This window comes from Sorex araneus, chromosome 2 (assembly GCF_027595985.1).
Source record: "Sorex araneus isolate mSorAra2 chromosome 2, mSorAra2.pri, whole genome shotgun sequence".
Taxonomy (NCBI): domain Eukaryota; kingdom Metazoa; phylum Chordata; class Mammalia; order Eulipotyphla; family Soricidae; genus Sorex; species Sorex araneus.
This window is the reverse complement of record NC_073303.1, coordinates 17873759-18015005: the sequence shown is the minus strand read 5'-3', so window position 1 is coordinate 18015005 and position 141247 is coordinate 17873759. Positions and strand designations below refer to the sequence as shown.

The 141247-nt window shown below is 50.2% G+C and overlaps 4 protein-coding genes across 5 annotated transcripts; 1 reads left to right on the top strand and 3 right to left on the bottom strand.

Moving 5' to 3' along the window:
- Positions 1-39494: 39494 nt before the first annotated feature.
- Positions 39495-41640, bottom strand: NHLRC1 (NHL repeat containing E3 ubiquitin protein ligase 1). Its single transcript, XM_004613957.3, has one exon. The coding sequence runs from the start codon at positions 41619-41621 to the stop codon at positions 40407-40409; it is 1215 nt and encodes a 404-aa protein (XP_004614014.3). The 5' UTR covers positions 41622-41640; the 3' UTR covers positions 39495-40406.
- Positions 41641-51170: 9530 nt separating this feature from the next.
- On the bottom strand, positions 51171-66124 carry TPMT (thiopurine S-methyltransferase). Its single transcript, XM_055127362.1, has 9 exons — positions 66031-66124; positions 62760-62943; positions 60933-61025; positions 57580-57712; positions 56673-56725; positions 55910-55984; positions 53601-53686; positions 53219-53263; positions 51171-51621 (listed from the first exon to the last, which is right to left on the bottom strand). Exons 2-9 carry the CDS (start codon positions 62897-62899, stop codon positions 51509-51511), a joined length of 738 nt encoding a protein of 245 aa, XP_054983337.1. The 5' UTR covers positions 62900-62943; positions 66031-66124; the 3' UTR covers positions 51171-51508.
- Positions 66125-66339: 215 nt separating this feature from the next.
- Positions 66340-110895, top strand: KDM1B (lysine demethylase 1B). Of its 2 annotated transcripts, none has more exons than XM_055126845.1 (21): positions 66340-66475; positions 71816-71915; positions 73754-73881; positions 75170-75259; positions 76353-76464; positions 78616-78732; positions 81499-81540; positions 83784-83982; positions 85142-85326; positions 87297-87473; positions 88033-88107; positions 90779-90916; positions 91968-92139; positions 96807-96934; positions 98015-98146; positions 99178-99252; positions 103115-103231; positions 104213-104338; positions 105214-105336; positions 106500-106652; positions 109054-110895. In XM_055126845.1, the coding sequence occupies exons 2-21, from the start codon at positions 71829-71831 to the stop codon at positions 109135-109137; spliced, it is 2460 nt and encodes an 819-aa protein (XP_054982820.1). In that variant the 5' UTR covers positions 66340-66475; positions 71816-71828; the 3' UTR covers positions 109138-110895. The 2 variants fall into 2 exon arrangements, with proteins under 2 accessions (XP_054982820.1, XP_054982821.1); XM_055126846.1 differs by lacking the exon at positions 66340-66475 and adding an exon at positions 66613-66782.
- Positions 110896-111005: 110 nt separating this feature from the next.
- Positions 111006-137839, bottom strand: DEK (DEK proto-oncogene). Its single transcript, XM_055126847.1, has 11 exons — positions 137705-137839; positions 137238-137409; positions 133788-133889; positions 133305-133414; positions 131251-131345; positions 129760-129880; positions 126491-126679; positions 118411-118546; positions 117648-117796; positions 114284-114352; positions 111006-113478 (listed from the first exon to the last, which is right to left on the bottom strand). The coding sequence occupies exons 2-11, from the start codon at positions 137395-137397 to the stop codon at positions 113467-113469; spliced, it is 1143 nt and encodes a 380-aa protein (XP_054982822.1). The 5' UTR covers positions 137398-137409; positions 137705-137839; the 3' UTR covers positions 111006-113466.
- Between the last annotated feature and the right edge of the window lie 3408 nt (positions 137840-141247).

Below are 141247 nucleotides of genomic sequence, written 5' to 3'. Positions count from 1 at the left end.
GAAACCAACAGAGGAACCCAGGTATGCGGGACCCGTGGCTGAGATCTCCAAGCCTGCTTGGAGGACTGGGCTTCCTCCACCCAGATCCCCAGTTTTCCAGTAGCTTGGCAGTCACACCCCAAACTCCCCCTGGCTCCATGTAATCTCATCAACAGCCAAGATCCAGAAACTATAAAACAAAGCTCCCAGAAGAGAGCGACACAATTTTTCCTGGAGCACGCGGCTGCATTTGTGGCTGCACGGCCTCTTTATTTTTATTTTTTCCTCCCGCATGGCAGAGCTTGGCAAGCTACCCATGACATATTTGGTATGACAAAAACAGTAACAACAACGTGCTCTTCGTGTTCCTGGAGTGAACAGACACCATCGGCTACACTAGCACACAACAGGGACAAATGAAGATGTTACTGACACCCGCTCGAGCAAATTGATGAACAGTGAATGGGATTGCAGTGATATAGGGATACCATGATTTTGGTCATCACTTAAAAATTCCTTGGTACCGAATGGTCAAAAGGCACATGAAAAAGTGCTCTACATCACTAATCATCAGGGAGATGCAGATAAAAACAACCATGAGATACCACCTCACACCACAGAGACTGGCACACATCCAAAAGAACAAAAGCAACCACCGCTGGAGAGGATGTGGGGAGAAAGGGACCCTTCTACACTGCTGGTGGGAATGCCAACTGGTTCGGCCCTTTTGGAAAACAATATGGACGATTCTCAAGAAATTAGAAGTTGAGCTCCCATTTGACCCAGCAATACCACTTCTGGGAATATATCCCAGAGAAGCAAAAAAGTATAGTAGAAATGACATCTGCACTTATATGTTCATCACAGCACTGTTTACAATAGCCAGAATCTGGAAAAAAACCGAGTGCCCTAGAACAGATGACTGGTTGAAGAAACTTTGGTACATCTATACAATGGAATACTATGCAGCTGTTAGGAAAAAGGAGGTCATGAGTTTTGCATATAAGTGGATCAGCATGGAAAGTATCATGCTAAGTGAAAAGAGTCAGAAAGAGAGAGACAGACATAGAAAGATTGCACTCATCTGTGGAATATAGAATAACAGAGTAGGAGGCTAACACCCAAGAATGGTAGAAATAAGTTCCAGGAGGTTGATTCCATGGCTTGGAGGCTGGCCTCACATTCTGGGGAGAGGGCAACTCAGAGAAGGGAACACCAAGTAAAATGTGGGGGAAGGATGTAGACTAGAGACTGAACACAATGGCCACTCAACACCTTTATTGCAGACCATAACACCTAATTAGAGAGAGAACAAAAGGGAATACCCTGCCACAGTGGCAGGGTGGGGTGGGGGGAGATGGGACCGGGGAGGTGGGGAGGGATGCTGGGTTTACTGGTGGTGGAGAGTGGGCACTGGTGAAGGGATGGGTTCTCGAACTTTGTATGGGGGAAACATGAGCACAAAAATGTATAAATCTGTAACTGTACCCTCATGGTGATTCACTAATTAAAAATAAACAAATTTAAAAAAATTCCTTGGTACCTTGCAGAGTGCTAGTACATAGTAAAATTTCTCTCAATAGCCATTCAATTAATTGAATGATTGGATGGCCATGAAATGCACTTGCTTTTAAAGATAATTGATTATAACTGCTTATAGTCCAAATTTTTTTTATCTGTGGGCACTTACCCTGGGCTGGGAGGAAAAACTGCAATACAAACCTTTCTTTGTCTTTGCTGCATGGGGTTTAATCTGTACTCAGAGCACTGCTTGCTGGTTTTCAGTCGGCACCCTCTTTCATCTCCTCTTGTCATGGAGGAAAGCAAAGTTCAGGTTGGATAAGAACTCAATTATGTCTTTAGATGATGATGTGTAAATGTATCAACCCACATGTGTAATTAATTTCCACAATTACCTAGCAGGTTGCTTTTTAAAAATCGATTGGTTAGGCCCTACCTGATGTTGCTTCAATGAGCTACTTCTGGCTTTGTGCTCAGGACTGACCCTCCATAGTGCTTGGGGGACAATCTGCAGTGCAGGGATCTAACCAGGGTTGACCACATGCAAGGCAAACATTTAATTCCCTGTAGTTTGCTTTAAAATTGCAGCAACTGGGGCTAGAGTGATAGCACCGGGGGTAGGGTGTTTGCCTTGCACGCCACCAACCCAGGTTCGATTCCCAGCATCCCATATGAACCTCTGAGCACCGACGGAGTAATTCCTGAGTGCAATGCCAGGAGTAACCCCTGTGCATTGCCAGGTATGACCCAAAAAGAAAAAAAAAAAGAATAAAATTGCAGCAACTATTCCTGCTGCGTTACGGGGTATGTTCTGGTATGAGTCCTGGTGTCTTAGTGAGCGCCTTTCCCAACTCTGAATTGTGAGTCTTTCCAATCCTATAAGCATGAAAGAAGGAACTGCAGTGAATGTCTCTATCTGTGCTTCGCGGATTCACTCTGGTGGCGGAGAGGGTGTTTGCTGTCACATCCAGCAGTTCTCAGGGACTACTCAGGTCCTAAGTACCCACGGAGTGCTGAGGGGACCAGATGCAGTGCTGGGGATCAAGTCTGGTTCCCATATCATATCCAAAGCAAGCACTTCATCTTTGTACTACGCGTGGCCAATCCAGGTTCAATCCCAGGCACCACATCTGAGAGGTGTGAGAAGTAGGGAGTAAGCCCTGAGCACTGCTGGGTTTGAGCCAAATCCAAAATTAATCTTTTCCTTCTGGTTCAAAAGTACCACAGTTTTTGTATTAATTTTGTAGGCTGCAACTTTGCTATATTCGTTTGCTTCTAAGAGGTGTTTTTTTTGGGGGGGGGTGCAGAATATTGAGGATTTTCAATGTATCACCTACAAATAGTGATTGTGTAACTTCTTTTCCAACTAGATCTCTTTAATTTCTTTTTCTTGTCTGATTCCTATGGCAAGAACGTCCAAAACCTCTTGATGCCATTAACCAGTTTAAACTCCCAGTCATCATTTCCTTACGCATTGCTTTGATTATTTGTTCTCCTCTCCTTCTGTAAAACTGATTACATGTGTGAGGTCAATGTACGTTTTCTATGTCTCTTACATTCTTCTATTTTCCATTCTTATTTTTCCTAGTTGTATTTCAAATTGAATATTTCATATTGATCTACCTTCTACTTCATGGCTGCTTTCTTTTTTTCCTGCATGTGTGCTTACCTCCAGTGTGTTGCTTCATTTCAGTTGTGTAAATTCTGTGTGAGCTTTAATGTTTCAGTAAAATTCTCCATCTTTTTAACAACCTTTTTTTTAACATGTTCATGATTCTCATTATTTTTTCTTCTGATCTTTGAGCCACATCCAGCTGTGCTCAGAGCTTGCTCTATTTCTGTGCTCAGTGGTCACTCTTGGCAGTGCTTTTGGTACCATATGTGTTGCTAGAGATCAAGCCAGGGCTGCCGTGTGCAAGGTAAGTGTTAACTCTGGTACTATCAGCCTCTCATTCTTATGTTTAAGTCCTCTTCATACCTCCAATATCTGGTCACCTTTGTTCTCTTTCTCTTGACTGTTTTTTCCCCTGGGTTTTGAGGCATTTCTTACTCTTTCCTACCATGATTGCTAAATCATTGCTAAATTTTCTTTTTTTTTTTTGCACTCAGACACTAGGTGCAAAGTTATAGAGGATCTGGATGGTATGACCTCCCTCAGGAAGATTCGCTTTTTCCCAGAATGCATTTAGAGAGCGAGCTGAGCACATTGGCCCAATAAGAGCTTGAGACCTTTCGAGCTTAAACTCCAAGCCTTGAGGAGGCCCGTCCGTTTCCTGTGCTCCTTAGCCCCCGTGCAGTTGTTCTCTACTAGAAATGCTTTTGGTCCCCAGAGGACATTCGTCAATACCTGGGGTCATTTTTTTTTTTTTTATGGATACAAATTGGGGATTGGTTCTACTGACATCTAGTGGGCAAGGACCAGAAAAGTACATACCCTACAAAGTACCAGATAGACCCTCCCCCTCTCATTCCATGCTCCCCCCCAACCCCGTCTCTACCAACACATAAACGTAACCCAAGAAGATAGTGCCAAGGTTGAGAAACCCTTCCCTTGGGACCAGAGAGGTCATATAGAAGGTCAGCTACTCATTTTGCATGTGGTTGCTATGGCAGCAACCCTGGTTCAAATGCCCATTGCCAGATACAGTCCCCTGCACACTACTGGGGGTGTTCACTGAGCACAGACCCAGGAAGAGACCCTCGTCATCTCTGGGTGTCTCCACTCTCCCCCCCCCACCCCCCACACACAGAGAAACCCTTCCTGAAGTCCAGGTAGATAGCTTGGAAGGGCGCGTGGTGTGCATGTGGTGTGCACGTGGAAGACCTGGGGTGGATTCTTGGCATAGCACATTCCAAGTGCCACCTGGGAGTAAACTGGCCATTGCTAGTTGTGACCAACGCCCAAAAGCTTAGATTTTATTTTCTGCCCCAAAATGATATGCAAGAGCATATAAGACAACCCATCTTGATAGTACTAAGTGATAGTACAAAGTATATGTATATAATGTATATATAAATATGCATATATAATATATGGGGCTGGAGCGATAGCACAGCGGGTAGGGCATTTGCCTTGCATGTAGCCAACCTGAGTTCGATTCCTCCAGCCCTCTCAGAGAGCCCAGCAAGCTACCGAGAGTATCCTGCCCACACGGCAGAGCCTGGCAAGCTCCCCGTGGCGTATTCAATATGCTAAAAACAGTAACAACAAATCTTACAATGGAGACGTGACTGGTGCCCGCTTGAGCAAATCGATGAGCAACGGGATGATAGTGACAGTGACAGTGATATAGTACATATCTTAGTATATGTATATGCTATATGTACACACATATATACCTAGTACATAGTAATAGAACTTAGAGTGATAGTACATCGGGAGCTTGCCTTGTATGTGGCCACCACCCCATATGGTTCCCCGAGCCCACCAGGAGCACTTTCTAAGTGCAGACCCCGGAATCAGCCCTGAACACAGCAGGTGTGGCCTCAAGCCCAAATACTAATAAAATAAAATAAATAACAACCTATCTTTAAATACTTTCTCACTATAGATGATTAAGATTAAAACAGAGAATAGAGGGAAAATGAATGAAAACGTTTTCCAGTGGATTGTCGTGGAGGATATTGGTCCTCTGGTGTGGCTGTGGCGTGGAAGATCCTGCTTTGAAGCAGCCTGAAATAACCCTCTAAAGCAAATGCGGTCAATCTCACTGTCCCCTCAATTAAAACACAGAAAAAAGGGACTGGAACCATGTTTTGTGTATATGACCCATTACCACATGGTCCCCTGAGCACCACTGGGGTTGGCCCCGCTCAGAGAAAAGAGAAAAAGCAAATAACTTTTTTTTAATTACCGTGGGATAGTTACAAAGCTTTCATGATTGAGCTTCAGTCATTTAATGATCAAACACCCATCCCTCCACCAGTGTATATTTCCCACCACTAATGTCCCCAGTATCCCTCCCCCACTCCCTGCCTCTATGGCAGATAATTTCCTTCTTACTCTCTCTCTACTTTTGGGCATTATGGTTTGCAATGCAGATACTTAAAGGCCATCGTGTTTGGTCCTTTACCTACTTTCAGCACACATCTCCCATCCCAAGCAAGCCCTCCAACCATCATTGACTTAGTGATCCCTTCTCTATCCCAGCTGCCTTCTCCCCCAGCTCATGAGACAGGCTTCCAACCATGGAGCAATTTTCCTGGCCCTTGTCTCTATTGTCCTTGGGTGCCAGTCTCATATTATGTTATTTTATATTCCACAAATAAGTGCAGTCATTCAGTATCTGTCTCTCTCTTTCTGACTCATTTCACTGAGCATGGTACTCTCCATGTCCATCCACTTATAAGCAAATTTCATGACTTCATCTTCCCTGTAGTGGGATTGCTTGGAGCACATAGACTAGAGACTAGAGACCAGCGTGGGACAATGAACTTTGTATGACCTGCACTGGGGGCTTGGGAGAGTCCTGTGCAGAGGGCCTCTTGAAAGAGGGGCCTTGAAGGTAAAACCTACCAGCAAGATAAGCAGGACACATCCTGCACGTACATACTTCTCGTGCTCTAAGTAACCTTGGGAATAATCTGACTTGGTATTTTTAATGAGAACATCTTGAGACAAACACAAAATATGTCTAACCCATGAGAACATCTTTGGACTTGGCTACGTGCCTGGGCCAAGGTATGCAAATAATATAAAACTGCTTGCTGGAGAATAAATGGGGCCTTCAGCCTCGATGGCTGCTGGTCAACACATCATCTCTGAGTCGGTGGTCTTCATGCCGGAGCTGGCCTCCGGCACTTCCCTAATAGCTGCATAGTATTCCATTGTGCAGATATACCAAAGTTTCTTTAACCAGTCGTCTGTTCTTAGGCACTCGATTGTTCCCAGATTCTGACTATTGTGAACAGTGTTGCAATGAACATACAGGTGCAGATGTCCTTTCTACTGTGTTAAAAAAAAAAAAAAGGCAAGTAACTGTGAGATTCTCAAAGAAAGAAAACTCTTTTCTACCACTAGAAAACTTCCTTCCATAAATTTTGGTGTGACTTCATTCAGTGAATGCCTAATATTTTACTCGGAACTACTTTATATGCTTTTATTATTTACTTTGCACTATGGTCTTTTAACTTTTATTTTTCAAAACTCATTCCTCTATTTTATTTTATTCTTTTTGAAGTCATGGTGATGGAACTCAGAGTCTCACAAATGCAAGCTCTCAGCTCTACCACTGAGCCATATCCACAGTCAAACTATTGTTTATGCTCCATAATATTCACTCACTTGAAGTGTGTGATTCAATGCATTAGTCAATTTCAGTGCTGTGCAGCCATCGGTAAGGTCCCATTTTAGGAGATTTCCATCCCACCAAAAACCAGGGAGCCTTTCCCCAGGGTGAGATACAACAATCTCTGCTAAGTTTCTCCTGAGGAAATTGTTTTGATCATTCTTTTAGCAAATTAAAACAAACAATATAAAATATTTTTCTATTTTTGCTTTTTGGGTCACACCCAGAAATACTCAGGGGTTACTCCTGGCTCTGCACTCAGGAATTACTCCTGGGAGTACTTGGTGGGACCATATGGGATGCCAGAGATTGAATCTAGGTCACACGCATGCAAGGCAAATGCCCTACCCGCTGTACTATGGCTCCGGGCCCTATAAAATAAATTATTGAGGGCCTATTAGGGGGTGGGATTTAGGGAAGATTATTAATAGGTGGCACCAATTAGGGGTAGTTAGCGAATTAGAGATAATGGTGGTGGAAGGTGCAATGGTGATGGGATTGGTGTTGGTGTATTGAATGTCTATAACAAATCATCATGAACAACTTTGTAAACCACGGTGTTTATATAAAGTGGAAGGGGAGCGTGCAAGGCAAACGCCCTACCCACTGTGCTATCGCTCCAGCCCCTTGTTGTTACTGTTTTTGGCATATCAAATATGCCACGGGGAGCTTGCCAGGCTCTGCCGTGTAGGCGGGATACTCTCGGTAGCTTGCTGGGCTCTCCGAGAGGGATGGAGGAATCGAACCTGGGTCGGCCACGTGCAAGGCAAACACCCGACCCGCTGTGCTATCGCTCGAGTCCACAAAAGGGTTGAACCAAGCAAATTTACATTCGAGCCAGCAGTGGATGAAGGTTCCTTTTAACCCAGATCCATGCCAACGCTGCTCAAAGGCCTGAGGTGCACTGGGGACCTGGCCTTGGTCCCTGGGACCACACAATTTTCCCAGTGCCACTGGATCCCCTAACACTGCCAGGGGTGGCCCAGAACTGCCCCATCCCAAAGGCAGCACTCTTCCTCTGAATGCCCAACAGGTGACCTTGAGGACCTTGAGTCAGCGGGGACTTCAGCTGGGCTTGACAGAAATCCTCGGCTCCCTTGGAGCCTGGCTCTGAACTCCATCGCCCACATCCATAGGCGGCACCAGCCAGCATGGCAGATGCAAAGTTTGGGCTGGCAAGACTGTGAGCGAAAAATAAACTCTAGCCGAGATTTGGTGATTGTGTCATTTGTTGGCTGACATCTGCAAAGGATTGGCAATGCTTTCGAGCAAGTTTGGCTTTCATGTGTAGAGAAAATGCTTTAATTGGTACACTGTGTCATTCGCGCCCATGGAAAATTCCAACATCTTTTCATCTTCGTCAGTTCTGAGGGTTTGGCCAAGTACCAAGCCAGCAACTGTTTTGAGAGAGAAAGAAACCTCGTCGCTCACTCAACAAACACGTTTTGTGGCTTGGAAGATTGCTCTCACTACTACCTGGTGGGCTGGAGAGACAGTACCGCGGGTGAGGTGCTTACCTGGCACGTGGTCCTCACAGGTTTCATCCCTGGCACCACATAGGGACACCTGAGGCGTGATCACTGACCTCAGAGCCCGGAGTAAGCCCTGAGCGCCACTGGACGGCCCCCTCCCCACACCCCGTTCTTTGGCTCCTTTAGCCTTGGGGTAATGGTTCTTCTCGACCTTGCCACCTGCACAAATTATCTTGGGTTCTACTTTCTTCTTAGCAGCTGGCTTCTCTTGCCTTTTCACCCACCATCTTGCAAGATGGAAAAGACTCTTGGGTGGTTTCTTTTTTTCTTTTTTTTTTCTTTTGGCTTTTTTTGGGGGAATCACACCCAGCAATACTCAGGGGTTACTCCTGACTCTGTACTCAGGAGTTACTCCTGGCAGTGCTCGGGGAACCATATGGGATGCCCGGGATCAAACACCGGTCAGCTGCGTGCAAGGCAAACACCCTACCCGTTGTACTGTCGCTCAGGCCCAAGGGTTGTTTCTTAATAGCTACATGATCATAAAAAGTAAAAAAAACCTAAGCAATGAAGAAAAAATAATAATCATTGACTATATGTTAAATTTCACATAAAATAGGACTGCATTTGCTCGGGATGATTAAAAACTGATAGAAGGCTAGGGAGAGAGAGTACGGCTGGTATGGCATTTGCTTTGCATGCACACACCTGATCAGGATTTGATCCCCGACATTCCATATGGTAACCTAAGCACTGCCAGGAGTGATTCCTGCAGGCAGAGCCAGGAATAACCCCTGAACATCCAAGGGGTTATGACCCCAAAACTTAGAAAAACAAAGCAGATAGAGGGACTGGAGAGATAGCACAGCGGGTAGGGCACTTGCCTTGGATGCACCTGACCCAGGTTTGGACCCCATATTGCATCCCAAACTCCACCAAGAGTGATCTTTCGCAGAGCCAGGAAAAAGCCTTGAGAACCTCAGGTGTGGCCCCAAAACAAAACCAAAAGTTGATATTAGTTTTATATGAAATTTAATGAGCTTTACCAGGGTGACCTTGTTGCTTTTACTTTTTTTTTGGTTTTTGGGTCACACCTGGCAATGCACAGGGGTTACTCCTGGCTCTGCACTCAGGAATTACTCCTGGCGGTGCTCAGGGGACCATATGGGATGCTGGGATTTGAACCCGGGTCGGCCGCGTGCAAGGCAAACGCCCTACCCGCTATGCTATCACTCCAGCCCCAATTGCTTTTACTTTTAACTGGCAGAGGAACCCAGGTGTGTGAGAGCCGAGGATTGAGATTTCCAAGCCTGCTCAGAATTGGACTGGGCCTCTTCCGCCCAGATCCCCCATTTTCCAGTAGCTAGGCGGTCACACCCAGAAATTGCCCCCAGCGCCGTGTAATCCCATCAATGGCCAACATTCAGAGACCATAAAACCAAGCTCCCAGAAGCACACGGCCACATTCGAGGATGCACGACCTCTTAGAGCCTAGTTCTCCTGCTCAGAGAACCTGGCAAGCTACCGAGAGTTACCTGCCCCCATGGGAGAGCCTGACAAACTCCCCTTGACGTATTCATATGCCAAAAAACAGTAACAATGGGGGCTGGAGTGATAGCACAGCAGGTAGGGCGTTTGCCTTGCACGTGACCGACCCGGGTTCAAATCCCAGCATCCCATATGGTCCCCTGAGCACCGCCAGGGGTGATTCCTGAGTGCATGAGCCAGGAGTGACCCCTGTGCATTGCTGGGTGTGACCCAAAAAGCAAAAAAAAAAAAAAAAAAGTAACAATGATGGGTCTCATTTCCCTGACCCTGAAAGAGCCTCCAATATGGCACCATTGGGAAGGACGAGTAACGAGAGTCTTCTAAAATCTCAGGGGTAAGTTTGAATGGAGACGTTACTGAGACCGCTCAAGAAAATTGACAATAAATGGGATGATGATGATGATGATGATGATGATGTCACAGATTTTATAAATTTTATAAATCTATAAAAATATTTTATAGGTCTATATTATGTATTATAGATACAGACTATGTTTTATAGCCCTTTCTGCCCCACTACATAAAAAATACATAATTATTTTCTGCAGCGCAACTGATTGAACACAGGACCTCATGCAACCAAGGCAAGTGCTCTCCCCTGAACCGTGGATGCTCCCGGGCCTGAGCACAGTGCTTTTAAGATTTATTGATGCTAAAACACCTATCACACTTTCATTGCTTTTTGTTGCTTTTTTGGCTTTCAGGCCACACTCAGCCATGCTGAGGGGCTACTTCTGTCCCTGTGCAGAGGGATCCACTGGAGCACAACTCAAGGGGCTCACTGGAGAGCACTAGCCTTGCATGCCCGAGGTCCAGAGTTAACCCCTTGCACGGTTCCCCCAAGCACTAAGGCGTGCATACTCTGCAGGCTGAAGACCGGGTTGGAACCCAGCACCACACAGTCCCCAGTGCACTTCTGGGAAATACTCATGAGCACTGTGCTGGGAGAAGCTTCCTGCACCATCAGAAGTGCCTCCCCACAAAAAAAAGGGTGGAGGGGAACCAGAGTGATAGCACAGTGGGTAGGGCATTTTTGCCTTGCATGTGGCTGACCCAAATTCAATCCCCAGCATCCCATATGGTCCCCCAAGCACAGCCAGGAGTAATTCCTGAGTGCAGAGCCAGGAGTAACCTGTGAGCATCGCTGGGTGTGACCCAAAAAGCAAAAAAAAAAAAAGGAGGGACGGGGGAAGTTGAATGTAGTTCACCATTCCACTGGGCAAATCTCACTGGAGAAGCTGTTTCTTCCTCAGGTCACCCCACCCACTACTTGGGAGAAGGAGGGGTTTGTCCCACCCGGCAGTGCTCAGAAGGCTCCTCTCAGCCCTGTGCCCAGGGGTCACTCACAGGAGTGTCTCGGACCACGTGGGATCAGGGAGGGAGCTTAAGGCTCCTGCGGGCAAAGAAAGCAGATTCTCGGCCCGTTGCATCATCGCCAGCCCCTGGCCACTGTCTTAGCTCAGAGTCGGTATATGCAAGACAAACTCCGGGGAGGCCGACACGCTAACTCTGGCGCTCACACAGACCCTAAGACGCTAGTGTTATCAGCCGTCTTGGAGCACCACAATCACTGCTGGTCATCTCCATGGCTTCCTGTTTCCTGTGGTGTAAGATACCAGCCAACCTTTTGATTGCTCATCAGAATCTTCCGGAGCAGCCTGAGAAAGACCTTCCCAAGGGCGTCCCCTGCTGCAGCGCCCTTGCCCCACGGCTCTTCAGGGCTCTGAGCTGAGCAATACTCGGTCCTTGTTCCTGCAGGCTCTTTCTCTTCATCCATTGGTCAGACGCACCTTCTTGATTTCAGCTGTCAAATCCACTTACCAGATTAGGTGGACACAGTTCAATTGGGTAAACCTCTGTATTTCTAGAAGCTTCCCTTTGAGGATCAATCTTTGTCTCCTCAACACCATCGCAGAACTTTGAGGCTATGGTACTTATCAAACCCTGGGTCCTTCTGTTACTTACATATCTAAGAAGAGATGGCTGGGAAGCAGGTGGCTTCAGAATTAGAAAATCCTGGTAGAATCCTGGCCTTGATCTCAAGCTTTATGGCCTTAAACAAATTCCTGGATCTCTTTGAACCCCTATTTTATCACCTATAAAATGGGTCTTAGGAATTATTTATCTGTAAGGATTTTTACTATTCAATAATAGACTTAGATGTGGACATTTTTATACGTATATTTCCTTAAATTCTCTCCTTTTTTTTTTATCTTTATTCTTACCTGTTATCTCTTCTTTTAGCTCTTCTTTTATCTTGATTCATTTCTTTTCAGAGGCCACTCCCGGTGGCGCTCAGAGACTTTTCCCAGCACACAGCTCAGGGACCAGGTGGGATCCTTGATTTGAATCTGTGACCCTGTGCTGGCAAGGCAGGCCTCGGACCCCTGCCCTGTCCCTCCAGGCACCTTCCATCAGCTCTGAGCATGGTGCCCCATTAGTCATTTAGCTCCCAGAGATGCTGCTTTCATAATAAACCCTGGACACTTTTGAATCAAGCTATGAAGTACTTGATCTCTTCAACTTTCAGTTTTTGGTTTTTGTGCCCACCCGGTAGTGCTTAGGGTTGGCTCCTGATTCTGCGCTCAGGGATCACTCCTGGCAGTGCTCGGGGTCTGTATGGGATGCCGGGGTTTGAGCCTAGGTCGGCCGGGTGCAAGGCAAGTGCCCTACTGGTTCCTTTAAGTTTTAAACTTCATTTCTTATCAAGTCATACTGAAACCATCAGATGAAACCATTTCTTTCCTTTTAAAATGCAGTACTGGGGCTGGAGCGATAGCACAGTGGGTAGGGCGTTTGCCTTGCACGCGGTCGACCCGGGTTCAAATCCCAGCATCCCTGATTACACCGCCAGGAGTAATTCCTGAGTGTAGAACCAGGAGTAACCCCTGTGCATCACCAGGTGTGACCCAAAAATCAAAAATAATAATAAAAGTAAAATAAAAAAATAAAATGCAGTATTTATTTCATGAATAATTAGCATATTAGAAAACCTTTTCCTTTTTACTTCTTTTACTTGGCACCACTTTATTCATTTATTTATTTAGCTTTTTGGGTCACACCTGGCAATGCACAGGGGTTACTCCTGGCTCTGCACTCAGGAATTACTCCTGGTGATGCTCAGGGGACCATAGGGGATGCTGGGAATCGAACTCGGGTTGGCTGCGTGCAAGGCAAACGCCCTACCCACTGTGCTAACTCTCCAGCCCGACTTGGTACCACTTTAGAGGACCAAATAGAGCAAGAAGCAAGCAGTATTTCCATGGCTAGAGCCTGGGTGCAGAAGAAAAGGGCTGGCTGGTTTCAGGATAAAGGCCAAGCAGTGTGTTTTAATATCAGGGCAAGTTTGCCCCTCCTTGTTTATTATTAAAAGGAGGAGAAACATGTCTAAGCAGGCCTTAGGGTATTGTTTTTGCTTACAGTGCTTCTCAGGTTGGGGAGGTGGTGTGGTCACTACAGTACCTAAAAGATCATCTTTCTTTTTCTTTTTTATAAAATGTATTAATTTTTACAAATAAACATAGATCTAAATTCTCTGGTACTATGAAAAAGACTGTATTTTACCACCAAGAAAAATTAACCAAACCCTTTGAGAAAGGGAGAGACAGAAACAGAGAGACCGAGAGACTTGTTTTATACACGATAAACCTTGGAGAGTTTATCTTATATATAAAGACAGACAGACAGACAAAGACAGAAACAGAAAGGAGAGAGAAAATAAATAGCTTCCTACACACCAGCAACAAATTATCCTGTGGAGAGTCATAGAATTTAAAGCAGCAAGAAAACAAACACTGTTTATCTCGACAGCTCTTAAAGGGAAGGAAATTCCAAAGTAATACGGTACTTGAACTTCTAGCAATTTATGTCTTAAGCTATATCTTTAAAATAGTATTGACTACATTTAATTATGGCTTCCAAATGAAGGACCATAGTTCTTGAAGAAACCCTCATGGATGGGGCTCAGATTTAGTGGCAAGAAAAGCACCAGAGTTGGGGTCGCATCTTTTCAAGTTTTATGTTTGGGGAAAACACTCTACACCTATTTCCTTAGTCCTAAATTGGAGAACGTAACACGTGTCTCAAGCTTAGAGCAGATTTAGGATCAAAGGGCAAGTGAATTCAAATACTTTTTTTTTTTCTTTTTGGGTCACACCTGGTGATGTACAGGGGTTACTCCTGGCTTTGCACTCAGGAGTTTCTCCTGGCGGTGCTCAGGGGACCATATGGGATGCTGGGAATCGAACCCGGGTCGGCCTCGTGCAAGGCAAACGCCCTACCTGCTGTGCTATCACTCCAGCCCCATGACAGCATTTTTTAAAAAATTTTTTAATTTTATTGAATCACTGTGAGATAGCTACAAGCTTTCATGTTTGGGTTACAATCTCACAATGATCAAATACCCATCCCTCCACCAGTGCACATTCCCCACCACCAATATCCCGGGCATACCCCCCCTTTCCCACCCTCCCCCTGCTTCCATGGCAGACAATATTCCTCATACTCTCTCTCTACTTTTGGGCATCATAGCTTACAACACAGACACTGAGAAGTCATCCTGTTTGGTCCATTATCTACTTTCGGCATGTATCTCCCATCCCAACTGGTTCCTCCAGTCATCATTTTCTTAGTGATCCCTTCTCTATTCCATCTGCCTTCTCCCCTCCGCTCATGAAGCAGTCTTCCAGCTATGGGGCAATCCCCCTGGCCCTTGTATCTACTGTCCTTGGGTGTCAGCCTCACAACATGACAGCTTTTGAATGAGACCATGAGTGGAATTATAGGTAGGCAAAGCATTCTCAGTTCCAAAAAAAAAAAAAGAGTCAGGTTTATACAACTTTCAGCTACCACATTTTACTCTTTTATAGAACAGCATTAACTAAATTTCCCATTTGGGAGATTTTTTTTGCAGCTGGGAGCTCATTGGCACTTTCTTCAATGCCAATAGAAGACAAAAGTTTCCTATCTTAATGGGAGTGGAAGATCCTGAGACAATATTAAAATCTACCAACATGATTAGAATTTTGCCTGTGCCAGGGATCGAGCCCAGACCCTCACATGCTAGGCATGTGCTCTGCCATTTGTACTAACTTCCCCGATGGCAGCCTTGTTGTTGTCCTGGATGGTGCTGTGGAAACCTGGAAATGAGGTCCCGGTGACCCCTGTCTTCCAGTTGACCCCTTTGTGCTCCCCTTCCCGTGTGTGTGAGCTGCACTTACTATCGTGCTGCCAAAGGAAGAAGAGAAAAGGGACCAACTAGCTAGTACAGCAGGTAAGACGCTTGCCTGGCATGAGGCCGCAGCTGTGACAGTGGTTCGAATCCAGAACACCACCCGAGCACTGGATAACAGAGTCCCTGAGGATAGAGCCAGGCTTGGCCCCACCTTCACAAATCCTCCATCCAGTACAAAATATTTCTAATCAGTCCTGAGAGGTGAACGTGGCTGGAAGGCAAATGCCGGACAACTGAACTTGCTAATTCTCTTAAGCACAAACTTGCACCCACAACCTCCCCAAAAACCTTGCACCCCAGACCTCCTTCCTGGGGACCCTTGGTACAGTTCCGTGGCATGGCGGCTAAGGGAGTTTGGCTGACACCTAATCACAAAAGTACCATCTCCACATCTTGCTAGTTGCTTGGTTTGGGGGCCACACCTGGCAGTGTTTGAGGGAGGGGGGGTGCCAGAGGCAGTGGGCGAGGGGGGAAAGGCAGGTTTGCGAGATCTCAGTCCTGCCCCTGCTGTGAGCCAGGCCCAAACTCGAGAAGGAAAGAAGTCTTCGCAAATTCAAATCTAGAGTTCGGATTCAGAATCTAGCCTCGGCAAGAACCACAGGATTGTTAAACCGATTTGTTTTGTCATGTCAAGACAAGGGGCTTTTCATGCATTGGCTAAAAATGTCCGGGGAAGTCGTAAGAAGGCCTGTGTGTTCCTCCCTAGGCAAGGAAAAGTTAGAGCATGGAGTAGCTTGAAGGCCTGGTGGAAGAAAGGATCGAGTTATCCTGTGCCTGGACTCTGCCAAGTCCGGCTCATTCAATGGCAAGTGTTGCCGGGACAAAGGAAGGGCGGCCTTGATGCAGGCCCTGCCTCTGGCCAGGGCGACCGAGGATCACCCAAGATAAGACCTTCCCCGTAAAGTACTCAGAGACCCCCTGACTGGGAGGAATGCTGCCGGGCCCAAGGGCAGGGCCCCACAGGGAAGGCCAGAAACACCAAATTCCAGGCTGTGCTGGCGTTTTAACTCCTTGAATCCAGAGAAAGATTCTGGTTTCTATGAAGGAAGGTGGGACTCAATCCATTTAGACCAGAGCCTTACAGGTCTAAAAAAAACACGGCAGTGTCTCGTGCTCTCTCTCTCTCTTCCTTCCTCCTTCCTTTCTTTCTCCTTTCTTTCTTCCTCCCTCCCTCCCTCCCTTCCTCCCTCCCTCCCTTCCTTCCTTCCTTCCTTCCTTCTTTCCTTCCTCTTTCTTTCTCTCTTCCTTTCTCTCTTTCTTTCTCTTCCTCTTTCTTTCTTTCTTTCTTTCTTTCTTTCTTTCTTTCTTTCTTTCTTTCTTTCTTTCTTCCTTCCTTCCTTCCTTCCTTCCTTCCTTTCTTTCTTTCTTTCTTTCTTTCTTTCTTTCTTTCTTTCTTTCTTTCTTTCTTTCTTTCTTTCTTTCTTTCTTTCTTTCTTTCTTTCTTTCTTTCCTTCCTTCCTTCCTTCCTTCCTTCCTTCCTTCCTTCCTTCCTTCCTTCCTTCCTTCCTTCCTTCCTTCCTTCCTTCCTTCCTTCCTCTTTTGTTCCTTCTTTTCTTTTCTTCCTTCCTTCTTTTTCTCTCTTTCTTTCTTTTTCTTTCTTTCTTCCTTTCTCTTCCTTCCTTCCTTTCTTCCTTTCTCTTTTGTTCCTTCTTTTCTTTTCTTCCTTCCTTCTTTTTATTCCTTTTCTTTCTTTCTCTCTTGCTTGCTTCCTTCCTTCCTTCCTTCCTTCCTTCCTTTCTTTCTTTCTTTCTTTCTTTTTCTTTCTTTCTTACTTTCTTTTCTTTCTTTCTCTTCCTTCCTTCCTTTCTTCCTTTCTCTTTTGTTCCTTCTTTTCTTTTCTTCCTTCCTTCTTTTTATTCCTTTTCTTTCTCTCTTCCTTCCTTCCTTTCTTCCTTTCTCTTTTGTTCCTTCTTTTCTTTTCTTCCTTCCTTATTTTTATTCCTTTTCTTTCTCCCTTCCTTCCTTCCTTCCTTTCTTTCTTTCTTTCTTTCTTTTTCTTTCTTTCTTCCTTTCTTTTCTTTCTTTCTCTTCCTTCCTTCATTTCTTCCTTTCTCTTTTGTTCCTTCTTTCTTTTCTTCCTTCCTTATTTTTATTCCTTTTCTTTCTCCCTTCCTTCCTTCCCCTTCCTTCCTTCCTTTCTTTCTTTCTTTCTTTCTTTCTTTCTTTCTTTCTTTCTTTCTTTCTTTCTTTCTTTCTTTCTTTCTTTCTTTCTTTCTTTCTTTCTTTCTTTCTTTCTTTCTTTCTCTCGTGGAAGGGAAGGGGCTGGAGCTGCACTCAGGCACTCAGAGATGTTCCCGACTCTGTGCTGAGGAGCCCTGAAGGTGCTCAGGGGATCAGACACTTGCTTTGCAAGCGTGCGGCCCCGAGTCCGGCCCCGGGGGCAGTGACGTGAACTGACTGACTGAGATCCCAGCAGCTCTGCTGTCCCTGGTCCCTGCCCCCACCTGCACAGCCAAGGGTGTGTGAGCTCCGCCCCGGCCAGTGGAGAGTTCTGAGAGCACCATGGCAGGAGCACAACGTCCAGAGAGCCCCATGGCTGAAGCGCGCCGACCCTGCAAGCCCACGGGTGTGGGGACCCCCCTCCTCAGGATGGCGCAGGGGTCAGCGTTGGGGCCTGTCCTGACAGCCGCATGATTTTAGAGGAGGCCACTCTGGTTTCTGGTGGCTTTAAATTCCTTTGGCTTTGGGGACCGCGCCCAGCTCTGCTCAGGAGTCCCGCCAGGCTTGACGCTTTGGGGACTGCAGTACTGGGAATTGAACCCGGGTTGGCCTCGTGCCAAACCTGTGCCCTGGGGATGAGCCTCCTTTCTGACTCGCCTGTGACTTTAGAGTAAGATACGGATCAGGAAAGGGACAACTTAAAAGACCTGTGGAGGGAAACGTGTCTTTAGAAAAATGTCTGCTGGGGCTGGAGCAATAGCACAGCCGGGAGGGCGTTTGCCTTGTATGCGGCCGACCTGGGTTCGATTCCCAGCATCCCATATGGTCCCTGAGCACCGCCAGGAGTAATTCCTGAGTGCATGAGCCAGGAGTAACCCCTGTGTGTCGCCGGGTGTGACCCAAAAAGCAAAAAAAAAAAAAAAAGTCTGCTGAAAAAATGGACACACTGGGTCGGCCCTATGGAAAGGGTTGACGGGTGTCCTTGGGAGATGCCGCTGTGTTCTTTTGATATAAACACGGAGTTATTTCTTCCCTCCTGGCCGTAGCTCATCTCATCCCTCCTACTCTCCCGGAAGCCTCTGGTGAAGACAGAATTTCTTCCAGGAAGCCTTCCCTGCTTTCTCCCTCCGCCTGGTCCTGGGCGGGTCCCCTGTGGCTAATCCCCGCTCCGTAGTATCCCTAAACTGATGGCAAGTCCGTCCAAGACTATTGCTGGCTGACGTGTCCAGGTTTTCTGTAGCGCTCTGACTGGTTTTCCAAAACGTTTCATGAATCTGGTCACATGCCAGCTAGCCATGAGGGAGATGGTGTAAGAATGGAAGACGGGAACGAGAGTCCCGAGAAAGAGCACCATGCTCGCCTGACATGTGATCCAACCCTGGCGCTGTGTATGGCTCCAGAGAACCACTGACTCCTGAGCACTGTCAGAAGTAAGCCCTGAGCACTGCTGGGTGAACCTCACCCCAGAAAGGAAGGAAGAATGGGAGGACAGAAGGAAGAAGGGAAGGAAGGAAGAAGGGAGGAAGGGAGGAAGGGAGGGAGGAAGGAAGGAAGGAAGGAAGGAAGGAAGGAAGGAAGGAAGGAAGGAAGGAAGGAAGGAAGGAAGGAAGGAAGAAGGGAGGGAGGGTGAGAACAAGGTCATCAGCAAAGAAAGCTCTAGGGCCAGCTGCCTTCTCTCATGAGGTGGTGGGGAGGGGGGTAGCCCCCCAGTGACTCCCTAGTGCTGAGCAGAAAGCCCCAGAATGGATATTGTGTTTTTATCAGTTGGATCTAGGGTCACATCTGGCAGTGCTCAGGGGCTGCTCCTGGCTCTGTGCTGGAGGGTCATTCCTGACAGTGCCCTGGGGACCGTGCAATGCTGGGGACCAAACCTGGGTCCCCTCCTCAGGCAAGGCTTGTGCTCGGCCATTGAGCTGTCTCTATAGCCCCAAAACTCTCTCGCCCTTTTCTATATCTGTCTCTCTCTTTCTCTCTCCCCCTCTTTCTTTCTCCCTTTCTCTCCCTCTCCCTTTCTCTCTCTCCCTCTCTCTCTTACTCTCTCCATCTCTCTCTTTCTCCCTTTCTCTCTCATTCTCTCTCTCCCTCTCTCCCTCTCTCTCTTACTCTCTCTCCATCTCTCTCTTTCTCCCTTTCTCTCTCATTTTCTCTCTCCCTTTCTCTCCCCCTCTCTTTCTCTCTCCCTCTCTCTCTCCCTTTCTCTCTCCCTCTTTCTTTCTCCCTCTCTCTTTCTCCCTTTCTCTCTCCCTTTCGCTCTCTCCCATTCTTTACTGTCTCTCTTTATCACTCCCTTTCTCTCTTTCTCTCTCTCTCTCTCCCTCTCCCTCTCTCCCTCTCTCCCCCCGCTTTCCCTATCCAGCAATCCTCATCCTCCACTGACAGTAAGCTCAGTGGGAGCATCTTCAGACAGAGATTTTGTGTGTGTGATGCCAAGTGTCACGCGTAAGGCACACACGCCCTTTACCGTTGAACCACCCCACCCTGAAAACGAACATCTTAGCTTTTCTCTGGTTTTGCAGCACCAAGGACCAAATCCAGCGTCTCACACATGCAAGGCCAGTGCCCTCCCGCTGAGCTACATCCCACCCCGGGGTGGCAGGGGTGGGGCTGCAGCAGCCTTGAGCCCTTGCCTGCAGTTGCAGCTTCATCCTAACCCCTCGTGTGTGCCACCCGCTGACCCGCTCACCTCCTGGTAGACAAATACAGCAGCTCCTGCCCAGAGCACTGAGCGCCAAGAGTCTCTGAGGGGGAGGAGGGGAGGGAGAGGGCCGGCCCGCTGAGGATCAGCCAAAAGAGGGAGAAGAGAAACAGCAGCTGAAAGTGAGCCCTGGGCCCCACCGTGCCCTCGGGCCATGCCAGCTCTCCCCTTAGCCCAAAGTCACCATCGCAAGGTCACCTGTGCAGAGTGGGAGGGGCTGTTCACTCCTGTTTGGCGTTATTGGTTCTACTGGGGGGGGCAGAAGGGGGCTCAGGACACACCTGGTGGTGCTGGCTGGGACCGCGCAGTGCCTGGGATGGAACAGAGCCAGGCCTCCTGCAGGAAAAGCTGAGCACTGAGCTTTGAGTCCGCACTGCTTTCCAGCTCCCTCTGAATCCGGAGCAAAGCTGCCCGTACTGAGGGGACCACGACGGTCACACCGCAAGGTCTTTACCGTCGCAGAGAGCCGACTGTCCTTTCGTCAGCAGCCACACAAGGGAAGCCCGCGGAGACCTGCTCACAGCCGACTCTGGCCTGAGCACTGTGGAGAGAGTGTCTGGAGGGAGTTGGGGGGACTCTTTCCCTGCTCCCTAACTGCGGACGAGGATCGAGGCAGATGACTCCACCTGAATGTGGGGACCCAGCACGGGGGGCACGGACGGGTCGGGAGCATCCGCAGCTCACTCTGAGTCGGCGCTTTGCTGGGCTCTTGCCTTCCCGCCCCTCAAACCCACCTGCTCGGACAGGGGTGCACCAGCCCCTCGCCAAGCCCAGGACACTCGGTCACCTGCTGCCGCTGGGGCTTTCCTGTCCCCGAGGCTTCCTGGGGATGGAAAGGGAGAGGTTGGGTGGACATTTGCCACCTGCAAAATCCCCGGTAGGGCGTTTGGCCAAGGAGCCGCCAGCAGGAGCCACCTCCAGGCTGTTCACCAAGATAGGAGCCAGCCTGGAAGTCCCCTCTGACTCTTCTCCACACCCACCCCTTCTTTTCCCTTTGTTTTCAGTTTGGGGGCCCCAGCTGGCAGTGCTCTAGGGTGTTACACCCAGCTACACGTTCAAGGGTTGCTCCCGGCAGTGCCTGGGGGAACCGTGGGGTGCTGGGGATCGAAGCCAGGGTTCCCCTGGCTCCCGTCCCTAAAGCATCTCTCTCTTTTTTTTTTTTCTTTTTGGGTCACGCCCAGCGATGCACAGGGGTTACTCCTGGCTCTGCACTTGGGAATCACTCCTGGCGGTGCTCGGGGGACCATATGGGATGCTGGGACTTGAACTCAGGTCGGCTGCATGCAAGGCAAACGCCCTCCCCTCTGTGCTATTGCCTCAGCCCCTCTGAAGCATCTCTTGGCTTGGTAAAAGTTCCCTTTTCTTTCTTAGATGGTGCGGGCTCGGACCCGGGTCTCACGCACACCGGGCACGTGCTGTGCCTCTGGGCCCATCCCTGCACCTCCATTCCCCTGTCTTTCGAACTTTGAAAACTCCCCTGGAATTTGGAACACACTGTCCCCTAGAGAAACGAGAGCTGCCGCTCCTCCGTGCCCGGTGGTTCCTTTACCTTCACGCTGCTCGCTGGGAGGGAAGGAAGGTGGTTCTCTTGGCCCCGCCTCTGTGCAACACACCCTTCCGTTTAGTTTGTTTTTTCATCACACCAGTCGGTGCTCAGAACTTACTCCTGGCACTGTGCTTGGCTATCACGCCATCAAGGTCTGTGGTTCTGATGAGCAGCTTTACTGTACCTTCAAGGCCCCGGAAGGCCTTCCACCACTGCCCTGACTGACTTCCGGTCTACCTCTTCCTTCCGCCCCTCTTCGTCCCCCCACTGAGCGTGCCCCTCAGATGGTGGGGGATGGGGAGGGGGCTGTCCCCTAGCAACACTGCGATGCTCACTTCAGTGGCCCCTGACCAGGAAGACGGAGCAGAACTGCACTGGCTGATGTTGGAACACAGCTCCTTGGGGGTGCAAGACTGCAAGTATCCTTTGTATTTGAGCTTTCTCTCTGTCTCTGTCTCTGTCTCTGTCTCTGTCTCTCTCTCTTTGGCTGTTGGGTCACACTTAGCCATGCTCAGGGGTTACTCCTGGCTCTGCACTCAGGAATTACCCCTGGCGGTGCTCAGGAGACTAGATGGGATGCCAGGCATCAAATCCTCAAAGGCCACATGCAAAGCCAACTCCATATCCACTGAACAATCTCCCCGGCCCCACCCCCCATGTGCGCTGTTTTGAGAGGGGTGATCTGCGATCAGCAGCTGAGAGTATCCCACCAGCCCCTGCGCTGGGGATTAGGAATTTCAGGGAAGGGTGATCCTGAAGGAACTTCTGCTCTGACAGAATCAAGAAACAGCGACAGTGTCCCGAAGTCTGAGAAGTGGAACTGCCTGGTCCAAAATGCCTGAAGTCCTTTTGTCCACAGCCTTCCGCTTCCTTCAGCTCGGCGGGGAGACAGAAAGCCAGCGAAGCTGCACAATGGGGAGAAGGAGAGGCATTGGGGGTGGGGGAGGGATGATTATTCAGTCCCTAAATCTGGGTCAGCTGGACAACTTGGATGTAGCCCGAGAAGGGAAAGAAGCGTGTAGTGAAGACACTGAATCCAAACCATAGAAGTCTTTCGAGATCAAATGTCACCCCACGGGCCACTACCTGAGCCCAAACAAGTAACTTATTTAAGCAAATGGCAATCACCGGTCTCAGGTTCCACGATTCTCAAGTTTAGAGCAGGGCCAACCTTCTTTCACCTCCTCCTTTCTGGAACGTGGTGTTATCAGATCAGGCGTCCCTTCTGCCGCTTTCCTTCAATGACCCCGTGAGCACGACAGCACGCAGCAGCCGAGCTGTCCAGGGAGTGCAAAGACAGAGTGGGGTGACGGGTCCAGACGGCACTCTGGGGGCCGCCCACGTATCTCAGGGCTCATTAGAATTATTCAGAACTGGGCCAGAGAGAGAGAGAGTGACAGACAGACAGAGACAGAGACAGAGATAGAGACACAGAGAGAGAGAGGGAGAGTGAGAGAGAGACAGTGTGTGTGTGTGTGTGTGTGTGTGTGTGTGTGTGTGTGTGTGTGTGTGTGTGTGTACAGCAAACACATGGCTTTCCCAGGTTCGATCCCCAGCATCCCATGTGGTCCCCCGAGCCCACCAGGAGTGGTCCCTGAATGCAGAGCCTGAATGCAGAGCCCCGAGCATGGCCGGGTGTGGCTCAAAACCCAAAAGTAAATAAATAGTGTTTTACCAACAAAAAGCAGCTGAGAGGCTCCTGATACGGCATTAGGTTTGGTCATCAGAGACTTTCGCGCCTCTTCATTTGTGCATCTCCTTTCTCCTCACAAAACTTAGAAGGACTCTCTAAGATGAAAAAAGGAAAACCATTGCAGCTATTCCTCTACCCCAAGGAAGCAGAAATATATTTATTCTGCATATATATATTTGCAATGTATAAAATATAATATATATATATATTTGCAAACATATATATATATATGCATCCTCTTCGGAGTTGGTGGGGAAAGAAACAAAGCCAGGGGGTGGACTGGGGACTGACACAGTTCCGAGGCAGCCAGGGGAAGGGAACTGGGGCGGGAAGGGCCCAGGTTGACAACATGAACGCTCCTATAAAATAGGAAAGGGAAAAGAAACGTGAGCGAAATGTAAAGAGGCCTGGAGAGAGTACAGGGGTGTCGCTTGCATGTGGTTCAGTTTCTGGCACCACCCCAAACCCCAGCAGGAGTCACCCCTGAGCAGAGAAACATGAGTTCTGAGATTCTCCATGCACGGCCCCCAGGCCCCCACCACCGCAAGAAAAACGCAAATGTGGGGAGAGGGGAGAAATCTGAACCAGACGGGCCCAGGGGCGGGAATCTGGCAGGTCTGCCCGTGGTTCTCTGGGCCCCCAAGTTGCTCTGCACTTTCAGCTTTAACTGGGCAATTCCTTGGTCCCAGACCCTGGCTGGACAGCTGCAGTTGGAGGCAATCACGTGTTGGGGCCTGCCTGCCTCTCTGGCCACCCTTCCCTACGCGTGTCCGGACTGAAAATCACGCCTAAGGCCGTTTCTAGGCACTCTCGGTCCCGGTGGTGCTGTACGTGCCTCACCTACAGCTGCCCGAGACCCTCCCCTTGAAATGCGTGATCTCTCTGGGGGCCAGCGAACGTCCAGCGGGCAGGGCGCTTGCTTCGCGTGCCTCTGACCCTGAGTTTAGTTCCCAGCACCCCACAGAGTTTCCCAAGCACTGCCAGGAAAGATTCAGGAATGCAGAGTCGGGAGTAAGCCCTGAGCACTGCAGTGTGAGCGCACCACCATCCCTCACCCGCTCCCCTCCCCCGAAATAGCATGATCTTCCTGGGGGGAAAAAAAAACACTAAAAATGTATAAGTTATCAAGTCCCCCTAATCTACCAGGGATGAAACTAGGTGTCCCCACATTCTCTTTTATTTATTTATTTATTTATTGCTTTTTGGGTCACACCCGGCGATGCACAGGGGTTACTCCTGGCTCTGCACTCAGGAATTACCCCTGGCTGTGCTCAGGGGACCATATGGGATGCTGGGATTTGAACCCGGGTCGGCTGCGTGCAACCTACCCGCTGTGCTATCTCTCCAGCCCCCACATTCTCTTTTAAAGCTGCTCTTTACTCTGCGCTGGTGGCATCTTCCCAACTGGAGTTGCTTTCTTCCCAGTAAAGCCTCTCTTCTCCTTATATCTCTTTGCTTTTGTTTTTGTGTCACCCCCAGCTGTGCCTGGGGCTTCCTCCTGTCTCTGCACTCAGGGATCACTCCCGGAAGTGCTGGGGGAGCCATATGTGGTGCTGGGGATAGAACCCGGCTCTTCCCTGTACAAGACAAGCACCCCCTCCCCGCCCTACCATCTCTCTGGCCCAATAAAGCCCCACTTTTCTGTCGCATTGTTGCTTTGCTTTTGGACATCCTGGGGATCCTTACGAGAGGGTTCGGGATGGAGAGAAGGCGCAGAGGATGGGAGCACAGGTTTTGCTCGCAGGAGGTTCCGGTTCAATCCACAGAACCTCATGCCCCACCTTACCAGACAACAGAAATGAAAATAGCATTTCCCTGCTATATTGTAATTTGTGGGCTGGAGCGATAGCACATCGGTAGGGCGTTGGCCTTCCTTCCACGTGGCCGACCCGTGTTCGATTCCTCCGCCCCTCTCGGAGAGCCCGGCAAGCTACCGAGAGTATCGCGCCCACAAGGCAGAGCCTGGCAAGCTCCCCGTGGCGTATTTGATATGCCAAAAAACAGTAACAACAAGTCTCACAATGAGAGACATTACGGGTGCCCGCTCGAACAAATCCATGAGCAACAGGATGACAGTGACAGTGATTGTAATTCGCAGGGGATTTTGTTTGAGGCAGGGGGCCCGTAAGACATGAGACGTCGTGAGTAGTAGTGCAGGTTAGTGCTGCCGTTTGGAGTGAGCTGTGGCTGGTCCTTAACTCTGCCAGAGACATTTCTCACTCGGTCTCTTTATCCTCCAATCAAATCCGCCCTCCAAGAGACTGAGAACCACGTCCAGGGCTGGACAGATGGTACAGTGGGTCGGGCACTTGCTTTGCAAACGATGATGTGAATTCAATCCCTGGCAGCCCATAGGACCATCCAAGCCCCACCAGAAGTGATACCTGATATAGAGGCAGGAGTGAGCCCTGAGCACTGCTGATTATGCCCACCCCCCAAAAAAAAGTCTCCTCTTCCAAAATAAATGTTTTGTTTCTAAATTCTCCATTCCTGTTTTTGGGTTTTTTTGTCTTTTTGGGTGACATCCGGGCATTGCCCATGCTACTCCTGACTCTGCACTCAGGAATTACTCCTGGCGGTGCTCAGGGGACCATATGGGATGCTGGGAATCAAACCCGAGTCAGCTCTGTGCAAGGCAAACGCCCTATCACTCTGCTATCACTCTGGCCCCTAATTCTCCATTCTTCTTGCAAACAATTTTTCAGTGGCATCAAAGCTTTACACTCGCAGAGAGTTCATGATAAAGAATAGGTGTACAGCTTATTCATTTTTAATTTCGCAGGACCCTTCAATAATGGAGAGAACCGATTTCTTTAGGACGTAGAGTAATGTTGAGAGCCCCAAATGCTGCTTCCGTCCATCTCATTATCCTGCAAGACGGGGTTTCTTCAGCTTCTCGTGGCAAACGCTTGGCACCAGAGAATGTTTAGGCATGGAAGGGGTGTAGGACAGGGACTGCAGACCAAGCCCAAACTGATCATCCATCCTCAATGTATTTTAAGACACACTTTCACGGCCCTGATATTCAGACCCAGGCAGTCACAGCCCGTAACAGAAGAAGCTAGACGCACCCTGTTCCTGCAGACCACTTGGACTTCCAAACCTTGTTTCAAAGGGATTTGCTTCTGTCTCTCCTCGTTCCGTCATGTCCAGGCTAGTTTTTATAGCTCTCCACATCAGGACTAACTTTCAACCTGGCCAGTATCACCGGTGTGATGTGTATTTAATTAAAAAGCACTTTCCCCAGCCATATACTTAACATGACAATTAAAGTCATTAGTTCCGCCCCCCCCCCGAAAAAATGTTGGTTTTTTTTTTTAAACTCTCAAGAGCCAGAAAGAACAGCCTGGAAGGGAGAAACTGAGGTGACTCATGGGCACAGGTGTCTGAGCTGCCTGAGGAAAGGTGATGATTCCTGCCTTCTGGTGCAGCACTTTCTAGAACATGCTGGTGTGGTCAGATTGGTTGGTCAGACTTGCCATCCCGTATTCAGCCACTTCCTGTGCTCTGCGATTCGTGATACAAAAATGGCTCACTCCGTCCGAACGAAAGGAACAGACACAGGATGCTCTCTCTCTTGCGTGGGGGGCTTGGACACACAGCAGAGTGGCGACAAGGATCCAGAGGCAACAGAACAAGGTAACTGGGCTGGAGCGATAGCACAGCGGGTGGGGCGTTTGCCTTGCACGCGGCCAACCTGGGTACGATTCCCAGCATCCCATATGGTCCCCGAGCACTGCCAGGAGTAAATCCTGAGTGCAGAGCCAGGAATAACCCCTGTGCATCTCCAGGCGTGACCCAAAAGCAAATGAATAAATAAATAAATTAATTTAAAAAAAAAGAACAAGGGAACTGACCCCACACACAATTGAGTCAGTGGGCGGGGCGCGGGGGGGGACTCTGGGAGGAAGGGGGCTAGGGTCCCTATGGAAGGAAAATGCATATTTGTGATGAGTATGGTGTTGAAATTACAAATCCACAAGAAACCATTTTTTTTTTCTTTTTGGGTCACACCCGGTGATGCTCAGGGGTTACTACTTCTGGCGCTGCACTCAGGAATTACTCCTGGCGGTGCTCGGGGTACCATATGGGATGCTGGAAATCGAACCCAGGTCCGCTGCATGCAAGGCAAATGCCCTACCCACTGTGCTATTAGTCCAGCCCCAACAAGAAACCATTATTAATAGCACTGTAAGCCCCCACTCTAAATAATGATTTTCTAAAAAATAATTTGAACTGGAAAAAAAAAGAGGCTCACCCATAGCTCTGAGAAGTGCTACCATAAAAAATGCAGTTCACGCCTACGTGTCTTTACCTACGGAACCTCTTTCTCCACAGGACTCCATCCTGGGGACATCCTGTTCGGCGAGACTTCGATACCTCGTATGAGCTCTGACGAACTAGAGTAAGCAAAGGCCAGAGAGGTGTTTCCCCATCGGAGGAAGCGTGATAAGGATGGGAAAAGCAGAGGAGGTGAGGAGCGAGAGAGCTCGTCTGCCGATACTGCAGCTCCACGAAGAGAAGAAAGACTCCGCCCGGCTTCTACGGCTGAACGTCCCCGCTCAGAGAGAATTCTAATTGCAAGGCTCCGAATCGTGGGTTTGCTCTGATGGAGGTGAAACATTAAGTTGTTTTACCTCCCCACGCATCGTTCTCCTTCCTCGCTGGTGAAGTAAAGGAGTTGGACACCTGCAGCCCTGAGATCTTGTCAAATATTAGACCTCGTGTGTCAGGGCGTGAGAAATAACTCAGTGGCTTGAATAGCCCCTGAGTAGCACTAGGCGTGACCCCAAAGGCAAATCACTCACTGTCACTGTCATCCCATTCTGCTCATCGACTTGCTTGAGTGTGCACCAGTAATGTTCCTATGGTGAGACTTGCTTGTTACTGTTTTTGGCATGTTGAACACGCCACGGGGACCTTGCCAGGCAACGACCAAAAAATGCCCCCAAACTCGGAGAAAGCCCAGAGGGCTAGAACACATGCTGAGCGTGTAGGAAGTCTGGATTTGAACCCTGGAACCTCAAGGTCCCCAGAGCAACCCCCACCCCAGCACTGAGCCAAGAGTAAGCCTGAAGCATCACAGAACAAATCCACTGCCACCACCATCACAACAAATATATGGAGAAGGAACTTGCTGCCGACCTCACCCACTAGACATACTTCCCCTACTGAAGTCCTTTCTTTGCCCCTGTTCAATCCACTGGTCCTGTGATTTGGAGTGACATCGTTTTCATTGTTCTGTTTTGGGGTTACGCCTAGCTGTGCTCAGGGGTAACTCTTGACGAAGCTCAGGACTCTATGTGGTCCCAGGGATCAAGTTGCCCACAAGGCAAGTGCCTTACCAGCTGTCGTATCTCACTGACTGGGGGCGGGGGGATGACATCTTGGTGGCAGGTAAGTGGGGTAAGAACTGCATCTGAGGTGCCAGAACGATAGCACAGCGGGTAGGACGTTTGCCTTGCACATGGCTAACCCGGGTTCAATCTCCGGCATCCCATACGGTCCCCCAAGCATCGCCAGGAGTAATTCCTGAGTGCAGAGCCAGGAGTAACACTTGAGCATTGCTAGGTGTGACCCAAAAAGAAAAAAAAAAGAACTGCATCTGAGGAACCCTGGGCATCACCCAGATTTCTGTGTGTTGGTCCCCACAGAGCCCCTTGGGTCCAAGATGTTCTTCTGGTGGCACTTGGGAAACTGGTGGACAGAGAAGTTTCCACCCACGACCTCTGATATCTTTGGAAAATTCAGTAGAGTGTGCTTGGAGGCAGGGAAGAATTATTTTATAAGGCTGTTCCGTTAGCTTCTAGAAGAGGACAATGAAAGGGAATGACCCAGAAAGTTCGTAGGCAAAGGCAGACGGGGTCCCCCATAAGGGACTTTACTGGCCAGGCTCTTCATCTCCTCTTTGAGGTTTTATTTTCAACAGATTCCTTTGGGATGTGTTAAGTTTCTGATATTCTTCTCAGCTGTGTGTGTCCACCTTTCCTCCTTGAAAATATGTAGAATTTTCCTCGAAAAATCACTGAAAATACATAGCTGTTATATCACCCTCACTCACCTCAGCATGACGCCAGACCTGCACATACAAGCACATATTTTTTTTTCTTTTTGCTTTCTGGGTCACACCCGGCATTGCACAGGGGTTACTCCTGGCTCTGCATTCAGGAATTACCACTGGCGGTGCTCAGGGGAACCATATGGGATGCTGGGAATCGAACCCACGTCGGCCGTGTGCAAGGCAAACACCCTACCCGCTGTGCTATTGCTCCAGCCCCTCACATATTTTTTTTAATCTTATTTTTCTTTTCAAAATGACTGCTGTAGTTTGAGTTAACATAATAGTGTTCACATTTCTGGTTTTGATACACACCCTTCCTCTTTTTGAAGCTTGAGGCGCTTCCCAACTAAAATTGCCAATAAATCTCATCTTATCTAACAAAAAACAACAAAGACTTATATTTTAAAAGAGCTCTGATAACTCCTCAGGATCCTTTCAAGGGTCCCAGATGAAGTGGTTCCTTTCTTCCTAAGAAAGTTAAATGTAACATAATTTGTTTCCAGGGACGGTAAGCACGGACAGACAGCTTGATGAAGGAAAGCATGGGGCGCCAGATGCAGACACCCCTCCGTGGAATGTTTACCGAGGAGGTGGACCTAACAGAACCCCTTGGTGGAGATCCAGAACAGAAATGACATTTTCTCAATTCCAGAGTGCATAGTAGCCAAGGGGCAAAGGCTGACAAGGAATCTTTCTCTCCTTTCACCTTCTCCTTCCCTTTATTATTAGTCAGTTTGATTAGTGATTTCACACCATGGTTCTTTTCTCGAGTCGGTCACTGGTGAGGCCAGCAGTGCAACGTGCCTGCCAAGGGGACCACAGCAATCACAGTGCCCAAAGCCACAGAGCCTGGGGTGGGAGGTCACGGTGCCAAGTGCAGCGAGGCAGAAGGAACAGGACGCTACAGAATGTTCTTTCTCAGGAGTGTGACTTAGAGATATGCAACAAGGTAACAACAAAGGCCAAAGGCAACGGCCATGGGAGAACTGATGAGCAGGGTGGAGTGGGGAGGAGGAGGAGGAGGAAGGGACACCTCTTTCTTTTATTCCATGAAGATTTTTTCTTTCCTTTTTCGGCTTTTTTGGGGTGGGGGTCACACCCGGGGATGCTGAGGGGTTACTCCTGGCTCTGCTCTCAGGAGTCACTCCTGGCAGTGCTCAGGAACCATGTGGGGTGCTGGGGATTGAACCTGGGTTGGCCGCATGCAAGGCAAATGCCCTGTCCTCTGTCCTATCGCTCCAGCCCCGAAAGGGGCAGCTCTTGGTGTCCTTGGGAAGGGAGGTGGGCACACTGGCGAGGGGTGTGGTGTTGGAATGACGTGCATGAAAAAAATATCATGAACAAGATTGTAAATCACAGAACCTCAATCCAAAAATTTTAATTAAAAAAAAATTCAAGGCAGGGGCTGGAGCGATAGCACAGCGGGTAGGGCATTTGCCTTGCGCGCGGCCGACCCGGGTTCGAATCCCAGCATCCCATATGGTCCCCTGAGCACCGCCAGGAGTAATTTCTGGATGTAGAACCAGGAGTAACCCCTGTGCATTGCCGGGTGTGACCCAAAAAGCCAAAAAAAAAAAAAAATTCAAGGCAATATATCCACGGGCCGGAGTGATAGTACGGTGTAGCTAGGATGCTTACCTTTTCTGCATCCCACCCAGGTTCAATCCCCAGCACCCCAGATGGTCCCCCAGCAGCCCTTCCAGGAGTGAACCCTGAGTGTAAAGGCAGGCGTAACCCCTGAGCCCTGTCGGGTGTGGCCCCCAAACAACAGCAATGCTTCCAGCAGTCCCGTGCCCGTGGGGCCCAGGGGGACTTTCAGCAAAGGGGGGGGGCGTCACAGGTGCCAGTGACCACAGGGCCCATGGAAGCGCCTCTTGTGGGAAGTTGTAAGATAACTTGTTGCGCTTGACGGCCCAGTCAACACGCAAGGGAACGGAATCATCTTCTTCCTTGTGGGAGGACTCGCGCCCAGACTGAAAGCCAGTTCCGCCCTGCCTTGACACAAGCGGAAAGGTCTGCGTGGTGTGTCTGTCCCTGCATCTCCTATGGCTCCTGGTGACCCCCAGGGGTGATCCCTGAGCCGAGGGCCAGGAGTAAGCCTTGAGCACTGCCAGGTGTGCGGCCCAAATCCCCCGCAACTGAAAACAACCATTTGCTTTGCTTGCGGCCAACCTGAGTTCCATTCCCGGCATCCCATATGGCTCCCCGAGCACTGCCACCAAAAAGCAAAAAGAAAAGAAGAAAAAAGTGTGTTAGGCCTCACACCAACTCTAGAAAATGGATTCTGTTACATTTTCATTTCAACAAAGAACTCAGAAAAAAAAATTTTTTAAAAAGCCTCTGTTGCAAACCACAACACCCAAAAGGAGAGAGAGAGAGCAAGGGGGAAGGCCCTGCCACAGAGGTGGGGTGGGGCGGAAGGGTGGGAGGGATACTGGGAACATTGGTGGAGGGGACTGGAGGGATATAAACAAAATGCAAATACTAAAGTTCATAAGTTTGTAACGGTAACTCATGGTGATTCACTAATAAATTTTTAAAATTCTTTTTAAAAAAAGAATTCATGGGGGCTGGAGCAATAGCACAGTGGGTAGGGCGTTTGCCTTGCACGCGGCCGACCTGGGTTCTAATCCCAGCATCCCATATGGTCCCCTGAGCACCACCAGGAGTAATTCCTGAGTGCAGAGCCAGGAGTAACCCCTGTGCATCACCAGGTGTGACCCAAAAACAAACAAACAAAAAAAGAATCCAGAAACGACAGTTTGTCTTCTTTTCGGTGATCTTAGACAATTCATTGACCTCTCTGCGCCTCAGTTTCCTCATGGGTGAACATGCCAACAATAATGTTACATGTTATAAGTGGTCTGTGCTGCTTAGATACCCCATATGCAGCATGGGGTATCTAAGCACTGACAGAGGAGGCCGGGGAGAGAGCTTTAGTGGCAGAGAACACGCCATACACGCCTCACCTTCAGGAAGCCCCGTTCATCCCTGGTACCAGACAGCAAACGAGAACCTCCAGACGGAACTGCTGCGGGCCCTGAGCAACACTGGGCCACTGCCTCTGTGGAGGCTCAGCCGTCCTTGGTCCCGCCGCTCCATGCAGAGTGCTCAGCCGTCCTTGGTCCTGTTGCTCCATGCAGAGTGCCCAGCCGTCCTTGGTCCCGCCGTTCCATGCAGAGTGCTCAGCCGTCCTTGGTCCCGCCGCTCCATGCAGAGTGCTCAGCCGTCCTTGGTCCCGCCGCTCCATGCAGAGTGCTCAGCCGTCCTTGGTCCCGCCGCTCCATGCAGAGTGCTCAGCCGTCCTTGGTCCCACCGCTCCACGGAGGGGGAGCCCAGCCAGCCTTGTCTCGTTTCCCCTCCCTGATTTCGCATTCCCTGCGCTTTCCCCGCGTGCTCACTCCCGGACGCAGCCTCGTCCTGCGCGTGGTTGCTAGCGGCACGGGGCAGGCCGGACTGTGTCGCGGCCGATCACGGCCGTGCACAGAGGGAAGGACACACAAAGCGGTGGCGCTGGGGGCCCAGGTGTCGTACTTACGCTGGGACTGTGAAGTCGAGCGTGAGGACCAAGTGGAGACCGACGATTTCTAAGGCCTCGGTGGAGCCTTAGGGAGGCCTCAGCTCTGGTGGACGCAACCCAGGTACCAACAAGGCTGGAGCCTCGTCTGTTTCTCTAGTCCCCTCCGGCCTGGGGCAGCGCCAGCTTCAGAGCAGGTGGGAAGGATCACGGCAGGTGGCAGCCCCCTCTGCTGGAGAGAGGTGGTAAGGCACCTCTGGGGGAGAGGAGATGGAGTGGGGGAGGGAAGGGGAAGGGGAGAGAAAGAGAGAGAGAGAGGGAGGGAACAGAATCCTAGCGAAAGCCTCCCCCGCCTTTTTTTTTTTTTTTTTTGCTTTTTGGGTCACACCCTGCCATACACAGGGGTTACTCCTGGCTCTGCACTCAGGAATTACCCCTGGCGGTGCTCAGGGAACCCTATGGGATGCTGGGATTAGAACCCGGGTCAGCCACGTGCAAGGCAAACGCCCTCCCCACTGTGCTATCACTCTAGCCCCCCACGAAAGCCGTTTTTAACAGGTAGCCTTTGCTTTGACTTTGGGGATTATAAGAGATACTGCTGGTAACTATCATCAAATATTTGGCAAATTTCACATCCAAGATAGATTTTTTTTTGTTTGTTTTGAGGTGGGATTCACCCAGTGATGCTCAGGGCAACTCCCACATAGATGCTTGTGCATGTATGTCTGTGAGGGTGGGGGCGAGCCAGGTGGGGGCTGTTGCACAGGGACCGTGAGGTTCTGGGGATCAAATCCGGGCTTCCCACATGCAGAGCCTGCACTCCTGCCGGCTGAGCTCTACATTCCCCAATAGGAATGTAGATTCCTATCGACAACGGACATCCTGGTTTAAAATACTGAGAGCTCAGCTGTGAGGCTCCCGGGGTGACTTCCCAGTGGAGCTGGAGAGAAGCTATCCCAGGAGATCAGGGATAGCAGGATCTCCTGCCCGGGGGTCAGTGTCTCGATTCCCGACTGTTCCTACAATGTGACTGACTGCTCATGGTCCCCCAAGCCCTTCCCTCTTTTGTCATGGCGAGAGTGACTGGGACTTGGGCACACATGGCTGTGGTGCTCATCTCTTCTGCTGTGCTCACTCGGGAAGGGGGCTGCATACGCTCCCCTGGGGCTGCCCAGAAAGGCCTTGCAATGTTGGGGATCACAGAGCACACAGCAGCTGCCAGGCACAGACCAAAGGGGAGTTGGGACCTCACGGGGCACATGTGGGGGCCCCAGGGGTTGAACTCACAACCGCACTCCTGTAGGACAGGTCCTCTTAGCCATGCAGCTAGCCACCAAGCCCTGGTCTGATCTTTCATTACTTGGGGGCCACACCCAGCAGTGCTCAGAGGCCAGTGATGGCTCTGTGCTCAGGAGGGGCTCCTGGCAGTGCTTAGGGGACTATCTGTGAAGTTGGGGATCAAATCAGGCTTGGCGAGATACAAGGAAAGCACCCGAATTCTCTGAACTATCTCTCCAGCCTGGTCTCTTTTAACGAGAAGCTCCCAATCCATCGAACGGGCCGGAGAGTTAGTCCAGGGGGTAGGGCGCTGGTCTTGCACACAGCCATCAAGGGTTTGATCCCTGGCGTTCCTTTATGATCCCCCAAGCACCATTAGAGGGGGTGTCTGAGTGCTGAGCCGGGAGCAACCCCTGAGCATCGCTGGGTGCGGCTCAACAACTGAAACAAACCCACACGAATCCATCCAGCAAGCAACATCTTGCCGTCTGTATCTTCTTTCCTTCTCTCTGGCTCCTTGGTTAGTGTGTAGGAACCGTGTGGGCTGAAGCTGGCGAGAGGGCTCAAATAATACCCAGGTGCCACGGTGCCCAGTCAAGCCCTGACCCCTCCGATGCCTCCATCAGGAGACGGCAGGGCACCAAGAGAGGGTCAGTCTCCACCATTCGCTCCGGATCGGGGAGTTACTCAGCTCCTTCTCTTGTAAAGTCCGGTTGCCATGACGATCAGAAAGGGTTAAGTACAGCCGCACATTACAAACTATTTCACCCTGGGAAGTATTTCGCTATAGCATAAAGAGGCTTTGTTCCAAAGGGCCACTTTTGACCCTGGATGGATACTTAGAAATTTATTACTGGGGCCAAATGTGAAAAGATCAGTAACATATCTTCAGAGGCTCGGAAACACAGCTGCCATTTGTCTTTCTCCGTGGTCCCAGAATCCCCACTGCCGACTGAAAAATCGAGCCCAACAGCACCATAAATGTAGTCTTGTCCAAGTGTATGTATCCCTTCAAAAGACACAGATTTTGTATTTAAGGCAGGGGGAGCCGGGAAATCAACTTAGGGCTTCACACGGGCGCCCTTTGCATTCATATCCCAAAATGTAGTTTTTACGCTTGATCTTAGCCAAAAGGCCGAGAAGTGATGCAAAATGTAGTTTTTAGTTTCTGTGACATAATATATAATTGACTGCACTCATTTGTGGGACATAAGAGAAAATAGTATGAGAGTAATATCCAAGGCCAGGAAAGAACAGGGCCCAGGAGGACTGGTCAATGGTTGGAAGCTTGCCACAAGAATGTGGAGGGGTGGGGGGGGGGACAGGGGGAGGGTGAAGGGCAGTTAGCATAGAGAAGGGACCAGTATGACAATAATACTTCGAAATGATCGCTCTGGACAAGAACTGAGGGCTGAAAGTTGGTAAAGGGATTTACATAATAACCTTTCTGTATCTGAATTGCAAACTATAGGGGCTGGGGCAATAGCACAGCGGGTAGGGTGTTTGCCTTGCATGCGGTCGACCCGGGTTCGATTCCCAGCATCCCATATGGTCCCCTGAGCACCGCCAGGAGTAATTCCCCAGTGCAGAACCAGGAGTAACCCCTGTGCATCACCGGGTGTGACCCAAAAAGCAAAAAAAAAAAAAAGAAAGAAAAGAAAGACATTACTCCTGGTGATGCTCAGGGGACCTTATGGGATGCCGGGGATCGAACCTGGGGTCGGCTGTGTGCTAGGCAGACGCCCTCCCCGCGGTCCTCTGGCTCCAGCCAGCATAGAGACCGTGCTTTTGCCCCGGACACTCTGCCTTTGGATTCTCTTCCCCACTTTTCCCCGTGAAGCACGGAAAACCCTCTGGACGCCAGAGCAGAAAGTTGCAGAGCCCTGGGGCCGGGCGCTGAGGGACCGCGCCCAGCGCTTTCTGAGAACAAGACATTTACTTCACTTTCTTTGCACGGAAGCGGCGGGTGTAAGGGAACTCGGCAAGCTTGGCTCTCACCCCTCCCAAGGCCGCCCGCAAAGGGCCAGGCCTGCCCCAGCTCATCAGGCAATCAGCCACTTCCGCCCTAAAGGGGCCCTTGTGCAGAGGCCCACCACCACCGCCGAGCTGAAAAGGGACCAGAGTCTACATCCTGAGATGCCAATTCTTGTTTTGGGAGCTTCAAGACTGGACCTTAGTGGGCGGAAGATGCCTCAGAGGGCTGGGGTGCAGATTCGCATTCCATCCCCCACACCGCATGGTCCCCTGGGCAGCCCAGGGATACCCCTAAGCACTGTACCAGGATTAGGTGTGAATATTCATGAATATTCAAATATATGTAAATATGGCCAGGCCCTGGTGAGCCCCGCCCCCCCTTGCGTAGATCAGAAAGCGCATGTGCCAGGTTCCATCCTCCGCATCCCATATAGTGTCCACCAGGAGTGATCCCTGAACGCAGAGCTGGAAGTAAGGCTTGAGCACCACCAGGTGTGGCCCCAACATAACCTTCCCCCCTCCCCCGAGGAAAAAAAAAACACCAAAAATGAGCCATACTTGGTTCTAATTCTCAGCTACTAAATTCTGCTTCCAACTCTGAGTCTGAGGATCTTTCCTACCCAGTATTTTCATTCTTTTTTTTTTTTAATTACTTTTTCCAGTCACACCCAGCGATGCTCAGGGGTTACTCCTGGCTCTGCACTCAGGAATTACTCCTGGTGGTGCTTGGGGGACCATATGGGATGCTAGAAATCGAACCCGGGTCGGCCGCGTGAAAGGCAAACGCCCTACCCGCTGTGCTATTGCTCCAGCCCCAGTATTTTCGTTCTTGATGACAATGAAGGCCCCGGAACCATGGGCCGACACAGAGACCTTGGAACTGGTCCCGCATCCTTTGTCCATCCTAGGGCACGGGCTGCAGGGGAGAATCCTGGAGTGTCCCTCTTCCTTCTTGTTTCCAAATAAACCCTGTCTGGGGGTTGGGGCGACAGCATAGGCGGGAAGGCGCTGGTCATGCGCATGGCTGACCGAGTCCGACCCCTGGCACCACCCATGATCCCCCTTCACCCCCAGCTCTCCGGGAGTGACCCGTGAGGACAGAACCAGGAGTAAGGCCTGAAAACTGACAGATGTGGCCCCAAAGCCAAACACAAACAAATAAACGCTCTGTGGGGCTTGACTAGCAGACTGCTTTTGCTAGTTTTGCTTTTAAATAGGACCTTCCTTGGTGGTGCTCAGGGCATGAGTGTGGGGGTGTGAGAAAACAAATTTTGTCTCTTTCCCCACTGCCTGTTCTGGCTGTGCTTCCTCTTAGGAATTGATTTCTTTTCTTTGGTGTTTGGGTCACACCAGCAGGGCCCAGCAGACACTCTGGCTCCATGTTGGGAGGCTACCCCCAGTGGTGTGCCCGGGTGCCAGGCATTCATTCTGGGGCTCCGGCATGCAAGCCTGGACCTCAGCCACTTGTGGCATCTCCCTGGCCCCCATATTTCTCTTTTACCCCAGCCTTGCAGTACTGGGCATTGAACCCAAATCTCAAGTCACAAAGCCACAGGCCTGGACCTGAGCATTTCCTGTTTCTCTCGAATGCCCCTGCCCTTCCATCACATCTTTCCAGTGTGGTCCCACCCTCTGACTCCGTAGCCACAGCTCTGGAGCCAAAGATGATGGTGGTGTTGCCAACCCGAGCAGGAGAAAGTATGAAGTGGATTTTCTAGCGCTGGTGGGTTCTTGAGAATTGTATGACATATTCGTATGCAAAACTCGGAAGGCTAAGAAGCGTTTATGGTACCGTTTAAGTGGCTGGGTCCTGGTGCCTCCACACATGTCTAGGTCTCTCCTTTACCCATGAATGACATCACTCATTCATTGCCCCACGCTGCCCTGTCCCACGTATGACCTCCTGGTGCCAACCTACAGTCCACTCACCTCCCAGAGTACGATGACCAGGTTCCACCCCACGTGTCACTGTCTGGTCTGAAATTTGTGTCCCTGGGTCTTTCCCAGACCCACAACATCCTGTCCCGGCTCTCCTGGAGGCTCCGGCCTGCCAGCACATGCTTGTGTGTGAGACCCCCCGTGCTCAGTACCTGCCGCTGGGCCCCCTCCACCGCACCCCAGAAGTTCCCGCACTCCGTCTCGGCTATCCTTGTGTCCAGACACAGCCACGGTGTGTGTGAGTACTGTGACTCGAGAGTAGGAGAAAAGGGGAGTGTCTGGGCCCTTCTTTCATCTGCTGCCATCTCCCACTCCCACCATCCCGCTGTTTTAATTGGCGAGATGTAAAGTGACCAACTGAATTTCCTTTCCCTATGAAGGTATAGGTCCCTTAACCTTCATCTCCCCGAAGGCCCTGTGGTCACTCCTCTTGAACTTTTTTTCTTTAAGAGCAGCGTCCAGCATGCAGCTGTCCTGCTCACGGAGGACCCAGCCTGGGCCTGCCTGTTTCTCCGCACTTCCCGTCCCACCTGCAAAGCCCCTCCTTGGGATGCAAGACTGTGGTCCCAAGTGTCTGAGTGTGACTCCACCCGGAAAATAGATCTTGGTGCAGCAGGGAGAGCACCGGGCCAAATGGGCTTCCGGGGTCTGGCTCAGGAAGAAAGCCTCTCTCTCTCTCCTCTCTCTCTCTCTGCGGAGCAAGGAGGGTTGGGGATCAGGCCAACCCTGAAGGTGCTCAACCCAAGGGCTCTTCCTATCCACTCAGGAGTGACACCTAGAGGTGCTCCGGGAACCATATGTGGTGCGTGGGGAGGGTGCAAGACCCTAGACCCTGTACTAACTCTCCAGACTCCAACTCTGTCTTTTAGCTCCAAAAGACAAACTCTCAATCTCCCAGAACCTGTCTTTGTGGTTCTGAGGAGTTGCTGGCTTGCGTGTTCCCTTCTTCCTCGAAACTCTTCGTAAAGTAGAATCCTGTGGCGGGGAGCCCATGTTTTGTAACGAAAGCAAATCCGCACCTTTTTAAACCCGTATTTTTCTCCTTGACCTGGGCGGGATGGGGAACACACTTTTGCCGCTGCGGGGTTGGGTATCATCTCAGTTGCTTTCAGCAGGAAGAGTGACACCGGCTAAAAAACGAACTTCACCTGGGGCTGGAGCGATAACACAACGGATAGGGTGTTTGCCTTGCATGCAGCCAAGCCGAGTTTAATTCCCAGCATCCCATATGGTCCCCTGAGCACCGCCAGGAGTAATTCCTGAGTGCATGAGCCAGGACTAACCCCTGTGCATCGCTGGGTGTGACCCCCCAAAAAAATGAACTTCACCTGAGAAACCGCCACTTCAGCTGAATCTCCAGCTGTGCATCGATTGCAACCCCCCTGGCAGGCCATATCGCCATCACAGCGTGGCTTCAAGCAGCATTGAAGGGCCTAAATGCTGACTTAAAGCTCAAGGGAAGTGTTTTATCAAGTCCTTTGCAACTCATGGGACACACTTAACTGGAATAAAGGAAAAAGCCATTATCCGAGCACTCCAGGTGACACTCACTCCAGCACCACGCAGAATGACATCAGCCAGGAAGACACTGTGGTAACTCGTCTTTTATTAACAAGAGCATGAAACAGGAGAACCACCCATCGGGCCCTAACTGGTGCTGAGGTCGTGTTCAGCAGACTTTGCAACTTAGACCGCTGTGACCATTCTCAGCGCCACTCCCAACCCCCCACTAAGGGTCTATGCCAGGGAGACAAGGAACCGGATGGTATTTTCTCATTCAAGGCACTCAGGAGTCACAATAACTCCGGCTGAAGTGTTCTTGGGAGAGTTAGGATTTAAATTGAACCTCAAAATCCATTTCCTCCTGAACTCAGGCTTATCCCCCTTTTTTCTGCGTGGGCCACCAGCTAAAAGAAAAAGCGGGGCTGGAGCGAGATCCTACAGCAGGTAAGGAACTTGCATTGCAAGTGGCCCACCCAGGTTCAACCCCCCCTGAAACCGCATATGGTCCCTCCAGCACTGCCAGGAGCGATCCCTGAGCAGAGCCAGGAGTAAGCCCTGAGCATCGCTGAGTGTGACCCAACCCCTCCCAACCCCCCAAAGGATAAAGCTGTCGGTAAACAGTACACAGCAACAACAACAACCACCCCTACTCCTTCCCCACTCCCTGAAAACGTAAAAGCACGCCTAGGACTCAGAATTGAGCTCTATTAGCGACCGTCACAGTGCATAAATGAGACTTTGAAAAAGTTCACTGGAGCGATGATTTCCGTTTGCTCAAGCCGGGGCCGAACCAGGCAGAACTCACCTCCCTGGATTTGGGCAAGGTGAAATGAGTGAGGGGTCCCCGGCACAGGAAGTGTCTGTTCTGGGTAGCGTTGGTGACTGTCCTTTCGTTCGCTGGCACTGTTGCAGGAATCGGAGCCGGGGACGGACTGACGGAACGAGGTCACCGGGCCAGGGTCACCGGCGAGTGGCATCCCCGAACGTCCGATTCCAGGCCTCACTCCGCGTCGTCGATCCTGTAGACGTTGACGGAATGCGTCTCATTGTCCAGCACCAGAAGCGAGTTCTGCTTGCTGAAGGCCAGGGCCACGGGCCGGGCCAGCCCGCGGGTGGCCACCACCTTCACGACGGGCATCTCCTGCGGCTTCCCCAGGCACAGGACGGCCGGGCCGGCCGTATCGGTGACCACCACGTTGCCCTGGTGATCGAAGGCCACGGCGGAGACGGCGATCGGGGTGGGGAAGAGGAGGCTCAGCCCGAAGCTGTCCACCTGGGCCAGCAGCCGCATGTCCGCGCCGAACACCTTCACCGCCGCGCCCGCCGCGCCGCCCGCGCGCGACGCCAGGGGGCGCTCGAGCACCGCCACGGCCCCGCTGAGCCGGCACACGGCCACGGCGCGCGGCCCGCGCAGCTGGCCCCGCAGCTGGACGCAGCCCCGCACGGCCCCGGCCTCCGGGTCCAGCTCCAGGCGGTGCAGGGTCCCCGCCTCCGCGTCGGTCACCAGCACCGCGGCGCCGTCGTCGTCGTCGTCGTCCGGGCAGGCGTCCACCCCCCAGGGCAGGGCGAAGCGGCCGGCCAGCACGAGCTTGCAGCGGCCCTGGGCGTCGAAGGCCTTGACGGCGCGGTCGCCGGCGTCCGTGAGGACGACGTGGCCGTCGCGGGTGACCGTGACGTCCAGCGGGTACTGCACGTCCTCGGCCGCCGGGCCCCGCTCGCCGAACTGCCGCGCGTAGCCGCCCCACAGGTCGAAGGTGCGCACGCGCTTCTTGCCGTCGTGCACCACCACCACGCGCGCCCTCCGCGGGCACAGCGCCAGCCCCGTGGGGTGCACCAGGGTCCCCCAGCCGCCGAAGGCGCGGTGGGCGCCGGGGGCGCGCGCGGCGGGCGGCGGCGCGGGCCGCGGCCGCAGCTCGCAGGCCAGCAGCTCCAGCAGGTGCAGCAGGGGCAGGCAGTCCCGCGCGCCCGACGCCACGCACGGCAGGCGGCAGAAGGGGCACTCGAGGGCCAGGCGCCGCGGGTGCGTCAGGTCGCGCACGCACGACACGCACAGCACGTGGCCGCACGGCAGGCTGCGCGGCCGGCGCGGCGTGCGCGGCTCGAAGCGCTCGAAGCACACCTGGCACTCGAGCAGGCTGCTCTCGGCCTCCTGCACCAGCTCCCAGAGCGCCGGCCGGCTGCCCGGCTCGGCCACCGCGTCCAGGCCCGCGTCCATGCTGCCGCCCGCCCCGGCGCGCGCGCTGCCCTTGGACGCGGTCAGGGGGCGGGGCCGGCGTGACGTCAGCGCCGCGGCCCCACGCCCGCCCCCGCGGCGCACCCTGCTGGGCGCGCGCGGTACTGCTGCCCCAGGGTCCCACAGTGACCTATCCTCCTACCTGGCACCCGATGCCGGATGTCCACTTTATTTATTATGTATTATTTTTTCATTTCACACACTCACACTGTCATCCCGTTGCTCATCGATTTGTTTGAGCGGGCACCAGTAACGTCTCTCATTGAAAGACTTATTGTTACTGTTTTTGGCATACCCAATACCCACGGGTAGCTTGCCAGGCTCTGCCGATATTTTCATTTAATTTTTTAATTAAATGAAATTGATTTACTGTGAGATAGACCCCTACAAAGCTATGCATGATGAGGTTTCAGTCCTACAGTGTTCTAGCACCCATCAATCCACCAATGTGTCTTTCCCAGCATCAGTGTCTGGGGTGCCTTCAATCACCCCCACCTCCCCTCCACAGGCTGCCTCTATAGAAGGCGCTTTTCTTCTCTCTCTCTCTCTCTCTCTCTCTCTCTCTTTTTCTTCTTTTCTTCTCCCTCTCTCTCTGCCTCTATAGCAGGTGCTTTACCTCCCTCCCTCCCTCCCTTTCTCTCTCTCTCTCCCTCCCTCTCTCCCACACACACACTTTTGGGCATTGTGGTTTGCAATACAGATACTGAAAGGTTATCAGGAATATCCCTTTTCTTACTTTGAACACCCAGTTCTTGTCCAGCGTGATCATTTCCAGGTATTATTGTGCTGCTAGTCCCTCCTCTATCTTACTTACCCTCTGCCCATCCACACACACTTGTGGTTGGTCCCAGCCTTCGCTGATGTCCACTTTAGAACCTTCGGAGGGAACGGATGCTGGCTCAGTGCTCCCCAGTGTAGAAGGGAAAAGCTAGAGTCTAATCTTCCCAGGCCGGTGGGCTGCTGTTTCCTGACCCTCAGCTCTGGGGCATGAAGGCTGCTGGGGAGTCACTCATGAGAGATAACAGGAGGGAAGACGATCCATTCCCAGGCGCGTGGGGCAGGTGTGCAACTTCTCTGTGTGTGTCTTCTTTCACACGCATGGACGGGTAGATGCTTGGTGAGCACTTGAGCACTGAGTCCTCGTGTGAATGAGGAAATGTTTTCAGGGCCATGCAAGACATGGACTAGGTGAATGAGTGCCCGGTGTGGGATGGCAGCTGGGAAAGCTTCCTAGAGAAATGATGCAGGAAGGCAACTGGTTAATAATCATTGCTACGCAACTGACTTACAGTGTCTGTCCTGGTGTGGGTGGTTCCTACCCTCTATCGTGTTTAAACCTCTGGACTTTCCTATGAAAATCTGCTATTTCCATCACCCCTCTGCACAGCAAACTCTTGGAGATTTAAGTACCTTTCCAGGGGTCACTTAACCAGGAAGTATGTGGCCTGGGGTTTGTTCCAGAAGTCTGACACTCCTAATTGCACCAGTGGGTTTTAAAACTTGGTTGCACTTGGTAAATGCCTGGGTCTCATTTCCAGAAGTTTGATGGCTTTGGTTTTGGGGGGTTTAGGGTTGTTAGGTGGGGGTAGAGGGTTTGGGCCACACCCGGAGCTGCTCAATGGCTACTCTGGTTCTGTAGTTAGGTGTAGGATAACATAGCATCGGGTAGTTTAGGTTTATTGGATTACTTTCATCACAGTGCTCCCATTCCTCTGTGTTTATTTGTAACTTCTTTCTTTGTGTTCTGTTGACTTGTGAATATTGTTTTTCTCTTCTCCTTGAGTCCTTTACATAGTTTATTCAGAGCCAAGTACTTTTGTATGGGCACAGGAAGACTGTAGCAAATGCTATGCTTTTGTAGCCTGGGAGTCATTGACTCTGCATGATATTTTCCTCCTGGGCATCTGTTCTCTTGACCTAAGCCTCAGCTGCCTTTACTTCCTAGCACCCCCAAAAGCAGGGTCCCGACGAGGGGAGGGACGGGATGGACCCCGGGCAAGTGGTGAGTTGTGTGCTACCCTGGCATCGAGATGAGCCTGGCCAAAGTGCCTAATGCTTAACTATAAGTTAAGAGCTTGGTCATGGACAAATGCTAACACGATCCAGGAAGTAATAACTAGATTCATACCCTGCTAGGATTAGGAATGATTAATCTGGCCTGAGTGCTGTAGTCTGAGTCTGTGGCAAGATGTTCCCAGGAGAGCTGCCTTGGTTTACTGTGTCCATACAAAAATAACTAGTATTAAGATGTTGATGGAGTTTTGGACTGAGGAAAAGAGAAAAACACCTTAAGAGGTATTTTGCCTGCTGGCCCTGAGGAAGGGCTTTCTTATGTTGATTTTGCTACCAGACCACCTGTAGCCTAGAGGGCAAGGTGGAGGGAGGCGAGATTGAGAGCTGAGAGCCAGGAGGGAAGCAGAGAGAGACAGGAGTGAATGGAATAAACTGCAACTAATCAGCAATCAGCCTTGTCTTTGTTCTTCCTTGGCCTGTCCTTGGCCAACAGCTGTCCTGATCCAGTCCACACACAGCGGCTCCAGAGCACCGAACGCGGGCGGTGAGACAGCTGCCTGGAGAGCCCACAAACACACGCCCTTTGGCATGCTTAGTTTCTTACAGTTAGGGTCACTGCCTGTGGTGCTCAGGAGATACCTAAGTGCCAAGGATCAAACCTGGGCTTCCCACACGCAGGGTCTGCGCTCAGCCTATTGAGCTTTCTCTCTGGCTCCTTTAGTTGGCCTGATTGGCATATATATGTATATATATTTATTTACATATATATACATATATGTATTTTTACAGGTGCCCTACCCGGGGGTGCTAGGAGTCCATCTGGAGCTGGGAATTGCACTTGGAGCTGGAACATGCAAGACATGTGCTCGACCACTTGAGCGCTGTTTTGCTTCCAAGGGAAAGGGAGGTCCTGGAGATTGGGGGGTGGAGGTGCTGGAGATTGAAGCGGAAGCCTGACGTGTCTGAGGCCTGCACCCTATTTCGAGGGCTCCCCGGGGGACCATAACATGCACGCACATTTGAGAACTGTGGCACAAGGACAGTCCCTGTAAACATTCCCATGCTTGGTTCTTCCACCCTCCGTCAAGAGCGAAGGCGCAGAAACGCCAGCCCTCGTCAGGAGTCCATGGGGGCCTCCAGCCTCTCATCTTCAGGAGTGACCACCCTCAAAGTCTGGCACGAGGGGCTGGAGCGATAGTACAGCGGGTAGGGCATTTGCCCTGCACGCAGCGGACCCCGGTTCGATTCCCAGCATCCCTTATGGTCCCCTGAGCACCACCGGGGATAATTCCTGAGTGCAGAGCCAGGAGTAACCCCTGAGCATCGCTGGGTGTGACCCAAAAAGCCAAAAAAAAAAAAAAAGTCTGACATGAATATTTTGTTGCTATTGTTTTCATTTGGGGTCACACCGAGCGGTGCTCAGATCTTACCCCTGGCTCTGTACTCAGGGATCACTCCTGCAGGACTGGGATGGAACCACGTGGGCCGCCTGCGTCCTATTTCTCTGGCCCCACAAGGCGAGCGCCTGCCCGCTGTCCTATTTCTCTGGCCCCATGAGTCTTTTCTTTCACCAAAGCCACTCCTGAGACCGCTTCTCTTCATTTACAGGCCTTTCTCATCACGGTTCACCTTTTTAAAAAGGGGGATGGAGTACTGTGAATAAGGCACTCGCCTTGCATGTAGCTGACCTGGGTTCAATCCCTAGTATCGCAAAGGGTCCCCCAAGCCCACCAGGAGTGATTCCTGAGTGCCAGAACCAGGAGTGAGCACTGAGCATGGCAGGGAGTGGCCCCAAATCAAAACATTTTTGTGTCACAAAAATAAGTCCAAGCAAGCAACGAAATAATCATTAAAAAAAAATATTCCATCTTCGGGGGGGGGGGCTGGAGCAATATCACAGTGGGTAGGCCATTTGCCTTGCACGCAGCAGACCTGGGTTCGATTCCCAGCATCCCATATGGTCCCCCGAGCACCACCAGGAGTAATTCCTGAGTGCACGAGCCAGGAGTGACCCCTGTGCATTGCCAGGTGTGACTCCCCCCCAAAATAGAAATCCATCTTGGGTTCTTGTCCCAGGATTTAGTTCACAGTTCCCTTGTAGCTGCTTCAAGGCTTCTTCGGGACCCTCCATGGTCTCCATCTTATTAGCGCATGGTCCTATTGTGGCACGTGAGTTTGTCACATTCCACACGCCTGAACCTTAGCCTACATCCAAACCAGCCCCAGGTTCCACGGGGCCCCCACGTCTGGTCACTGCTTTTCTCTGACCTCACTGCTCTGTCTTTAGTTACTCTCAGTCAAAGCATCTAGAACCATCTCTCTCCCGCACCAACCCTGCCCCACCAGAGAGATGAGAGAAATGCTGTTACTCTATCTCTTGTTAGAGTTCTGAGACCAAAGGGGTTTATTACTAGAATCTCTGGAGGGGAGATTCTCACAGAGTTGGGCATGGGCGGCCTCCTGTTCTTCCCAGAGCTTGATGGCCACGCCCACGAGCTCCCTTTGGCTCATTAACCAGCCATGACCAAGGGACTCACAAATAAATCTCAGAAGAGATCAGCAAGCTGCAGAGATGTTTTTGGACCCCAAAGTCACCATACAGTTAAAAATGTAATTCCAGCTCTATCACCCTGTCAAAATTTTAGAATTTCTGGAGTAACATTTCGTATTCTACACCACTGATATGATTACATCCCACACAGCACATTGGGCGGGATGTGAAGTGGAAGGCAGCCCATCTCGGCTAAGAAAACAAGAGTCAACAAGGCTCAACTGTAACATGTTAGTCATCTCTTATACAAGGGCCTAATGACCCCGGGCTGAGATGCAACAATCTTCACACACTTTCTTCTAAGGATACCCTTTTATGATAATTTTTAGCAAATTAATCATAACAAGCAATACAAAATAAATCATTTAGAGTCTGTTAATTGGGTCAGGTGTGGGTGGTGGTTGGGAAAATTGGAATTAATGGTGGTGGTAAGGCGTAATGGTGGTGGGATTGGTGTTGAAATGTTGAATGTAATAAATCATTGTGAACAACTTTTTTTTTTACTTTTTGGGTCACACCTGGCGATGCTCAGGGGTTACTCCTGGCTTTGCACTCAGAAATCACTCCTGGCAGTGCTCAGGGGACCATATGGGATGATGGGAATCGAACTTAGGTTGGCTGCGTGCACGGCAAATGCCCTCCCCGCTGTGCTATCACTCCAGCCCTTCATTGTGAACAACTTTATAAAAATAAAAAAAAATCACTGGAGGCAGCTTTAATGTAAAATAAAAAAGAACATCGTTCTTTTTCTTTTGCTTTTCTTCTTCTTTTTCTAGTGCTCAGGAATCACTCCTAATTCTTTGCTCAGGGATTACTCCTGATTCTGTGCTCGGGGATCACTCCTGGGGCCCTTGGGGATAGAACCCAGGTCAGCTGTGTGAAAGGCAGATGTTCTACCTGCTGTAGGATCTCTCCAGCCCCAAGAATGTTTTCTTATCAAGTGTTACGTGATTCAGAAATAACCTATGTATTGGAACATGCTAAGCTAACTAATTTGATATTATAACTCATGCTACAATATATTTCCACTCCAAATAGTCAACTAAAACCACCTCAAATCAACATGATTTTGTGAAGTAATATTTTAATCAGGAAACATGTTCAGGACACCAAAAACAGGATATATTTAGAACTAGTATTGTCTAATAGAAGTATAATGAAAACTACATATATAATATTAAGTTTTCTAGAAACCACACTTTATAAAGTTTAAAAGAAAAGCAGAAATCATTTCACATCATATTTTATTCAATCCAACTTATCCAATATTTTAGTTTTCATGTAATTGCACATAAAAATCAGTGAATAAATGAGGCTGGAGCGATAGCACAGGGGGTAGGGTGTTTGCCTTGCACGAGGCTGACCTGGGTTCAATTCCCAGCAACCCATATGGTCCCCCAAGCATCGCCAGGAGTAATTCCTGAGTGCATGAGCCAGGAGTAACCCCTGAGCAACGCTGGGTGTGACCCAAAAAGAAAAAAACAAAATCAGTGAATTAGTAAGGTACATTGAAGCCATTTCTACTCTTAAGTTTGTTAGTTAAGGTAATGTGTTTAAAATGGTGTTAACATTTGTGGGGTTTTTTGTTCTGTTTTTGGGCTATATCCAGGAGTCCTCAGGGGTCCCTCCTGGTTCTGCACTTAAGGATCATTCCTGGTGGGCTTAGGGGACCATATGGGATGCCAGGGACCAAACCCAGGTTGGCTGTGTGCAAGGCTAGCGCCCTGCCCACTGTACTATCTGGCCCCCAAACTTATAGTCTTGGTTTACGGTCATAGTTTCTGGCCTTTGCTGGGGGCATTGCATAACTCCCATGGGCGTGTTACACTCTCGGCACACAACCGTCCCAGCCAGCTCTGGACGGTCACCACAGGCTACAGGACACGTGGGCCAGCACAGATCTAGCCCACACTGAGCCTTGACCCATTACTCTCCAGACCGGTTTCACTGACGCCCCTGACCTCGCTCTGCTCTACATTCTTCCAAATGGCTGCAAGGGAGTCGGTGCTGTGGGCTGGTGGAGTTTCCTGTAAGTTCCTGCCTGTCCGGTGCCTCTCCGGCCAGTTGGGGCTCGTCCTGCCTTCTTGATCCTTTGCTGCCCCCGCTGGACAATCTGCAGCACTGCACCAAGAAGCCAAAGGGGGTTGGCAAGGGAAACAAAGACCGCCAGAACGTTCTATCACAGGGCAGCAGACAAATGAGAAAATGGTCACGGTCGGTCACTTATTCTGAGGGAAATGCTAATCAGAGCGAGGAGATATTATCTCACGCAGGAAGAATGGTGTAAAGAAGACTGGAAATGGGCCGGAGCGGTAGTGCAGTGGGGAGGGCGATTGCCTTGCACTTGGCCAACCCGGGTTCGATTCCCAGCATCCCATATGGTCCCCTGAGCACCGCCAGGGGTAATTCCTGAGTGCAGAGCCAGGAGTAACCCCTGTGTATTGCCGGGTGTGACCCAAAAAGAAAAAAAAAACCCTTAATTTTGAAAAGAACGTCGTTATATTCTGGCTTCCTCATCAGACTATAGCTCTGGGTGATTCTAGAAAGTTCCATGGCACATACAGAGACGATCTATCTACTCTAATATTACTCTCAGGACTCTGGCATGTTCAAAGTTGGGGACTAGACCCACAGGAAACGCCTGCGCTTCACAGAGCACGGCCACATAAGGCTGGCGTGAGTCTCACGGCCGACCCACGCCCCGCTTACCGCCGCGCGTGCCCACAGCCTTGACTCCCTCGGAATCACAGGCTGGGTCCCAGACTCTCTCTCTTCACTTCCTCTACGTGACCTAGACGGAGTCCGAGTTCCCTTTTCAGGATATCTAAATTTCTTTCCTTTCACCTCCCTCCCCAAAGAGATCAGCTCAGTCTCTGAAGAGAGGGCACCACATCCGTTTTGCTCAGTACCACAGCCCTCTGCCCAGCACACAGCCCGCCCATGGTGCGGGTCCACAGTCCCAGCATATGCCCAGTACAGACCAGGTCCATGGCCCCAGAGTACGCCTGTCCACGGTGTGGGTCCACGGTCCCAGCATACGGCTGGTATATGGTCCAACTCCAGAGCTGTAGCACATGGCTGGTGTACGGGCCAGGCCCACAATAGCCCTTTGTGGCGGGGACAACGGGATTGTAATGCACAGGTGCACAGCACACACTCCACTGCTGAGCCGCCTGCCAGGCCCCAAATGTTTACTGGGGGGTGGGGGTTCTGGGGGTCACACGCAGTGGTGCTCAGAGCTTACTTCTGGCTCTCTACGTGGAGACCACCTCCCTCCTGGCGGTGCTGGGGACCAAACGCGGCTTGATGGAGTGTAAGGCGAGCACCTTCCCCTTCTCTCTCCCCTGCCGCAAGCTCTCTGTAAGAGCGACTGGGACTGGAGTCTAGCACAGCGGGCAGAGTGCTTGCCATGCGTATCGCTGAGTCGTGTTTGATCCCCAGCACTCCACATTCTGCCCGGAGTGAGCACTGAGCACAGGGCCAGGAGTGATCCCTGAGCACTGCAGAGTGAGGCTCCCAAACCAAAACCAAAGATGCATGAATGAATGAATGAGCTTATTATTTAGCAGGCTGTCACTCAGAGGCAGCACATGCAAATGTCGCACCTCGTCTTTGGCAAGTCTCTGATATTTAAGCCAAGTGCAGTCAGACATTGCAACATTTTCCCGTGCCAGGGATTGAACCCTGATCTCCTGCGGAGCCACATCCTCAGCCCTGGAAAGCAAAGCATTTTGCTTGCGTCTGGAGCCAATGCATTTCTGAAATAATCTACAGAGTGTCATTCTTACCATATCTACAAACATTTGGATGACTGAGAAACGCTGTCTAACGCTAATGTCAATTTCCTGTACCAAATCTTCCCTCCCCACGGTTGAGTCTTCTTAAATTTCCTCGCTTCCCTGCAATTCCCCCCTGCAATTCCCTCTTAGAAGGTGCTGGAAGAACATGTCCATCTTTCTCTGTTTGCACCTAGAAGGGGCTTGTCGGGGGCCAAAGGGTTTAAGGGCTAGAACTTGTGGCCGGTAGCTGTGCACCACCATGGAGAGCAGGGCGAAGGGGACTGTCACTGCAGGGGACAGAGAGAGCAGGCCATGGCTAAGGGATCTGGGGCGAGGCCTCTAGGCTTATCTGGGAGACATGGAGCCCGGAAGGATCCAAACTGAGTGCAGTGACAGTTACATACACACAGTGGCAAGGGACAGTAAGGGAGGAGCCGCGGAGAACAGAATGGCGTCACCCACGCAGGGAGGGCGCGTCACTGCTTCGTGAGGAGTGAACACAACAGCCGGCGGGGAGGGACGACGGGGGCTGCAGGTCTATTCCTGTGTTTCCGCTGACTCAGGGAGGTTGCACGCGAGCAGCCTGGATGTGGACACTCCCCACAAGCGAATCCACGCTGCCCACCGGCAAAGCACGGCAGCGAATTGGTCATTTCAGTGGCTTCTGTCCCCGTTGTGTCGTTACAAGTTTGGGGAGAAGAATTCAGGCTGGTGTGACCCGAGGACCTGGCTTAGGTTGTTTCGCTTAACGTGGTTTGGCTTCCCAGGGCCTGTTAATGATTTTTTTTTTTTTGAAGTAAACAGATTTTATTTAGAGGTTTCTGAGGGAAGGAGGGAGGGGTACGTGGGAGAGAGAAGAGTAAGAATAACGCATTCAAGAGAGAATGCGGGCTTCTCCAAGGGTGGAGAGAGCTCCACACACATCCTAGCACTGGACACGAAAGCATGAAAGTACACATCTCAAGAGGGGAGATGCGGGCGACACATGTGCTCAGGCACCGCATGTGCTCGGCCACGTGGGCGCAAGCAGCACATGGGCTCAGGCGGCATATGCGCCTGTTAATGATGTTTTAAGTGAGAACTGATGGCTTAGTTCTTTGAGTTTTGAGATTTTTTGGTGGTGTTTTTATATAATATTTTAAAAGAGATAAAGTGTATTTGGTTAGAAGTAATGAACAGTCGGCCTGAAATATTAAAGACAGTTTCCATTTTTATTATTTTATTGGGGTTTGGGGCCACACCTGGCAGTGCCCAGAGGCTATTCATGGCTCTGTGCTCAGAAGTGACCCCTGGACAGGTTCAGGGGGCCTGACAGGGTGACAGAGATGGAACCAGGGTTAGCGACATGCAAGGCAAGTACCTTGCCTCCTGTACTAACTCCTGGACCACCCTCTTTAATTTCTATTTTAAAAAAGCAGTGAAAATGATTTCCTTGATTTTTGAGGCACAGCCAGCCGTGCGTGGGGGTGGTTTCGGCAGAGCTGAGGGGATCGTGAGAGAAGCCAAGTGCACGTGCAGGCTCGCGCTCACTTCTGCGTCAGTAGATATAACTGCTCCACAAGGACGTCGATCCCCCAGCTCTTGTGTCTTTCCTCCAAGGCATCGACCTTCTCCAGAGGGCGAATGCTACAGACCGAACCTGAAACAAGAGGCGAAGGCACCATAGTGAGACGATGATAAATAATGGGGGGGGAGACAACGGGGGAGGGAATCGGACACCGTGTGCAGGAAACCCTTCCATGGCAGTACTGGAAATCACAGCACCTCAATACAAATTTTTAAAATTTTAAATGCAACCAGTGGTTTTTCTAGAAACACACTAAGTGACTTTTTGTCTTGGGGCCACACCTGGCAGTGCTCAGGGGTTACTCCTGGCTCTGCACTCAGGAATTACTCCTGGTGGTACTTGGAGGACCATATGGGATGCCAGGGATCGAACCCCGGTGGGCCACGTGCAAGGCTAATGCTGTACCTGCTATGCTATCGCTCCAGCCACCATACCAAGTGATTTTTAAAACTGCATATGGATCATTTTTCTTGCTTTTTGTTTTCCAACTGAAAATGGGAAAACACTAAGGGCAAATTTTCAGATATCTGAATAGTTTTTTTTTTTTAACCTCATTCATGAGTTAAAATAATGTTATCTCTCTAAAAGAATCCAAATCCCCTTAGTATACTATTTAGCTAAAAAGACACATTTAGAAGTTGGTCCCTTGTGAGGTTTTTTTTTGGGGGGGGCGTTGAGGGGGCTATGGGCCATATTCGGCAATGCTCAGGGGTTACTCCTGGCTCTGCACTCAGGAATCACTCCTGGCAGTGCTTGGGGGACCATGTGGGGAGCTGGAGACTGAACCTGGATCAACTGCATGCAAGGCAAATGCCCTCCCCACTGTACTATCTCTCTGGGCCCAGTCCTTTGTTTTATTTTATTTTTTTGCTTTTTGGGTTGGACTGGAGCAATAGCACAGCGGGGTAGGGCGTTTTGCCTTGCATGCAGCCAACCCAGGTTCAATTCCTCCATCCCTCTTGGAGAGCCCGGCAAGCTACCGAGAGTATCCCGCCCACATGGCAGAGCCCGGCAAGCTACCCGTGGCGTATTAGATATGCCAAAACCAGTAACAACAAGTCTCACAATGGAGACGTTACTGGTGCCCGCTCAAGAAAACCGATGAACAACAGGACAACAGTGCAGTGCTTTTTGGGTTACACTTGGCTTTGCACTCAGAAATTACTCCTGGCAGTGGTCAGGGGACCATATGGGATGCTGGGAATCGAACCCGGGTCGGCCGCGTGCAAGGCAAACACCCTACCCACTGTGCTATCACTCCAGCCCCCAGTTCTTTGTTTTAAAGAATAAAATTAATGTCAACGAAATGGTTTCTCAAGAAAGTAAAGGGACAGACCGACAGTACCTAACACTAACAGACACTTGGACTTTGACTACAGCACTGAGGTCCTAGGAAGGTGGGGGAAGGGACGAGGAGAAGTGAGAGATAGAGGGTTAGAAGTGACAGGAGGACACAATGAAAAGTCTTGGGCGCGCTGGTGTTGGTGCAGTGACTTGTGTATGTCAACACCACACAAGCTGATACTCTTAGAACCACGTTCCCTAAACCACAGTTACACGCCAGCTTCAGTCAGCTTAATCAGCGGCTGAGTAAGCAGCGGTGCTCCGACATTTGAAAAATATGAAATAAAAAAAAAATAAAAAGTTGAAGCACACATCCACGACTTACCAAACAATTTCTGGACTTCAGCATCTGGAACATAAAACGGTGGGCCTGGGGGAGAGAGACGCATGGGTGAAGAAGGGTAGTTTTTCCAGGGGCCAGGGGGCGGCGCAGGGGAGAGTGCAGGGACCCCGGCTCCACACCCAGCACCTCCGGGTGTGGTCCCCGCGAGCTCTGACTCTACGAGGAGTCAAGGCTCAGAGCCGCTTCCCCCCGCAGGCCCAAGAGCACAGACGCCCTCACTTCAGGCACAGCAAAATCATGCCAACGGGGGGGACGGTGTGGCCGGCTGGTGGCTGACTCTCCCCTCCCAGGGGAAAATAGCGCTCTTCGTGCCAGAGAACTGCAACGGAGTCCTGGCCACTGGACACGCAGAACAAAGCCTTACCTCCGTGTTTGGTGGGGTCGTAGGAAAGAACGGCCAAGAGGTACTGGAACCCCTTTCCCGTGAGGGATAGCAGTAAGTCCGCGTAGCTGCAAGGAGCAGGGGAGATGCAGGTTACACTCCTCAGCCTGACCCCAGGGGTCTTGGCTTTCCCGCCCTTCCCTCTGGGCTGGGTCTCAGCGCTGAAAAGACATCTGACCCACATCTACTTCTAATAACCATGTAAAACCAATCTGCATTCTAAAAGGCAGAATGTGATCAGCAGATGGAAGTCCCAATCTGGTGCGAATAAAGAAAAGGATCAAAACAAGGTGTCCCGAGTCCCTATCCTGGAAGACCCCAGAGAGGCTCCTTCTGGCCCACTGGGGCTGTCCACGGCACAGTGACCTTGAATAGAAATGTCCCGGATTGGGACTGGAGCAATAGCACAGTGGGTAGGGCATTTGCCTTGCATGCGGCCAACCTGGGTTCAATTCCCAGCATCCCATATAGTCCCCTGAGCACCGCTAGGGCTGATTCCTGAGTGCAGAGCCAGGAGTAACCCCTGTGCATCGCAGGGTGTGACCCTCCCCCCAAAAAAGAAATGTCCCGGATTGGGGGACTGGCATTCTGGGCGGCGGGGTGGGGGAGGGTGTGTGTGCCAGGAGCGCTGTGTGAGCTCTGCCCAGAGAAGGACTCAGCCATCAGCTGTGGCTCCCGGGAGGCTGCAGGTGACAAAGTACCTGGAAGGGGCTGGGGCGGCTCCATGGAGCGCATCTGCCGTACACGTGAGAGCCCCTGGGTCTCATACCCGGCATCACCATGGGGGAGAAAGAGGTCTGGGGGGCGCGGATCAGCACAGGGGCTTACGGGAAAGCACCATCCTTCCCCAGTTTAGCTGGAGAGAGCGAACCAACAGGCGGCACTGGAGAGAGCGAACCAACAGGCGGCACTGGAGAGAGCGGGGAGCCAGAGTCCAGCTCAGTCTGAACTCAGGGCAGGCGCCACGGCGAGCAGGGCCAGCGCGTCGCAGTGACTGGTTCAGGGGGCTGGTGGGGCCCTCACAATGGCCCCTCTGGGGGCAGGGCTGAGGCCACAGGCTGACCTACCTGAGCTGTGGTCATCCTGGAGCCAACACCGAGGGCCTCCTCAGTGTCTCGACTCCCACTCGGACCCCCACTGCCTTGGTTTTGGGCCCACCCAGCAGTGCTCAGAGCTGACTCAGGGCAGGGCACAGCATGCCGCGGCCACTGCACGCTCTCTCTCTCCAGTCAATAAATGAAAATTTTATTCCACTAATGTGCATTCTAAGCTCTTATTTTTGGCACGTGTTTGGTCTATCTTCAGAGGTAAGCACTTCAATTTTCCGTGCTCCGTCCAAGTCAGTACGTGGTGCTATTTGAGCTGCAAAGTACCCAGGGTGCTGTCACTTCTTACTCATCTTACTCCGGATGCTTTTTTATTTTTGGGTTCTGAATACAGTCAGATTTTTCAAACTTAGCAAACGTCTGGCCAGAAAAAGAACAGCATCCTCAAGGTGATTTGGGGAAACAGTACAATAGGGAGGGCACTTGCTTTGCATGCGGCCAACTGGGGTTTGATCCCAGCATCCCATATGGTAACATGAGCCCACCAGGAGTGACCCCTGAATGCAGAGCTGGGAGTAAGCACCGCTGGGTGTGGTCCCCAAAACAAAACCAAAATTTAAATTAAAAGAAGGTTCGAGGGAATCATTAGGCTCCCACGGAGTCAGGAACGGGCAACCTCCTCCCATCTCCCTGTGCTTCTGGGAGCCTGGCAGTCACGCCCACAAACCACCTTTGGGCACCATATAAGCTCATTAATGGCCATGATCCAGAGACTGACAAATGAAGCTCGGAAGAGAGCAACAAGCTTCAGAGATGCCTCCAGACCCCAAAGTCACCATCCAGTGAAAAAAGTTAACTCCAGCTGTATTACCCTATTCAACATTTTAGAATTCCTGGAGTGAATGTAGCCACGTGACAGCTCATCCTCTACCCCACTGATGGACCAAGAATACTAGGGCTTAATGTCTCCAGGGTGGGATACAACCTTCACACACTTTTCTTTAAGGAAATGTTTTTTTGGATCATTCTTAGTGGATTATTCATAACAAGCAACACAAAATAAATAATTTAGGATCTGCCTTTGGGGCAGGCTTGGGTGGTGGTGGGAAAATTCAAAATGGTGGTTGGATTGGTGTTGGAATATTGAAAGTAATAAATTATTATGGTGAACGACAACAAAAAATAGAAGGTTCAGGGAATGGGGTTGGGAGGAAAGACCATCATGGAAGGAAATAAATGACAAACCGCTTCCGATCTCCAGGATTAACCGCGACCAACGCTCCTCTATCCCACACCCGGTCAAACTTGCCGATCGGGGCTCTGGGGAGAGAAAGGAAACGGAAGGAAACTCAACAGTGAGTGTGAGAATAAAAGTAAAGCTTTAACAAGAAGCAGCGTCTTCCCCTGGAGATGCTGGTCCCCCACGGAGTAGTCAAGGGCTGGGGGGAGTCTGTGAGTCTGCAGGGGTGCAGAGGTGGAGGGAGGAGGCACGCAGTAGAGAAACGAAAGTGAACTTGGGACGGCTGCACTCCGGGCCCTCCACAAGTCTCATGGTCTTACGGAGGTCAGCCGTCCCAGCCCCAAGAAACTCCTTCCTTTACAAGGCGGGTGGAAAGAGAAAGAGGCACATGTGCGCACAGACACACACCACACACAGACACACAGACCATCCCCCTTCCTTCACCTGCCCCAGCCCTGAGAAATAAATTTCTTTTACCAAGGTGGGTCAAAAGAGCAAGAGGCATGTGCGCAGAGATGCAACACACACACACACACACACACACTCCACTCTCTCTCTCTCTCCCTCCCTCCACTCCCTCTTCCTTCACCTGCCCCGTCTGGAAGCTTTCCAAGGACCAAGGTACAGCCTTGGTAGGCTGGAAAGAAAATCACTGCACAACAGACACTGAAGCCAGTGCCTTGTGCGGTTACTGACGTCAACGGTTGCCCTCCCCTCCCCCAAAGCCCTTTCAGGCCGAGACACGCTCAGCAGGGCGTTCTGTCCTACCTGGGCAGATCAAAAAGGTTGCAGCAGTACAGCGAAATGTTCCCCGAAGAACTCTGCCAGGCAAAGCCAAGAGAAAAACATCCCATTACTTTCAGGAGACACAGACGAGGAGTAACAGAGGCCAAAAAGCAAAACAAAGGTCGTAGAGACACGAGGTGCAATTAAACGGACAGCCTCAGGTTTGTGAGCATTAATTAGTCGTCCCTTATGGGGACTTTTTTTTTTCCCTTTTTGAGTCACACCTGGTAATGCTCAGGGGTTACTCCTGGCTCTGCACTCAGGAATGACTCCTGGAGGTGCTGGGGGACCATATGGGATGCTGGGAATCGAACCTAGGTCGGCTGTGTGCAAGGCAAATGGCCTACCCGCTGTGCTATTGCTCCAGCCTCATTACATGGATTTCTTCTCCTCGGTGGGTTTCCTGAAAATCAGAGGGAGAGGGCGACCCCACAGACCTGCCAGCTCGTGTTGCCTACAGAGCTTCTAAGATGTTTTTAGCGTGTAAACGTGAGCACAGCCCTGACTTTGAACAACCTGTTCCCTTTTCTCTCTTCATCCTTTTGGTCTAGCCCGGCGGGGCTCAGGGATGAGTCCTGGCTCTGCCCGGGGACCACTCCTGCCGTGTGCCACACCGAATGCCCTGTCACTGTCCTATCTCCCTCCGCCCGCCCCCTCCTCTCTCGCCCCACTAATGCGCATCTCTTCCCTGGCCTCTTCCCTGGCCATCCTGTTGACAGGAGGCCGGCCAGGCTCCAGGCCGGAGTTTCCTGGGCTGGGCTGGAGTTAAATCTACAGTGCAAATGTGGCAGTGCAGAAAGAGCTTCAGCCTTGAAGGAAGCCTCGCTCACGCTGAAACACTGCGCTGGTGAAGGAATGAAGACAGTGATTTATCCCCAACCAAACCAACCTTAAATACTTTGGCTCCAGGAATTTCCCCAACGGGCTCTTCCGAGTAAGAAATATTCTGTTCCGTAAAAAATTCCCGTATTGCAAGTTCACTGATTTCCACCCCAACTACGGAGTGTCCTCGGTCTGCAAACCTGCACAAGAACAGATAGTCACACTTCTATATGAGTTTTTTGAATTAAAAAAAACACTAAACTTTGGGGCAAATTTTTTTTTTTGCTGTTTAATTTAAAGTTTTAAAAGAATTTAATTAAAAAAATTTTTTTTTACTTTTATTTTTTTGGCTTTTTGGGTCATACCCGGCGATGCACAGGGGTTCCTCCTGGCTTTGCACTCGGGAATTACTCCTGGCGGTGCTCAGGGGACCATATTGGATGCTGAAAATCGAACCCGGGTCGGCCGTGTTCAAGGCAAACGCCCTACCCACTGTGCTATCGATCCAGCTCCAAGAATTTAATGAAACAAATTTAAGCAGTCCTCGGGGTTGCTCCTGGAGGTGCTGGGGGGCGGGCGGGGCAAACACCATGTGATGCCAGGGACTGAAGCCAGCGAGCCTCGTATGTGCTCCAGGCCACTGAGCTCTCTCCAAACCTGCCACTGTCACTGTCATCCCGTTGCTCATCGATTTGCTCGAGCGGGCACCAGTAACGTCTCCATTGTGAGACTTGTTGTTACTGTTTTTTTGCATGTTGATTACACCACGGGTAGCTTGCCAGGCTCTGCCGTGCGGGTGGGATACTCTTGGTAGCTTGCTGGGCTCTCCGAGATGGACGGAGGAATCGAACCCGGGTCGGCCAGGTGCAAGACAAATGCCCTGCAACTGTGCTATCGCTCCAGCCCTCTCCAAACCTAACATCTAAATTTTTATTTCCGACTCAGCAATTGAGCATGTCCCCGTGAACACGCATTTCCCTTCACTTCAGGGGATTTCCATGATTCCGCTTCACAGAGCTTCATGGCATGTACAGGCATTGGTTCTCTGTGTTCTCAAACTTCATCTTCTATGCACTTCTAGAAAACTGATCTATGTGACCTTAGGGGTCTGAGTGTGGGGATATAAAAACCTTAAAAAATGATACCTCAGCGGCTGGAGCGATAGCACAGTGGGTAGGGCATTTGCCTTGCACGAGGCCGACCCGGGTTCAAATCCCAGCATCCCATATGGTCCCCTGAGCATCGCCAGGAGTAATTCCTGAGTGCAGAGCCAGGAGTAACCCCTGTGCGTCGCCGGGTGTGACCCAAAAAGCCCCCCCCCAAAAAGATACCTCAATCTGCCAGTGAACTCCAAATGGGTAACAATCAGGAAAGTTTCAAATGTAAAAGCGCAGAGTGGACGAGAAGCGCTTCTGAGTCTCTCTCCGTCAGATCTGACACTTTCTGGGACTGAGTACAGCTCCCACTGGACACACCTGCCACCAGCCACACTGGCCACGGGACCCTGGGGCTGAGTTTGCATTAGTTTTAGTGTCGAGGGACCAAGGCACTCACTTGGGCACTTCAACACTGAGCTGTGACCGGCCGCCAGTCCTTAATTTACATTTAAATAATCACAAGTGGTAAATAGTGCCTTACCAACACCTCTGGCTCTACAAGCTATGGACTTATTTCTATAATTTTCTTATAGTTTACTCCCAATAGGCCCATCAATACCACATGCAAATTGACAGGATTTCTCTGTTCAGCTTTGCAGACTCAGTACACAGATATGGCACAAAGGGACGGTGCTTCTTTTTTCTTATTTATTTATTTATTTATTTTCCCTTTTTGATCACACCTGGCGATGCACAGGTGTTACTCCTGGTTTTGCACTCAGAAATTACTCCTGGCGGTGCTCAGGGGACCATATAGGATGCTGGGAATCAAACCCGGGTCAACCGTGTGCAAGGCAAACGCCCTACCCGCTGTGCTATCGTTCCAGCCCCTTCTTTTTGCTTTTTTTGGGTCACACCTGGCAATGTTCAGGGGTTACTCCTGACTCTGCACTCAGGAATTAGTTCTGGTGGTGCTTGGGGGGACCATTTGGGATGCTGGGGATCAAACCCGGGTCAGTCACGTGCAAGGCAAACGCCCTTCCTGCTGTACTATTGCTCTGGCCCCAAGGGCTGGTGCTTTTGCATGTGGGAGACCCTTGGCTCAGTCCCTGGCACTGCAGTGTCCCCTGGGTCACTATTAGAGTCACACCATCAGCAGAGTCTGAAGTACCTCCACAGCACCTGCACTTGGCTCAGAAACAGGTCGATAAAAACAAATGCAGAGTACTCGAATCAGGTAATTCATGTGCAGTTACAGGGGTCGGAGAGAGAGTACAGTGAGTAGGGCACTTAGGTTGCATGGCCAAGCTGGCTCCGATCCCTGGCACGACCGTCTCCTGAGCACTGCCAGGAGTGATCCCTGAACACACATGAAGGAACCCCTGAGCACAGCCCGGCATGCACACCCCCCCAACATTCAAAACAAACAACAACAACAAAAATGTATAAATAGGACTTGAATGTGAAAACTATAAATATTGATGAAAAAATGTAGAAAAATTTAAATTCAAATTATAATGTTTTAAAAACAGTGTGATGAAATATCCATTTAAACGTGACAGTGGGGGGCTGGAGCAATAGCACAGCGGGGAGGGCGTTTGCCTTGCACGTGGCCAACCCCGGTTCGATCCCCAGCATCCCATATGGTCCCCCGAGCACTGCCAGGGGTAATTCCTGAGTGTAGAGCTAGGAGTAATCCCTGTGCATTGCTGGGTGTGACCCAAAAAGCAAAAAAAAAAAAAAAAAAGTGATAGTGGGGTTCAAAATCATTTGTAGTAAGAAAACAAAATCCTAAAACTAAGCTACCGTAATTACACGTAACTTACCCCAGCCCTTTGCTGGGTATGGCCCCAAACCCAGACATTTCCCCCACGAAAGAAATTTGGTATAGAGAGACTCTGTTACACTTCTGTTCTGCTGTCTTAGAATTTGGGGAGACCCCAAATTCTATAACTGGGGAGTCCCCAGTTATAAATGAGTAATACTCTTTAAAAACAAATACTGGGGCCGGAGCAGGTAGGGCATTTACCTTGCATGCAGCTAACCAGGGCTGGGTCCCCAACACCCCATTCTAGTCTCCTGAGCATCACCAGGAGTGATCCCTGAGCACTGCCACGTGTGATACATAAACAACCCCCCCTCGCACCTCCTCCCCCCCCCCGCCAAAATCCCCAAACCCAAACACCACCTTTTTTTTTTTTTAACACTTCCAGAGAACAGAATTTTAAAACTTTCATCTAGTTAAATATTCACCCAAATGACTTATCATCAATTTCTCATGAAGACATGACAGCGTATTAAGGGAATGCTCATCCGCTCCTACCACTTCATTTCCACGGCTTTTCCACAAAGAGGGAAAAATACTCTCAGTCCAGTCTCTCCTTTAAGGAAAGTATCCAGATGCTTCTTTAATAACCTGGGGAGAGAAGAAGAATATTGTTCTTTTAATTAGCACAGCAGACAGGACCACAGTTGTGTGACGCCAGGTACTTTTCATCCTCATAGATTCTCTAGCCTTCTAGTATTCTGACAATAGAAATTAGTTCTTATTGGGGGTGAGAGGGTGGTCGAGTGGAGAGACAGTACAGAAGCAGGGAGCTTGCCTGGCATGTGGCCAAGCCAGGTTTGACCCCTAGCACCCCACACCGTCCCCTGAGCCCGCCATGAGTGGAGCCTGTGCACAGAGCCGGAGTAAGTTGTGAGCACTGCCCGGTGTGGTCCAACAATTAAAAAAATAAAAATCAGATTTTTTTTTAATTCAGTGGATGTGTTGGAACTGTATTAATTTCTTGTGTGTGTGTGTGTGTGTGTGTGTGTGTGTGCTCACTCACAATAACAACATTCACTTTTTTAAAAAAACTTTTTTGGGTCACACCCAGCGATGCACACGGGTTACTCCTGGCTCTGCACTCAGGAATTACTCCTGGCGGTGCTCGGGGGACCATATGGGATGCTGGGAATCGAACCTGGGTCGGCTGCGTACAAGGCAAATGCCCTACCCGCTGTGCTTTCTCTCCAGCTCCAACAACATTCACTCTGTTGATAAGGTCTCCAAACAAATGGCCAGGTCTCAGAGTTAGTTCTTTGTGGGGGCAGGGGGAACGGGGTCATACCTAGTGGTGGTCAGGGGCTATTCCTGGCTCTATGCTCGGGGTGACCTCCGCTAGGGGGAGTGCATGTGGGGTGCTGAGGATTCACATTAGGGTTGACAGGGGTCCAGACAAATGCCCCTGTCCTGTGCTCTCTAGCCCCAAAGTGCTGCTCTTCTGGCGGAATCCCCCTGGAGAGACAGGCCTCTTCTAAGACCATCGTCAGACGAGACACTATGCAAAGGTCCCGGGGTGAAGCTCAACTACCACTCACCGAGCAAGTGTGGCAATGCTCGTAACAGGGGAAGCCGGGATGGGACACCTCTGTCACCTTACTCTGTCACAGCCACATCATGAAGTTTTCCGCTCCAAGCATTTCTCTGCTGACTGATCACTTCCCTCCACTTCTCGGAGAACACTTTCAGGTTGGAACATGGGATCGGGGTGCAAAGGAGACGTGAACAACACTGTGGCATGAGCGTCTGCCATGTCTTTGAAGTTTATGAGCGAGACACGTGTGCCCTAAGGGGCTACAGAGACACGCCGTGCGCTGGAGAGGTTCCGGATGGGAAAAAGCCACTACTGAGACTGCCCGGGGAAGCAGGACACTGGGGTGAAAGTGCCACCCAAGCCCTCTGACGCCGAAGCGGCTAAAAGAGGCAGGACTGAAAATATTCCTCTTAAAGCTAGATTATTGTCCTAGTTCCAAAGTCAGTTTCTGGGAGCTGGGGCAATGGAGGGGAGGGCATTTTCCTTGCACTCAAGCGACCTGGGTTTGATTCTTGGAACCCCATATGGTCCCCTGACCACAGCCAGGAGTAAGCCTTGAGCATCGCCGAGTGTGGCCCCCAAAGAAAACAAAACACAGTTTCTGACAGAGCATTTCTGTTACAGACCGAAGGTGTCATATGGTCCCTTGACCATCATCAGAAGTGATGCTTGCGTGCAGAGCCTGGAGTGAGCCCTGAGCCTCGCCGGGTGTGACCCCAGGAGAGAAGAAAACAAAACCGACAAAGTACTTTCTGATAGAGCATTTCTGTCATAGACCGAAGGTGTCTTACTTATGTCCTTGTTCTTGATGAAATCCGATTTTGCGGGTCACCCACTTTTCTTGCCACTCTTCCAGACTCAGCACTCGGTCTTTCTGCACATCCACGGTGGGGTACTCTTTAACATCGTGGACAGTTCTGGCACCATCCATCGCTTTACAGTCACCCTTGGCCTCACGACCAATTTCTCCAAGACCTGAAAAAAAAATGTTCACAGTGTTGTTATTTGAAGGCCCTGCAATAGTTCTGGGGAATGAAGCAACAGCCCACTATCCGTGGCTGTACAGTTTCCCAAAAAAAGGCACCGGGGAATGGCTTGGAGGGCCAGGGTACATGCTTTGCCCGTGGGAGCTCTAGACTTGAATTGGATTCCGAGTCCTGGTCAGAGAAATTGCGCGCCCCCTCTGTCTCCGGGCAAATAGGAAAAAAAAAAATCACTAGAGGCCAGAGTGATAGGACAGCGGGAAATATACTTGCCTCGCATGCAATCACGGCAGGTTGGGTTCCCAGCACGTCATAGGGTCCCCTGAATCCCATCAGGAGTATTTCCTGAGCACAGAGTCAGGAGTAAGTCCTGAGCACTGCGACAGAGTAGCCTCCAAGCCAAACCACGTCAAACCAAGGTGTGGGAGAGGCCATTAATTGGCTTCAGGGGGCTGGGAGAGGGGTCTGGGAGATTTAGCAATTAACAGGCTGCCCTTTCTCTTCCGGAGGCACCGAGTATTGCTCATTCTTGGCCTCTGGGGTTCTCTCCTGCAAATAAGATGGCTCATGGACTATACGCATTGCTAGTTTATTTTTTATTTTCTTTTGGTCACACCTGGCAATGTGCAGGGGTTACTCCTGGCTCTGCACTCAGGAATTACTCCTGGCGGTGCTCAGAGGACCATATGGGATGCTGGGAATTGAACCCGGGTCAGCCGTGTGCAAGGCAAACACCCTACCGCTGTGCTATCACTCTAGCCCATGAATTGCTAGTTTAAAGTGTAACATTTTCTTTTGGGAGGTGGCCCACAGCCAGAGTGCTCAGGGGCCACTTCTGGCTCGGTGCTCAGGGATCACCCTGAGTGCTTGGTGCTCAGAAGAGCTTATGGGTTGCTGAGAATGGAAGTGGGCCTGACATGTGGTAAGGCAGCTCCCTTATCCCCGGTACTATCTCTCCCACCTGGCAACTTCCCTTTCTTCATGTGGTCCATAGTTCTTTACTTCGAGTCCACATATTTTCTAGATTTATGTCCTTGATTGCTTTCGTCTCTTTTTTGGACCTCCTTCTCTTAGTAGCTTATGATTTAAAACAAACACTCTGTGCTCAGGGCACGGAAGATGGCCCCATGCAGTTAGTACAAACTTTGCAAGCAGGGAGCCTGGCTCCTTCCCCAGCACCACAAGGCCCTGTGAGCACCCCCCGAGGTGGTTCCACTGGGCACCATAGGGGAGGACTAAAGAAAAGAAAACAAACCCAAAATCTGTTCTCGTTTGGCTGGGGTTTCAGGAGATCAGAAGTAGATGCTCGGGTTCAAGATCCGACCTCTTGTCCCCAGGTTCCTATTCTGAAGCTGTCTTTACTGTTGCTGCCGTTTGGTTTGTGGACTGCACCTGAGGAGGATTCGGGGCAACTCTGAGCAGGGCTGGGGATCCGAACCCTGACTTCCCTCATGAAAAGCTGTGCTCAGTCTACACAGCTAGTCTCCAACCCCACTGCCTGTTTTTGGATCGGGCAAACTCACACCTTGAATTCACAAAAAAGGGCCTGCACGTACCTGCAAACCTATCTCAAGATAAGATGGGGCTGGAGCGATAGCCCAGCAGGTAGGGCGTTTGCCTTGAACGCAGCTGACCTGGTTCAATCCCCGGCATCCCATATGGTCCCCCATGCTGCTCAGTTAAAGACAAAGCAAGGCCATCAAAATTCTCATTTCTCTTTGAATCACTCATGGAACTGCTTTAGTTTGGGTAATATGGACATGATATGATCGATAGGTCCAATTTAATGATTTATTCAAGAGAATGGGAAATATTGCAGAAAAGTTGGAAAAGTTCTGTTCTTTCCCGCTAATGCAGGCTTTGGTATTTAGGATTTAAGAAGATACTTTCCCTTAAGATGGGAAGCGATTTCCACCACTTGTCAGTCAATATCTGTAAAGCCATGATTTTGTTCGGAGAAGACTTGCAGTTTTCTCAGTGATCTGGAGAAAGTATGTGATTTTATTGGGTACGGAATGCAAAAAGGGAGTCACAAGTCTCCTATCTGCATCTTTAGCCGGAAACTCTGGAATCTGGGCTGCGGCCTGTATAAAATTGCTCTTTTCTTGAAGCAAAAGGGAAGCAGGACAATCTGGAATTGCACAACTTTATCCTCTCACACAAATCGGCAGTGGAAGCACATCATGAATAGAACTGAGATCACTTCTTAGTCATTCTAACAGCTTCTCATTGTGTGCTAGAGAAATCAAAAGTTTCTTTCTAGAATCAGATCAAAATTACCCAAACCAGGAAGTACCGATTTTTTTTTTACAATTCCTTCTTTAAAGACAAAAAAAAAAGTAGGATGTGCTAAGAGTCAGTCCCCCCAATTCTCCTTGGGTGACTTACAAATCTGGTTTCTTCCACCATTTTTAAGATGATAAAAAAAAAGTTTCTGATTTATTTTAGCTTTTTTTTTGTCAAACTGAAGAATAACTTCCCTAAAATTTTAAAAGCACGAGATTTTTTGCACATTCAATGTGCATGGAACTCCATGCATGTGCAAGGAACCACAATGCTGCAAGATGGTGACCACTTACAGCACTGGATATTACAGCATCCTCCAAGCCTGCTCCCAAACCTCTACCCCAAAGCATCATCACTCACTCTTCCTGCAAGAGCTCCTCTTCTTGGTTAGGTTTTTAGGTGCTCAGGCGCAACCCTCTTTGTTAGGGGCGGTCGTTCCTGGTGGTGTTCACTAAGCAATGCTGGAGAGAGAACCTGGGGCTTTCACAGGCAAAGCACAAACTCCAGCCCTTTGAACTATGCTCCTAGCCCCAACCTCCCTTTCTCCGGGCTGGAAGCAGCACCTGTCGCGAGCGGGGTAGGAGGCACGGAGTCTTTTCAGTAAAATAACTAATCCACAGCCGGGCTCTGGAGTCCTTTAAAACCAGGGACACGACCGAGAGGGCGCTCGGCGCCCGCCCTCATTATTTACAGAACGCAGAGCGCGTGAGGGTGGCCGTTCCAGAATCCTATCACCGGCACCCACCGAACCAAAGATTCCACCTCTCACCACGCCCCATCTCTGCAGCCTTACCTCGTGCAGCACCCGCTGCCTGCCGGGGTCTCCGCCGGCGCCAGGCTTCCCCGTCAGTGGGGCAAAGACCACGTGTCCTCGCCGCCTCCCCTCCTCCCCGCGCCACGCCCCCAGCCACGCCCAATCACCGCCGGGCACACCCCCAAGACACGCCCAATCGCTGCCGAGCACGCCCCCCCGTCACGCCCCTTTCCCGGCGGCCCAGACCCCGCCTCGCGGCGGAAATAGCGGGGGCGGGACGAGCGGCGCGGCGGCGGCGGCGGCGGCGGCGGCGGGGGGGCGGGAGGCGGGGACCGAGTCCTGCCCGGGCGCGGCGGCTCCGCCCAGCGCGGGTCACGCCGTGACAGGGGCGGAAGCGGCGGCGGCGGCGGCGGCGGCCGAGCCGGGGCTGCTGCGCGCCGCGCGGCTCCCGACAGACGCGCGCAGCCCGGAGCGGCGCTGCGAGGTGCGGGGCGCGCGCGGGGCCGGGTGGTCGCGGGGGTGACAGCGCCGCACAAAGCCGGCGCGCTGCAGGGGCAGCCGGCCCTCCTCCCGGCTGGGAGGGGTCCTGGGGAGGTGGGCGTGCTGGGGAGGCACGGGGAGTCCCGCGAGCGTCGCCGCGCTTGGAAGTGGGGCGCGCGGGCTGGGATGCAGTGGCCGCGGGGGTCCCCCGACGCCCCCTGCTGCTCACCCCCGCCTCCCCCTCCTCCTCCTCATTATTAATTTTGGACTCTCCAGCGGCGCCTTCTCCCCGACGCGCCTCGCCCCCCACGGTGAGCCCCCGGGAAGTGGGGGGACTTCTTGGGAGCAGAAACGGAAGCGAGGCGGCAGCTGCAGACGTCGGAAACGTGGGGGGCGCGCTCCAGGGTGGGGGTGTCCCCGCACCTGCGGGGGCGTGGACGGGGGTCCCAGCGCACCCCTCTGGGGCGGGGGCGTCCGGACTCCCACCCTCGGGCGGCTGCGGCGCGGGGCGCGGGGTGCGGGGTGCGGGGGCGGCGGCGGGGCGAGCGCGCAGCCCCGGCAGGTGTGTCGGCGGCGGCGTCGGACCCAGCCACGGCGCGTGGACGCTCCGGAGAGCGAACGTTTGGCGTGGACCGAGTTGCTGGGGTAACTCCTCCGGGACGCGGACCCGCGTGCAGGGGCGGGGGGCGGCTCGTCCCCGGGGGTGGCAGCTGGAGGTGAAAAGAGGAGCGAAGAGTCGGGCCCAGACGTGGAGAAGTTGGGGGTTCGGTGGCGTGGAGCGCAGCCGGAGGAGGCCCAGTCTTCCCGTAGCGGCGTGCACCCCAGGACTGGAGACTTGTCCGCTTGGGGGAGGGCGCTCACTCCGACCTAGCTAGACGCAGCTGAGTTATTATTATTATTATTTTATTATTATTTTTATTTTTAATTTAATTTTGATTTTTGGGTGCATTTTGTTGGACTTACTTTTTTTTTTTTTGCATTGTTTTAGTGCAGGGAAAGTGAGTGGGAGGAGAGGGGAAAGGTTTCTCCTTTGCAAGACTTGGGAAACAGTCACCATTAATAATTAATTGTCATGGGCACAGAGGAAAATCAACAGCCGGATGATGGGTCGGGATCTGAATTGAGGGAATGCGCTTCGTGTGGGTGCACAAAGCTAGCAGGCTGTCTTTTAAGTCGCGCAAAGGAAAATTTCTCTTTTCCTGTTGTCTCTGAAGAAGTTTCTAGTCATTTGTCCTGTTTCAGAAATTATGTTGATTTCACTTTGCCTTCCGTTAGTACTTGGAGCCCTTCCGATTAATAGCTGCAGTGAGTTACATGCGTTTTAAAAGCAGAGTTGTTTTGGGAGGAAAAAAATTGGGGAATTTTTGAAATAAATCTAGATACTGAGATACCCAGTTTAGTTATTTGCCTACTCAGATTTCCACTTTTTCTTTGATCACAGTAAAAGGAAATTAAAATCTTTGACTTGAAAATTAGGAAGAAATAAGCTTGTAAAATTATAAAATTATATTGAACTGAAACAAAAGGATTATACAAAAAAAACCAAAAGGATATAAACAAAGGGATTATATCCAAAGTGAGGTGTGTTTATTAATTTGAAGAAAGAGGTGAGAAAGAATTTTTAGATTATGTCTTTCTGGGAGAAATAGGGTGGGTAAGGTGCTTGCTCTGCACGCATCGGAGGTGGCTCCCATCCTGGCTTTGCATTTGGTCCACCACTTCCGGTCAGCAGCCCTGGGAGTGATCCCTAAGAGCCAAGAGTAAGGCCGGAGCGTAGATGGGTGTGGGCCACTTCCCACTCCCTCAGAGAATATTTGTATCAGTGATGCTTTGATAATACGGGATATATAAATATATTTATGTTTAAGTTATATGGACTTTTTTATATTTATATATTGAAAATCAAAGAATTTTTTTTCTATTTTCAGATCCAAAACACAGCAGCAGAAAATTATAATAAGTGTCCAAAAAGGATGAGGCTGTACAACTGTTAAAGTATAAAATCAAATATCCCACTCCAAAGCCTCACTCAAGTTTAATAATCATCTTGTATCTAAGGTTTTCATTTTCTCTTAGCCGTTCATCTATTATTATTAGTATTAAATTATTAAATACACATTTTTCTGTGCACCATTGAGTTGCATACAGTTCCAAATTGCTTCTTTTTCTTTCTTTTTTTTTTTTGGTTTTAGGTCACACCCGGTGATGTTCAGGGGTTACTCCTGGCTCTGCACTCAGGAATTACTCCTGGCGGTGCTCGGGGGACCATATGGGACGCTGGGATTCAAACCCGGGTCGGCCGCGTGTAAGGCAAATGCCCTACCCGGTGTGCTATCACTCCAGCTCCCCAAATTGCTTCTTTTGGAAACACTCGAATTCCTGCGTCGTGGGTCAAATATTTATGAATATACAGATTTTGTGTTCCTAAGTGCCACAGTGAACTCAACAAATATTTTAGATACAATACTCATGTAGACCATATGCTTGCATGTTATATATTTGTATAATGCCATTTTGTGGTTTGTTTAAAAAGTGCGAGACATAGACGAGATTTGTTAGATTGAATAGCTCTTTGAAAAGAAAACTGTGACTGCGAAAGCTTCTCCAGATAGGTAGACAGTGGTAGTACTTTCATGTACTTTATTTTGGGGGGACTTGGGGACATACCTGGTGATGCTCAGAGGCTCTTTGTGGTTCCATGCTTTGGAGTGGCCCCTGGCAGTGCTTGGGGCCTTGGGTGGTGCCAGGGATCGAGCCCAAGTTATCTGTGTGGCGGGAAAGCATCGAGTCTCCTGTCCTGTCCCTCTGGCCCAGTCGTAGTGCTTTGAACGTGACTTGTACCTTATCCATCAGAATAATGAGTCCTGCAGGGTAGTAATTCACTTACTGCGCAGAGACCTGCATTTCAGAGCATGTTTGGGTGCATCTGTCCATTACACTCGTTGGTTCCAAGGGCGTCTTTGACATGGGTGTCATTTCTCAAAGCTGATGTAGATGGTGAATTTGAGATTTTCCCACGGATTGTCCGTAGTCCATGGACAGTGTTTGTATAAGTGTGAGTGTATCGCACAGAGAGAGCACTGGATCACAGGCTCCTCACAGCTCTTCTCCCAATTTGTGATTATGGATGTTGAATTTCCATCTCATGATAACACATTTTATTTTATTTTATTTTATTTTTGCTTTTTGGGTCACACCTGGCGATGCACCGGGGTTACTCCTGCCTCTGCACTCAGGAGTTACTCCTGGCGGTATACGGGGGACCATATGGGATGCTGGGAATCGAACCCAGGTCAGCTGCCTGCAAGGCAGACTCTCCCCGCTATGCTATCACTCCAGCCCATTATGATAACACTTTTGCTTTCAGATTCTTTTATCCAGTCAAGTGTCCTATTTGTCCCATTCTTTTTTTTTTTTTTGATTGTGTCATTTTGTGTGTGTCCCTTTGTAGAGTAAACATGAGGAGGACTTGCGGAATCCATATGTGGTTGAGTACTTCTGCTAAGCATTTTTCATTCCGTGTCCAATATAAATTAGAAAAAAATTAATTTGGTTATTTACACTTTCATGAATACTATATGTTATTTTTCATGTAGATTTGGGTTCTTAATTTTTTACTTAACTATCCTGTTTTTTTTTTTTTGCTTTTTGGCAATGCACAGGGGTTATTCCTGGTTTTACACTCAGGAATTAGTCCTGGCGGTGCTCAGGGGACCATATGGGATGCTGGGATTCGAACCTGGGTTGGCCTCGTGCAAGGCAAACGCCCTACCCGCTGTGCTATCGCTCCAGCCCCAACTATCTTGTTTTGAGACTAATTTGAGAACTCCAAATTTTTTTTTTAGACGACTAACCCACATTTCTTGGGACTTGAGATAGAGATCTGATGGAACCATGATCCAATCCCTGGCATCTAAGTAAAACACCAGCAGAACAATAACAACAACAAACAAAAAAAAAATCACTGTGTTCACAAATGAGCCAGGCAGCATGTGGTTTTTATGAGCGCTTTCTAGAGTAAGCGCTGGAGGGACTCAGGGTTTATACCTGGAGGGGCTCAGGGCTTACTCCCAGAGGGGCTCAGGGTTTATACCTGGAGGGGCTCAGTGCTTACTCCTGGCCAGCTCAGAGGACAATAAGGGCTGCCAGGGATGGAACCCGGGTCAGCTTCCTGCAGGGCAAGTGCCATATCTGCTGTCGTATTGCTCCAGCCCCCTGTTTGATGCTTATTTGTTAGGTCTTACTGGAAGGAATTGAATGAGTTTTCTTTTTTTTCCCTTTCATTTAATTTTTACATGGGGTGAGGGGGGGTTCCTCTGTAGCTGCCGCCACCACTCCCAGTTTTCTTTTTTCAGAAGCATAGTTCAAGATAAAAATTCAGTAACGGGGGCTGGAGCCATAGCACAACGGGTAGGGTGTTGGTCTTGCACACGACCGACCCAGGTTTGATTCCCAGCATCCCATATGGTCTTCCAAGCAACGCCGGGAGTAACCCCTGTGTGTTGCTGGGTGTGACCTCCCCCTCCAAAAAAAAATAAAATTCAGCAACTTCTAAGACACAGTCAGATGAAAGCAACATGGCAGATAAAAACTGGTTATATTGAGTTTTTCACAACAGTGTAACTTAGGTAATGGTTATACTTCTCATTTTTGAGAAGTAAAAAAAAATTTTTATTTGATTTTTTTTTTTTTTTTTTTTTTGCTTTTGGGTCACACCTGGCATTGCACAGGGGTTACTCCTGGCTCATGCACTCAGGAATTACTCTTGGCGGTGCTCAGGGGACCATATGGAATGCTGGGAATCGAACCCGGGTTGGCCGTGTGCAAGGCAAATGCCCTACCCTCTGTGCTATTGCACCAGCCCCTTACTTTAAAATTTTTTATCCTTTTATTTTTTGGGTCATACTGGGTGATAGTCAGGGGTTACTCCTGGCTCTGTGCTCAGGGATCATTCCTGGTCCTGATGAGTGTGGGGGACCCTGTGGGATGCCGGGAATCGAACCAGGTCAGCCTCCTGCAAGGCGAATGTCTTACCTGCTGTGCTCCCATTCCAGCCCCCTCACTGTGGTGTTTCGAAATGTCCATACGATTACTGAGTATTTGTTGAATGCTTATGCTGGGCCTGGTGTTTCCAACTGTGTCCTCTGTGCTCTGATGCCCTCTTGCTGCCCCCCTTTTGTGTAGGCGACCCTGAGACTTTCAGCAGCTCAGTAACTTGGGGGTGATGGCCGGACACCCAGGAGTCTGACTGCTGAGTGTGGGTGCATAGCTTCCCTCCAGGCTGTTGGCTGGGTTCGCAGATCCCAGTTATTGCTAACGGTTTCGTCTTCTTCTCTGCCTGCAGATTTCCCAACGCAATGGCCACTTCCCGGGGGAGGACCAAGAAGAAAGCACCCTTCGACACCTTTGCGGACACCCTTCCTTTGCGGAGCTCTGGGCGGCAGGTACTGCTCATTTGCTCATTGTTGATTTCGCTGGTTTGTGCAGGTGTTTCGCGTGCACAGAGATTCTAGGATTGTGATAAAAGCACTGGAGAGGAGGAGCTACAATTCCGGAGGCCGGAATGACACTACCCGTGGTAGGGAAGTGCTTTGCGCACTGCTGACCCCGGTTCGATCCCTGAGACCCCATCAGGTCTCCTGACCCTTGCTAGGAGCGATCCCTGAGCACAGCTCGGTGGGGCCCCAAAAGAAAAGAAAAGATGGAATTCTGCTTCTCCAGGGCCTTGCAGCCTTTGAAAATCAGTCCCAGATAATCACAGTAGAGTGTGATGAAAGGGTATCAGGCAGAACATCTAGCATGTGTGGCATAAGGCGGGGCCTAAGCCTTTTCTACTCATGACACCTTTTGCACAAGGGAGACTCATCTTTACTGCCACACTTGGTGGTGCTCAGGTGACTCCCCTTTCCCTGCGGCACTCAGACAATTGGCACTGCCCTGCGGTATTTGCAGAGCAGATACTTTCTCCCAGGCCCAGCCAAGAGTTTTGACAAGACCCTGAGTATACAGCCATCTAAGATAGCACAGTGGATAGTTGCTTCCCTTGTGCATGGCCAACCTGGGCTCGATTTCCAAGATTCCAGATAGTCCCCCGAGTCCTGCTAGGAATGATCCCTGGGCCCCGCTGGGTGTGGCCCCAAACCACGAAACTTTCTATTAACACTTTCTATTAACAACTCACAAGGAAATTTAGTTTGAAACCCTTTTTAAAAAGTAGACAACCCCTTTCGGGGCACTCTTCTTCCTTCTCTCCCTTCCTCCTTCATATGCTTTTTTCCCCCCTTTTTATAGTTTTGGGGAGGTGCGGTTGGACCACCCAGTTGAGGCAGGGCTTATTCCTGACTGGCACACTTAGGGGACCATGTGGGATACCAGGGATTGAACCCAGGTTGGAAGGCAAGCGCCTTACCCACTGTACTCTCTCTCTGGTCCCAGTAGTCCCCTCCCTCCCTCCCTTCCTCCCTCCCTCCCTTCCTCCCTTCCTTCCTTCCTCCCTTCCTTCCTTCCTTCCTTCCTTCCTTCCTTCCTTCCTTCCTTCCTTCCTTCCTTCCTTCCTTCCTTCCTTCCTTCCTTCCTTCCTTCTTTCCTTCCTTCCTCCCTTCCTTCCCTTCCCTCCCTTCCCTCCCTCCCTCCCTCCCTCCCCTGGCTCTGTGCTCAAGGATCACTCCTGGCAGGCTCAGGGGACCTATGGGGATGCCAGAGAGCAAATTTGAGTTGGCCACAAGCAATGCAAGCTGTACTATACTCCAGCCCCCAAAAGAAAAAAAAATCTTTAATTTTTTTTTTAATAAATATTGTTATTCCTTTTCTAGAATTCTCCTAGGTTTTGTTTGCAGTAGTCAATAAAAGTGGCTTTGCCTTGGAGTCGCGTTTGTTCTTAGCTTTTTTCCTAAGAAAGGCTCCCCGGGCCTGCCCTCTGCTCAGAGGCTTGGCACCGAAGCACTCCTGAATCTGCAGTGAGTTCTTGCATGTTTGCACGTGCGCATCCGCAGAGCTGGCCCGTGTCTGCAGTAGCAGGTTCATGCGTGTTTGCATACATGCATTCCACAGAGCTGGCCTGTGTCTGCAGCGAGTTCATGCGTGTTTGCACACGCGTATCCCGCAGAGCCGGCCTGTGTCTGCAGCGAGTTTGTGCGTGTTTGCACACGTGCATTCCACAGAGCTGGCCAGGATGCCAGGAGGTGGTCAGACTCGCCTGCGAGTCCAGGAGTCAGCCCCGCGCCCCCTTCGCTCCTGTCCATCCCGGGTGCCCGCTTTCACCTCAGCTGGCTCTCTGCTGCAGGCGAAGAAAAAGGCCACGGAGATCCTAGACGACGACGAGGACGGCGGGTGCGAGAAGAAGTACCGGAAGTGTGAGAAGGCGGGCTGCACGGCCACCTGTCCCGTGTGCTTCGCCAGTGCTTCCGAGAGGTAGGTCTGCGGGGACCAGCGTTCCCGGGAGACAGAACCCATGCTGGTGGCCGGCCTGGGGCCTCTGATCTCATCAGCCCTCGCTGGGTCCCTGCTGGTTGTGTGTGCGGGTCAGGGGGAGGAGCACGGACAGGGGAGGGGACCCTCGAGCACCCCTGGAGGGACCAACGAGTATTTCTCCCCCTCAGGCAACACAGCCGCTGCGGCTCTGGGTGGTCACTGATGCACTCCTGCTGTTTTGGGGTTTGGTTTTGTTTGGGGGCCACTCTTGGCAATAGCGAAGCTCAGGGCTTCTGACTCTGCACGCAGGGATCAGTCCCACCGTATGGGATGCTGGGGCTCAAACCCCACCTGCCCTCTTGGGCCCCACACTCCTGCCTTTTTGTTTTTTAACTTTTAATTTTTGTAAAGTTGTTCCCAATGGTTCATTACAAATAATGTTGAAACGCCAATCCCAGCCCCATGCACCTTCCCACCACCGTTAAGAGGACAGTGTGTGAAGATGGTTGTGTTTCACCCTGGAGCCATCTGAGCCTTTATATGAGAGATTCCAAGCATGTATGTTAAAAGCAAACAAACGTGTGCTGCTCTTGGTACATCAGTGGGCTAGAGTGTGAGAGGACGCGCTGCAGGATATTCTGTGTCGCTCTCTTCCGGGAGCTTGATTTCATAGTCTCTGGGTCTTGGCCGTTGATGAGATTGTATGGCGCTGGGGGCAGTTTGTGGGTGTGACTGCCAAGCTACTGGAAAACTGGGGAGCTGGGTGGAGGAGGCTCAGTCCTGTTCTGAGCGGGCTTGGAGATCTCAGTCATGGGCCCCGCATACCTGAGTTTTTCTGCAGGTTCCCCTGTAGGTGAGGCTCGTTCAAGCGTGTGGAGAGTGGCCTTGAGCATGGCTGTGGTTGGATTCTGGAGGTCTTCAGGGCGGGGGGGGCGGGGAGTCAACCTGACATGGTGTGACGCCATGTCAGGTGTGAGCAGAGTAACACAGGAGATGCTGCAGGGTAGGCTACTGGCAGGTACTGGGTGGACTCGGAAATGTTTCTACTTGCCTTTTTTTTTCTTTCTGGCTTTTGGGCCACACCCAACAGTGCTAAGGTCCCACTCCTGGATTGTGCTCAGGCCCCACTCCTGGATTGTGCTCAGGCCCCACTCCTGGATTGTGCTCAGGGATCACTCCTGGTGGTGCTCAGGGGAATCAGACGGGGTGCTGGGGATTGAGCCTGGGTCAGCCACGTGCCAGGCCAACGCCCTCCCCGGCCCCTCTTTTAACAAATGTCTTCCGTCAGGTGTGCCAGGAACGGCTACACGTCCCGGTGGTATCACCTCTCTTGCGGGGAGCATTTCTGCAATGAGTGTTTCGACCACTACTACAGAAGGTTTGTTCTTTGAATGGGGTTTGGGGGCCTGGGCGGGGGAGCACTGGAGGGGGGGCCGTTGCCCTCCACCCCCGCCTTGCTGAATTACTCCACTGAGTCTGCCAGGCCTGTGCCAGCACCATGGAGAGAGAATAACTATAGTTTGTCTTTATTATTTTTTTTTTTCATTTTGGGTCACACCTGGTGATGCTCAGGGGTACCTCCTGGCTCTTCGCTCAGGAATCACTCCTGGCAGTGCTTGGGGGACCATATGGGATGTCGAGGATTGAACCCAGGTCGGTTGAGTGCAAAACAAACACCCTACCCGCTGTACTGTCATTCCGACCTCATAACTATAATTATTGTTAATTACGGTAGTCGGGCTGGAGTGATAGCACAGCGGGTAGGGTATTTGTCTTGCACACGGCCAACCCGGGTTTGATTCCTCCGTCCCTCTTGGAGAGCCTGGCAAGCTACCGAGAGTATCCTGCCCGCACGGCAGAGCCTGGCAAGCTCCCCGTGGCGTATTCATATGCCAAAAACAGTAACAAGTCTTACAGTGGAGATGTTACTGGTGCCCACTCAAGCAAATAGATGAGCAGCGGGTGACAGTGACAGTGACAGTGATGGTAGTTAACAGTAATACCGATATGTATCAGTAGTCTGCTGATACCGGTTTGTGGTTATAGACCCCAGGTCTCCAGCAGTCTAGGAGCTGCTTTGCTCTCTGCGGCAGCACTTAAGAGGGATTAAAGACGTGGGGGAAGGTGTAGGACGAGGGGCTGGAATGCAGATTGATTTATAATTATTTTAATTATATCACTTAGAAGCATAATCAGAAATGGTGTGTAACGACTTGTAATGGGTTTGTGACTTTATATACGAATCTGCATCACCTGACCTTGTATGTTGTCTAAATTGGGGTGCCAGCCATTGGGTGTCAGGCCTGAGGCATTAAAATTGCACAAAAAGCCACAGAGTCTCCCCACCCGCTGGCCCCAAGGCAGGGACCACGGCACTGTCCCCCTTCTTTAGAAGGTGGCGCACCCGTCATGGGAAATTTATTACCTTCCCTTCCATTTTTGAAAATCTCATTGAGACTCTTGCTTTCCAGCCATAAAGATGGGTATGAGAAATACGCTACGTGGAAGAAGATCTGGACGAGCAACGGGAAAAGCGAGCCCAGCCTCAAGGCCTTCATGGCGGACCAGCAGCTCCCGTACTGGGTAACGCACGGGCCTTCGTGCTTCTCCAAAGCGTTTCCCTGGGCAGTGGGGAGCCCAGGTTGATGTGGGTAGCTTTCCAGGGCTCTCTATCCTTCGTCCTTCTCTAAAGCGTTTACGTGGGCAGTGGAGAGTCCAGGTTGGTCTGGGTAGCTTTCTTGTTGTTCTATGTCCATCTTTCTAGTTATTTGTGTCTCTGGCAGTTTTCAGGGCCTCCTGGCTCAGTGTTTGGGGTCACTTCTGGTGGTGCTCAGGGGACCAGGCAGTGCTGGGGATCCAACTTGGGGCTCTGGCATTGAAATTTCTGTTAAAAAAAAGTGAGGGGGCTGGAGCAACAGCACAGCGGTAGGGTGTTTGCCTTGCACGAGGCCGACTCGGGTTCAGTCCCTAGCATCCCATGTGGTTCCCCGAGCACTGCCAGGAGTAATTCCTGAGTGCAAAGCTGGTAGTAACTCCTGAGAATCACTAGGCATGACCAAAAAGCCAAAAAAAATAAAAAATTAAAAAAAGGATTCAGCATGATACACAGAGGAGGCTGAAGCTGGTATTAGGTGCTGCTAAACATGGTATCATCTCTCTATTCTTTTTTTTTTTTTTTTTTTGCTTTTTGGGTCACACCCAGCAATGCACAGGGGTTACTCCTGGTTCTACACTCAGGAATTACCCCTGGCGGTGCTCAGGGGACCATATGGGATGCTGGGATTCGAACCTGGGTCAGCCTGGGTCAGCCGTGTGCAAGGCAAGCGCCCTACCCGCTATGCTATTGCTCCAGCCCCGATCTCTCTATTCTTTATTCGTGTTCATATTTTTATTTGTATGCTTAAACACAATTTTGTTCTCCAATCCTAATTAGATTTTGTTTTTGTTCTTTATTTTGTGTGTGTGCGGGGGCTGGATCCCCCAGCCGGTGCTGTTCAGGAGCTACTCCCGGCTTGGTGCTCGGGGGTCCCTGTGGTGTGGGGGAAATCCGGCTGAGACTCTCTGCATACGAAGCCTGTGCTCGGCCCTTTGAGCCATTTCTTTCTCTCCTAAGGAGTGTTTTTGTTTTGTTTTCTGGGGCGGCCTTCTCAGCGGTGCTCAGGGGCTACTCCTAACCTGTGACTGAGGCGCCTGAGGGACCACGTGGTGCTGGGGATCGGCCCAGCCAGGGTCGGCCTCGGGCAGAGAGGGGCCTTCACTCTGTGTCCCATCTCCGTGCCCTGACCCGCAAGCTTTTCATCTTGGAACAGTTCCAACTCCTGGGAATGAGAAGTTGCAGCGCTAGTACGGAGAGTTCCTGTCTCTCATCACCCCTTTCTCCGAGTTATCACCTGAGGTAGCGTGAGTTTTGGCCGACTGTGAAGCAGCCGTGGCACAGTATTTACAGCCGCCCGGCAGACATTGTGGGTTTCCTTGGCACCTTTGTTAAGATCCATTTCCGAGGGGCTGGTGCCATAGCACAGCGGGTAGGGTGTTTGCCTTGCATTGCACATGGCTGACCTGGGTTCAGTTCCCAGCGTCCCATAGGGTCCCCCAAGTACTACCAGGAGTAATTCCTGAGTACAGAGTCAGGAGTGACCCCTGTGCATTGCTGGGTATGATCCCCCCAACAAAGGCAAAAAAAAAACAAAACCCACAAAGATCCATTTCCTAGGGGTTTGAGCAATGTTACAGCAAGGAAGGCATTTGTTTGCCTGTATGCCGTCGACCTGGCTTCCATCCCCAGCATCCCTATGGTCCCTGAGCCCTGCCAGGAGTAATTCCTGTCTGCAGAGCCAGGAGGAACCCCCGAGCATCACTGGGCGTGGCCCAAAACCCAAAAAGATTTGTTTCCTGTGGCATACTCTCATGCAGGGTCCCCGCGCGCACCCCCCCCGTGTGCGTGTTCTGTGACCAGCCGCAGCCGGGCCTCGGTTCTGCCGTTGGGAGCCGGGAACCCTCCCCACGGCCTGCAGACCCCTTCCCCTGGCACTGTCTGAGCTCAGAGCGGATCCCAGGTTGCTGCTCGGGGCTGAGAAGGGGGCTGCAGGGGCCGAGGGGAGGCCCGGGGGAGACGGTCACCCCGTGGGTGTGGGATGTGGGATCCCGGCAGGCCTGGGCAGCGGAGGACAGGAGCCTGCCCAGGCCCCTGGCCCCTGGCCGTGCCCTGACCTCGTCCTGCCTCGCCCCCCGCAGGTCCAGTGCACAAACCCGGAGTGCGGGAAGTGGCGGCAGCTCACCAAGGAGACGCAGCTCACCTCCCAGATCGCGCGGACCTACCGGTGCGGCTGGAAGCTGAATTCTGCCATCAAGGTGAGCTCCGTGGGTGGCGCACTGGGTGGGGGGCGGGGGGTTCGTTGTCCGAAAGTCGAGGTGCCGTGTGTGTCTCCCATGGACTCTGTCCATCCCCCGTCTCAGGACTGTGTTGGTCTCTCGGTGCAGCCCCGCCCGGTGGCCTAAGCAGTGATTTGGGTTTTTTTTTCCCTTCATGATAAGCAGTTTGGAAATCGGCTGCCCGGGCTCACCAGTCTCTAGCTCCCGATCCCACTGCGAGCTGCGGAATGGACCCATTGCGGAGGGTCTCTGCGCCAGGGGGCTGGTGTGATGGACAACCTGGGGTCCGAATTCTAAGCAGTAAATAAAGGGCCAACGGGTTCGATCCCCGGCATCCCATTTGGTCCGCTGGGTGCACTGCCTGGAGTAATTCCCGAGGGCAGAGCCGTGTTGGGTGTGACCTGAAAAGCCAAAAAAAGAAAAAGGCCAAGCTGGAAGGGAGATGGAGGGGTGGGGGAGAGGGATGGTGGGGGGGAGAGAGAGACAGGGACAGAGAGAGACAGATAGAGAGACAGAGATAGACAGAGACAGAGACAGAGAGATAGAGAGACAGAGAGAGAAAGAGGGAGGAAGGGTGAGAGAGGGAGAGGGAAAGAGGGGGAAAGGAGGGAGAAAGAGACAAGGAGGAAGGAGAGAGGGAGGGAGGAGAGAAAGGGAGAGAGGAATGGAGGGTTGTGCCAGCTGAGGTTTTCCCTCTTAGGGAAAGGCACTTCCCTGGAAGTTCTAGAAGCAGTTTCCGTTTATATCTCTTTGGTCAGGACAGGACCAGGTAACCGCAGACAGCCACAGGGACAGAGGAAGAGACGGATCCATAACTGAGCGCGCTGAGAAAGCGCACAGGCCCGGCTCCTGTGCGTGAGGGAGGCATGAATGGGTGTGGGGGACCTGTCGCAGTCTGCCAGGCCTAGCATCGCGTGCTGGTTTGGGCCCTTAGTGCCTGTGACGTGTGATGGGCCGTGGAAGCACTCACCTGCACACCTGGTTCTTTCAGTGCATTAGAGGATATTAGAATTTATTTATTTTTTATTAACTTTTTTTTTTAATTGGATCACGGTGAGATAGACCTTCACAAAGCTGTTCATAATTAAGTTCAGTCAAACGGCGTTCCAACACCCACCGCTCCACCAGTGGACATTGCCCGGCACCCAGGTTCTCTCCACCAGCCCCCCACATCTGCCTCTATGCCAGACGCTTTTCTTCTCTCTCTCTCTCTCGCTCTCTCGCTCTCGCTGTCTCTGTCTTTCCTTTCGGACATTGTCGTTTGCAATACAGATACTGAAAGGTTATCAGGAATGGATATTAGAATCTTTTTTTTTTTCTTTTTGGGTCACACCTGGCAATGCTCAGGGGTCACTCCTGGTTCTGCACTCAGGAATTACTCCTGGCGGTGCTCAGGGGACCATATGGGATGCTGGGGATCGAACCCGGGTCGGCCGCATGCAAGGCAAACACCCTACCGGCTGTGCTATCACTCCAGCCCTGATATTAGAATCCTAATATCAGAAGTAAAGTAACTTTGCGTTGTGAAACTTGCCGTCCAGTTTACCCTTTTGACGTCTCGGGTTCGTGGTTTATTTGCAGAGATGTGCAGTGTATTTCCCGGTAAAGTGTCAGTTCACACGTTCCCCTTGCCAAAGCGAATGAAGTGCGTGGTTGTATTTCTGTTTTGTTTTGGGGCCACACCCGGCAGTGCTCAGGGATTGCTCCTGACTGTGCTCGGACATCGCTCAGGAGACCATATGGGATGCCGGGGATCGGAGCCAGGGTGGCCCCCTGCAAGGCAAGGCTCTCCCCGCTGTGCTCTCTGTCTCTCTCTCTCTGGCCCTGCTCTGCTGCTTGGAATACGGTTCTCATGCCTGCGTGGCTGCTCTGAGCAGGGAACTGGAGATGAGGGTTGAGTGTCTGTGGCCTCGGTGTCGTCGGTGCCCATTCAGCACTTAGTTTCCCGTCTTCACAGGAGCTGTGCGGCTCAGTGAGACCCTGCTGGTTGCCGGAGGGCTGGGGAGGGGGTGGGAAGAAGAGATCGAGGGCCTCTTCCTGGTTCGGTTTGGGTTGGTTTTGGACTGTACCCCTTGATGTCCAGGGGCTAGTCCTGGCTCTGTGCGCAGGGCTCAGTCTAGGGCTGCTCCTATGGGCTGCAGACCACGCAAGGCCTCAGCCCCTGATCCCCCTGTGTGGCCCTGGAGGGGTGTTTGGTGGTGGCCTGTCTCAGACTTCAGGTGGGTGCTGTAAATCCTGTACACAGGGGATGGAATGATAGCACAGTGGGGAGGGTGTTTGCCTTGCACGCGGCCGACCCGGGTTCAAATCCCAGCATCCCATATGGTCCCCTGGGCACCGCCAGGGGTGATTCTTGAGTGCATGAGCCAGGAGTGACCCCTGTGCATTGCCAGGTGTGACCCAAAAAGCAAAAAATCAACAACAACAACAAAAACTCTGTACACATATAGAGGTGTGCAGACACACCCCTAAAAGCCTCTAATGCCACAAACTAATGATAATCAAGAGAGCAGAAGAAACCCAAAGTTCCGTGCTTTGGTAGGTGGCTCTCCAGAGTCATCCTGATAGTACTTCGGCATCCTGCCAGACGGCCCCTGCCTCCCCAGACCTCCGCTGGCTCGTGCCTCATCTCCGCCTTTCTCCCCTGCCACTCCGAGCAGTGAGCGGGCCGGCTGCCGAGGGCACGTTGGCCAGTGAAGACTGTGTTTGTCACCCGCCTCACTAGCGCCTGGCCTTCCTTTGCAGCCCGAGAACAGTGGGAACTGTTGCACCCAGCCAGAGGACCTGGTGAGTATTCCTGCGATCTCTCGGCCCTAAAAGCTCACGGCGCCTCCTCGCGGCGTCCATCATGACAAGAACGTTCCGTGAGTGGCTCTTTACGTGGCCGCCGGTCACCAGCCCCGTCGTCCCACACCTGAGCTCTCTGATGGATTGCTGGGGTCATGCTGGGGGTGCTTGTCTCTCAGCCTAGAAAAGATGCGTTACTTGGCTTTATGGGAAAAGGAAATAAGGGGCCGTGAGGGATAGCTCAGCAGGTAGGGCACTTGCCTTGCCTTGCCAAGGGGGGTCAGCCTGCGTCGTACCCTCAACACCACATGTGGTCCCCCGAGCCTGCCTGGAGTGATCCTTGAACACAGAGCCAGGCGTAAGCCCCGAGCACTGCTGGGTGTGGCCCCCAGCAAAAAGAAAAATAAAAGGAAATTAAAAGGAAGAGGTTACAGCATTGCCTTCCCCGGAGGGCGAGACGTCCACTGATGCCCTCTCTCCTGCACTTGGATCTTCCTTTTCTTTTTTCCCTTTTCGGGTCACACCCTGCGATGGTCCTTTTTGGGTCATACTCCTGGCTCTGCACTCTGGAATTACTCCTGGTGGTGCTCGGGGGACCATATGGGATGCTGGGAATCGAACCCAGGTCGACAGTGTGCAAGACAAATGCCCTCCCCGCTATACTTTCACTCCATTCCCCACACTTGGATCTTCCCAAGACAAGAACACGGGACCCATAACTGGACAGTGTTGGCCCAAGGCCAGCGGCCACACCCGATTCCTTCCTGGAAAGGGGCAGGCCGGCAGGCAGAGCTTTGTTGCCTGAGCTGCCATCCTTCGCACGCTTCTGGCTGCCCCAGGAAAAATATGATTTTTGGTTTGGTTCTCATGCCAAGTGTTGAGAACGCTGAGCTCTGGTGTTGCTCAGAGTTACTGTGCGTTTCCTCATGATTCCTGTGCAGCTTTCCGAGATGTTTGAAGCTGAGGTTGGAGGGGAGTTGCCGTCCCCGCAAGTGTTCTTTAAATCCCTTCTGTTCTAGAAGGGGCTGGGTAAGATATGTCCATAGGTGTGCACCTTTTTCACTTTTTTTTTTTTTTTGGCTTTTTGGGTCATACCCGGCAATGCACAGGGGTTACTCCTTCTGGCTCTGCACTCAGGAATCACCCCTGGCGGTGCTCGGGGGACCCTGTGGGATGCTGGGAATCGAACCCGGGTCGGCTGCGTGCAAGGCAAACGCCCTACCCACTGTGCTATCGCTCCAGCCCCAGGTGTGCACCTTTTAAAAACTTAATTCGTAACACAAAGAAGCATTTCTCAGTGGCGATCATTGGACCCCCACCCCACCCCCCATGGACACTCTAGGACATTCCAGGGTGGCCGCAGGTGAAAACCACAGGAGTGGGGGGAGGGTGCGGCATGAGACCTTAGGGGAGCAACTAGTAAGAGGGGGGCCGTGAGAAGGAAGAGGAGTGGGAGGGGCCGGAGGTTGGGGAGCAGTGCCGTGAACACTCCACCGCAAAGCCGAGACCCCCAAAATCTTTGGATTTTGGGTAGACCAGGAAACAGTAACAGCAAATACGGGTGTGGGTGGGGGTGGGGGTTAGAGCAATAGCACAGCGGGGAGGGCATTTGCCTTGCACTCAGCCAACCTGGGTTCAATTCCCAGCATCCCATATGGTCCCCCAACCCCCAGCCCCGCCAGGAGAAATTACCGAGTGCATAAGCCAGGAGTAACTTTTGTGCATCGCCGGGTGTGACCCAAAAAGAAAAAAAGAAAAAAAAAAAAAAAAGGACGGACGGAACAGAAAGTGTCTCTTGCCAGGGAGGAGAGATGGCCGTATGGCCGTGCTTGAACTGTGGCCAAAGGCTGAAGGGTGCCGCTTTTTAAAAGTGACCCGGGGGGCGGGAGCGATAGGACAGTGGGGAGGGCGTTTGCCTTGCACGTGGCCTACCCGGGATTAGATCCCCGGCGTCCCCTCTGGTCCCCTGAGCTGGGAGTGATTCCTGGGTGCAGAGCCAGCCAGGAGGAACCCCGGAGCATCACCGGGTGCACCCCCTGGTCCAAAAAAAGAGTGTTCTGGAATCAGTGGGTTTTTGAAGCCTGGGCAGTGGGGGGTGCAGCTGAGCCCGAGAAACCTTTCCTCGAAGTCCCCCCCCCCCACCTGGGTGGTTTCTGAAAGCACAGCACCCCCTGGGCAGCGTGGGGGACGGGGCTGGGCTCCTCCCTCCTCCCTCCCCTCGGCCCTGACCTGGCCCGTTGCAGAGGGTGTCGGAAGTCTCCAGCCCCTGGTGGCACTCCATGCTCATCCTGCCGCCCCTGCTGAAGGACAGCGTGGCGGCGCCCCTGCTGCGCGCCTACTACCCCGACTGCGTGGGCATGAGCCCGTCCTGCACCAGCACGCAGCACACGGCCGCCAGCCCCGGGAAGCAGGACCCCACCAAGGCCTCGCCCTCGGTGCTGGGTGAGTGCGGGGTCGGCAGGGTTGGGTTTTCTCTTTCCCGTTGGTGATTTCAAGCGTCTCCCTACGCCGGGGTGCCCTCGGACGGGGGAGTTGCCGGGTCTTGGGGCGAACGATCCCAGCGGGCCTCGTTCACTTCTCTCCGGGGGGCGGGGAGGGGGCACGTCTGGCAGTGCTCAGGGCTTCCCCCTGGCTCCTGTTCAGGGATAAACTCCTGGAGGGGCTTGGGCAGGCGCCCTCCCCGCCGTACCAGCTCTCTGGCCCCATTTTTCATTCCTTTCTTTCCCCCTCCCCCGGTTTTGGCGCCACACTCAGCATTGCTCAGGGGGTTTCTCCTGGCTCTGCACTCAGGAATTACCCCTGGCATGCTTTGGGAGCCGTACGGGATGCCGGGAATCTTTCCCAGCTCGACCGTATGCAAGGCAAGTGCGTTACCCTCTGTGCTGTTTCTCCAGCCCCCGATTTTTCACTTCTTTATGATTTTCTTTTGGTTTGATTTTTTTTTTGGGGGGAGGACTCCCAAGCAGTGCTCTGGGGACTGCAGTCCCCTCCCGGTGATTCTCAACCAGTAAGAGGGCGAGCATGCGGGGCTGCTGGGCACTGTGGTGCCAGGCGTTTCCAGGGCTGCCCCAGGGGTTCTCAGGGGCCCCGGGGCCTCGCTCATTGGTGCTCAGGACCATGTGCTGCTGGGGGTGGAACAGGGTCAGTGTGTGCAGGCCACGCGCCTGAACCCTGGCCCTTGATCTCTGCACCCTGCTTTGCTTTTCTTCTTAAAAAAGTTCATTTTGGGCCAGAGCGGAAGTACAGCAGGTAGGGCGTTTGCCTTGCACCAGGTTTGATCCCCAGCATCCTGTATGGTCCCCCAAGCACCGCCAGGGGTAATTCCTGAGTGCAGAGCCAGGAGTAACTCCTGAGCATTGCTGGGTGTGCACTGCCCAACCCCCCCCACCAAAAAAGGGAAAAAAAACACTGTACCACAGTAATTTGTGGAGGAAGAATGGGGAACCTCTCTGTTGCACTCACACCCCATCTCCCTGGCTGGAGGGGGCAGAGATCTGTGTGGGGGGGTGGGGGGCGCTGGTTCAGGCTCTCCCCAACCCCTTGCTGGTGCTCTCAGGCCCCCAGCTGTGGGGGTGCCGACTGGGGGCGTCCCTGTTGTCAGTTCCAGGCATGAACCGCTACTTCCAGCCTTTCTACCAGCCCAACGAGTGCGGCAAGGCGCTGTGCGTGCGGCCGGACGTGATGGAGCTGGACGAGCTGTACGAGTTTCCGGAGTACTCCCGGGACCCCACCATGTACCTGGCCCTGCGCAACCTCATCCTGGCCCTGTGGTACACCAATTGCAAGGTCAGTGTTGTGATGCTTCCCCCACCCCACCCCCCCCCGGCTCTGGGGCGGGCGAGGGGATGTGCTCAGTATGGGGTGGGGGGGCGCGTTCCCTGTCCCGGCCCCTGGGTGCCAGGCATGCTGCCCTCGGGTGGCAACACAGAGGCGGGCGGTCAGCACGTCCGTCCTTCCGACCGAGTCTCCGGTGGCAGGTTCAGATCAGGAAGGGCAGGCTTGGGTGGTGGTCGGGGAAGTCGGCAATAACGGTGGTGGGAAGGCGTAATGGTGGTGGTGGGATTGGTGTTGGGATACTGAGTGTGATGAATCATCGTGAACAACGTTATTAAATAAATAAATAAATTTAAAAAGGCCTGGCAGGGCTGGAGCGATAGCACAGCGGGTAGGGCATTTGCCTTGCATGCGGCCAACCTGGGTTCGATTCCCAGCATCCCATATGGTCCCCTTAGCACCGCCAGGGGTAATTCCTGAGTGCAGAGCCAGGAGGAACCCCTGTGCATCACTGGGTGTGACCCAAAAAGCCAAAATAGGGGCTGGAGTGATAGCACAGTGGGTAGGGCATTTGCCTTGCACACGGCCGACCCGGATTCGAATCCCAGCATCCCATATGTTCCCCTGAGCACCGCCAGGGGTGATTCCTGAGTGCATGAGTCAGGAGTGACCCCTGTGCATTGCCGGGTGTGACCCAAAAAGGAAAAAAAAAAGCCTAAATAAATAAATAAGTAAATAAATAAATAAAAAGGCCTGGCAGTGAAGAAGCAGCCCTGGGACAGGGGCTCGGGCTTCACGGGAGGGACGCGTGCTCCATGGTGCCAGGGCTGTGCTCCCTGTTGGGAGGGAAGTGGGGCGAGCCCCCCGGCATCACCAGGAAGGAGTGGAGGATGAGCTTCAAATTAGAGCGAGGGCCGCAGCGGCCGTACACGGGCAGGGCGCTTGCCTGCACGCAGCTGACCCCGGGGTCAGTCCCCGGCACACCGTGCTGTCCCCTGAGCCCCACCAGGAGTGACACCCGAGCACAGTGCTAGAGACAAGCCCTGAGCACAGCGGGGTGTGGGGTCAGTAAGTCATGGACACAGAGAAAGGGAGGGAGACCGTCCAGGGCTTAAGGCCCTTTGCTTGCAACCTGTCAGCCCCACTTCGGTCAACAGTACTATGTGTAGTACTAAGTACTGAGCACCACCAGGGGTGACCTCTGAGCACAGTGCCAAGAGTCAACCGTGAGCATCGCCAGTGGTGGCCCAGTAACAACAACAACAAATACAAAAAGACCCCAGGACGTTTTCTGTTTTTATGTATATATATTTTCTATTTTAATGAATCACCGTGAGATTACGTTTCAGTGTTGAGTACCCATCCCTCCACCAGTGCCCTTTCTCCAACACAGTGTTCCCAGTGGCCCTCCCGCCACCCCCACCCTGCCCCACCCCTGCCTCTGTGGCAGACACATCCCCTCTTCCTCTCTCTCTCCTTTTGGGTGTTAGGGTTTGGAGTATAGGCAAGGCTGTTTCTTACCCAGAGGACGTTTTTCTGGGCTGTTCATTCCTTTCCCAGTTGCGTGAGTGACTGGTACATGCAGACTGTCTGGGCTACATCCAGCGACTCCCTGAGCTTGGGGGTCACACCCAGCTGTGCTCAGGGCACCTTGTGGTGTCGGGGGTCTAACCCAGGGCTTCTGCACACAGAGCCTGCGCTCGGCCCACTGATGTGACTCTCCAGTCCTTTCCCTTGCGGACAGAGCCACCACTCTCCCCTCCGTACACCCTTCGATGCTCGCCCGGCTGCTTGCCTCTTCAGGGCTGCCGCAGAAACAGCCTGGACACGGCGGGCCGTGCTGTGCCCCGCGCGTTGTCTCTGAACGCGTGTCCTCAGGTCTCGGCGTGCCTGGGCACGACGTTGACCCTGTCACATGACTGCGTCCCCCTGCCAGTGGTGTGTGGTTTGTGCTCACGGTCCGGTTCTCCTCTTGGACGCAGGAAGCTCTGACCCCGCAGAAGTGCACCCCCCACATCATCGTCCGCGGGCTGGTGCGCATCCGGTGCGTGCAGGAGGTGGAGCGGATCCTCTATTTCATGACCAGGAAGGGGCTCATCAACACCGGGGTGCTCAACGTGGGCCCTGACCAGTCCCTGCTGCCGAAAGATTACCACAACGTAGGTGACCGGGGGCTCCGGCGAGAGTGTCTGGCTGTGGCTGTTAGTAACACGAGTGGGCCTTGTATTACCGTAAATATCTTACATAAATGTATGTAACTACAAACTAGAAGCTGAAAGTGTAATTTTATAAAGTGTAATTTTATAAGTGTAATTTTATAACTATCTTACATAAATGTAAGTATATAACTACAAACTAGAAGCTAGAAGTGTAATTTAATAAGTGTAATTAAATATCTACGGTAAAGATCTATCATATCTGTTGTAAATATCTTATCTACTGTAATTAAGATCGTAATTAAATATCTTATCTGGCTCAAGATAAAGCTACCAAGCCAGATTTGGGGAGAAGATGGGGGGCGGGGAGCCCTCAAGCCCCTTTTCCCCCAGACTTAAAAGGAGGTACTCTCTACGAAAATAATCTCTATGGATAAAAAAAAAAAAAGAAAACCCACTGATGAATCAATGTTAACGTGGCACTTAGCACCTTCCAGAAATAGTGCATAGTCCACTGCTTTCACTGCTCTAATGGGCGCATTTGCATCTCTGTCTCCTACAGAAATCAGTTATCATCGTCGGGGCCGGCCCAGCAGGACTAGCAGCTGCCAGGCAGCTGCATAACTTCGGGATAAAGGTAAGAGCATTGAAACACGGAGAGGCAGAAATAGCCGGCTAAGCTCCGTTGAGGCGCCTTTTCAGGCACTTAGAAGATCAGCCCCTGCTGGAGCGGGGCACAGCCGGCAGAGTCCCGTCCCTGGCCCCCACGGGTTGCTCAAACAGGTGTGGCTCTAACCCCGAGCTCTGCCAGTATGGCCCAAAGGAAGAAAAAAAAAAAGAATTTATCTTTGCAGTGTGAGAACAGATTTAAAATTTTTATTTTTCGTTTTGGGGGTGATTCTGGTTTTGTTCTATGGGCCACATCTGGCAGTGCCCCAGACTTACTCCGGGCTCTGTGCTCAGGGATCACTCTTGCTGGGGCTCGGGGGACCCATGTGGGGTGCTGGGGAATCGAACCCATGTCCATTGCATACAAAGGAAGAGCCCTACCTGCTGAAATTGCTTAAATTTTTAAAAGCAGAGGAAAATGAACATGCTCCCCACTTCTTAGAGAATTTAAGATTTGTTTGTTCTTTTTTGTTCTGGGAACACGTCTGGTTATACCCAGGGCTGACTCCTGGCTGTGCTCTCGGGAATCACTTCCGGTGGGGCTTGGGGGAACATACGGGGTGCGAGGGATTGAACCCGGGTTGGCTGTGTACAAGGTAAGCGCCCCACCTACTGTACTACCTCTCTAGTCCTCAAGAATTTTAGATTCTGATGCACAAGTCACGAAAGAGTCTCAGGCTGCAGAGATAGTACAGAGGGTAAGACCCACTTGCACCTGTCCGTCCCACCTGGGTTCAGTCCCCAGCATCCCACGTGGTCCCTTGAGCACCACCAGGAGTAATTCCTGAATGCAGAGCCAGGAGTAACCCCTGAGCATTGATGGGTGCGGCACGAAAAAACATAGGAAAAAGAGATTCTCTAAGTGCAGGGGTTAAAGTGCTCGCCTTGTCGTGGCCAGCCCTGATTTAGTCCCAGGCACCCGCTATGGTCCCCTGAGCACTGAACCGTGAGTATGCCCGGAGCAGTGCCAGGTGTGGCCCTGAAGTGAAAAAAAAAACAAAAACAAAACATTGATTTTAGGATCCATTTTAGAGATAATTTTATATCCCCACGTGCAGGTCCAAAAAGAGTACAGAGAAATCGGCAAAATCTTCCGGAGCTGGAGCTATATATAGTACAGCTGGGAGGGCGTTGGTCTTGCACGGGTTTGATTCCCAGCATCCCATATGGTCCCCCGAGCACCACCAGCAGTAATTCCTGAGTGCTGAGCCAGGAGTAACCCCTGTGCATCGCCAGGTGTGACCCAAAAGGAAAAAAAAAATCACCACTCTTCTGACTGCAGAATCCCTAATTCCCCAGCCCTAATTCCCATCATAGAGTTACCAGTATGAACCAGCGCCTTTCTCAGTGACTGTAGGGCTACGAAAATCACTCCAGTGACTTTCTAAGTCTCACCAATTTCTCCTCTCTAAAAGCTTATTTGGCAGGAAATTAGGAATTTACACCAAACTTTCCTGATTAAACTCATCACTCTTCTCTTTCTGGATAAAAGTGTCCCGTTTCCTGGAAGACTTTCAGGAGGGAGAGAAGTGCTCGAGTGGCTACCCCAGGCGAGGGTTCGAAGGTGCAGGAGAACTTACCTCTTAGGCTACATTTAATTGCCGATGGAACAGAAATCCAAGTTGCAGTTCGAGAAATGTATTTGTACTTGGAAACATTTTCTCAGAGTCATGAAGCCATTAGCTGATTTCATTGCTCGTTTATTTCACTGTGAGCCACTTTGGCCCTGGCTGTGGTGGTGTTTGTGGGTGTGGACTGGGCCTGGGGGGTGTCCGGGCAGGAGGCCCAGGGCTGCCCCAGCAGTGCTCAGGGGGCCAGCGCAGAGCCTGCATGAGCTCCAGTCCTTGGAGCCTCTCTCCGGGCCTCTTGTTTGCCTTTTGGGTCAGACCTGCCAGTTCTCAGGCCTACTGGCTCTACGCTCCGGGATCACTCCCGGCAGGGCTCAGGATACCATCTGGGTGCTGACCTGGGTCAGTTAGATGTGAGGCAAGTGCCTTTCTCACCGTATCCTCTCCAGCCTCTCTTGTTAGTTTTTTCGTTGGTTTATTTTTTCATTGCTTTTTTGGGGGGGAGATGGGGTGGATTGGGTCATACCCAGGGATGCTCAGGGCTTACTCTTAGCGCTGCACTCAGGAATTATTCCTGGCGGTGCTCAAGGGACCATATGGGATGCCGGAGATCCACCTGGAATGGTCACGTGCCAGGTAAACGTCCTCCCCACTGTCCTGTCGCTCTGCCACCACCTCGTGTTTTGTTTGTTTTTTTTTTTTCACTCTTCAGAGCCACGCATTATTTTTTTCAGGGATGGTTACTAAGCTACAAAGGAGCTATCTATCTTTTTTCTTTCTTATCTATTGTTTTGCTTGGGAGTCACACCCGGCGGTGCTCAGGGCTTCCAGCTGGCTCTGCATTCTTCCAGGGGGGCTCAGGCACCCTGTGCGGTGCCAGGGACCAAACCTGGGTGAGCTGCGTGCAAGGTGTGCCCCTCCCTGCGGTACTGTGGCTTCAGCCCTGGACTTTTTTTTTTTTTTTTAAATTGTTTCTCTGTCGTCTGCTGTCAGCCACAGAGGGGGCCTTGTGGCAGCGTCTCTGCCCTCACACGGTCCCACCCTCTCCAGCTCCTCTGTTGGTCCTTGTAGGTGACAGTCCTGGAGGCCAAGGACCGAATCGGGGGCCGAGTGTGGGATGATCTGTCCTTCCAAGGCGTCACCGTGGGACGAGGCGCGCAGATTGTCAACGGCTGCGTGAACAACCCCGTGGCGCTGATGTGTGAACAAGTAGGTTTCTTTAGGAGGGAAGGGATCCGCTCTCCGGTGGCGTGCGTGTGGTCTAGCCATGCACGTAGACGATGCCACGGTGCCCACGGGGTTCATATCCCCACCGGAAAGCGAATCCTGGCACACGTCTTCCTGTCTGAGATGGTGAAACACTTCAGATGTTCGGGTGTTTCTGGCTTTAAAATTTTTTTTTTTTTAATTGTTTTGGGTTTTGGGGCCAGACCCAGTGTTGCTCCGGGCTTCTGCTTGTCTCCACACTCAGGAGTTATTTCCTGGCGGGGCTCGGGACCATCTGGGCAGTCAGGGGTCAAACTGGGTTGTCTGTGTGCAAGGCCAGTGCCTTCTCACCCGGGTACTGTCGCCCCGGCCCCTGATGGTGGCTTTTGTGTGTTTGTTTTACTTTTTTTTTTTTCTTCAGATCTTTAATTCTATTTGTGTGTTCTATTTGGACCACTTGATCCGTTCCCAGCTGTTTAAAAGTTTCGATTTTCAGATCGAGCAGATAAGTTTTGAGTTTTCAGGTGGAGCAGATAAATAATACCAGGTGGCCAGAGCTTTCGACTGTGAGATCAGCAGTGGGGAATTTTTAATAGATGTTCCCAAATATTCCCCCGGACTGTTTGGCATGTGGCACCTGGGATGAGGCTGTACATTGTTCTGAGCGTCAAATCCTGCTGCCCCCGTTTTCATCAGATGACCCCGGCGGCTGAAACATTCACAGGCAGTTCCGTTCCGGCCCCAGGGGCTGGCGGGCTTGGGTGCTCGTGGCCGTGCATCGTCGAAGGGGTGCCAAGAGGCAGCACACAGCCAGCCCCTCCCCCCATCTGAAAGGCTGTATCTGTCAGCCCCCTCAGCTCCTGCCTCGAGAGCCCGGTTTCATGCCGTCCCCGTGCCACCCTGCCGCCCAGCTGTGTTTGGGTGTGGCCCCCGACCATTTCCTCCACGAAAGCTCCATCTCGACTTCTGCTGAGAACTTGTTTGTCTCCCCAGGGGGATCGAAAAAAGAGAAAAAAAAATTTCATTCACCATCTTATTCTTATTATTTTTGAAGCTTGGCATCAGCATGCATAAATTCGGAGAGAGATGTGACTTAATTCAGGAAGGTGGAAGAATTACTGACCCCACTATTGACAAGCGCATGGATTTTCATTTTAATGCCCTCTTGGATGTGGTCTCTGAGTGGAGGAAGGATAAGACTCAGCTGCAAGATGTGCCCTTAGGAGGTATGGGGAGAGGGCGTCGGCGTGTTCCCTGAGTCTCCCTGCAGCGGGAGCGTGGGGAGCCCGCGGGGAGATGAGTCACGTGTGGAGCCCCCTAGAAAGTTCCGCGGACGGAATAGGTCTTCCTCGGGACCTGCTAGGTCCTTACGTGTGTGTGCACAGCGCACGTGAATTTTATTCGGCACATTATCTGGCGTTTTTAGAAGAAATTGCTGCAGGGGCCGGAGCGATAGTGCCGCGGGCAGGGCATTTGCCTTGGACGTGGCAAACATTGCTGCCGCCTGTTGTTCTCAAGTTCCCCACGGGGTCTGCTTTCCAGGAACCGCGTGACTAGCCATATGTGACAGTCTTTGTCAGTAAATTACTTCACTTCTGTTCTTGAGCTTGGCAGGAGGTTAATATTTTTTGGGGGGAGGGGCTGAAGCGTTAGCATAGCGGGTAGGGCATTTGCCTTGCATGCGGCCGACCCGGGTTCAATTCCCAGCATCCCACATGGTCCCCTGAGCACCGCCAGGAGTCATTCCTGAGTGCATGAGCCAGGAGTCACCCCTGTGCCTTGCTGGGTGTGACCTAAAATGCAAAAAAATTAAAATAATTAAAAAAATTAAAAAAAAATTTAAGGTTTTATTTATTGGGAAAATGTAGCACTGTTGCACTGTCTTCCCGTTGTTCATCGATTTGCTCGAGCAGACACCAGTAACGTCTCCATTGTGAGACTTGTTGTTACTGTTTTTGGCATATCGAATACACCACAGGGAGCTTGCCAGGCTCTGCCGTGCAGGCGGGTGCTCTCGGTAGCTTGCCGGGCTCTCTGAGAGGGATAGAGGAATCGAACCTGGGTTGGCCTTGGCTAGGCAAATGCCCTACCCACTGTGCTATCACTGGGAAAATATATGTAATTTTAAGAACTTTTGTGCAGGGCTGGAATGATGGTACAGCAAGTAGGGTGTCTGCCTTGCATGCAGCTAGCCTGGGCTCAATCTCCGGCACCCCATATGTTCCCTGGAGTACTGCCAGGACTAATTCCTGAGTGCAGAGCCAGGAGGAACCCTTGAACACGGCTGGGTTTGACCCAAAAAGACAAAAAATTTTTTTTTTCTTTTCCTGCAGAATCGTTAGGTTTCATAATTTGTGGCCAGGTTTCAGTTTTGGGGCCACACCCAGTGGTGCTCAGGGGCTACTCCTAGCTTTGCGCTCGGGGCTTTGCACCCAGCAGTGCTCCAGGGATCAAACCCAGGCGTCTTTCATGCAAAAAATACGTGCAACCCTTTGTTCTCTTTCTCCAGCCCTTCATGGGCAGTTGAATTTTAGTTTTTAAAAAATGTATTACAGGGGCTGGAGCGATAGTGCAGCGGGTAGGGCGTTTGCCTTGCATGCGGCCAACTGGGGTTCGATTCCCAGCATCTCATATGGTCCCCTGAGCACCGCCAGGAGTAATTTCTGAGTGCAGAAGCAGGAGTAACCCCTGTGTATCGCCAGGTGTGACCCAAAAAGCCAAAAAAATTGTTAGTTTGGGTTAGTTACATAAGTGCCAAAGTATATGGTCACTGTCACTGTCATCCCGTTGCTCATCGATTTGTTCAAGTGGGCACCAGTAATGTTTCTCATTGAGAGACTTACTGTTACTGTTTTTGGCATATCCAATACGCATGGGTAGCTTGCCAGGCTCTGCCACTCGGGCTCCATACTCTCAGTAGCTTGCCGGGCTCTCCGAGAGGGGCGGAGGAATCAACACGAGTCGGCCTCGTGAAAGGCGAATGCCCTACCACTGTGCTATCGCTCCATGGTATTGCTGTACAAAACTACTATTCCCCTCCTTCCCTCAGCCCCACCAAATGGGCAATTTTAACTCCAGCCCTTCAGAAAATTTGTCCTCCTGTTATAATGCCTCACTTCCGTGCAGATGACAGTGGAGGGTTTTTAGTGTTAGAATTTGCAGAGGTGTGAGGGGTGCTGAGGATTGAACTGGGGCCCATGAAAGCCTTCATTCTATCACCAAAATCCCTCCTTGCCCCTTCTGATCTGGATTTTTTTTCCCCCTAGATTTTGGGTCACTCCTGGCTGTGCGCTCAGGAATCACTCCTGGTGGTGCTTAGGGGATCGTATGGGGTGCCGGGGAACGGACCCAAATCGGCTGCATGCAAGGCAAGCGCCCCACCCAACGTATTGTCGCTGCGGCCCCAGTCTGGATTCTTAAATTGAGTCTCCGGTTTTCCCGCGCGCCTTTTGGGGCGGCATGTTGGTCTCTCAGGGTCCGGGCTGGAACTTCACTCGGGAGTTCCCTCACCACGGGAGTTTCCTCCAGGCCCTTGGTTCCTCATCCCCCACCCACGGTGTCCCCGGGGCACTGCTTAGAAGCAGACGCCCTCTGTCCCCTTCCTCCTTGAGGCGCTGCCGCATCACTCCTGACTTTGCGTGCCCACAGGGAGAGGATGGGTTCCCCGAACAGGGACAAGCCGTGCTTTGGTTCAGGGGATATCAGTCTCTGGGCACCCCTGCAGGAGCCCAGCCGAGCATGGTAGCAACTTACTGGGGTTCCAGCAGGGACCATTTTATCAGTGTTTAGTATCCAGACCAGGAAGTCATTGATTTTTCTGCATCTGTTTTTTTTTTTTTTTCTCTCTTTGGGTCACACCTGGCAATGCACAGGGCTTACTCCTGGCTCTGCACTCAGGAATCACTCCTGGCGGTGCTCGGGGGACCATGTGGGATGCTGGGAATCGAACCCGGGTTGGCCACGTGCAAGGCAAATGCCCTACCCGCTGTGTTATCACTCCAGGCCCCCCCCCACCTCCTATCTGCAGCTGACTTACAGGCTGTCCTCAGAATCTGTAGGTTTTGCATATGCGCTAGTTGCTTGGTTTTCTTTGTTTGTTTTGTTTTGGGGTCACACCCAGTGATGCTCAAGGCTTGCTTCTGGCTCAGCACTGAGGGATCACTCCTGGCAGGCACCGGGGGTCCCTGTGGGGTGCTGGGGCTCAAACCCAGGTCGGCAGAATGCCTTCCTTCCCCGCTGTACCATCGCTCCAGCCCTTGTTCGATGTTATTTTAGTGTGCTGACATTGATTTCTGCTTTGGGTTTGTTGAAGGTATTATTATTTTTTTTTTACAGGAGTAGCCAATATTGTCCGTATACTTGCAGCGTAGCTGTTTTGTCTCATTCACATGATCTGTGCAGTTTCAGTAACAGCACAGCTCGGAGGGAGCAGATATTCTTCCCCCTATTTAAGGGGCCCCTTAGCTCTTAGGGAAAAAGAAGGATGAATAATTGATATACCAAGAAGCTACTGTTCATTTCAGTGTATGTACCAAAAGTCTGAAATACAATTTTAACTTTTCATAATTTTTTAAAAAGAATTTTTAAATCCCAGTAATGTAACATACACGCCTGTTTCTACAGAACTATTTATAATAGTGTTATAAAAACCACATCACGATTTCTCTCCATCTCTCCATCCTTTGTTTTATCTGCGGTCTTGGTTCTGTCCGAGGGCCCGGGAATAGCCCAGGAGAGGGGCAGGCAGGGGCCGGGGTGATCTTGCTCCGAGAAGGGGCAGAGACAGTCTGGGGGCCCTGGCACCTCCCGCGTTCGAGTCTGTGAGGCGCCAGACACGAGCAGGAGAAGCCGGAGCTCCGGCAAGGGGCAGAGCAGCCAGTGGGCGGATGGTCGGTTCTGTCCCGGCCAGGCCAGGACTCTGCCGGGTGCCTGTCCTCACCAGGAAGGTGATGGCACGTAGCCCAGAGGTCTGGAGAGAGAGGCCAGCGGGGCCGCGTGCCCGGCTGCCCAGGGAGCAGCCCCAGCAGCCCTGAGCTCAGCGCCGGGAGCAACGGCAGCTCGGGCAGGGCGGGCTGTGTCGGATGAGAGGGGCCAGGACCCCGGGGGAGCCGAGGGTGGAGCAGGTGCCCGAGCTTCGAGCACTGCCAGGGAGAGACTGAGCAGCGGCCTGCAGGCGGGCACAGCGCAGTCCCCTGGAGTGTGGCGTGTGGCTCGGACACGCCGCCTCGTCCCTCCGGAGCGCCTTATCACCCAGTCCTGAGGGTGGGGCTGGGGCCAGCACGGCGAGAGTTCCTAAGGGAATGTTCTAGCACCGAGAAGATGTCGGCAGTGTTGGTCTTGGTCAGGGCGGGGAAGGGGCGGGTGGGACTCTGGTGAGGTGAGCTGTTGGGGTGTGGCTTGTTGGTGATGGCAGTGACACCAAAAACTGTGTGCGTGTGTGTGCACGCGTGTGCGTACCTGTGGGTGCAGGGGTGTCCTTTGTGGGTCTCGACCCGGAGGGGCAGCTCTCAGCTAAGCGCCGAGGAGACCTGGGGGAGAACATGGCCACAGCTCCTTGCTTCCCGCTTGGGAGAAGCTTTTCTATTTTCATCTTTTGCATTTTGGGTCACACCCAGCGATGCTTAGGCTTTCCCGGCTCTGCACTCGGGAATCACTCCTGGCAGTGCTCGGGAGACCATCTGGGGTGCCGGGGATCGAACCTGGGTCGGTAGGGTGCAAGGCAAGTGCCTTCCCCGCTGGACTATCGCTCCGGTCCGGGAAAGGCTCTTGGGGTCCCGAGTGGAACCGGTCTCGGCGCGGGGCCCTTTCCCTCCCGCCCCCGCCAGCCCTCCCCCGTGGGACAGCACAGCGGGAGGAATGCTCACGCCCGCCCCGGCCTTGTGTCTGGCTCCAGAGAAGATCGAGGAGATCTACAAGGCGTTCATGAAGGAGTCGGGCCTCCAGTTCAGCGAGCTGGAGGAGCAGGTGCTGCAGTTCCACCTCAGCAACCTGGAGTACGCGTGCGGCAGCGACCTGTACCAGGTGTGTGCGCCGGGCCCACGGGCCTGCCAAGCATGCTGTGTGTGTGTGTGTGTGTGTGTGTGTGTGTGTGTGTGTGTGCATGCATGTGTGTTTGTAAATTCATGGGCCCTGACAGTGCGTATATATGTGAGCATGTGTACACGAGTGTGTATGTGTTTGTGAGTGGACCCCACCGGTGCACATCTGTGAGCATGTGTACACGTGTGTGTACATGTGCATACATGCATGTTGGGGCCTGACTGTGCATGCGTGTGTGTGTGGGCACTGAGAGTGTGCACATGTGTGTGTATGTTTGTGTGTGTGCTTGGGCCCTGGCTTGCACATGTGTGTATGTTTGCATGCGTGCATGCATGTGTATATGTGTGTGCGCGAGACTCCCCTGGACCCATCGATGAGGAATCACAGCAGGTCTAAGTCTTGAACTTGGGTGGTTTTGAATAAACGGGCGACTCTGGTTTGGGCTGCTTGAAGGTGCAGAACGGAAACAGCTTCAGAGCAGACGCACCGCACGGTGGTTTCGAATTTTAGCTCTTCAAAGCCAGAGCAAACCTTCTTCACACCAGGCTGGCGAGGAAGCCGACGGTGTGTAGCTGGCTGCGGGGTGGCTCTGGGGCTGAGTGGGGGCCTCGGGCCTCCAGCCGTCCCACCCTGACCCCCTTCTCCGAGGGCGTCCCTGGCTGCAGAGCTTACTGCACCCCAGAAACACGAGTCTTTGCAGCTTGGGTCTGTTTTTCTTGCGAAATTTGTCATTTTAGTTTGGGGCCCCTACCTGGCAGTGCTTGGGGGCTACTCCCGGCATAGTGCTCAGGGAAGTATGTGGTGCCTGGGATGGAACTCGGGGCCCTGCACGGACCTGGGCTCCAGCCTCGTATCCACCTCCCCAACCCCACTGTGAAACACGTGCACAGCTGCCTAATGCAGGGCCTGTCAGTCTCCTCCCGCCTCCTCCCCCATGTCTGCCCAACCTCTGCCCTCCTCCCAGGGTGGCCTTTCACACTGACCCCCGTGTCGCTCCCCGGTGCCGGTCCCAGGCTCTCACGACCCCCCCCCCCATGTTTCCCGTCTCCCCCTGCCTCCCAGGTGTCTGCCCGCTCCTGGGACCACAATGAGTTCTTCGCCCAGTTTGCCGGCGACCACACGCTCCTCACCCCCGGCTACTCCGTCATCATGGCCAAGCTGGCCGAAGGGCTGGACATTCGCCTCCGGTCTCCAGTGAGTGTGCACAGCCCTGCGGGGAGGCGGGGCCTTGTTCGGGGGAGGGGGGTTATGCACAAGCAGGGATTGCTATGACCAGAGAGCCGCCTGCCTCTGTCCCCGAGAACTTCTGTGTTACCTGTTGTGGCAGTGGGGCAGGTGCTGCTGCTTGGGGAAAAATTGGGGCTGAGATGCATATTCATGAATAATTAACGAGTTCAGGGCTGGAGATGTGACCCAGCAGTAAAGCTCATGCCCAGGCATACACCCCCCCCCCCGCCCCCAGAGTCTCCCTGACACACACACTCACACACACAGACACACACACTCACACACAGAGACACACAGACACACACACACACACACACACAGTAGATTGCTCAGTCTCCCTGGCATACACACAGATACACACACAGACACACAGACACACACACACACAGTAGATTGCTCAGAGTCTCTCTGTCTCACACACACACACACACACACACACACACAGAGTTCAGATTGTAACACAATCTCCTGGACCCAGCGCAATTTTCACTTTCCATTTTTCCCTCTGAATCATTGTTCCTGTGCAGTTATTGTACCTCTCGAGGGAATTCCACATAAATAATGCATATAAAGCGCACTCCATCTGCCACTAAATACATATTGTGTAGGCGTGTACATGGCACTTGTCTAGGCTCTAAACGTTCGCCATATCCTGTCTTGCTTTGGGGTCACACCTGGTGCTGCTCAGGCCTTACTTCTGACTCGGCACTCAGGAATTGCTCCTGGGAGTGCTCAGGGGAGCACATTGGCTGCAGGGGACCCAGCCTGGGTCAGCCCTGTGCATGGTGCCCCCCTGCTGTCCTAGCTCTCCAGCCCCACATACTCTGACACGGTGTTGACACATCAGCGTGGCCTCAGTTGTTCCCGAGGCCTCTGGCGCTGCCGTTTAGATCTCGGCGTGCTGGGAGTACTTCCCTGTCGCCCCAAGGTGGGAAGCCCCCTGCTAGGAGATGGGACGGGACCCCCGTGCTCGTCTCACGGCGGTTTGTCTCGAGCAGGTGCAGAGTGTGGATTATTCTGGAGAGGAGGTGCGCGTGACCACCACAGACGGGACGGGGTACGCTGCCCAGAAGGTGAGTGTCGGCCGCCGGGGTCTTGCCCGCGACGGTTAGTCTTTCCCACCCAGCCCTGGGCACCTGGAGGTGGGCTGGAGACGTGTATTGTTTTTGAAATTTTTGAAATTTTTCTTTATTTTTAAGCAGTTTTATTGGGTCACCGTGAGATACAGTTGCAAACTTACATGATTGTGTTTCAGTCAGACAGTGCTCGAACACCTGCACCAGTGCACATTTTCCAACACCCTTGTTCTCAGTGTCCCTCGTGCCATCCCCACCCCACCCCACTCCTTGCCTCTGTGCCAGGTACAGTCTTTCTTTTACTCTCTAATTTTGGGCATTATGATTTGCAATGCAGATACTAAGAGGTCATTGTGTTTGGTCCTTGGTCTACCTTCAGCACACATCTCCCATCCCGGGCGATCCCTCCAGCCATCATTTACTCAGTGGTTCCTTCTCCATCCCAACTGCCTTTTCCCCCAGCATGTGGGGCCGGATTCCAAACCATCGTGTGATTCTCCTGGCCCATATCTCTACTGTCCTTAGGTGTTAGTCTCGTAGTATGCTACTGTATATTCCACAAATGAGTGCAGTCATTCTATGTCTGTCCTTCTCTTTCTGCCTCATTTCACTTAGCATGTCCATTGACTTAAATGCAAATTTCATGACTCCATCTCTCCTAACAGCTGCATAGTATTCCACTGTGTAGACGTACCAGAGCTTCTCCAGTCAGTCATCTGTTCTGGAGATGCATTTGATCTCTGCCGAGTTCCGTGCGCCCATTCCATTCTGTACGTGTGTGAGTCCGTCACACGCAGGGTCTGGGTCTTCCGGGCAGAAGGAATTTCCAGGCAGGGGCTTCTCAGGGTGGTTGTGGGGCACAGGCTGAACCGGAGGGAAACGCTGGGCTCAGTAAGCTTCGGCGGTGTCATTGCCTGTCTGCCGTGGGGGCAGCTGAGCATGGTAAAGGCGCTGAAGAGGGAAGGGAAGGAAGAAGAAGGCAGACCTGCTTGATGCCGTACCTCAGTGCTTTCCAGGTGGATGTTTTTCTCTTTTTTTCCTTCCTTTGATTTCTCTTTTTCCTGGGGGGTGGGACCATGACCCACAGTGCTCAGGGATGACTTCTAGGAGGACATGGGGGGCCATGTGACTTAGTGGCACCATTTTTTTATCTTTTGGGTTTGTTTTGTTTGCCTCTGTTTTGGGAGCCACACCTAGTGATGCACAGGGGTAACTCCTGTTCTGCAACCTGGAATTACTCTTGATGTTGCTCTCGGGGACCATATGGGATGCCGGGGATTGAACCTGGGTTGACTGCATGCAAGGCAGGTGCCTGCCCGCTGTGCTAGCACGCCAGCCCAAGGCACCGTGTTTGAAGTTTCCCAGCTTGCAAGTAAAAGGTTTCCAATTCACTGTGATCCTTTGATAAACATTTTTACAAGCTGGTGTTCAGTCGAGGTTTGACTCCCTCACAGGTGGGTTTGTCTCTTCAGCTGGTTTGTTTCTTGACACACTCTACTTTTCTCAGCTTTTTGTATTTTGTCATTCAGGAAGCCTGTGAGTCTTGCTTCCTTTCTGTTCTTGGGTACCTGAGAGACTGTTGGTGCCATGGTGCGTGGTAGCGATCATTTAGAGCACAGCTAGTGTTTTATGCTAGCAACGTTTTATGCTTCATAAAATTTTGATGTGGCAGGAAAGAGCAACGAGTTCACTGGAGGAACTCAGAACTTCCTGTGGTCCTTGATGTGGAGTTCAGGCCAAGGAAACTAAATCTTTGATGAGGGTGAGGGTGCATATGGGGCCTGACCTGCAAACACACACACACACACACACACACAGACATATACAGATACATACAAACACATAGACACACAAACATACACAGAAGGACACATACACAGGTGCACACAGATACACAGGCGCACATAGACACAGACACACCATACACACAGACATATACAGACAGACACACACACAAAGGCAAACAGATACAGACAAACACATAGACACACACAGACATATAGACAGACACACACCAGGCACACATAGACACACAAATACTCACAGACACACCCATACAGAAGGACAGACACAGGCACACACAGAGGTACAAACACATAGACACACAAACATATACAGACGGGCACATACACAGGTGCACACAGATACACAGGCGCACATAGACACAGACATACCATACACACAGACATATACAGACAGACACACACACAAAGGCACACAGATACAAACACATAGACACACACAGACATATAGACAGACACACAGCAGGCACACATAGACACACAAATACCCACAGACACATCCATGCAGAAGGACAGACACACACAGGCACACACACAGGTACAGACAAACACATAGACACAGACACATACACAGACACACACTGGTGCACACAGACACATACAGACTCACACAGACACAGACAAATACACACAGATGCACAGGCATGAACATAGATACAGACAAAAACAGACACACACACACAGACATAGGTGCACACAGATACATACATAGACAAATACACACACACACACACACACACACACACACGGCCCAGACTTCCTTGCAGCTGAGGTTCTGACTATGAATTTGGTTCAGCCAGTCCGACTCCACTTCTTGAGGTCCGGAAGGTACGGGTTGGCATTTGCTTCTTGGCTCTGCTCATCTGCTCACAGACAGTCATGGAGGTGTTGGCACCCCTGCAGCAGGAAGAGTTCCCGGGGTCCTCTTGTGAACTATCTGGGAGACAAGAACGAGACCCTGACACCCACATTTTGTTGGTGCAGTAACAGCTCCGGGTCGTGGCCGAGATCCCCAACCCTGACATTTTCCCATTTCTTTCTTTTTTTTTTTTTATTTGGTTTTGGGGTCACACCCAGCGATGCTCAGGGGTTACTCCTGGCTCATGCACTCAGGAATTACCCCTGGTGGTGCTTGGGGGACCATATGGGATGCTGGGATTCGAAACTGGGTCGGCCGAGTGCAAGGCAAATGCCCTACCCGCTGTGCTATTGCTCCAGCCCCAACATTTCCCCATTTCTAAAAAGAAACGGAAGCTCTGATCACCGGCCTTTGTGGTGGGATTTTGAGAGTCATTCTTTGGTGTGTGTTTGGGGCCCAAACCCAGCTGTGCTTGGGGCTTACTCATGACTGTGTGCTCAGGGAATCACTCCCAGTGTGGCTCAGAGGACCAAATGCAGTGTCAGTGATCAGGCCCCTGTCAGATGTGGGCGAGGCAAGCCCCTCACCTGCACCATTATTTCTCTGGCTCCACTGAGGTCCCTCTTGAAGTTTTGAATTCGCTTCTGGCTTAGCTCTCTTCAGTGAGTCCAAGCTATTCAGGACCCAGCAGTTAAGTTCCTTCTTCTTTAAGTGAGCGTTCACGTGGCTTTGTGCAGTGATAATGGCCCCTAACATCTGTGACTATTGTGCCCTCTCTGTAGTGGGGTGCCCGACCCCAACCCTCTGGGGCTCGTAGGGCATTACGTCCTGAGTCACACCTTGGCCAGTGCCAGGCGTGACAACCTGCTCCATACTTCGAGCCATTTCTCCTCTGGCACTGCTTTCAGGATTGGAATCTATTGACTCTTCTTCCCCAGGATTATTGCTGACTCTTGAGACTTCATGCAGAATTCTTGCATGTGAATGCCCCTTCCCCACGCCCCCTGGTGCAGTGAACAACCTGCACAGCTGTACCGGACAGTCCTGGTTATCAGCGGGATGACAGGAGGTATCGATCATCTCAGGACTGGCAAGGAGAGGATGTTCTTCAGGTGTTGGGATTCTCAGAAGTGAGCCTGCAGAGTAGCTGTGTGTTGGGCGTGGTTGCTGATGGCTAACGGGGGCTCCCTTCCCTCAGGTGTTGGTCACCATACCGCTGGCCTTACTGCAGAAGGGGGCCATCCAGTTTCACCCGCCTTTGTCGGAGAAGAAGCTGAAGGCCATCAACAGCTTAGGCGCAGGCATCATCGAAAAGGTGACTGTCACGCGTCAGCATCCGAACTAAAGAGGTCAAGGTCAAGTGACAGGAAATCCTTACCTTCATAGGTCATGGGGGGGCGTGGGTAGAGTGGGGGGAGCAGTTGGTAACTTCTGAATCCAAAGGTCTTTTTTTGTTTTGTTTCGGGTTTTGGTTTTTGGGCCACACACAGCCATACTCAGGGCTTACTCCTGGCTCCGCACTCTGGCATCACTCTTGGCAGTGCTCGCCAGGACCATATGGGATGCCGGGGATTGAACCCTGGTCAGCCACATGCAAAGCGAGCGCCTCCCTGCTGTACTGTCTCTCTGGTCCCTAAAGTTTCTCTCTCTCTCTCTCTTTTTTTTTTTTTTTTTTGCTTTTTGGGTCACCCCCGGCGATGCTCAGGTTACTGCTGGCTCTGCTGTGCTATCGATCCAGCCCCCAAAGGTCTCTCTTTTGATCTGAATAATTCCTTCCGAGGAATACCAGAGAGTGTTAGCAGCAGGGCAGAGAGCGCTGGCCGAGACCTCGAGTCTTGCTGTAGGGGAGTGAACCTTGTTACTTAGAGCTGGAGTTTATAGGAATGTGACTGTTCCTCCTGATTTGTCCGTCTGCCCTTTGTTTGCTGACCCCAGTGAAGAAAGTTTTTAGCAGGCTTTGCTGGGGGGCCGGGAGTGACAGTACGGCAGGTAGGGCTCACTGTGTGCACATCCCCGGCCTCCCTGGGGCTCCCTGAGCACCGCCAGGAGTTGGCCCTGAGCACCACCAGGTGTGGCCCCCAAACAAACCAGGAACAGACTCTGCCAGGCCTGCCTGAGAGGCCGTCGGGGTGCTGAGTAGTGAGCCTTGATCTCCCTGGTGGCGCTGTTCCTGCACGTTAGCCGAGAGGAGGCGGTGGGTCCCTGTGTATTGAGAGGGCAGAGGTGAGGAGGGGAGAGCCTCCCGGACAGGAGGCCCTCACCGGCTCGCCCTCGCTCCCTCTCGCTCGCTCTCCAGATCGCCTTGCAGTTTCCTTACAGATTCTGGGACAGTAAAGTCCAAGGCGCCGACTTCTTCGGCCACGTGCCTCCGACTGCCAGCAAGCGCGGGCTCTTCGCCGTCTTCTACGACATGGACCCCCAGGTACGGCCCGTGGGGAGACGCGGGTCCTTGGGGTCTTCATGCCTGTCATAGTGCTCATGCTGCCCCCCGGCCCTGGGAAACTGCTGAGTCCCCCGGGCCTTCCGGCCCACTTCAGGCTGATGGACAGCGCCCCCCCCCCCAATTGGTCCAGGGTGGGAGCGTGCTGGTGAAGGGTGGGATGTGATTGGCCCACGTGAGGGCGGGGCCCAGATGCCGGTTGGGGAAGATGATTGGTGCGGAGGGAAGGGGGCGGGTGCACTTGGAAGGTGTGTGTTGGGGGTGGAGGGTCCTGTAGGGGTCACGCCCATGGGGCCAGTGATGAGTCCAGGGGTTACCTGGGCAACCTGAGTTCAATCCATGAGTACCCCCCGAGCACCACCAGGAGGAAGCCCTGAGCATCACCAGGTGTGCACCCCCCCAAAAAAAATGTCACACCTGTTTCCTGCTCTCCCGCAGCGCACAGAAGCTTCCCTTAAGTGCTGCTCAGGGGAACCAGGGCACAGTCTCTTTTTCCTTTTCTTTCTTCGCTTTTTCCGGTTTTTGGCTTTTTCGGCCACAGCCAGCGATCCTTAAGGTTGCTCCTGGCTCTGCACGCAGGAATCACCCCCGGTGGTGCCGGGGGACCGCGTGGGGTTGAACCCAGGTCAGCCAGGCGCAAGGCCAGCACCCTCCCCTCCCCACCCTTGCGCGGCTTTGCCCCATTCCCCCTGCAGACGCCCCTGCTCAGCCCTCCTCCTCCTGAAACAAGAGCGGAGCCCCGGGGACCCCCGAGCTTGTCCTTGACCGCCCTGCCGAGGCCTGCGGGGCGCCGGGGAGGGGAGAGGAGAGGGCGTCCCCGGGGGAGTCACAACACCCGGAACTCGTGTCGCCCGCAGAAGCAGCACAGCGTGCTGATGTCCGTGATCGCCGGGGAGGCGGTGGCGTCCCTGCCCAGCCTGGACGACAAGCAGCTGCAGCAGCAGTGCATGGCCACCCTCCGCGAGCTCTTCAAGGAGCAGGTCAGCGAGGGCCCCGCCGCCGGCTGCCGTGAGGGGCAGGCGCGCGTCCCCTTCCGCCTCCCGGTGTGTGTGGGCCCTGGGGGGAGCCTGGTGCCCGGCTGGCCCGGTGCTGCTGCGCCTGGCCTTCCCCTGGTCTCTGTCCACGTCTCCAGGGGCCGCAGCCCCGGGGCCACCGGATTTCTGCATCACAGGCCCCTTGTCACATCCCGCCACTCTCTGTTCCGTTGGGGCCAGGGTGAAGGCACGGGCACTTGCAGCGAGGGGCCCCGAGGAGCCCGGGTACCACAGTGTCCAGGCCCCCTCACGCCCTCTCTCGCACACGCCTCCTCTCTGCCCCGCGACAGCCTTCCTTCCGGAGGGACCGTGCCCCTCTCCTTCCAGAGGGACGGGGCCGCGGCTCTTGCTCCTCGCCTGCCTGGTCACTTTGCTCTCTCTCTGCTTAGGCATAAACCTCACAGGAGTGGGGGCTTAGAAACCGTGATCTTCTTGTAAACCACCGCCCATAGAAGGGAAAGGGGGACGGAGGGGAAGGGGGATGGAGGGAGGGAAGGAGGGAAGGAGGGGGAGAGAGAGGAGAGAGAGGGGGTGAGAGAGTGTGAGAGAGAGAGAGAGAGAGAGAGAGAGAGAGAGAGAGAGGGGAGAGAGATAGGGGAGAGAGGGGAAGGGAAGGAGGAAAGGAAGGAAGGATCAGGGAGGGAGGGAGGGATCAGGGAAGGAGGAAGGGGGGAGGGAGGAATATAGTAGCCATGGGGCCGTGGCTCCCGGAGCCGTGGACACAGACCACGGGAAGGCCACGTGCAGCAGCCCTGGCCACTGGGCACAGAGACCCCTCGGGCCCAGCACACACACATCAACTGAGCAGGGCCTGGCAGAGCAGCATCCAGGAGCAGGAGGGAGCAGGAGGGAGGGGAAGAGGGGGAGGACGGGAAGGCGGGAGGGCTGGAAAATGACGGGAACCGTGGAAGTGAGAATTCCTGTGTGTGGCCCGGGGCTGCCGCCTGCATTTCCCGTCCCCTGCGGGACTCCTGGCCACTGGGGAGCCGAGTGCGGGGAGCGTGCAGGAGGGAGGAGCCGTGTGCAGGGGTGAGGGGGTGCGGAGGCAGATGCCGGTGAGTCCCTTGGGTCACTTCTCAGCACCCAGCCCGGGCCGTGTCTTGGCGCAGGAAGTCCCGGACCCCACGCAGTTCTTTGTCACGCGGTGGAGCGCTGATCCCTGGATCCAGATGGCCTACAGTTTCGTGAAGACGGGCGGCAGCGGCGAGGCCTACGACATCATCGCCGAGGACATCCAGGGCCTGGTCCACTTCGCCGGTGAGGTGCGTGGCCCACGGCCGTTCCGAGCCAGCGCTGGCGTTCAGGGAGGCGCCGCACAAACGGGGGTCTTGGGTTGCCAGCAGGGAGAGCCAGGGGCCAGATTCAGAAGAGACTTGACTTCAGGGAAGGGGAGGGGAGCGGGGAGTCGGGGAAGGGAGGGCGGGCGGGCGGGGAGGAGCCAGGTGATGGGAAAGCTCCAGAAGGTTCTAGAACAAGGTAGAAGCCTTTCTTTCCCCCTTCACAGCTTTTCAGCGAGAGGGGGTGGGCGAGCATTTCTCTCTCGTGTTCCGAGAATGTGGGGGGAGGGTGCTGAGGTGATTCCCTTCTGGCGTCTGGTGGTCTAGACTCTCCCCCAGAACTGGGTCACCCGGAACATCGGAAGGTACCGCTTCCGACGTCCACGATTCCTTCCTCAGGGCCCGTTTCCCAGTCCTGCCCTGCCCGTCCCTGTCCGTCCCCACTATTCCCTTTCAGCTCCGTGGCTTCCCAGAAGTGCCCTTGCAGGGGCTGAGCACATGCTCTGCATGCGGGGGGCCTGGGTGTGACCCCCAGCCCGGCATGGCCCCCTGAGCACTGCCAGGTGGGACCCCCACCCCCCCACAAAACAAAACAAAAAAAACGAGCAAAGCAAAAGCCACATCAGGGCGAGGGATGTGGCTCGAGTGGTAGAGTGGTGGCCTGCGGGGGTGGCCCCGGGCCCACTCCCCACCCTCACCCCCACCCTCACATTCAGCAGGAAGCCGCCCCTCCGCACCTCTGGGCGTGGTCCCCAGACAACAGAAAAATCCCCCAACAACTCCCAGAATACCACATCAGGGCCGGGGCTGCGGTGCGAGTGTCAGCCAAGCCCGGGACTGTCGCGAGTCCTGAGGCAGCAGACGTCAGGCGTCTCCTTTCTCGCCGTCCTCCTCGGCTCCCGGAGCGGAGCCAGCTTTGAGGCTGTTCCTGCTGCTTCTGGAATTTGCTTTTCTTTCCTTTTGGATGGTGGGGGTGTTGGGCCCCCCAGTGGGGGCTGGCAGTGGCGGGGGCGACTCCAGCTCTGCGTTGCTGGTTCAGTGGTCACTCCTGGCGTGGCAGAGGACTGAACTGCTGTTAGGCTCATGCAGGTCACGTGTCTTCCCTTACCTGCGCATTCACTTCATTTTCTTTTTTTTTTAAGTTTCTGGTTTTTGGCTACACCAGCAGTGCTCAGGGCTTACTCCTGGCTCTGTGCTCAGGGGTCACTTCTGGTGGGGCTCTGGAGACCACTTGGGGTGCTGAGGATAGAACCCGGATTGGCTGCATACAAGGCAAGCGTCTTGCCCGCTGTACTCTCTCCAGCCTCTAACTTCCTACTTGAAAACGGCAACAACTTCAGCATTACTCCCGACTTCCTGTCAGGTGCCAGATTTGGCTGTTCCAAATCTAGCCTTGAAACAGTCTGGTTCTCAGTGTGGCTGCATCAAGTTGTATTTTATTGCAGTTTTTTTTTTGTCATTTTGGGACTGTACACAGCGGTGCTCAAAGCTTACTCCTCGGCTCTGTGCTTGGGGATCACTGCTGATGGTGTTCGGGAGACCAGAGATTGAACCCAGGTCAATGGCATGCAGGGCCCTACCATCTGTCCGGCCCTGTGTCCGTTCTGATGAAGCCAGGGCCGTGTTTGTGCAGGAGCTGTACCGCCATGCTCAGGGCTCCTCCGTTCTTCCCTCTGCTGGGGTCTCTCCGGCCAAGCCCCGGGCTCCTCCTTGCTACACTCCCAAGACTCGGCTGTGATTTCCCAGACTCCTCTTTCTCAATTGGTTGGCTTTGGGGCCTTACCTGGCAGCACTCAGGGGCTGCTCCTGGCTGTGTGCTTAGGGGTCGCTCCGGGTGGGGGTTTGGGGTGGACATAGAACTAGTACACAGCAGGTGGGGCGCTTGCCTTGGCACGCAGCAGGTGCAGGTTCGATTCCTGGCGTCCCACACGGTCCCCTGAGCGCCCTGGGAGTAATTCTTGAGTGCAGAGCCAGGTGTAAGCCCTGAGCGCAATCTGCTGGGTGTGGCCCCCAAACCAACCAAATTGGTAGTGCAGCAGGTAGGGCACTTGCCTCGCATAGCGCTGACCCTGAAGCCTGGCCAGTCACGGGGAGGGCATGTGCCTTAGTCCTGGACTCTGTCCAGCACCCCCAGAGTTGTTTTGCTTCCTTTAACCTCTTTCCTACTACATGTGCATCTGGTCCATCCTTGGTGTAGGTGCAGGGCCCAGTTTTCTCTCTGGTTTTACGTTCTGGAAGAGCCAAGTGCTCTGATGGGGTACCAGAGCGAGAACTCAGAAATGGTACAGTCTTCTCGAGAGCCAGGAGAGTCTACGCAGGGAACTGCCTTTGACGGTCACCCAACTCCTTTAGATGTGGTCTCAAATGACGCCATTTTTCCCCACAGGCAACCAACAGACATTTCCCACAGACTGTGACAGGGGCGTATCTGAGTGGCGTTCGGGAAGCCAGCAAGATCGCAGCGTTCTAAACAGAATCCGGACCTGCCTTTCTCAGCGGTCAAGTCCGAAACACGTTAAACCTCACTTTCTGAAAATCAAAGTCATAACAGCAAACCCTCTTTGGGTAGCAAAGCTCAGTATTTCTAAGGAGCTAGGACAGCAGAAGCTGTGTCACCATTCTGAAAGCACTGGCCCCAGGGACCCGTTTATAAAGCACTTATATTTAATTGCAATTTTCATGGGTCAGAGGAGTGCTAAATCTTTGGACTTCAGAGTAAGACGCAACATAACCTTCAATTAGACCTTTTTCTGTGGTTAGAGACCCTTCAAATTCCATTTTGTTTGGCTGCTCAGTTTTCAGTGGAAACCAAGTTGATCAAAGTAGACAAAGCCATGTATTTTTCTCCTAGTTTATCAGTACCTTGACCAATGAGCCTTAAAGATTTTCATATAGCTCTACAATTGAGATTTTAAAGTTTAGATAGAAATCTTTCTTTTGAATACAGTGCAAACTCTTTAAAGCTAAATGAAGTTTATAGATTTTTATATTACATTTCTTTCTATTTGGTGTGCAGAAAAAAATTTAAGTATCCCATGTGAGAAAACATTCTAGATTGTGTACTTATTTGGCAAAACAGCAAAAAATGTTTTCCTCAAACATTGTACTATTTCTTTGAAAAATGGGGTAGATAAGAAATGTGTGATTGTCACACTTTACCCTAAGAATATGGCTGTTTTCCTGGAGCCAAATTTAGGCGGATGGTACCCTTTAAATTGCATTAATTTTGGCAACTAATAGCAAGATGATCTTTTCAAATAAGAAGAGCCTTTCACCGCTGCCTCTTTTTAACAATGGAGTCAGTCTCTAGGAATATTTTTTACACAACCAATTCTCAGTATTCCATAGGCGGGTCCATTGGAACACTGAGGAGAAATGTGAGTTACCTGCTAAATATTACACATCATATCTTATAAGAAGCCATATCTTAAATCTGAAAACACAGTAGACAAAAAACAAACTTGGTTTCAGGGTCTTTGGGATGCTTATCTTGCCAAGAAACTTTAGTTTACAGTTTAGAAATACAGATATAAAGTGCTTTTGTTTTAAAAAGTCTTTAAACAGTTCTTTCAGTTACATTGGTCAGCTTATAAAAGGGACTCAATGACTTTAAAGTGATTTTTCAAAACAGTAGGCACTTTTGAATTTCAATGTGTCTGCTATAAGTAAACCGTACTTTTGCAATGATGAGCTTTTGACAGAAACAACTTCCTCCCCACCAAAGTGTGACACGATGAAAGAAAACTATTTATTACTTTCAGAACTAGCACAGGAAAATGTTGATGTTTGGGTTTTTTGGACAAGACTCATTGGTACTGACTGGGAAGTATTTGGCTTTAATAGTGTTATGTGTTACGATATTAAAGAATAGCATGTGTTAAGCGATAAATGCAAAAAGAAGTTTGAAATGGTTTGCAGTAAATTATTACTTTAGTTTCTGGGCACTTGTACTATGCTACAAGCAAATGACAGATTTGATTTAATGTATGTTTATTTTTCTAAAAACCTCAGTTCTTGTCTCCAGTGATACACTGTATTTTACACTTTGTTCTATAAGAAACTACGGTACTTCCTTTTTTCTTGAATTTCTTTGAATGTTTTTCACAACTGACTTAAGATTTTATAATTTAGTAGCAGTGAATACACAAATGTTTTAACTACAGATTATAAACGGCTGGTTGTGTAAAACTTCTTAATAAAAACTAGAATTGTTTTTCAAATACACCGACCACTGCAGTGAACGCTTTATTAAAATATGTACAAATTCACACACCAATTCAACTTGCTCACCACAAACCCCATTACTTTGTCGTAGGCATTTCAAGTCAATAGTCTAAGATTATTAAGCTATTTGATCAAGTCGAGAATTTTGTGAGATTGCCTCAATGCTTCCCTGCCAGCAGTTGAGTTTTTTTTTTTTTTAAACTTTTTCTTTATTTTAGAAAGGTTGAAAACCACAGTTCATGCAGGTCCACAGGTGTTAAAAGGTTGACCGGTTGTTCAGATAACATATGTTAACATTTATGATTTTGAGGTAGTTATTACACTTCAGCACCACCAGTGCCCATATGTAACAACCAGCTCACCTCTTAATTCCCCCTCTTCCCTCCCATCTGATAATCTGTTTTGTAACTCAAAGCCAAGCATTTTATTAATATTGTTCAAAACTGCATACCATGGATGAGTGAAATCATTTGCATACTGCAGATGAAATCACTCAGTAGCAGTCCTTCTATTTCATTTAACATGAGACCTCCAGCACCATCCACATGGCAGTGAGCAAAAGTTTCAAATTTTCTTAGAACTATACATTACTTCATCACGAATATATATACCATGCCTTCCATCTTTCATTAAACATTTGGGTTGTTTCATGTCCTAGCTATTCTCAGCACTGAACATAGGTGTTTTATGTATCTCTTTGGAAATTCTATTGTTCCTTTTTGAGAAATCGCCATACTGTGTTTTCCACTGAGGCTGGACCACAGTATTCCCACTACCCCCACACTGAATGAAGGATCCCTTTTCACTTCAACTTTGTATTCAAAGTAAAGGCAGTTATTACTGAGAGTACTCCAGAAATACAGGCTTTGGAGTTAAATCCTTTTTTAAAAAAGGAAAGTCTGTTATAGGGAAGGGGACACTGGTGGTGGGATGGCTATTGGAACATTATATACCTGAAACAACTCTATTATTATGTTCAACCTTATTTTTAAAAATAAAAAATCTGTTCTGAAATACTTTCAAAGGGGACAAAATGCTATAGAAAACCTGAAATAAGACATCAAATAAGACATTAAGTAAAAGAAACAAGGTCATTGATTTTTTTCATTTTTATTGACAAGGTTTATAAGGAACAAACTAGATATTTAAAATCAAAGGCCAATTCTTGTCTTATGTGGTTTGATCCATTCATTAGTGTGGAGTATACCTGCTTAAAACCTTAGCAAGAAACTAGGCATAACTGAAAATACCTGTTAACAATATCATTTTTATACTTCTAAGCAGCATTTTTATTTTAAACACTTAATTGGTTTATCAAATGCCTAATTTTCTTACAAGCAGCATATTTCAAACTTTGGAGATTTAATAAACTGATTAAGGTAGTCAATTTAAAAGACAAAATTAGTCTCATTCAGGGGTGGTCCATGTTGATTCATAGAATCCTGATTAGCCATAAATTTAAAACCCAGCAGCTCAGTCTACAAATACATTTATTTAATGTTAAAAATAATAAGACTTATTACCACTTTTTGATAAATACTGTCAAAGAGCCTTTATTGCCTATGCATTACTTTCCAGCATTATAATTGGTATATTTATCATAATTTTATAAATGGGGTGAGGTCTCCTGTAAATATCAGCCTTTTATGTGGGCAGAAAAACTTAATAAAAATCATCTAACTTATTATAAGCCAAATGTGCTTTTACTTAATCCCACTTGTCCCCAAGTTTCTTAAGTGTTGATTCTGGTCTATTCTTATATAAAAGTTATTTACAGACACTTGCAGAGTTAACACTAAAACTACAGTTGATGACACTTTTGAGGCAAAGCAGAACTTTCGGTTTTTTCCAGCTTTTTCTTGACTGAATTCTGATTCTCAATCTCAATGCTCTGTTATACCACCTAGCTGAACACTGACACTTCATGGTTTATAACTGTAAAGATACCTATGAGTTTAAAAATTGATCTGCACAAAAGAAATAAAAAAACTATATACAACAAATTTGTTTTTAAAAATACAAAAATAACATCTGTCATTTCTGTCATGCTGACAATTTGACATATATACACATGCAGAAGTGAAGTTCTGATTTAATCATCCGGATAGCTAAAGCTGGTATATTTTTAATATAATGAATACACGGTCAGATGTGTATTCAAAATATTTCATATACTAAATACTGCAACTGTCTGCATGTACGATTGCTAATTAGAATAGTTTCTGGTCTACTTGATTAAAAGTATGTCTTAAGCTAGTAATAAGCACACTAAAAACTACAACAGTTCAAGAATCTATAGCCTTATATAAAGAAATCCAAAATGTACAAAATACAACTATAAAAGCAAGAAAATTACTGCCATGCAAAACTTTAAAACTTAAAACTGCATAGAAATGCAATTTGAAATAGCAAACTTAAATTTAAGCAACACTCAAGATAAAAAGGTCAGCATTAGGTTTTACGAACACAATGCTTGCAAGGACTTAGAAAAGGGATTACATTCTCTGTGCTGGTATTATAATATAAATCTGATCTTGACATCCATGGGCATAGTCATCCGTCTCTGTCCTTTATTTCAAGAAATTAGCTGCAATAAAAGAGAAAATTATTTCCACACCCAACATAAAAAATTCAGTACAAATACAGAAGATGAAAGCTCACTTCTTTTTTCATCTACTACTTGAGTTCCCTGGGGAATGCGCTGGACTAGTCACACACAAAACTACGCCGACCTCCCTCTGGCTGAAGGGGGAACAGGACACATGCTCATGGCTGCGAGGGGCTCTGGGCTGCACAGCTAAACTCATAGCCGAAGGAGCCCGCCATTTTTGGTTTTTGTTTTGGGGGTCACTCCTGGCTTTGTGCTCAGGGATCACTCCTGGTGGGGTCTGGGGAACCTCACAGGATGCTGGGACGAACCTGGGTCAGCTGTGAACAAGGCACGCGCCCGACCGACTGTGCTACTGCTAAGGCCCCACTCACTCCCTATTTAACCTGGGGTTAAGTTAAAACTTTCTAATTCAAAAACGAGAATGGAAAACGTACCTATTTTGAGGAAATGTGAAGCTTAAATGCAAACCCTAGCTGGTAGGGCCGGGAAGTGGCCCAGTGGCTAGAATGGGTACAAGCATCTGACCTGAGTCTCATTCCTGACATACCACTGGGTCCCCTGAGCACCGCCACGTGCAGCCTTGTGGGCCCCCAGACCCACACTGGGGCCGGGGCAGCACCGCACATTTTGCTAAACCAAAAGCCTGGCTGCCCTCGAACCCACAATGAGGCCTCGAGCTCCTGAGCACCACTTGGGGAACACCCCTTTGGTGCCCCATGCAGTTATCAGATCATATTTTGTCTCACAAAGGAATCGAAGAGGAAGAAGTGGATCTAGTTACCTCTTTAACGGTTGTCTTAATGAAATCTTTCCTTTCAGTTAAATCATAAGCAGGATAATTTTCATATACCTAGAGTGAAAGTAAACAGTAACATGTTCAAGTAGGTTATAAAGTACAATAAACATCCTACCTTCAGGAGCCCAACAACAGTGAAGCAGGTAGAGTGCTTTTTACTCGCACTTGGCCCGCGGGCTTGATCCTCAACAGCACACATGGTTCCCCCGTCCACTAGCAGTGACCCCTGAGCAGAGCCAGGAGAAAGCCCCGGGCCTGGGCAAGATTCCAACCCCCACTTGCCCTGGAGAAAACTCCCATCTTGAGCAAAAAAATTTCTATGCTGTGTGCAAGTAACTGCATGTACATTCTAATGGTACTTTGGTCACCATACAGAAATCTATTGCAAATCAACAGTTTGATAACCTCTACAGAGAAAGGCTACCATGCTAATAAGCTCCGTCCTTATAAACCGGAATACCAGCTGAAATAACAAACACGGATGAAGAAAACACCTGACCTTATGATGTAAACTGAGTTATTGATGTTGGCAGCTTCTCTGTCAAGCCTCTGGCTTCCTTCTGTGCCATCACTCCACGCCACAGCTCAGCCCCTCCTCAGAGTCCCACCCCCAAAGTCCCTGTTCCTATAATCTTACTAATTTTCCTGTATTCTTAAACTCTCACTAATTGCCCCCCTCTTTATTTGGGCAGGGGAGGTAGCAGAGTTGGACCACATGTGGTGCTGGCAACTGAACCCAGGCCGGCCACATGCAAATCAAGTGTATTCCTCACTGTGCTATCTCTCCAATCCTCCCCTCCTTTTGCCAACCTTGTGGGTGCTCCTTGTTTTACAAAAACTTGCTGTGCCAACTCAAAAATAGCATGCTGGCAGGCTTCTCGCCTGTGGGCCTGTGCAAAGTCAGCAAACACTTTCTGGGCAGAGGTACACAGTGAATGGCTTCAGCGCGGCTTGGGTTTCTGTCCCGACGCCGAGACTCGACCATTACAGCATGAAAGCTGTCACTAACAATCCACAAATGAGTGAGGCTGGATAGAGCAAAACCTCATTTACAAGAAAGGAGATTTTAGACTCAAGCAAAAGCCTACTCTAGGTTTCTCTCCTAAACTGAAAAATTACAGTGGTTCATTAAGTTCTCCCACGGTATGTTCCAAGTAACCCATTCCAGAGTGTCTAGAACAAATCCATTCTCAACTCCCCATGCTCAACTCTGCATGCGCTACTCCACTTGACTGAGCCTTGACTTCTGGTGTGATTGGGTGGCCCTACTGATTCTGGGTAACTGGCAGAACCCCTTGCCACCAACCTCCTTCTTTACCCAGAAGTCCTTCTGGAGTAACTTCCACCAGTCCCAGGAGGACTTTTTAGCTTTCTTCCATTCAACTAATCACTAAAGCCAGGGATGCACCTCAGAAGTGAAGGGCCGGCTTTGTACCTCTGTGGTCAGGAGGGACCACAGCAGTAAATGACTTCTTTACACTTTGTGGTTAGAAAACACCTCAGCAGCAAAGGACCTGCTTTACATGTGTGTGGACCTGGGTCTGATCTTCAGCACTACAAAACAGGGAAAAAAAAACAAAACACCCAAAAAACTACAGGGCTGGGGAGAGTGCAAAGGACTGGACCAGTGCTCTGTATGCAAGAACAGATCTGCAGTAGCGCATGGCCCCCGAACCAGCACCAGGACTGACCCTAAGAACTGCTGGGACGTGGGGGGGAGGGGAGTTGGGAATGGAGACAAAAACAAAGACCCCAAACAAGCCAGAGAGACAGTAGAGCAGGTAGGATGCTTGCCTTGCATCGACTGATCTGTGATACCCCACCTGGGTCCCCGAGCCCTATCAGGAGTAATCCCTAAGCACTGCCACGTGTGGCACCCAAACCTCTAACAAAAACAAATCCCTCAAACACCTAATAATTCCTTCTGATTATTTGTCGTTTCTTATGAATGTGAGAACTACTGATGCTCTGAGATGCTTCTCCGGACCCTCTCTTCCCGTCACTGCAAGCCCAAGTATGTGCTCTCTGCTGTCTGGTCTACAGCACCGACGCTGCTCCTGTAACACAGGCCTTGCATACTGCACTCTCCTTACTAAAGCAGCTGTCTCACTGGCTGCGGAAGCACCTAAAACTAAGTACTAGCTCTTCCTGCTCAACACTATTATCTATGTGAATGCCTTATGTTAGAGGCTCAATGAATGCTAATGAATAATCAATGTCAAAAAAAGGTAAAGAACATTTAACCTTCAATACGTTTCAAATTCTTGACTCATTTTCCACAAGCAAACTCTAAGATCTCCCAATTTTGATCTGGTATATTTGATCCAAGCCAAGATCTGGATTAAGCCAAGATCATTTTAATTTCCTGAGAAGTTTAAGAACTTCATAAAAGTTCTGAGGTAAGAGACAAATCTTTCAATTTGCCTTATTAAGAGGGAAAATAAGCTGGCTTGCAAGCTAACAATTTTGTTTTGTTTTTAAGTGAAAGATACCGCGCAGTAAAGTTTTCATGGCCCAAAAAAAAGATAGTACAGGGTTACTTTTGGCCTTGCACTCAGCAGACCTTGGCTCGATATGGTCCCCTGAATTCCTTAGTAGTTACTCCTGAGCATCACTGGGAGTGGCACAAAAAGCAAACCTAGAGCCCCTCAAAAGGCAGAGCTAGCATGCAAGGGGAGCGAGTTCACAGTTAGTACTGTAGAGGGTCCCTTGAGCACCACCAGGAGCAACTCCTGAGCACAGAGCCAGAACAGCCCTTTAGCAGCAGCAGCTGTAACCTAAAACAAACACAAGAAATGTGTTTCCAGGCTCGAGAGAGAATAGATTAAGATGCTTGTCTTGCAGCTGGCTGGCCTTGGTTGATCCCCAGTATTTCACGAGCACCCTGGTGACCACCCTGGTGACCCTGAGGTATGCCCCCCAAACAAGTTTAAAAAAAAAAACACTCTAACTACTCTAACTTCATTTACTGCATACTGTCCTGTTATTTATTAAAGCCCCCCAGAATGGCAGAGCAACCATTTCATTCAACACGAGTTCCCAGCACACATAACAATGTAAGCGTTGGGGACTGGAGTGATAGCACAGCGGGTAGGGCTCACAGCAGGTAGGGCATTGGCCTTGCCAACCCGGGTTCCATTCCCAGCATCCCATATGGTCCCCTGAGCACCGCCAGGAGTGACTGCTGAGTGCACAGTCAGGAGTAAGCCCTGTGTATTGCTGGGTGTGATCCAAAAAGCGAAAAGACCCCCCTCCCCCAAAAGCATGTCAGCATATCATAGTTATAGGAATTTGTTCAAACTGAGGGGATGAATAAAATCTCAAAAGATGGAAGCATATGTTCAATTACCTCTTTGCAAATCTGCTTCATTGTAACTTCTTCCAGGTTAGCATTTGCCAACAACTTCTTTACTGTTTCCTTTATCTCTTCATCTGTAGGAGGTTTCTTCAGTTTTTTAATTAAAGGTTCATCATCTGAACTATCTTCAGATTCACTTTCTAGAAGCAGATTTTATTATATAAAAATTAAAAGTTTTTCTTAATGTAACAAAGCAAATTAACACCCAAGATAGAATTACTGTATCACATTGATCTGCTCAAGAGGGCACCAGTAATGTCTCCATTGTGAGACTGTTACTGTTTTTGGCATATTGAATACGCCTCGGGTAGCTTGCCAGGCTCTGCTGTGCGGGCGGGATACTCTCAGTAGCTTGCTGGGCTCTCTGAGAAGGACAGAGGAATCGAACCTAGATCGGCCGCGTGCTATGCTATCGCTCCAGCCAAAAGTAGAATTTTTCAACTTTAAATGACAAACACAGGTGGTATACTACTTTGCCCTGGTGTTCATTTTAGTTTACCGATTTCTCTCTCACACACACGCACGCGCGCACGTTCAGAGTGTTAGTATAGTGGGTGGGGCCCTTTTCTGACCCGAATTCAATCCCTGGTACCACATATGGACCCTGACCCCACCAGGAGTGATCTCTGAGTGTACAGTCCGAAGTAGCCCTGAGTACTGCTGAGTGAGGCCCTCCCAAAAAACCAAAGCAAAATATTTACAGCATGTAAATTTTATCTTTAATTTTGTTGGAAACCTCTCATTTTTGACATACCTTTTTTGGAACTGTTTTGATTCTTCTTGGTGGTGCTGCTATCTGCCTTTTTAACATTAGCACTTTTTGCAGACTTTTTACTTTTAGATGTGGTTTTCTGTTTAGGTTTTTCCTTTTTAGATACCTTCTTTGGTGGCTGTTAAAAAGGAAAGCAATTTACAGCAAAATTCACGACTGTTTCTCTAATGCTCTAACAATACTAAAGAAAACATATTAAATATTGCCGATAGAAATTATTAGCTACTAATTTTTTGATGACGAATGTGCATAAATTATAATTTTACCCAGAGACTAGTATTAATGCTTATAATGTTATTTTTTATTTACTCTTCTCTCCTCTTTCTTATAAAGGGGTCAGAGAAATAGCACAGCAAGTAGGGCAACTTTACAAAGTCAACCTGGGCTTGATCTTGGCATCCTATGTGTCCCCTGAGCACTGCGAGGCATAATTCCTTTGTGCCAGAGCCAGGAGTAACCCTTGAGCATTACCAGCTGAGGTCCACCAAAACACAAAATAAATAATCACAGATACTTCTTAGAAATATTTTAATGACCTAGGGGCCCAGAGATTTTTACTCTCAAGTTTAGTGATCTCTAACTCCTAAAATAATACATGGTGGGGTTAGAGAACTAGTATGGGGATTAAAAAACTTCTCTTACACATGGCCAACCAGTTTAATCCCTGGGACCATATCCCTGTGCATGACCAACACCCAAACAGAGTCAAAAGTAGCGCCTGTCAGCCTGAAAAATATACGGTACAGAGCAATTGCTCAAAAACTCACAAATAGATGAGAAAACTAAGTCTCAGAGAGGTTAATATGTAGTCATGTAATTAAGATTCAAATAGCTTAATTCCCAAAGCTATTTCTTAAACCTTCTCACAGCTGGTTAAACAAAAACAGGAAGATTACAATGACAATTGAGGGGCTGGAGTGATAGCACAGTGGTTAGTGCCTTTGCCTTGCACATGGCCGACCCAGGTTCAATTCCCAGCAGCCCATATGGTCCCCCAAGCACTGCCAGGAGTAATTCCTGAGAGCAGAGCCAGGAGTAAGGAGTAACCCCTGTGCATCGCCGGGTGTGACCCAAAAAGAAAAAGAGAGAAAAAAAAAAAAAAGACAATTGAAAGAGAGTAGAGAGGGAGCATGGTGCCACCAGCAGTTACCCTGTACCTGCGGGGCAAGTGCATCTAGGTCTGATGGTCGCCTCTTCAGGCTTCCTGATAACCCAAAATTGCCGCTGTGCCTTTGGCCGAACCACAACAACTTGGAACCAAGTTTACCAAGAAATTAAACTGCCAAAAGTTCGGTAGGTGGGAACCATGCCCACAAGCCACCTCCAGCTCAGCTATACAACCTCATTTATTGGCCTTTACTTCAGAGACCCATAAATAAATCTCAAAAGAGATCAATGCCACTACTAGTCTTGGACCTGCACATGGCTGAACAGACTGGGGTAAATCAGAGGGGGATGGGTTGGCCTATGCCTGCCCAAGCAGAGCCCCCTGTAGCCACTTGCTCCTACAATCCAAACTCGCTACCATGTCCTCGGTCTGACTCCACTGTCTCAGGACTGACCTCACTGAGATATAATCTGCTGATAATTCTGGTATGTGGGTTTTGTGACTGACATCTTCAGGCTTGCTGGGGGTTGGGATAGGCTACCTCCCCCTACCTCCCGGTACTTCCGGAAGCCTTAGCAGTCACATCCATACCCCAAAGCTGCCACCCAGTTTAAAAGCTACTCCGGCCATATCTTGATAAAAATATCGAATGCCCTGAACAAACACCATTAACTCTTAGTACCTCTATTGCAAACCATAATGTACAAAAGGAAAGGGAGAGAGAGCGAGCAAGAAGAAAAATGCCTCCCACAGAGGTGGGAGTGGGGGGTGGGGTGTTGGGGGACGGTGGGAGGGAAATGGGACAATGATGGTGGGAAATACACACTGGTGGAGGAATGGATGCTGCAACATTGTATGACTGAAACCCAATTATGAACAGCTTTGTAATGGTCTAGCTCACGAATACTTGATTTAAAAAATTAAAAAGTAACGTGGAGTTTATGCCCAATTCAATCAACTTAATCAATGGCTGAATAAACAGCAGTACTCCTACATTTAAAAAAAAAGAGAAAGTAGTAAAGAAGTGAAGGCATGTAATTTGCACACATCTGATGGCGATTTAATCCCCAGCACCAGAAGGTCCCCTGAATACCACTGGGTGTAGCACCCTGGGAATCCATAGCTCACTGGTCTTGAGCAGCAGTGCACCCCCGGCTCCTGCACTGAAGTGCCATGCCAGAATCACCGGGAGGGGACCCCAAGATCTCCTGCACATCACTTGGGAGGCCCCCTCAAAAATGTTAAAACATGGGGCCAGAGCGACAGTACAGTGTTAGGACATTTGCCTTGTATGTAACATCTGCCTCTTGTCTTTAATAAGAGGGAAAAGTAGAAATAGGATATGACTGACACTAGATCACCCCTGGCATCACATTATCACTTCCCGTAAGCCAGAGTGACAATAGAGCGGGTAGGCACTGGCTTTGCCTGCAGTCAGCCCAGGTTCAATCCCCAGCATCACACATGGTCCCTCATTCCCGAGTGCAGAGCCAAGAGTAACCACTATGCATTGCCAGGCGTGGCCCCCAAACAAAAACCCTACATTATCACTCCCTGAGAACCATCCAATTATAGTTCCAAGCCCCGCAAAAAGTAAAAGCATCCTAGCTAAGTATCACAAAATCTACTCTATACAACAAAATTACCATAAACTCACTTTCAACAGGCAACATTTTTTCAAATTTCTAAGATTATAATCCAACTCTGGCTAGGTTTGGGGGGCACAACTGGTGGTGCTCAGGGTTTTACTCTTGGATCCTCTGCAAGGCTCGCTCCTGGACACGCAGAGGTCCATATGGGGATTGAACCTGGTCCATCACATACAATTATGTGATGGACCTTACCTGCCATAAGTTAGCTTTATCCCAATCCAACCAATTTTTAAGGACACACTGTACCAGACTTACCTTTAAAGTAAATCAAAATGCACAGATCAAACTTTTTCAAAAGTAAATGAACTCAGGCTATTTCTTAGTACAGCTGACTGGATTCTGGTATTTGTCTTTCCTTATTACAATGCCAGCACAATGCAAACAAACTGAATATCATCCTGCACTGTCTCAGTAACATACTGTTGGCTGGAAACAAGCTTTTCACTTTAAGTGCCTCCTAGAAACAAGAGGTACTTAGAGGACTCAAAAGCAATATGCTTCCAAGAGCAACACATGTGGGTTATATCTAGATTGCTGTTGTATAGGTTATTCTGACTTATTTCCTAATTTAAAAAAGTATTCCAAATTGTGGAGTTTCTAAAAAGGCATCAAATGGCTCATCATGATTTCAAGCATTCACCTAGTTTGTAAGAAGCACAGTTGGGGGCCAGAGTGGGAGGGCTCGTGCCTCTCATGCAGCAGCTCCCAGTTCAATCCCTGGCACTCCATAACATCCCCTGAGCCCTGCCAGGACTGGTCTGAGCAGAGCAGCACTGGGTGTACTCCCAAACAACAACAAAAAACCAAAAAGGATCCCACTAAGGTCTGAAGGAAGTATGAAAATTACACAGAAAATATTATAGGCCACTATTTATATGCATAACACATATATTAATCAAAGACAAAATGTGAACATGTAGGTCATTCAAACACGAGAAACTAAGTTATTAGACAAGACATAACAGACACGATATGTTATAATAGATAAGATATGCTATAAGCATTACTAGTTAGTTGTCACAATAATTAAAACTAGGTAATTAAATATTCCCAGAATCCTTAAAGGCCAGAGTGGAAGGCCAACGTTCTAGAAAAGCTAGAGCAATAGTACAATGGGTAGGGTGCTTTCCTGGCATGCAGCTGACCCAGATTCAGTCTCGACCACCCTGTCTGGTCTCCCCAAGCACACCAGGAGTGATCTCTGAACTGAGAGTCAGAAATAAGCCCTGAGCACTGACAGGTGTGGACCCAAAACCAGAAAGGGGAAAAAAAAGCAATAATGCAGACGACAGTGACAGCCATGTTAATTAACCATAATGCCATCAGGTTTACTGCTAGACCAAACTAAACTCATAAACATCTGAATCTTCATAAAAACCAGTTTATTATTTATACTGAATTTCCCTTATCTTAAATAATCAGTTACAAATTATTCTATGAAAATCTCAAGGTTAAGAACTCAGCAAAGTGTCTATTTTTGTTTTCTGGGTAACCCCATAAATGTTTACGGCTGACTCCTGGCTCTGTGCTCAGGAATAACTACTGATAGGGCAAGGCATCCCATCCAGAACCCAGGTCAGCTGCATTCAAGGCAAAAACCCTAACCACTGTACTACTGCTCTGGTCCTAATAAAGTATCTTGAAAGTCTAAATTTTTATTTTATATTTTTGGTAGGGGGGTCCACACCCAGCTGTGCTCAGAGCTCTGTGAAATAGCTGAGTAGTAAGATGACTAAACTCAATGTAGAATCATAATTCCTTTAAGTTTCATCCTGCACAGAGATTGCCAAAGTGCTCCCTTCACCAGAAGCTTTGGCATCCTGCGGGTAATCCCTTTTGCTGTCCTGAAATAAACTTAGATATGAGGCAACAGGAACTTTGGAAGGGGGCATTTCAAAGGGCAGACACTGCTATTAGCAAACCAGGGACAAACAATAGGGGAGGTAAGCAAAAAAGAGCCCTGGGAGAGATGAGAGGGAAAGTGAAGCTCACCCATTTAAATTTTATTCAACTTTCAAATCTCCATTCTTTGTTTCCCCCCCTTCTCTACTTAGAAAAATCCCATTCATGATTCTAAACTCAACTACTGCTTTTAAATATTAGTACCACTAATCTACTAATCTCACTAACCTGTTCTGTACTAGTACCACAGAATTTGGCCTGTAATTCATTGATCTCTATTTTGTGAAAGGTATTTATCTCCCTTTATAGAAGCTGGAGGAAAGAAAGCAAAAATAAATAAAACCAAACAAGCCCCCAAATTTGAAAAAGATGAGTCAGTACTTCCTAAGAGACAGGAGTTTTAGGCCAGTGTGCCTCCTTTGCTTGTAGAAATTACTAAAGTAACCTGCCTATAAGATCTAAGGCAACTGAAGCTGCTGAAGCATTTTAGTAATTAGCTTTCATTACTGTTCTATCAATGTTTTTCAGTTCACTTAATTCCTGAGTGCAGAGCAAGGAGTGACACCAGAGCATTGTTGGGTGTGACCCAAAAAACAACAAAACAAAACAAAACAAAAAAAACCCCACACAAAACCTTAAACTTTCTTTTTCTGGTTCGGGGATATGACTTTGTGGGAGCCCAGGTTTGGATCCCTGGCCCCCTGTAAGCACTGAAGAATGGCTCAGAATAGGAACACAAAAAAGAAACACATTGTCTTTTTTCACTCAAGCTATATCCTACCACATTTTCTACCTTCTGATTCTGGACATCTTCCCCTTGACCAACTAAAAGGAATTGTTTCAGGTAGAGATCGTAGATCATTTGTTTCTCGATTTCAATGCAGGGTTCAGAACTGGCACTTAGCCACTGTGAGATTATTTGGGAAACTGAGATGGGAAAAATCTCTGCAGTAGACAACTTAAAATAGGTATACACCAACCATGAGGTTCTATTTCATTCTTGAATCACTCCACTTGCTAAGACATTCTCTATAAATAGCAATGAGCCAAGCTTTTAAGCATCTTTAGTCTTCTACAAAGATTCTTTTGTCTTCTGGCAAAATCCATCTATATAAATTGTACGTTAAAAGATACACAAAAAGGGCTCAGGGAGTAGTTCAGTGGCTAGTTTTTAATATGCTGTGAGTGGTTCAACCATTACCATCAGCATTATAGATTTCTGTCATATTAAAGGAAAACAAAATGACAGTTGACTATAATTTCGGAATTTAAAATCTTTTTTTAAAAAAAAGATGAATAATACTAATTTGAAGGGGTGTTTTTGTCTCATATTGTGAAGGTATATCATCTATGGAATGAAACAAGCAGTTTTTGAAAGAAGGCCAAAAAAAAAAAAATTCTTGGCAGAGAAGGCAAAGCTTACCTATCTTTTATAGGCAGCAGGGCTCTTGAAGGAGGGTCTCCAAAAAAGACGCCTGTTAGAGCCAGAATCCTGTCCTCACAGCAGAAAGGCTGGACTGGGTGAACAGACGAACAAAATAAAAATTAGCTTCAAGTACAGGATTCTTCCAACTACTTGGCTGAGAGAACCCATGCGTGCCAAGAGTAAAGAATGTGCAGTATTTGGTTTTGGTTTGATTTTTTTGGTTTGGTTTTTGGGTCACTCCCAGCAGTGGGCCATGTAGTGCCAGGGATCGGGCTGGGCCTCCCACATGCAAAGAATGCGCTCCAGCCCTCGGAGCTATCGCCCTGGCCCCAAGCCTTATATTCTAATGGAGATTATAAATCAAGTTGAAATCTGAATAGATTACTTGATTTACAATCTTTGATTACTCAACTTTGCCTTCCAATAAAAAGATTTTAATAAACAGTTTTGTAATTTGAGTTATGTGATCAAGTTATGGGGAGAACTTTGCCTTTCAACAAATGTCCAACTCACCTTTGCTTTTGTCTTCCAACTTAACTCAGAATGGAAACTTAGCTCCAAAAAAACGTTTAATACATAGTTTTGTAACTCAAGCTTTGTGTTCTGCTATGATGGGGGAATTCTTATTTTATAAAACACAGCCAAGTACTAATGAGACGAACACACTCAACCTCCACTACTAGGAAGCTCCTCCTATGGTGCAAATATAAAAGTTTACCAAAGACTGTAAGATCAAGGTTCCCTGAGTGGGCAAACACTGTATGATGCTCATCTACTCAGCATCCCAGGTCTTAGGTGTGCTCCCCCTTCTAACACCTCCAGCCTGGGATATGCATGCCAGTCTTCGGTAAAAGGTCAAGGGAACCACAACCCAACTAGGTGAAGCTTTGCTCTTTCCTATCTGGAACAGAAATGCAATGCCTAAAGGGAAAAAACATCTTGTGATCATGATTGGTTAATAGCCACAGTAAAGAGGTGCTTCATAAAGAGAGATGGTACACCCACAGCGTATATGCAGTGAGTAAGGCACTTGCCTTGCACGTAGTCAAGTTCAATCCCCAGCACTCCATAGGGTCCCTGCCTGCAGAGCCAGGAATAAAACCTGTGCAATCAGGTGTGGTCCCAAAACAAACCAAAAAATAGAAACTAGGGCTGGAGAGAGTATAGGGAACAAGACGTATGCCTTGCACGCAACTGATTCTTGTTCAGTGCCCAGCACCCAAAGGTCCCAAGTACCACTGAAAAGGAGCATCATCAAGTGTCACTGCTGAGCAGAGACACAGGATGAGCCCCTGAGGTAGGGTGTGCTCTCACGCCTCCCAAAAATGTTTCGAGTAGCTCTCGCCTACCTAAGTTTCACTTTGGGAAGTCACCGTTCCCCACATTTTATATATACTCAAAAGTGAAAGAAAATTGTAGGAGTGAAAAAATGCTCAGCCAACAAGAGATTTAAAATGCCATGATTTTCATGAAACAACCCCTAGGTGAGTTTTCCTTAAATCCTTTACTTTTATATACAAAACGTTTCCGTAAATAATCAAGTATGAATGCATCATGAAAAATCCCAACGTACTCCTTGATGATCTGCTTTTCCTTTCGTGACAGGTATTCCTTCCCTATCTTGCCTTCACTTTCTATTCACCTCCATCATCATCTTTACTGTCTCAAGACCCAGTTTCTCCACGTCAGTAAAAACGCGCTTCACTCTTTTAACCCAGGGTCTCATATACAACGCCTGTGCTCTACTGCTACATGACATTCCTGGCCCTTCAATCTCATGATTTTCCAACTCTTACACTGAAACAGAAGGACCTTAAGGGGAAAAAGGGTCTATTTAACTATTTCTGTGTCCTTGAAAATAAAATCAGTATGTCACAGCCATGACAGCAGTTAGAATCTGCTTTCTAGTTAGACCAACTGTGTAATGAGTATTTTATTCTCACACAGAAACTGGAAAAAAGCAGTCTTTCTTACCTCCTCTTCACTTTCTTTATCTTCATCATCTGAAGACTCTTCCTTGTTTTTCTTTTCATCTTCATCACTGCTAGACTCATCTGACAGAATTTCAGGACACTTGGTTCTCTTAGCTTTCCTTGCTACCCCAGAACGGTTTCGTTCCTTTTTGCTGCCTTTGTTGGAAGATTTTTTAGATTTTGGCAAGGGCTGCACAAAATAACAACAGTGAGGCATCATATTTCCAAGTAATCAACTTTCAATTTTTAATCCTGACTTAATTCTATTTTCAAACGCACAATTTTATTCTAGAGAATAGTTCCTCTTCCACAATGTATCAAGTTATCTAAAGTTCGGTTTGCATTACCATTATCCTTTCACTGTGCTCTGAACACCTAGACAAGACTCCTCACAAATGCTGACAGAAATATACACTTTTAGGCTGGAGCAATAGTATAGCGGGTAGGGCACTTATCTTGTACGCACCTAACAGGATTTGAGCCTTGGAACCCATATGGTCACCGGAGCTCCACCAGGAGTGATTCCTGAGTAGAGAGCCAAGGTACCTTGAGCACCTCTGGGCGTGGCCCCAAAATGAAACAAAAACGCCCACTTTCTACATTCTGGTTTGGGGCTAGGAGGCCAGTACAAAATGTTTTCAGCTCAGTTTTTATTATGAAGACAATATTTTGAGTTAGACTTGTGACTATTTCATTCCTACCTGCATTAAATTATTACTACCAGGTGTGCCTTGTTTTGGAATCTTTCTATCAAAGTACCAGGAGGAACTATTATGAAGGAAATAATCCCTCACTTCACACAACCTTAATACATGAATGAACTATATGATTTATACTAGCTCTGGGCTCTACTTTCAATAATATCAGGATTACAGTCTCAGTAATGATTCCAAACTAATTAAAAACCAAAGATAAAATGCACTGCTATGAATCTGATATTTAATTAAAGCATGTTTATTTAAAAGCAGATCACATGAGGAAAATAACTTGATGGTATTAATCAACGAAATTAATTTTTAAATGCTTTCCAGGGTGGTATTTGCTAACTTCTTAAATTGAAAAGCACAGGGGATGGAGTTAGTGCAGTGGGCAGGGCTTGCCTTGCACGCAGTCAGCTGAGGCTCAATCCCCAGCACTCCATACGGCCTCCCAGTCCTGCAGGAGTGATCCCTGAGCAGTCAAGCGTTGGGTGTGACCCCCAAACCCAAAAGAAATACATAGAAAACCATGAAATACGGCCCTCTTTGATAGTACAGCAGTTACAGTGCTGCCTTGCCATCCCAATGACCCAAGTTGAATCCTATGCACCACAGAATAAGACACAACCAAGGGGTTACTTCTGAGTAGTCAGGAACAGCCCAAGGACTACTGGGATGACCTCAATACACAAAATCACACTAACAAGCAACAAAGATAGCCAAAATACCCTGCAATGGTGCCTAAAAACAGTAAGATTTAGAAAAACACACTAAGTAATAAACTTATTCAACTATGGGTGCCTTTTGTTTCACTTGTCATTGTCATTTTATCTTCAGAAATTATAGTAGCAATAAGGAAAATGGCAGACCTTAAGATCTGAAACTGTAAATGTTAGTGCTAACTTCATCTGCTCTTTCTCCTGAAGAAGCAAAACAAGCAAAACCACGGGTTTCTTCTCTCTCCAGTTCCTAGTCTTGGGGTAACTGTCACACAAAAATGAAGTGTCTCATTTGTGTACTCTCAAACTACTGACAGTCCATAGGAAAGTCTACCTGAATTCCATCTATGACTGACCAGGAAATACCATGTGCTATCAGAGAAAAAAAGAAAAAGCACATGGTACTAGAGAAAAAAGCTTGACATGGAAAGATAGATCAGTCATATATGAAAAATGGACTGAAGGGGCTGGAGCAATAGCACAGCGGGTAGGGCGTTTGCCTTGCATGTGGCCAACCCGGGTTCGATTCCCAGCATCCCATATGGTCCCCTGAGCACGCCGGGGTGATTCCTGAGTGCAGAGCCAGGAGTAACCTCTGTGCATTGCCAGGTGTGACCCAAAAAGAAAAAAAAAAGAAAATAAAAAGAAGAAGAAAAATGGACTGAAGAGAGCTAGAGTATAGCGGGTTGGGTATCTGCTTGCACATGGCCAACCAAGATTTGATCCAAGACACCATATTGTCCCCCAAGCTTACAAGGAGTGATCTCTCGGTGCAGAGCCAGAAGTAAGCTCTGAGCACCTCTGGATGTGCGACCCCCACCCAAAAAAATATTTTAAACAAAAAAAAAGGAAAATAGAAAAATGAATCCAAGAGATTCCATGTGAAAAGATACTCAAAGCATGGTTCAGACACTTGGTATTCCTGCAACCTTTCAGGAGTCTGCAAGATCCTTAGAAAAGTATTCTGAAGTACGGAATGGTAGTACAGGGGTGAAGGCGCATGCCTCACCCATGGCCAACCCCAGATTCAACCCCTGAAGTCCTACTAAGGCACGTGGCCCAAAGACAACAGATCATTCTCATAAGACCAAACAGGAAGTTGCCCTTGCTTGCTGCACCGTGCAAAGGAAGGGAAAGGCTGATAAGGCAACTGAGCAGAACAGTTTGCCTTGTATGTGTGACAACCCAGGTTCAATCTCTGGCATTGCAAAAAAAAGTTATCTTCAGTAAAATGAGGTTTACTGGTTTACCACATGTAGTAACTGTCAGAATACGTGGTATGTTAAAACTCCTTCAAAAAAAAAAAGTCTTTGACAAAGCAGTACGATATACTGTATTTTTGGTTGTTGTTTTGGGGTCATTTTGTCTTAGCACTGTCGTCCCATTTTTGTCTTAACCCGAAATTTTTGGAATACATGGCTTTTTATTATCTATAAAACACACAATGAGATAGCCAGAGAACTTTCGCTATATACTTAAGTTCAATGATCTTCCCTGGAGGTATAGAATTCAGCTTTTTAAAAAATGTTTTCACAAGCTTATTTCAGGATCTCGAAAATATCTACTTCTAATATACTGTTGGTTACCCTTACCAGCAAACATCTCCCTAACTCTTCTCCTTCCCATTCTACTAGTGTCTTACAAAGAATCTTGACAACTTATATCACCATCTCATACCCTTTTCTCTGAAATGGAGACCAAATCCCTAATGCTCCCTATTAAAAACAATTGCAGTATCGATGAATGCATATTGTTTGAAAGTCTAGATGTTGCTAGCAATGCTGGTCATTTTTCCCCCCATAAAAAAGAAAAGGCAATAAACTGGTTAACAAGTAGTAGAAATTAGTTCTCACTTTGCCAGAAGGCTTTGGATGCATTAAAAAATTCAAGATCCTCTTCACCAGTTCACTGTTTACCCCCGATCTCTCCAAATCAAGAACTTCACAGATACTCTTGAGCATGGCATTTCTAAATCTGAAAAAGAAATTGGGAAGAGAAATTATGTAGAAAGGTTTATAAACATTTTTCACAATATAAAGACAACTAACCAAGCTGGCTCACACATAAACATTTACGAAAAATGTCAATGTATCTAAATCTCAGAAGTATTCTTATAATCTTGATCAGTATAAAATATACTCAAATTTTTTGGGTTTTGGATAACACTCAATAGTGCTAAGGACATACTTCTGACTCTGTGCTCAGGGGATCATAGTGGATAATTATCCTATGCTCCAGTCCCATTTAGATTTTAAAGGTAGTGAAAGAATAAACAAATTTCGATTCAGAACACAAAATAAGTCAGAAAATGTCAAGCCTCGGGGTTGGAGGGATAGTACAGAGTGTAGGTGCTTGCCTTGCACACTGGCCAACCCAGATTCAATTCCCGGCACCTGAATGGTCACCTGGCCCCCAACCCCCAACCCCCACCCAGCACCACCAGGAGCAATTCCTGAGTAATTCTCAGGTGTAGCCCCCAAAACCCAAAATGTCAAACCTAAATAATTAATGAACATAACAATTCTTCAGGCCACTACAATTACATTTTCCCAATATAGTTCATCAACTACCGAGAGTATCCCGCCCGCATGGCAGAGCCTGGCAAGCTATCTGTGGGGTATTCGATATGCCAAAAACAGTAACAAGTCTCACAATGGAGACATTACTGGTGCCCGCTCGAGCAAACTGATGAACAACGGGAAAACAGTGCTACGATGCAGTTCAGCAACTATACTATATTTAATAAATAAAAGTAAACTCTCAGGGGTTGGAGAACTAGTACATCAGGTAAAGCACTTGCATTGAACTCAGCTGACTTGGGTTCGGTCCCTGGCACTACATACAGTTCCAAGCTCAGCCAGGTGTGATCCCTAAGCACTGAGCCAGGAATAAGCTCTGAGCATAGCCAGGTGTGGCTCCAAACAAAACAAAACAAAACAAACAAACAAACAAAAAACCCCTGAAAATATGCCACCTAGATGAAGGACACTTTCTATCAAATTATCTTCAAAATAGTTTTAATGATGGCATGGCAGACAAGGCAGAACAGCAGACACTCAACAATTTATTATTCTAATATAGAAATCTAGGGGTCAAAAAAAAAAAAAGGAGAAAAAAAATCCTAGGGGTCAGAGGGATAGTATAGTGGGTACAGTGCTTGCCTAGCATGTGGCCAACCCGGATTCGACTCCTGGCAACACATGGTCCTTAAGCACTGCCAGAGATCTGTGGGTGCAGAACTAGGAGTAAGCCCAATCACCACTTGGTTGTGGCTAAAAACCAAAATAAAAATAATAAACTGAAAACACATGGATCAAAACATATTATGTATAACAATAACTTACTTTTTCAACATTTCTTCCTTCTTCTTATACTGGGTACTTCCTTTTTCGAATGGAAAGCCACTAAACTGACCCACATTCTTCTTTAATGAAGACACCTGAAACATTAATGCTATTACCTACTAATGTAAGCAAGAAAGCATTCAAAGCGAATACTGATTTCCATGTAGTTTCAAGTTACAATACTAATTTTTATAACCAAAACCTGTATTTGTTACTAAAATATTAATAAACGTTCTACAACTTGATTTTTTTTTTGGTGTAGTGCCAGAAATCAAACGAAAAACCTCTCATTCAAGGTATGCACTCCACGGAGGCAAATCCCCAGTCCCTATACTAATTTCTTAAAAAATGTATTTTGAAAGGCTGGATAGAGTAAAAGGGCTAAGGGGCCTGCTTTGCATGCCACTGGCCTCCATACCCTATATATGGTCCCCTGAGCACCACCAGGAACAACTCCAAGCATAGTCAAAAATAGTCTTCAAGCACCACTGGGTAAAGTCCAAAATGTTAACAATAACAATTCAAATTTAAGTAACTTCTTTCTGGAAATATTTACCTTACAAACACAACTGAATATTATCCAATGTATACCAGAAGAGGCAAATTGTTATATTAAGACATTCTAGGCATATGACATAATATACCAGGTAGGGTGCCTGCCTTGCACATGTCCAACCCGGGTTGAATGCTCAGTATGATTTGTGGTCCTGGGAGCACCGCCAGGAGTAATTCCTAAGTGCAGAGTCCAGGGTAAGCCCTGAACACAGCCAGATGTGGCCTAAAAAGCCCCCCAAGGAGGGGAAAAAAATGTCTGGTGACAGGTCTAGCTCATGCCTTACCTATGAGTCCCACAATTCAGTTCCCAGTACCCACCGCTCCCCCACACAAGTTGTGTCCCCAAAGTTAATACCATTTAGTGATTAATACCATTTGGTATTTATGAATTAATGAAATTAGTATAAACTGAATAGTCAGAAATATTATATGTGATACACTTGAAAACCATATGCTTTGTTCTATTCTAATGTCAAACTTTACCCATGCACAGAACAATGAAATTTTTTCTCAATTACAAACAACTGCACTGGGGTCAGTGAGATAGTACAGTGGGTAAAGTGGCAAGTGTGGTTGACCTGGATTTGATCACCAGCACTGAGCCCTGCTAGGAATGATTCCTGAGCATAGAGTCAGGAGTAAGCCCTGAGCACTGCTGGGCGTGGCCCATCCCAGCCCCCAAATTATACTGACTATAGCATAATTCGCAAATCACTGACTAACAAATCCACTGGCAAAGAATTACCATCTAATTAGGCACCAAATTCAAATCACACTGTATCATTAATTTGAACGCTAGCATTCATGATACATCTCTTCTGACATATTAAAGATAACCTAGGGGGGCTGGAGCAATAGCACAGCGGGTAGGGCGTTTGCCTTGCAAGCAGCCGACCCGGGTTCGATTCCCAGCATCCCATATGGTCCCCTGAGCACCGCCAGGGGTAATTCCTGAGTGCAGAGCCAGGAGTAACCCCTGTGTATCACCAGGTGTGATCAAAAAAAGAAAAAAAAAAGAAAAAAAGAAAAGAAAAGAAAAAGATAACCTAGAAAGAGACAAATACAAGGGTTAAGGTACTTCCTTACATGCAGCCAAGCCCAGTTTATTCCTCAGCACCACCTAGTCCCCAAGAGTCGAGAGCAGCCCCAAAGCACTGCTTGACCTGGTCTGAAAATTCAAACAATAAATATCATCCAAATCCTCGTAATTTGCATCTCACACTTGGAAATTTGTCTGGTTTAAAATCATCTCAGGGCCAGGAGATGTAAGCAAGCATGAGGCCTGGGTTTGAAACCTGACTCAGGGGACCCCCACCGAGTACCTCTAGGAGCTCCCCTCCCAACCATAGAGAGAGTTCTTATCCGAGTATGTGTCCTATGATAAGCCTCTTAACAAGTGTCTTGATCTACTCGTATGGTAAGAAACCTGAACTAGATGATCACTAGATGTCTTCTAGGACTAAAATCTGCTTCTAAGTTAAGCATAAAAAGGGCCTTACTGTGCCTGGTCTGTTGTAAAGCAGTTTATGTAGATTTCGTAGTTCATCTATTTTCTTTTTACTGAGGAAGAAATGTATCCTTTCAATTTCACAAAGTTTCTGTCCCTTTCCTAGGAGAAAGAACATTAATTTACAGTTATATTCATATGGGAGTGAGGTTACCTCAGTGCTTGAACACAGGCATGCATGTGTTAGTTGCTGAGTTCAATTTTTTGCACTCCCTCATTACCAAAAGAATTTAATAGACCACCCATTGTTATTACACTCAAATTAATTTAGTGGCACTTATTTGCCATTATGATGGAAATTATCTTTGCAGCATCATTTCCACATAACTTTTATTTTAATAAAGCAAGTTAAATAAAATTATGCCAATAACGTGTCACTTCTTGAAAAAAAAATAATTCAATAAACAGTGAAAACTAAGTACTGCTAAAAATTTGTATATTTAACTATTTTCACCACAAGATGAATAGAACTTACCTTGTGCAATTGTAAATGGCTCTCTCTGTAAAGAAGACACTTGCATTGTCAATCGTTCCACTTTTTTCTTTTCCCGCTTGCCTTCCACAATGAGGCTTTTCTCTAGAAATTAATTTAATACTTCTTTAAAAATTTTAATGATTTTAATACTTTTCAACAAAAAGCTATTCATTTTGTTGAATTACAATCAGAAAACAAACCCAGAAATTAAAAAAAAAAATCTTAACTCTTCTGAGCATGATTTTAATAAACAATGACACAATACTGGAAAATGCTGAATAGCATCACCTTTTTTTTTTTTAAGAGTAACATTTTACTTCACTAGCAACCTCACAGTGGATCAAGTTCTTTTGAAAAACCAAAAAGCAACAAAGTTTTAGCCAACTACTGCTATGCAAGTCCACTCACTTGTGAAAAATCACCAAGGTTTTTCAAACCCTACCCTTGAACGGGACAGAATTCTGTTAACTATGATTCAGTCAGCTGTGAACCAGCAAATCAGCAAATTCTGATTGAGGTTATAAGAATTTCCAAGACAAAGAGAGAAAAACAGAAATTTGGGCAACATTTTCCAAATTTACATGTTTTGCAATGAACCACGTGCCATTACTTTGTAGTGCAAAAAATGTTTAGGGGAGCCAGAGAAATAGTAGAACACAGGAAGCTTGCCTTGTATGTGGCTGACCCAAGTTCAATCCCTGCCACCCCATATGGTCTCTTAAGTCCCTTTAGGAGAGATGCTGAATGGAGAAACAGGAGTAAGCATTGAACACTACTGGTGTGTCCCCAAACATAAAACAAACCCCCAAAAGTTTATAACGTGGTCATAAATCATTCCTAAAGATTTACACTGGAGCCAAGCAAATAGTTCAACAGACTGGAGTGCATCCTTCCTGGCACTACCCCAGAAAAAAAATAAAAAGCAGGCAATCGTTTCTGGGTACCCTGGGGTTATGGTTCCCTAAACAAATATTTAGCATAATATTTTAACAAAAAAGATAAAGTTTTGAGATAAACATTTTAAACCGAAAGCCATTTGCCTACTGGCTGACAATTCAGAGAAATAAGCAAATATTCTATTTCTGGAGGGTCTCCGTTCCTTCCATAGATGTCTGCTTTGTGCAAACCTACACAAGATACTAAGCGGAGGAGGTGAACAGATGAATATGACACTGAACATCTCTGGGAAGGAATCATGTCTATCAGGAGTCATTCGGAAAATTCACTACAAAACAGAAAAGCATAAAAACAACTTGTGGGTACAACTGAGAACAGTACTTTGAGGTTAGACTCTGAAGGGTAGCCATGATCTGGAGATAAAAGGATTTGTATATAAAAAAATTAGTGGCGGGTTCAAGCGGGCATATTAACATTCAGGAACTGTCTAAAGAGAAGCACTAAGCGCTGCTGTCCTTACCCCCCCCCCCCCTGGAGTGCCTTTGATCACCACTTCTAATCCAATGACTCCCCTGATCCATCTGAAGTCCAGTTTTCCCCTGGCCTTCAGATCAACCCAGCTGGCGGCCAAGTGGACAGCTCCCCTTAATGACCACCCAAAGCAATGCACTCAAAACGCAGAACATCTCCAAACTCACTGCTTCCTGCTTTAAGAAAACGGTCACATCCACCCGGCTGCCAAACACAGACACCGAGAGTCGTTTTTATTTCTATGCTGCCTCTTGTCAATGCTACCCAGTCACGCGCACAAAAACTACACTACCTTGCTTCTGTGCTCGCCTCTGTGGCACATGTACCAAAATTGGAACTGTTCACTAAGTTGTTCCTAAGACTTGATAATAAGAGATATCTAAGTTAAATTTTCATAGCTAGGTAGAATAAAAAGACCCAGTTATTCCACAAACACCTTAGATAGGCGGATGAGATAATAAAACTGTAGACACCTCTGGGAATGTCTTTTAGAACACCCATTAAAAAAATAAAAACAGGCTTTTCCTGTGACTTCTAACACACACACACACACACACACACACACACACACACACACACACACACACACACACTCCTCTGTGCTAAAGAAACCACCTTGTTAGAAATACCATGACAAAACAGGGGCTGGGAACATGCAACTGGGCAGAGCTGTACTTGTGTTGCGTATTGAAGCCCCGAGTACCACCTGCTGGACTGCACCAAGAAACACTTTTAAAAAGACCCCCAGAGCAGTGATGTGAGCGCCGGGAGGCCGGCTGGAAGGAAGGTTCGGGTTTCCAACTACTGCACAGGGGCTCATCCCATCATGTGTTTCTCATTTCCCGTTCTGAAGAAAGTTCCCACCACTTTCAGCCAACAAGAGGGGCCGAGTGAACTAAGCCCCCCTAGTAAGGAGACCGCCCTAAGCCCCCTAGTTAGGAGACCGCCCTAAACGCCCCCCTAGTTAAGAGACCGCCCTAAACTCCCCCTAGTTAAGAGACTGCCCTAAGCGCCCCCTAGTTAGGAGCCGGTCCTAAGCCCCCCTAGTTAGGAGCCGGTCCTAAGTCCCCCCCTATTTAGGAGACCGCCCTAAGCCCCCCTAGTTAAGAGACCGCCCAGCAGCGGCTGAAGAAGAAACGGAGGGCGGAGAGACTGCACGAGGGGGGGTCCCGCGCTAAACATCGGCGTCCCGCAGAGGGATCCACCCCCCCCACCCCGTTTGAAGGTTTCTCCGATTTTTCCAGCCTCCAGTCCCTGAAGGGTTAACGCCGGTCTCCGGCGGGGCGGGAGGGGAGGGGGGCCGCCCGAGCCCGGAAAAAAAAAAAAAAAGAAAGAAAGAAAGAAAGAGAAACTTTCTTTCACAGTCCAGGGCAGTCCGACCGAAACCACTTTCCCCAGCGGCAACGGCTTTCTCGGGTGTTTGCCCGGGCGAAGCGAACGCCCCGGCCCGTTTGCAAAAAAAATAAAATAAAATAAAATAAATTAAAAAAAAAAAAGGCAGTTCAAGCATTGAAACACTTGATTTATTTTTTAACCAGCGGGACCCGCACGAAAATAACGGCTTTCCCGGCTGGCTGCTGCACGGCCCCTTGCAAAGAAACGAACTTAAACGAGCAAAAGGTGAAGACGACGAGACAGACCCTGGAGGGCGAGGGGCGAGGGGCGAGGGCCGGGGGGGAGGAGAGGGAGACAGAGACAGAGACAGAGACAGAGAACAAGGACCTGAAACTTGCAAACTTCCCGCGCGAGGGGTTCGCAGCCCGCGGCGCCCCGGGCAAGCGACTTGCACGCCCCCCGCCCCCGCAAACGGAGCATCAACGCTCACAAAGTTGCGTTTTCCTCTCACACACGCCGAGTCTCGGCTCACGGCTGCACACTCGTGCAGGAGACCCCCGGGCTCGCCTCGGGCGCCCAGACGGGCAAACACACACAACCACAACCACAAACACAAGCCCCCGCGCCCGGCTCCCCGGGAGCCCCTCTCGGGACGGGAGGGAGAGGGCGGGCGGGACGTGTCCCCACCTTTCTCTTCCTCCTCGTCCTCGTCGTCGTCGTCGTCGTCCTCCTCCTCGTCGTCGTCCTCGCTCTGCTCCCGGCGCTCGGGCATCTCGGGCTCCTGCTCGGGCGCGGCCGGGGCCGGGTCGCCGTCGCCGTCCTCCGCGGCGGGGCCGGACGCCGACATGCTGCTGCGGGCCTGCACGCGGGGACCGAGCGGGCGTCGGGGGCGGCCGGCGGGCGGGCGGGACGCGGCTTCCCCGCCCCGGGCCGCCCCTGCCCGCCCCTGCCCTGCCCGGCCCGGCCCGGCCCCGCGCCGCTCGCGCTCGGGCGGGAAAACCGCGGGTCCCGCCGCGCCGCGCCCCTCCCACCGCCCGGCCCGCCGCCGCCGCCGCGTCCCCTCCCCCGCCGCAGGCCGCCGTCCAAATGGCGCGGCGGGCGCGCCCCGCCGGCCTCCCCGCCGCCCCCCTCCCGCCCCCCGGCGCCGTCCTCACCGCGGCTGCGGGGCCTGGCGCGGGCCTGGCGCGCGGCGACTCGAGGCGCGGGCTGGCGAGGAGGCGCGCGGGCCGCTGTCGGCCGTCCGGACGCGCCGCGCTCTCGGCTGCCCCGAATCAACAAGATTTTCAAAATGGCGGTTCGGGCAGGAAAGCGGGAAGGCGGCGGCCAATCAGCGCGCGCCGAGGGCCGGCACTGGGCGCGCGCCGGGCCGGGGGCGGGGCCCCGCGGGAGGCTCCGCGGGAAGCGCGTGTGGGGCCCCGCGAGGAGGCGCCGGCGCGGGCCGGGCTGGGGCGGGGGGGGGGCTAGAGGGGGGTGGCACGAGCGGGCGCGCGGCGGGCCTGGGGTGGGCGTGCGGGGAGCTCGCGCCCGACTGTGCTTCTGAGCTCACCCTGCTGAGCGCGCCCGGGTCTCGGCTTTCTGAGCACCCCACAGCCGTCGTCAGGTGCATCCTGAAGAAAACCCCTAATCCTGCTCACGGTTCCCTTCACCGACACCTATGTGGATCAGCTGTGTGTGTGTGTGTGTGTGTGTGTGTGTGTGTGTGTGCTGTGCGGTATGTGTGTGGGGGGGTGTGTATTTGCGTGTGTAATGCACTGTATTATAGGAGAAATACGGCCGCGCGCTGTGTTATAGAAGAAATGCGGCATTGCGTGTCACTTGATTATAAGATTTGTACAGCGTAATGTGAGTGTGTGTGCGTGAATGTGTGTGTGTGTATGTGCGTGGCGTATTTGCGTGTGTAATGCACTGTGTTATAGGAGAAATACGGCGTGTGCGCGGTCTTATGAAGAAATGCGGTATTGCGTGTGTTGATTATCCAGATCCGTACAGCGGGATGTGAGTGTGTGTGTGTGTATGGGTATGTGTGTACGTGCGCGCGCGCGTGCCGTATCATAAAGGAAATACAGTATTGTTCAGTCCGGTCTCCGAGGTCTCGGCCGATCGCAACGATCTTTTCAGCTCCGCGTTTCCGAATCCGAAGGCCTCTTCTACTCTCAGGAATGTTCCCTCTATCGGTATGCGAGCGCAGCTCTGCCGAACCGAACCTCGGAGCACCCAGGGGATGCTTTCGGCCACTGGGTCTTTCGTGAATCGCCGGAATGGAATTCAAGTGACAGCAAAATCAGATTTTCTGTACATCTTCTCTCTTTTTTGTACAGTGAGGTGTGCTTTATAGGTTTTTTTTGTTTTATTTATTTATTTATTTTGCTTGTTGGGCCACACCCGAAGGTGCTCAGGGCTTGCTCCTAACTCTGTGCTCGAGGATCATTCCTGGTGGGCTCAGGGACCATATAGGGTGCCGGAGATTGAACCCCGGTGGGCTATGCGTAAGCACGTAAGCACCCTACCTGCTGCCCTTGCTCAGGCCCCGGCCCTCTTGGCTTTAACTCTGCGAGGGCAATGTCTGCTCTTTACCTCTCCATCGAAAGTACTGTCCTTTTAAGTGTGCCAGAAAGTCAGCACATTAAAAAAAAAAAACTCCTTTTTTGTACGCTTATCTAAAATACAGGCGAATCCTATTGTTTCTGCCTGGAAATGTACAATTTCCCACTCTGCTGATGCCATTATCTGTTCCACTCTCATCTTTTGTTAGAATTTCAGCATAGCTTCTCACTTTTCAGGAGACTTTGACTTTACAACCCCATCCCCTCCTCGTGAAGGTAATTTTTTTTTTTTTTAGTGATCAGATTGGGTAGCCTCCTGCTTAAAACTCTCCCAGGGCTTCCTTCATACGTGCAGTTAAAATTCAAGGGTTTGTCTGTCTAAGCCCAGGTACCTCAGGTTCCCGAGACCCGAGGTGAGTATTGCAGTCGCTGACATCCCTGATCTCATCTCCCACCCTCGTAGCCCTTCCAGCCACACAAGCCTTCTTGGATATTCTCCTGCAGACAAACTCCATCCTGCTCTGCCTCCTTCCCACTCTGTCCTGCCGGGACCCCTTTTCCTCAGAATGTTCATCTGTCTTGCATCTCCACACGGTTAGCTCTGTGCTCCAGTGCTTCTTCCTCAGTGTTACTCCTCTTCCTTTTCATGGGTGTGTATTCATTCAAAAATGTCTACTGGGGGCCGGAGCGAATAGGACGCTTGTGTTGCAAGTGGCTGACTCAAGTTTGATCCATGGTACCACATACAGTCCCTTGAGCCTGCCTGGAGTTATCCCTGAGAGCAGAGGAAGGAGGAAGCCCTGAGTACTGCCTGGTGTGGTGGCCCCAAACCAAACCGGACCAAAATTTGCCTACTGATGACTGCCCTCTGCTGGACACTGAAGGGCAGGGACCAGAACTACCATCTCCAGTAATAAACAAAGAAGCAAGTCAATCTATGGTGTGACTCCCTCCTCATGGCTCAAGGCTGAAACCACTGCCCCTAACCGCCTCCAGTGACCCGCGTTGGGAGCTGGAGATACCTGTGAGGGCCTCAACGGGCCAATTGCAGGATCAAGTTTAGTCACCACCACAACCCCACAGTCCCACAACTGCCCAGAGTGGTTTCGATGCAGAGTGCCACAAGTGTGAAATCTCTGGCATTTCATCAAGTGTGTGTGAGCCTGGGGCTGGAGCGATAGCACAGCGGGTAGGGCGTTTGCCTTGCACATGGCTGACCCGGGTTCGATTCCCAGCATCCCACATGGTCGTCCGAGCACCACCAGGAATAATTCCTGAGGGGGCTGGAGCAATAGCACAGCAGGTAAGGCATTTGCCTTGCACGCAGCCGACCCAAGTTCGATTCCCAGCATCCCATATGGTCCCCTGAGCACCACCAGGGGTGGTTCCTGAGTGCAGAGCCAGGAGTAACCCCTGTGCATCGCCAGGTGTGACCCAAAAAGTAAAAAAAAAAAAAATAATTCCTGAGTGCAAAGCCAGGAGTAACCTCTGTGCATTGCCAAGTGTGACACAAAAAAACAAAACAAAACAAAAAAAGTGTGTGTGAACCTCCCTGGCATCTTCATAACAACAAAGGGAAGGAAGGACGAGAGAGAGCAAAGGAGATAGGAAGTATTTAAGTAGCAGCAAGCATCACACCTGAAAGGAAGAGTGAGCACCACGGCCCAGAGAGTGACCTCGGTGAACACGAGTGAGCTCACAGTAACGCCCAGTGGACACTGCAGTCAGAATGTAGAAGCACCACTACCACAGGCGCGACCCTGGCTAGCACCACAACCAAGTGTGACCTTGAGACATTGTCCTGACAGCCTGGGTAGAGGGAGGCAGGGGAGAGATCTAAGGGACTGTGGATGCGGATTGGATATATATATATATATCCTAAAGAGTTTTCTGGGTGCTGGAGACATAGCTCAAAGAACTAGAGCCCCATGCTTTGCCGCGGGAGCCCCGGGCCCCTGGCACCACACACGGCACTAAGATGGGAGTAGCCCCAAGTATTGCTGAGTGTGACCCCCCCAACAAAAGAATTTTCTGAAGTATTGGATATTCAATACTCATCCGGTAAGTATTGGGACATAGAGGAATTGCTTTGAAGTTTGTTTCTGGTTTGGGGGCCACACGGAGGGGTGTTCAGGTCATCCTCCTGCCTCTGTG

Bases quoted from the DNA above. Each gene is read 5' to 3' on its own strand.
- NHLRC1 (XM_004613957.3), bottom strand. From the start codon at position 41,621: ATGGACGCGGGCCTGGACGCGGTGGCCGAGCCGGGCAGCCGGCCGGCG.
- TPMT (XM_055127362.1), bottom strand. From the start codon at position 62,899: ATGGATGGTGCCAGAACTGTCCACGATGTTAAAGAGTACCCCACCGTG. The intron at 61,026-62,759 runs GTAAGACACCTT...TTCTCTCCCCAG, and splicing joins CATCAAGAACAAGGACATAA to GTTATTAAAGAAGCATCTGG. The intron at 51,622-53,218 runs GTAAGTCGTGGA...CTCTTGTTTCAG, and splicing joins TGAAGTCCAGAAATTGTTTG to GTTCGGTCTGTAGCATTCGC.
- KDM1B (XM_055126845.1), top strand. From the start codon at position 71,829: ATGGCCACTTCCCGGGGGAGGACCAAGAAGAAAGCACCCTTCGACACC. The intron at 90,917-91,967 runs GTAGGTTTCTTT...TTATTTTTGAAG, and splicing joins TGGCGCTGATGTGTGAACAA to CTTGGCATCAGCATGCATAA. The intron at 99,253-103,114 runs GTGAGTGTCGGC...CCCTTCCCTCAG, and splicing joins CGGGGTACGCTGCCCAGAAG to GTGTTGGTCACCATACCGCT.
- DEK (XM_055126847.1), bottom strand. From the start codon at position 137,397: ATGTCGGCGTCCGGCCCCGCCGCGGAGGACGGCGACGGCGACCCGGCC. The intron at 129,881-131,250 runs GTAAGTTATTGT...TTTCTTTTTCAG, and splicing joins AAGGAAGAAATGTTGAAAAA to ATTTAGAAATGCCATGCTCA. The intron at 126,680-129,759 runs GTGAGAACTAAT...TATTTTGTGCAG, and splicing joins ATCCAAAGCCTTCTGGCAAA to CCCTTGCCAAAATCTAAAAA.